The following is a 144,179-nucleotide window of genomic DNA, read 5'->3' as shown; positions in this document are numbered from 1 at the left end:
ATCTACACACTTTGAATCATAATTTCATTGTTGTACACATAAAGGAAATCAACAATACATGAGGAGAAAGAAGACATAGGTTGGAGATGAACGATATCCAATAATGAAGGCACATGATCAAGATATCATAAATATTTTTCTATTGTGCAAGTATGAGGTAGGGGCCTAACTCGTCGCACCGCGCTAAAATCAAATTTGATTTTTCGAAGTTTCTAAAAGACACAACATGGTAGTTGTAGAGAGAGGAAACCATTTCCCCTATTTTTGTAAAAATGTAAAACATATATGAAGCCATAACGTGGCAAGAGCACATCATTCTTAATTAGGGTTTGATTTTCTTGTTATATGATCAACCTACGAGCATGTCAGAAGAGTTGGTAACATAACATAGGCATTAGGCCCAGAGACTCTCAGGCCTAGTGATGCAAGATCATTAGAGCTTCCAAGTCATGAAGTTTTTTGGAGATAAAGCTCCAAACATGGTTTCATCATGGGAAAGGAATTTTATTTCCTTATTGTAAAGCATTTTAATTTTTTTATTTATTAAAGAACTATAGATAGAGACAAGATTTAGTAGATAAGAAGAAAATATTCCTTTTAAGGCATGAAAAATTTAGGAAATAAATCACAAGAGTTTGTAGGAGAAAAAAATATTGGTAGCAATTAGAAAGTTGTTAGGATAAGAAAAGTTTAGGAATCTTAACTATTGGGGTGCTTATAGGATTTATAAAAGCTATGGATAGCCAAGAATTTTTCAATAAGGCAAAAGTGAGTCTACCTTAAAAAGCATGACTAGTTTGTGGATTGATTTATGGATCTAAGAAAATTATTTTGTTTGTATATGTTACTATAAATATTGTAAGACTAAGGGGAAAACTGATGGCCAAATGAATGTATAATCATGCGAAACATGTATATATGAATTTGGTTTCAGAATGGAATTTTTACATGCTTATGGATTGTGTAATATCTCTGCATGTGTTTTAATGAATGTCTTTATATGATTGTAATCATTAACTGGTTGAGTAATTATATTTCTTTAGAATTCTTGGTATTCTTAAGATTGCAGGTTTGTGGAAGTGAACATAGTAGAAAAATTCAATTTTTCCTACATCATTTAGAGAGGTTGTACATGTAGCCGATTTATTTGGAATATTTGGAATATATATTTTTGACGTATATGTGTTGTTTATTTTGTTCATGCAACACTGTTATATTATATTTTTCACCATGTTTCATTAGAGGGGACGAAATGTGAGCTAGGGTGTTGTCAAAATGTGCCACCGAGAGTTTTTGAAAATTTTTACGGGGGCACACAAATCTAGTAAACCTAGGGGGATACAAGAGTTCTTTTCAATTATGGCTTTCGTCTGAGAGGGAGACATGGTGTTGGGACTGGTGTATACAAGCACCCAGAAATGCAACGAAGTTTAAATGAACCAGGACAAGTCTACTATGGGTGAGACACTAGATCTCAAAGATGAGAGGTAGGAATTATTAAACCAAAAGTTTGGAACTTGTTAGTAAATTGACAAGGGTTTAATATCAAATATACCCTAGATCGAGTTGAAGTGAATTTTTTCCCTGAACAAAGAAATTTCATGATAAAAGTGTGAGATCCCCTAATGCGCAAAGAACTGTAGTGGGACTTGACACTTTGTTTTCAACTACCTCTTTGAGATCTTTGAAAGGAGGTATTATCATAGCCAAACGAAGATCGCATGCCAAAGTTACGACCCCGGGAAGTTGATGTACCAATTTATCCAAATGGGGCCTACAGTTTTGTCGCTTCATCTCCTAGGTTTAGGTTTTTGGATGGTCAGCGTTTTCCATTGTTTCTCAATCATAAATAGGCCTTTGAGCCTCATTGTAACACAGTTTAGAGGCATGTAGCTGCCACATATCTTCTCACAAATAATCTACCATTGCGTAAGCTAGTTTATTTCCATTCTATTTGTAAGCATATTTTAGTATACTGATATTAATGAAATGAAATATTATTTCTGCTGCATTTATGTATTTATGGTTATATGTGTAATTTGTTGCATTCTTGTTTAAGTTTGGATCAATGATATCAGAATGATATTCTCTTTCTATGTTTTTCTTTGCATGTCCCCAATGAGGTCACAGTATAAGGAGTTAGTGCTCAATCTGGTTGAAACTTTGCAAGACCAGCCACGCAAACGCTGACAACATCCCATGGTAGAAGAAAAGAAAGACAACGGGGCATGAGATGCTTTCAAAATATTGCTCGAGGAAGCCCTTGAGCAATAGAGGAATGCGATGATGGATAACTTTACCCAGATCCTTCGATGACTACCCACAAGCGACACATATTCATGTAGCAGCAACTCTAAAGGCGCCACTACTTTAAAGGTACATGTTAACTTCAATATTCCCGTATTTGAGGGCTAGATAGATGCAGAAGTAGTAGATAAATTGTTGAATCTATTGGAAGGATATTTTTGATTTCATGACTTTTCTAATCGGGAAAATATTACTTTTCACTTCTTAAATCCGTCTGCTCACCAAGGACTCGTGGGAAACCTACTGTTAACAAAACGATGAGAGGGAATCCTCACTATTTTTAGTCACACCCACTTGGGATTCTTTCGCAAACACCATCAAGGAACAATATTACCCTATCGGGAGATATCAAGATAAATACATAAAGTGGACCACGCTACAATAGAGAAGGGACCAAGATGTGTCGAAGTTCACAAATGTTTTCCATACCCTTCGCACGAAGTTGGGTATCAAGGATTCTAATTGGGATTTGGTACTCAAGTACCGTTTCTATCTATGCAAGTTCATCCAAGACGAGATGGATTTCATGGAAATCTCCTCACTTGGCACGACATACTGATACACTGTCAAGATTTAGTAGAAGTTTAAATAGAAGAAGCAAGAAATTGTATCTTCGAATCCGAAGCAAGGAAAAGGCACTCCCAAACCATAGAGAAAAGGCCAAATCCAAGGCGGGGTGACCCAGGACAACCTGTCGAAGCTGAAAGCAAAGAAAAACACCACGAAGATAAAGAATGACATGGGAAAATGGTGTGAGTTCCATAAGAGCTCCACTCACAACACAAGTCAGGAGCTAAAGGCTTGATAATTAGATGCATGTTCTAACTCTGAGTCAAAATCCGACAAGGGGAACGAAAGAGGGAAGCAAATCATTGATGCAAAGCCTAGTGCCATCATTCCCACCACCAAGATCTAGAAGAATGAGCTTTAAAATCCAAAGGAAGGGGAACACCTCTTCCACTCACAGATTTGGGTGAAAGGTTCTCTACTGCAGTTCATTGTCGACAGCGGGAGCCAAAAGAACCTCATTTCAACAGAGGGCGTGAAGTGGTTGGGCCTAGCGATGATAGTACATTTGTAGTCGTACACCATCGGGTGGCATCACCAAGGATGAGATATCTTCGTCAGCCAACAGTGTCACCTTCCCTACAACATCAAGCCCTTCACAGATGAGGTACTGTGTGATGTTTCTCCTCTTGAAGTTTGTGATGTATTATTAGGACAACCATACTTGTCAAAGCGACATGTCGTATATGAGTCTAGACCTCGCTCCATGGTTATTACTTTGGGTAATAAGTTGTACAAGATATCGGAGGTAGCCTCGCCTACTACCATCTCTTTGATCACTGCAAAGCAATGAATTAAGATCATTTCCTAGACCTGGAAATTTGTTATCCTTATGATTCGCCCTTAGGTCAAGAAGAAGGTTGTGGCCATGAATTGCAGACAGAGTGTCGCCGCACAACAATAGTATATGGACAAGGTGGTGGAGGGTACAGGGACATTTTTGCCTCACCTACATGGGTACTTATGCACTGTTAGGTCAAGCACTCCATCGATATGGCCCCGAGAGTGCCACTAACCAATGGAACAGTATACCAATGGTCTTTTCTGGAGAACGATGAGATCAAGAGGCATATTCAAGAGTTGTTGCAGAAAGGGCACATTTGGCCAAGCTCATCACCCTGTGGGAGCCTGGTTGTATTGGTATAGAAAAAGGATGTGATCTAGAGACTATGTGTTGACTATCAGGCACTGAACAAGACCATTGTCTACAATAGGTACCCAATCCCATAGATTGATGCCCTTCTAGACCAGCTCAAGGGGGCCAAATATTTCGACAAGATTGACTTGAAGTCCGGTTATCACCAGGTGCTTATCGAACCCTCCGATGTTTGGAAGACTACCTTCGAATCCAAGGAGGGCATTTTTGAATGGTTCTTCATGCCTTTCAGGTTGACGAATGCCCCCAAAACCTTCATGAGATTGGTGGAAGACATCTTGTGACCCTTCACCAATGCATTTGTGGTGGTGTGTTTAGATGACATCTTGATATTCAACCAGAGTTGGGAAGAGCACCTCTTCCATATTCGACAGGTCCTTCAAACCCTACGACAATACAAGTTGTGTGTAAATTTGGACAAATTCACTTTTGGCATTTACTAGGTTCAATATCTAGGTTATGTGGACCCAACCAAGATACAAGTCATTCACGAAAGCTCAACCCCAACCACTCTAATAGACCTCCGTAACTTTCTGGGTCTTGCCAATTTCTACGGCATGTTCATGTTGTGGTTCTCTAACATCACTTGGATTTTAAGTCAAATCATCAAGGGAGGAGTGAAAGAAAAGTTTTTTTGGTTTGAAACCCAACAAAAGACATTTTCTGAGTTGAAGCATCACATCATCTCTACACCAATGATCACATCACTATACTTGCAACAACCATTTGAGATTGAGACAGATGCCTCCAACTATGTTATTGGTGTAGTTCTTACTCAACAAGGTCATCCAGTGGCTTACAATAGTGAGACACTTTCAAACAGTCTAAAGGTATCCCATTTGTTAGTGTCAGTATTTTCATACTGCCATCAATGATCAAAACTCCTCTTTTATATTCATATTAGAGTCTCGCTCGGAAATTTTTATCATTCCACCCAGGTCCTCGTTAAAAAATTTACTCACTAATGGTAGTGCTAGTCAAAAAACCTCACTCATCTCCACTCCATATACCTCCCTTGACCTTTTCCCATGCCCATTCCTCTCATTTCCCTCTCCTAGTGTTTTGAGGGCATTTTTCATGGTTTCATGACCACCATGGTTAAATAATAAACAAAACTTATATACTGATTCTCTTACACCTTTTCCTATCCTTAATATACCTTCCTAAACATTTCCCATCACTCATATCCCTCAAAATCATCATTTTTCTACAAACCCTACCCTATTGCTACACTTTTGACACTTTTCTAGACTAGGCATGTGCTTTTCCGTTTTGGTCCCCTTCCCCTCACTCAATCCTTGAAATTCCAGTTTCCCCTACTTGCTAACATCCCTTCCTACCTCTCAAAATTTTCCTAAGAATTTAGAAGCCCGCTATCCCCTTTATTTCCCTTCATTCCTATAAATTTCCCTAATCCCCTGTTTTGCCTACACTGAACCCTAATTTCCTCTCATGTTGAGCTAGGGTTTTCTATGAAGTCAAAGACACATAAGTAGAGGAGGCATAAGGGAGGTCATATCCGAAAATATGAGGCCACTCCAAATCATAAACATCATGTCTCCATCATTTTTCAAAAAAATTCATTCCAAGGGACAAAATCATTTGCTACACATAGGGCTAGTTTTGCTTCAAAGTATGTTTCCAACAAAACAGAGGTGAATTTTACTAAAGTGAGAGAGGTTTTTGTCCATAATAGGAAAAGGAACAACAACCCCCTTCATTTTTTACAAAGGTATTATGGTTTTGGAGAAATGTAAAACATACAGGTGCTACAAGAGGTTTTCTGCACTTCTGGAGTGACCTTGGGAAAATCAATTTTTCACCTAGCTGGATTATCCAAATGAATTTATTTATGCATCAAATGATAACTAGATAGAACTATATTTCCAATGAGCTATCATGAGCTTAATTTGGATTTCAGAAAGACCTCCACATATTTGCTGCAAGAGAACACTTCATTTTTTCACCCTCATTCTGCACTTTTTGACCAGTCTTGACAGAATTGATTTTGGAGGGGCTATAATTGATCATTTTCAGTGCTTGATAGGTCCATTGGGTAACCAAGAGTGATATATTTCTAACGTGCTATCATGGTCTCAATTTGGACTTCGTGAAGGCACTCAAAAGCCTATTTGAAGTTGGTGTTGTGCATAGACCAAAGGCGCTACTCATAGACCACTAGCGCTGCCCACAGGAGTAGTCTTGGGAAAAACACCTTTTTCCAAGGAAAATAAAATCCATTCTACAAACTAAAGACATAACTAGAACTTAGACAGGATAAAATTTCCAATGAGCTATCCTAACCTCAATTTGGACATCAGGAATCCCTTCAAAACTCAGCTGGAAGATGGTGCTATGCACATACCAAAGGCACTATTCAAACTTTCTCAGTTACTCAAGGAATTTATGAAGTTTTATTGATGTAATTGATGTTGTAAATGTAACTATGGTGCTACGCACATACCACCCTACACTCTAGCTATCATTTCAGATTTTGGTGGAACTGCTCCTCCTCTCATGGATTTGACCCCTGAGGCTAGGAGTAGTTTGTTTTGAGGCCTATATCTTGTATTTTTCAGTCTTTTCAAAGGTTTGACTTATTTGGATGTTGTACTAGTGACCAGAGACACTATTGTATTAGATTTTGGCCAATATTAATATATGAGTTACAACTATTTCTTTGGGATACATGAGGTATGGATGTTTAGCATTGTTTCTTCTTTGTTATCATTTGTATGAATTTTTTGTAAGCTCATAAACCATTTCATGTCTATTATATGGTAGTGTTCAATTTGATAGGTAGAATACATGTTTTATCATGCTCTATTTTGGGAAAGTTATCATAATTTGTCCATTTTTCTTTAGTTTAGGAAGAATATATCTCCTATGCTCTTCCTAACTCCTCATCAATCTTAAACCATCTCACAAAATCACCTTTTAAGTGTTAAGCCTCCTGCCTACCTTGCCCCTTTGAATGTCTGAAATCATATCTCATTTGCCCTGACCTAGCCTCTTTGACCTAATACCATCATCCAACAAAAACCCCACCAAATCAAATCAAAATAAACCTCTACAATTTAAACCTAGCCTAAAACCCTAATCCATCCAGATATCTTGGCTATGATCCTTTGGAGAGAGCCTTCTCTGGCCTAGTAGGGCTAGCTACCAAGTGAAAAGATTGGTCTGTGGTTACCTCAGTTGGACTCTTCCTCAGCCTTGGAGATCCGGAGGAGTGATAACACCACTTATGACAAAGAAATTTATTCCATTATGCAGGTGATCCAAAAACACAGGATTGACTATTTTCTCAATTTCACCAAATATTAACTAAGGTTGCTTTTATGTGAATGAATGAGCAAATTTGAATTTTTTAAGTGCCTTTAAACATAAAATTGAAATATGAACATAAGCATAAACAACAGAGAAAATAAGAAGCAAACTCAAGATATTTGATGATGGAGTTCGTCCCTCCTAGAGTACATCTCCAGGTTTGCTTCCAAGTGCGCGTCTGTTGCATTATGAATGATAAAAAAGTCTCTTTACATAAAATTTAGCCATTTTGGACCTTGCACACGGGAACCAATGACTACTGTTAGAATGAAGGCCTCGACCTCTACTCTCCAACGCAACCTTTCACTCTCAAAAAGGCCCAAGGATGACCAAGTTATGCCCAAAAATGCATTTACAGGCACCAATAAAACCAGGTTCTGAAACTCAATGTACAACTCCTTTTGCACTGGTGCAATGGCATTGTTTTTTACAGGCCCACGGGAGGTCCTTGGGTCAAACCTGCGGGCCTCTCGGGATTCACATTGCAACTTGACATTACATTACACCCGACACACATTTGAAATGGGTTTTCATTATAACCAAACATATAGTTTTAAATTGTATGTTTGTATTGGACCAATGACCCATGGCATATGGTAATAATATATATATGGTATGAAAACCATATCATATGGTTTCAACCCTTGGCGGCGTGTTAACAAATCTAGACCTATGGTATATAATGTTTGACTAGTGGCATCATGTGATAGGCTTTACGTATAACATTAATTCGGAAGTATCATGCCATTTATGGAGTTTGTTTGGAGCAACGTTGACTTATTGGAGGGTTTGGTGGACTGCAGAGCCTGGCGGTTCCGCCAACCCTCCCCCCCATACACATACAAACTTGTCTTTAAATATAATATTTCGCCATAGTATATTAAACATCGACCTATGGGCCGATGGTAAGATTTTGTAATGTGCTATGGGAGGTCACGGGATCGAGCCTGACCTACCCATCTGACCTCTGTATTGAATTTGAGTTGCCATGTGTCACACTAAGAGACTACCATTTGGCCTGCGAGGCCCATTTTTTTACCTGTATGCCATAAACATCAGAGTGTGTTTTCTCCTTAATACGAAGGCCATTTTCGAAACCAAATATACTGTCGGAATCATAGTGATGAGCTCTTCGACCTGGTGCTATTTTTGCGAGCATATGGTACTGTAAATTTCTGAGCATTTTGAGTATCCTCCTGGATCATTCGAAGCTTTTGGACCACCAAAATATTGGTTTTAAGAATACATGAGGTGAGGGTATAGCTCCCTCGCTCTTCCGATCTCCATCCACCTTTCTTTGCCTAGATTCATACCTTTGAGCCCCACTTGAAGATACTCAACATCTCCACGCCTTAAAGTGCGAAACTTTATGTCTAAAATGGTATCTTCCTATAACTCTGTCATACTTCTAGGTGCAAAATCATCAACTTTTGGAATTTTAGCATTTTCCTTTGGACCCATGATCATTGGAGGTTCATACAACTTCAAATTTTCAACATCTACAACTGAATATATGTGCATATATAGAGTAAAATTTAATCGGAATGCATCATGCCCAATGTTTTCAACAATATTAAAAGGACTATACCTAATATATTTCAACTTTTTACCTTCACCTTTCATCCTTTCTTTGCTGATGTGTAGCCATACTTGATCACCAACCTCGAAGTGATGATCCACCCAATGCTTGTCATGGCGCATTTTGTACTTGGCCTGAATTTTCTCCAATTGATCCTACACCACTTCACGAATCGTTTGGATTCTTTGAATGAACTTGATTTCTTTTTTAGCATCTCGATGTCCATCCTCTTCAGCTTCTTCAACAAACATCAAGTCCATTGGTGATTTTGGCAGGTACCCAAAACATGTCTCAAAATGAGATCTACCTGTAGAAGAATGCAAGGCTTGGTTGTAAGCATGCTGGAAATAATGTAAGGATTCATCCCAAAACTTAGGATGCTTGCTACAATAGCCTCTGAGAAGATGTACCACTGTTTTGTTCACCACCTTTGTTTGCCCATCGGTTTATGCATGAAACTTTCTTCTCTTTTTCAACTTAGTGTCCATGAGTCCCCACAAAGTGGACCAAAACTCTACCATGAAACGAGAGTCCCGATATGAAATGATAGAGGTAGGAAACCCAAAATGAACACATACGTTTTGAAAGAACAGCTGTGTAGTCTGTTCAGCAGTAACTTGCTTTCTACATAGAACAAGAATATACATTTTGCTAAATCTATCAACCACAACATACAAATAGTCATGCCCTTTTCTAGACATTGGAAATCCTCCTACAAAATCCATAGATATATTGTCACATGGTCTAGAAGGAACTAGAAGTGGCATATGCAAACCTAAATTTCCATTGTTTGGTTTTGTTTTTGAACACATGAAACAACCTTTGATGTACTTAGTAGTTGTTTCAATCATTCCAAGCTAATAGAAATACTTTTGTAATTGTGCCACTGTCTTACCTACACCAAAATGCCCTGAAACATGAAAGAAATGTGCTTCCCTAATCAGATGCACTCTTTCTCCTTGTGGTATGCATAACTTTCCAAGATTGTACAATAACTTGTGATGAACATGATAATTCACTTCTTCCAGCTGAGCACCGTGAGTTAGTGATTCATAAATATCTTTGAAATCAGTATCTTCAACATATTTTTCAATATAACTTTCATGTGCTAAAGAAATATTTTGAATAATAACTAAAGCATTCAAAGAAGGTATTGATAACATATCAGCTACTTTATTGGTGGTACCTGTTATCACTCTAGGAAACTCTCCTAGGTTGTAGCTCAGAGATGCCTGGTAACATATAATATTCAATATTGTTCTCTGAACTATTGGAATGGATAATGGTTTGGATCAAGTCAGATGACTATTTCAACTCTATTTTCACTCAAGACATGCATGAACACCCTCAGCTTTACAAGAATTTCAACCACTAATGTTCAATAGTTTATAGATTTAAGGGATAAATGGAGAATACTGACTGTACCAATGGATGCATACATAAACACATATTAATGGCTAGCTACGGAAATAAAATGAAGCTTGCAAATCTAATTTATCAATGCAGAGATAAGATGACAGTTATCTGGCATTAGATACAGAAGAAAACATGAATAACCTATTCAAGTGAAAGCATAGAACAAAAGATAAAATGGGAATTGAACATGAAACGACAAACGAAGCTTATATTGCTGGAATGAAGATGAGAAGCTAGAGGAGTAGAGTCTCCACAGTCTCCAAAAGTTGAACCCCTGTTACTCTAAACTTTCTAATATTCATAGGTATTTTACAATGCTCTCGAGCCTTCTGAGGCTCGAGAGGTATTAATCTATCCTTTTTGTCTTTTTAACTGTCTGATGCCATGACCAGGCACGCATGGGCTCATAGGTTTCTTCTTCTAATAACCAAATAACTGCATTCTGGTAGTTTGTTGCGTTGTCAGGGAGCTCACTCATACTAGCAACGCTCCATGATCCCTTCTATTGGTTTTGTTGTGTTGCCTTTCCCCTTCTGGACTTCTATCTCTGTCTTCCGGCCTCTATTATGTGATGGAACGGGTCTTCGGGCCTTTGAAATCCTTTCAATCGCCGCTTTCTGTTAACACGATGAAATGCTGCAATACTGTGAAATTATGCCCAAAACACTGCTCATCTGGACTTCAAAAGTCCTTAAATATGATCTATTCTCCCATCGGGTCTACCTGTTATCGCTTATTGCAAGTCGCAATGCCCCTTCCCTGGCTTATTTTTGGATTTAGAAAATACGTTAAAAACATTGAAAATATCACAAAAATGGTTTTATGCGGACTTGAAATAATATACATTAGCCTTAAGGAACCCTTTCGGGTTTGGCTTATCCCATCGATGCTTCATCCCTTTGTATTTCATTTAATAAACGAAATATTCAAATACAAAGGAAAATGCCTTTTCTATGCATCTAAAAATCTATGCAATGAGGTTTATATAGCCATCAGGTCTGATTCGTCGGATCGCATAAATGTATAACAACCCTGCTCCTTTGCAATGTTCCGACGCAATATTGTGATGCAACTTGTCGCAATCGTATATTGCCCAAGCCCAAGGTATTTCCATATAACATTGGCCTATGCCCCCGTCGATTGCAATCCACCAATATCAGAGATCACAATATCGCATCGGCCCGGTCCTATCACAGGTCCGCCTCCGATATTTTCCGACTACCTTATCCGATTGCGATTTGCCGATCGGATCTAGATCGTTGATCAGCCAGATCAGACGACTGCTGTGCATTTTAGTGTTTATGCCTCCGATACTTTGGTTTTTCACTATTTTTTATGTGTTTTTTCCTCCTGCACTGGTTTTGATCTTTAGCATGATTTTACTGGCTTTTGAAGACTTAAAGAGCATATTTGGACCCATTTGGATTAGGATCCAATGCATTTATATATGCGAGAGTAATATTTTGAAGTCTAGCTTATGGCCAAAGTGGAGCAAGAGGAGATGTGGCCGTCAGAGTTGAAATAGGGGACATTCTTGCTAAAAATAGCAGCACTACACCTCAGGGGCTAACACTGGCTCCTTTTGTGGATGAAAACCTCCCTATGAGGTTTCAAGAATCACAAAACGATGCCTTTACTATAAAACCAAAGTCAATTCTATCTTCTAGTGTTCCATTGGGCATGGAGTTTATTTTGCATAGAAAAATAAAAACTGAAAAACATATTTACAATATCAAGGATTTGAAGCCTTAAATGAAATAAAGTTTCCAGAACCGCCCATTGACAGGGCCACCAAAAAAATATTCTCCTTCCAGACTGTGCAGAATAAAGGTATTATTCTACTGAATTTGAGCAATGGCAAACGGACCTGTCCATAAGGAGTCAAACTTACCATGATTACCTTTATTTTCCTTCAATGCATCCCATTTGAGAACCCAGTCACCAACTTGGAAATTGTCCAATTTTGCCTTCCTGTCAAAGGTTTCTTTTATTTTATTCTGATGAACTTTTGGCTTCTCAACCAACTGCTCTCTGATATGTTTTAATTCAACGAGGTTATTCATTCTCCTTACCATGTCATTTGTTTCATCCTGTTCTTCTTGAAAGAATTGGCCATAGGGAGAATCAGCTGGATAGGAAAAACAACATCAGTGCCATAAACCAGCCTAAATGGAGAATTTCCTATGGACTTCTTGATGGTAACTCTGTCAGCCCACAGTGCAAACTTAAACTTGGAATCCTAGCTCTTTTGTTTTCCTCCAACAATTTTTTGATTATCCTTACAAGACTCTTGTTAGATGATTTTTCCAGGCCATTTCCTTGAGGATAATATGAGGTAGAATGCACCAATTGAATTCCCATGGATTCAATCATGTCCACCAATTCTTTTTCCTTGAAAGTTGCTGCATTATCAATGACTAGTTTGGTTGGGCAACCAAATCTAGTGAAAATATTCTCATTCAAGAACTTTATGACAACTTGATGATTAGCATTCTTAGTGGGTGTAGCCTTAATCCACTTGGTGAAATAATCAGTGGCTACCAAGATCCATTTGTGCTGGCCACTGGAATGTAGCCTGATCTCACCTATAAAGTCCAAGCCCCACTGTTGGAAGGGACCATTAGTGTGTACTAGCTTCAAGGACAGAGATTTTAGCTGTTGTCTTCCTGCAAACCTCTGACATTTGTCACAAGACCTCACAAAAGAACACACATCAAAGAACATAGTAGGCCAATAATACCCAACTCTCAGGATCTTGGAGGCTGTGGTTTTCCAATAATGATGCCCTCCACAGATGCTAGAATGGAACTGGTGCATGACTTCCACAGATTATCCTTTATCTAGACATCTCAAGATGATTCCTGATGGGTCTTTCTAATAGAGCAGGTTTTCATTAATGCAAAATTTGGTTGATCTAGGCTTAATGGCCCGGGCTTGACTTGAGCTAAGCCCTAGAGGGACTTCTAGCTTCTACAAAAAATGAACTATGTTAGAATACCATTCACAGGTGGCTAGATTTTCAGCAAAAGGATGATTCTGCTCTTGCTCTTCTGCTGCTTCCTCTGTTTGCTCATCCCCTGAATGTGAACCCATGCAATTGATGTTTAACAAACTGCAATTTTCCTCAGCCATAAGTTTAGCCAAGCCCTGGCCTTTGACAAGCTTAGTGGGCTTAACCTCTATGTCAAACTCTATGAATTTTGCAATCCGTTTAGCTCTCTTTCCATCAATATCTAGTTGAGTTAAGACATCTTTTACTGAGGCTGAAGGTACATATGCAACCACTTTGGAATGCAGAATATAAATTCTGAATTCCTTTAAAGATTTTATGAGAGCATAATATTGTTTTTCAATAAGGTCATACCTTAGTTCAACATCCCTCAGAGTTTTGTTGAAAAAGGCCATGGGGTACTCTACGCCTTCATCATTTTTCTACAAAAGAACTGCTACAAGTGTATCATAAGAGGCAAAAGAGAAGATATAAAACTCCTTGGTGTAATTTGGGCTGATTAGAGTGGGAGCTTCCATGATAGCTTGTTTGATGGATTCAAAAGAGCTTCTTGCAGCATCTATCCATTTTATTTTTGATCCTTTCTTTAGCATCACTACAACAAAACCAACGATTAGCGTCCCTTTTTACTTCTTTTTTTGCATCTAGAGCCCATTTTTGGTGCTATTTGCATCCATTTATCAAATATGGTGCAAAACTTGACACAAAATTTGCATCAAGTTTTGCACCAAATCTTACACCAAGTTTAGCACCAGGTATTGCAATAGGTTTCTCACCACGTTTTGCACCAAATTTTATGCCAAGTTTTGTGTCATCCTTTACACCAGGTTTTGTTCTAGGTTTTGCATCAAGTTTGGCACCTAATTTTGTTTGACATACTTTTGCATCCTCATTTGCATCCACTTTTTGCACCTACACTTGCATCAACTTTTGCATCGAATTTTGCATCCTTTTTTGCATCCTTTTTTAAATCATTTTTTTCATCCATTTGTGCATCCCTTTTGCGCCAAGTTTTACATCGAGTTTTGTGTCTAGTTTTGCATAAAATTTTGCATCTACTTTTGTTTCATCCACTTTTCCCTCTTGTTTGGCATCCATATATACATCCTCTTTTGCATCTATTATTGTACCCACTATTGCATCTAATATTTTTGTGCCACAATTAACGCCTAGTTTGGCACCTCCTTTTGCACCCACTTTTGATTATAATTTTTCATCCACGTTTGCATCCTCATTTTCGTCTAGGTTTTCATCAACTACTACATCTATTTTTGCATCCCTTTTTGTATCCAGTTTTGGACCGGGATTTGCATCGGGTTTTGTGTCTCGTTTTACATCTACTTTTGCATCGACTTCTATTGCATCCACTTTTGCACACAATTTTGCATCCACTGTTGCACCCATTTTAAATTTCACTTTTTGCATCCCTTTTTACATATTCATTTGCATCATACTTTGATTCTTTTTTTGCATCTATCACTACATCCACTTTTGTTATGCCACAATTTGCACCATGTTTTGCACTCACTGTTGTATCCACGTTTGCTTCCAATTTTGCAACCATGTTCACATCCTCTTTTGCATCAAATATTGCATCTATTTTTGCATCCACTTTTATGTCAGGTTTATGCATTGGGTTTTGCATCTCGTTTTGTATCTACTTTTGCATATACTTACATTATATCCATTTTTTGCATCCGATTTTGTTTTGCCTGTTGCATCAATGTTTTCTTCCACTTTTACATCCATTTTTGCATCTTATTTTTCATATTTTTTGTCTATTGTTACATCCACTTTTGTTGCACCATATCTTGCGCCTACCATTGCAACCACATTTTCTTCCACGTTTGCATCCCCTATTGCATCCAATTTTGTTTCATCCATTTTTGCATATACTTTTGTTTCTGTTGTTGCATCCGCATTTCTTTCACCACAATTTGTGCCAAGTTTTACACCTACCATTGGACCCATGTTTGCTTCCACTTTTGCTTTCATGTTTGCATCCAAGTTTGCATTGACAACTGCATCTACTTTTGCATCCACTTTTGTGTCAGGTTTTTCATGTTGTTGTGCATCTACTTATGTTGTATCCACTTTTCATCCAATTTTACTTCTATTGTTGCCCCCATTTCTATGTTCGCTTTTGCATCCCTTTTCCAACACTCATCATATTTTCTGTATTGATGATATTCCTTATGGCATTGAAAATTATGAACAATTGATGACAATGTCAATAATATTGACAATGATGAAAATGAAGATGATGGCGATGACATGAATTGTGATTATGATGATAAAGACGATAGTGGTTACAATGACAATGATGATGATGGCAATGATTATGATGATGACGATGCTAATGACGTAGGTGAATCTTCCTAATTTTAGATGTTGTCATTGTCATAATCATAAGCGTTACCTTTGGTGTCATGATCATCGTTTTCATCTAGGTCATCATCAAAAACAATAATGGCATGAATGATGATGATGCATGATTACAACAATGTCGATAGAAATTACATTAATGATGATGATGGGGATGATAAAAATGACAATGACGATGATAATGGTGGTGATGATCATCATCATCGATCATCTATCAAAAATAGAGTTGTTATTTCTCTTACGTATATCAATGTGTCCTAAACAACCCTTTTCTAGCACTGATCACATTTTTTGGGTTGATGATATTTCTTACAACATCTACAATTATGAACAATTGCAAACAATGTCCGTAATGATGATGATGATGGCATGAATGGTGATTATCATGATGATAATGTAATGATGGAAATAACAATGACAAGGATGATGGTGATGATGATGACAATGATTATGATAATGAGAATGACCTTACAATCCTATGGATTCGTGAACAATTACTAGTTTCAATACCATCTTCTGGATACGTATTGCTATCATACTTTTAAAATTTTCTGTCTTTCTTGAGGTATCTTACTATAATGGTGTTGTCAACACTAGAAAGATATCTTGTTGTAATGGTGCTTCTAATGTCAGCACTAGCAAATTTTTTGTTAAATTTTGGTTAAGAAAAACCAACTTATGCAATTATTTTGACAATCTATGTAAAAAAGTAAATAACATCCAATTATTTTGACTGTAGTCCCATTGATTATCATGAATTCACTAGTGTGAAGACCATCTTCTACATACATATTATTATTAAACTTTTTGCATTATATCCCTCTTATATCTTGTGGTAATGGAAATATTAGCACTAGAAAAATATCTTGTTGTAATGGTGATGTTAGTATTAGCACTAAAAAAATCACTAAATTTTGGTAAAAAAAGTTTATCATTTATTTATTTTTAATTTGGGAAATTTTTGTTTTTATATTTTTTGTTTTTAATTCTATTTTTACGAAGTAATATTTTTTTTGATTGAATTTTGGTAGTAACTAGTTTTTGGTCTAACCATATGTATTAACCATGTTCTTTATGCTACAAGTATAATTGTTGGGACAAAATTGCTCTTTCAAATAAGTTTCAAAAAGCATATAAATGGAAGAATAGCGATGACAACTATTTTCATTGTCCAACTGTTCAGTATATCATGTATGAAAATATTCAACATTTTTCTAAACAATGGATTAGAGGTGAGTCTGTAATTGTACATAATGTTTGGATGATACATAAAAACAAAGTTTGTTTCATTGATGTGGTTAGGATCTACTTTGGATACGAAACCCTAGGTTTGGAAGTATGCAAATAATGAATTTGGTTTACCTTTGATAACAAATGAAATTTTATTTCTTTTTCCTCGTAAAACCAAGGAAGATATGGCAATAATTCTCGTTAGAAAACTACTTCTTGTTGAAGGTTTATAATTGGTTGCAAAAGTTCAACAACTGGGTATAGAAGTTTTTAGTTGCTATTAAGGAAACAATGTGATTATAGGTTTTAGCAGACATAGATCATTCTTGGTATTTGATTCACATTGATGATGGCCTCTTCTGACTAATATATGAGATTGTGAATTTGTTGATATTTTTTATATTACCAAGTAGATATAGTTGTTTATAGGAATTTTGTAAAACTTGAAGTATTGACAAATGGTTTTTCACTGTTAAGCAAATTGAAGTCAAATTGGGTTGCAAAACTTAAGGAGAAAGCAAAAACAATTGTTAGTAGTTGTGAATTGATATAGTCATTAAATAATTCCCAACCATTTTCTTTGTGCTACAAGTCTAATTTTCAAGACAAAATTAGTAATTTTGTTCAGTTACAAAGAGCATATAAGTAGAATAATATCAACCGTACTGGAAACTATTTGTAGTGTCCATTAACTATTCAGTATATCATGCGTGAAAATATTTAACATTTTAAAAAATAATGAAAATGACAAGTGAACTTGTAAATATACAGAATGCTTGGATGATACATCCAGGACAAAGTTGCATTCATCAATGTGTTCAAGATCTACCTTGGAATAGAAACCATATGTTTTGGAAGTGTGCAAAATAATAATTTGATCTACCTTTAAAGATAGTCTAGTATGGTAACCTTTTATGACCAATGAATTTTTTTTTCTCATCATCATCATATACATATATATATTAGAAACCAAGGAAGATATGATGATAATCGTCATAAAAAATGACCTATGATAGTGGTGGCGATGGTGAATATAATGATGATGACAATGGCAATGAGGATGATGATTAAATGATGATAACGATGACAACAATACAATGATAGGGACCCTATGCCATTAGGGATTCCCTATATGGGGAAAATATTACCTGCGTGTGGGAAAGTTATTATTGATCACAAAAATGAATAAAATCAGTAGAAAATTTGAATCACCTTCATTACCCATCCAAATATCCTTAATAATTCGAATTTTTATTGTAGTGTAGTTTAATATATTTGTGTTAATTAATTCCATAAATTCAACTTAACAAGTTATATTTGTGTGTTAAGCTATATTTGTCTATATTCACAATATGTGACAATTTATACACACATAAATTATTTTCATTTTGTCTCAGTCATAACTTCATATTATTTCTAACCATTTTCAACTAATAGATGAAACTAACCATAGTAACTCTTATCTAACTAATTGAGCTTGTTATTTCCAACCAACAAACCATATTAACTAACATACATTTTAATGACATTAATTGCATCAAGTAATGAGTATACCTATAAGAATATTGAAAACACCAATTTAGATTATGAGTTCTAAACATGGTAATTAAATGACTATTACAACCAAATAACAATGAATCATTTCAAAATGGGACATAATAATTGTCCTTATTTAAACATGAAGGACATACCCTGTAAATTATCTAGAAGTCTTCATTTATGTTATCATCTGCATCTATGTCTTCCAATGCTTCCTTGTCAATGTTCATATGTTCTTGCAAGAAATTAATATTACTCTTCCTAAACCATTCTGCTAAAGTCATATTGTGATCATCCTCATCTTCACCTTTGTCATATTCTGTATCAATAAAAGTTGTTTCGTCATCAAAAATATCAGTGTTACCAGATCTATTAATTTTATCTTCATATTGTATATCATCAATATTGCCTTCTTCTATAAGATCATTTGCCTTTGGAAATTGTTGGTTGTCATGGTGAATTGCCTCATCTAATTTATCATTTTGTGAAAATACACCTCTAGCCCTGCTTCTCCATACTGCTAAAGGAATGTTGTCACCATCATCTAGTTCACAGTCCTCTGGTTGAACATCATCATTGATGCCAATTTGTTCTATGTTCCCCGATTCTTGAACTATATTTGGTTGGTCATCAATACTTTTCTCTGTATTGATTGAGGCATCTTCGAATATATGCCTTAATCTTGGATCATAATGAATGACAAATATCCATTTTGGATCCAAAATATCTTCATAGAAAAAAACCTGCATGTGAAGAAGATAAATATATTAGATCTCCAGTGGTATCAAATTTTATTATCAATGAGAAGGTATATATCCACAATAAAAAATGAATTACAAAATTACATACAACCATTATTTCTTATATTTCTTATATTTTTTTAGTGAAAAAATACCTGCTCACAATGAATTGGTAGAACATAGGGCTCCTTATCCAGTGGTAGGTATTTTGATGAATCTATAGAAAACAATCCACTATGGATATCATGTCTCTGTGTCCTGTCAAATGCTTCATACCATTTACATTTAAAAATAATACATTTGAAAGAGCGGTAATCTAACTCAATAATTTCTTGTATTTTTCCAACGTATTGAAGATTCCCTTCAATAACATTTTTATCTTTTGAACTTGATCGACTTGATTGCTTGAAATCAACCATGACCCCACAATCGAAGGATCGTCTTTTTGCATCTACTCTTTCTACACGATAATGATGACTGTATGCCCACATTGCAGGATACTTCCTGTTGGGTCCATATAATACTAGTGATTACCCCATTAATATTGTAGTTATACCCCTTATTTATATTTTTGTGCCCCTATTACCCCCCATATTGTTATTTCTGTGCCCCATAGAAGCCCCCTATTGTTATTTGTGTGGCTTTATATTTTTATTTTTAGGTCGGCTGGATTATATTGTGACTCCTTAGACTCCTATATATAGAAAGGAGGTTTTGTCATTTGTATCATCCAAGAATTGTTCATTTATGTAATGTAAAGGAGGTTTCCCCCTCGAAGAGGCTGAATTATAAGGCGTTCATCTATCTTTTCTATCTTTTCTTGAGTTGGTTCCATAACATTTGGTATCAGAGCTTTGGATTCTAGGGTTTCGCTGCTCCAAACAGGTCATCATAGCATTTTCGCTATAACTGTTTTTCTGTGACGTTTCAGAAGTCTCAAAAAACAACCCATTTGAGAAGAATTGGCGCTGAACCTTGGGTCCTAATTTCAGATATTTTCGCGCGATATTTTCGGAGATATGATCTGAGGAAGTTGGCCTTTCTGCAGACTCCTGAATTACATTCAAAACAGGTGACCTGGGGAAAATCGTCATAACTCTCTCTCTGAGAATTGGATTGAAATTTCGTAAAATGGTACAAAAAGAGGACGGACTGTAGTTTCTTGTTTGTGTGTTTTAGATTCAAAGGTTGAAACAGTGACTCGTGGCACGTCGTACAAGTTCGCTCTACTGAACCAGTCTAAAAGCGAGTCACTGTGAGAGATTTCACATAACTCTTACTTGGAGAATCCAATTTGGCTCAGACTTGTGGCATTGGAAAGAGGACGCAGAAGGCTACTACAGGTGGCAATTTTAGAACTAGATGATCCGAAATTACAGAGATACATCAGATTCAATATCAAGCTTCTATAAAGTGAGAAAAGGTGTGTAATTTTTTTTTAAATTTTTATGTAAGCTTGGTTTAACGGAATTCAAAGGGCATAGTAAAGCATTATTATCGGTAACTGATGCCCCAAGGAAAGAAAATGCAAACACCTAGTAAGGAACCTGAAAGCTCTAGCATGACTCATGAAGAAGAGGAAGAAATGCTACATGATATATCAAAATTACAAGAACAAGTGCAACAAATGTCACGCTCACAAAAGCTAACAGAAGCTAAGATAAGTGGCGTGGAATCTAAGATAAATGGCGTGGAATCTAAGATAAAGGGCATGGAAACTAAGGTGGAGGATTCGATGGTAAATTTGAAGATAGATTTGAAGGCAGACATGGAAGAATTGAAGAACTTGCTACAAGAAAGGGTCACTAATGGTGGAAAGGTAGTAAAGGAAACTCATGATGAGAACAAAAGAAATGCTAATCATGATTCCATAGACTCTAATGTTGGATCGAAGACTCACCATGTTCCAAAAATCGATATGAGGAAGTTTGATGGCAAGGATCCCGCCACATGGATATTACAGATGGAGCAATTCTTCGATCTCAATAATGTGCAAAACACACAAAAGGTACGTATGGAAACTTTATATTTGGAACCAAATCAGTTTGTATGGTATCAATGGCTTTGTTCTCGTAAACAATTTATCACTTGGGCAATTTTTACGGAAGAATTGATAGCACATTATGAGGATACAAAAAGCAACACTTTTTTTAGCCAATTGATAAGTCTCAAACAAAAGGGTTCAATAATGGAGCACATTGAGGAGTTCCAAAAATTGAACATAAGGGTAAAAGATATTCCAGAGGAGCATAGGATTGATGTGTTCATAGGGTCTTTAAAGGATAATATCCAACATGATGTGCGCCTTTGGGAACCTGATTCATTAGAGAAGGCATTCAGGTTAGCAAGAAAAATGGAAAGCAAAATTATGGCAACTAGGAAGCATACCACTCACAACTATAAAGATGGAAGTGTTGTTGCCCATAGTCTTCCACAACCTACAAGGTTGACACCACAACAATTGGAAGAAAAAAGAGCAAAAGGGCTTTGTTACAATTGTGATAGCAAATACACAAAAGGTCATAAGTGTGCTGAGAAGAAATTATTCTACATAGATTGTGAAGAGGAAGAAGAAAAGGAGCAAGAAAGGTCAAAAGAAGAGGATATATTCCAGGAACAAAGCCTAGATGAAGAACAAATAAATCCGACCATATCTTGTAATGCATTGGCGGGAATTACCACTCCTCAAACCATCAAGATAGAAGGACAAATCAAGAAGAAAAAGGTAATAGTGTTGATTGATTCAGGAAGCACCCACAATTTTATTCATTGTAGGGTAGCAAAAGAATTGAATTGCTTCCTATATCCAGCACCAGAGTGTCAAGTGATGATTGCAAATGGAGGAACAATAAATTGCTCTGGAAAGTGCCATAATATCAAGCTATCCATGGGAGAATATGTATTGACTAGCCCAATGCTTTCCATTCCAATGGGAGGTGCGATGTTGTACTAGGAGTCCAATGGCTACAATCCTTGGGTACAATAGCTTTTAATTTTCAAGAACTTTTCATCAAATTTTCTTTGGAAGGAAAGGAAGTTGAATTAAGGGGTATTGCAGGGAAACCAGGAAAGATAATCAGCTCTAATGGTATGACAAAGCTTCTAAAAAAGGAGCAAAGAGGTGTAATTGCACAATTATGTTCGCTAGATGTTTCCACATTGGAATCATCTATTTCTCCAGATCTCCAAAAAGTCTTGGACAATCATTCCAAGGTATTTGAGACTCCCAAGGGTCTCCCACCTATGCGTGATCATGATCATGCTATTCATCTGATTCCAGGAAGTGTTCCTCCAAACATCAGGCCGTACAGATATCCCTATGTCCAAAAAAGTGAAATTGAACGTATGGTTGCAGAAATGCTAGAGGCTGGTATAATTCAACCGAGTCAAAGTTCTTTCTCAGCTCCAGTAGTATTGGTGCACAAGAAGGATGGATCATGGCGCATGTGTCCAGATTATAGGGAGCTCAACAAGCTCACTATTAAAGATAAGTTCCCCATTCCTGTTATTGATGAATTACTGGATGAATTGCATGGATCAATTTACTTCACCAAGTTGGATCTTCGTTCGGGATATCATCAAATCAGAATGAAGATTGAAGACATTCCAAAAACGGCATTTAGAACTCATGAGGGTCATTATGAATTTTTGGTCATGCCTTTTGGCCTTACCAATGCACCTTCAACATTTCAAGGTTTGATGAATTCAATTTTCAAACCATTCCTTAGAAAATTTGTGTTAGTATTTTTTGATGATATACTAATCTACAGCAAGTCTTGGAAGGATCATGTTGAACATGTTGACAGGGTGCTACAACTATTGGAGGAGAAACAATTATATGCAAAAAGATCCAAATGTTTCTTTGGAGTCCAGGAGGTGGAATATTTGGGTCATATTGTATCTCATGAAGGAGTTAAGGTAGACCCTAGCAAAATTAAAGCCATTAAGGAATGGAAAATCCCCACATCCATAAAGCATCTGCGAGGATTTCTTGGGTTGACAGGGTATTATCGCAAGTTTGTTAAGAATTATGGGAGAATAGCAGCACCTCTAACAACATTATTGAAGAAAGATTCATTTTCATGGACTCCGGAAGCAACAAAGGCCTTTGAACATCTTAAAGAGGCAATGTGCCAAGCACCGGTCTTAGCTACACCGGACTTCACAAAAACCTTTATTGTGGAATGTGATGCTTCAGGAAATGGAATTGGTGCTGTTCTAATGCAAGATGAAAGACCCATTGCTTTTGAAAGTCGTCCAATCAAGGGAAAGTTTTTAAGCAAAGCTATTTATGAGAAGGAAATGTTGGCAATACTCCATGCACTTAAGAAATGGCGACCCTACCTAATGGGAAGACACTTCAAGGTAAAAACGGATCATGATAGCCTTAAATACTTTTTAGAACAAAGATTATCCTCTGAAGAGCAACAAAAGTGGGTCACAAAGATGTTGGGTTATGACTTTGAAATCATCTACAAAAAAGGGAAGCAAAATGTGGTGGCAGATGCACTCTCAAGAAAGGATGAGGATGTGGAAGCATTGTTGTGTGCCATTTCTATTATCCAACCAGATTGGATAAACGAAGCAAGGGAGGAATGGAAGAATGACGAAGAAGTGTGGGCACTTATTCGAAAGCTACAACAAGATTCCAGTACTTCTGATACATTTAGCTGGAAAAATGATTCGTTATGGTACAAAGATCGCTTATACCTCTGTAAGAATTCCCAGCTAAAACAAAAGATTCTTATGGAATTGCACACTTCTCCCTTAGGAGGGCACTCAGGATTTTTAAAAACTTACCACAGGGTTAAGAAGGAATTTTTTTGGGATGGCCTTAAATCAGATATTCAAAAGTTTGTGGCGGAATGTTTGGTTTGCCAGCAAAATAAAGTTGAAACAATTAAGACACCAGGTCTATTACAACCTTTATCCATTCCAAGCCAACGTTGGGAGGAGGTTTCAATGGATTTTATCACAGGTTTACCCAAGTCTGAGGGAAAGAGTGTCATCATGGTGGTAGTTGACAGACTTACCAAGTATGCACACTTTTGTGCATTATCACATCCATTTAAAGCCAGTACAGTTTCTACTGCATTTATGGAAACAGTTCAAAAGCTACATGGAAACCCAAAGATTATTGTAAGTGACAGAGATCCCATTTTCACTGGAAATTTTTGGACAGAATTATTTTCTTGTCTTGGTACTCAGTTAGCTCATAGCTCATCTTATCATCCTCAATCTGATGGGCAAACTGAGATAGTAAACAAATGTTTGGAAGGATATCTTCGTTGCTTTGTATCTGATAAACAGACACAATGGGTCAAATGGTTGCCTCTGGCTGAATGGTGGTATAACACTTCCTTCCATACACAACAAAAATGACCCCATTTATGGCACTTTATGGGTATCAACCACCATCCATCACATCATATTTAAGAGAAAATTCTAAGGTTCAGGCAGTGGAACATCACATCGAACATCAACAACAAGTCCTCCAACTCTTAAAGGATAACCTCGTGTTGGCACAAAATAGAATGAAACAACAGGCAGATCAACATCGCAGTGAAAGAAGTTTTGATGTAGGTGATTGGGTATTCCTACGGCTACAACCATATAAGCAAATGTCCCTAAAGCAAGCTAAGAAGGATAATAAATTATCACCAAAGTATTATGGTCCGTACAAGGTGTTGCAAAAGATTGGTACTATGGCATACAAATTGGAGCTTCCTGCAGCTTCTCGATTGCACCCAGTTTTCCATGTTTCATGTTTAAAGAAGGTTATAGGTGACAAGCTCCCAATTCAAACAATATTGCCAGAACTTGATGAGGAAGGAAAAATTATATTGGAACCGGAAGCAGTCACAGAAACAAGAACTCGACAGCTACGAAATCGATCAATTTCAGAGTATCTTATCAAGTGGAAGAACTTATCCGCTGAAGATTCCACATGGGAGGATGAGAATTTTATGCAGAAGTATCCAGAACTACTCAAGCGTTGAGGACAACACTTTTTTGAAGGAGAGGGGCATGTTGGGTCCCTATAATACTAGTGATTACCCCATTACTATTGTAGTTATACCCCTTATTTATATTGTTGTGCCCCTATTACCCCCATATTTTATTTCTGTGCCCCATAGAATCCCCCTATTGTTATTTGTGTGGCTTTATATTTTTATTTTTAGGTCGGCTGGATTATATTGTGACTCCTTAGACTCCTATATATAGAAAGGAGGTTTTGTCATTTGTATCATCCAAGAATTGTTCATTTATGTAATGTAAAGGAGGTTGCCCCCTCGAAGAGGCTGAATTCTAAGGCATTGATCTATCTTTTCTATCTTTTCTTGAGTTGGTTTCGTAACACTTCCTCACCTATGACAAGCCATTTACTTGAGTGAAATTAAATATGATTGTGCATAGTTAAATAGTTAACAATGTGATTAATGTATTCAAGCAACATTTTGTAATAATTCAAAATTTACCTTTTTTTCACATCCTCTGCACATGTTGATCTCATCTTCTATTATGTTTGCATCTATTCCTTCCTCATCTATTTGGTTTTGAATTTGTTTAGAAACCCATTCTATTGTGCATTCTTTTCCCCATTGACCGGAAATATTAGTGGGAAGTGGGGTATTCCTTGGGTTTGATATCTTAAATTGTTTCCTTGCTTCTAACACTTCTTTCCTTTTTATATCATACATATCAATCCATTTATTCATGAATTTCATTTGGTAGAGGACAAATTTGTTGAGCACAACACTTTCATCAACACCTATTAAAAATCAACATGTATAATTAAAACTTAAAATATTGTTCTTTCAATTCGGGAAGCTCAAAATGATATAGTAAATGAAATAACTATAATAATGAATATTTTACATACGAATTACTTCTTTAACACCATTAATTTGAGGCTTTTCTCCATCTATAATATCAGATGCACGTTCTTGATCCCAAAATTGTGCACCATCTTCAAAATCTTTACCAAGGAATTCACATAGGAAGAAAAATGCTTCATTTAGTACATACCCTTCAGCCATGCAACCCTCTGGATGTGCCTTCTGTCGGACATATCTTTTTAGGGTTTTCATGTATCTCTCAAAGAAAAACATCCATCTTGTTGAAATGATACCTGCCATTTCAATGTCATCAACTAGATGTATAAGTAAATGGACCTGTAGGTCCATGAAACTTGTAGGGAGCTCCTTTTCAAATACACATACAATTTCTGTGATTTCTTTCTTCCATCTTGGCACTTCAGACTCATGGATCTCTTTAGAGGTCACCCACCTAATTAGATATTGTCATTAAGTTAGTATGAATTTTTAGTGACATTTAGAATGAGATATAATATATCATTGTATCATATAGAGGAACATTTCATACCATGTAAAACCTTGGAAATATCAAGCGACCACATACCTCGTAAAGGCTGACAATCGACATATGGCATTCCTTAAGTCAGTTGTAAGGCATGAATCCCCTCTTATTGCTAGTGCCATGATATGCTATCAAACCAAATTATTATAGTTCATTAGTATTGATTTATCATAATATATCAAAATAAGTTTTAGTAAGTAAATGATAAGAATAACAATTAATTGATGTTAATACCTTCATAAAATTGCGATAATCATGTTTTTTGAATCCTGTGATATGTCCCTCTAATGTAAAAGCTTTATTCAATGATGATCCATATCCAGTGGGTGTTCTTATTGAACGAATCACATTTTTTAGTTGATCTAACTCTTTCCTTTTTAGTATCCATGGAGCTTCTGCATATGATTCATTTTCCTTACTTGGCCACAAATGTCTTCTATCAAATTTGGTACGTGAAAGAGCAATATCCCTCCTTGATGACAAAGTGTCTTTATCTTTGCTAGATATATGTCGAAAAATAGAATCAGGGACATTTTTGAAAACATGCATAGGATCTATTAAATGAGATATTAATAGATCCTTCCAGTAAGGGAGAACATAAAATATGGATTTCCTTTTCATTCCTTTTGGCATTTCAACCATAACTTGTTCTGGTTCCTAAATTGAATGATCATGACGAAAAAAATGGTTCCAAGCTTTTGATTCAGCATCTCCATACATTTTAAGCCAATCAGCTGGACCCATAACCTTGGGAGGAGGTTTATTTTCAATTTTTCCATCAAATTGATTATTTAGGCGGCTTCTGAACTTATGGTCAGGTGGTAGCAAAACCCTGTTGTTTGCATATATAAATTTGTGTAGATCTTTAGAATATCGCCCTTCAAATTGTTCTGCACATCTTGGACATGAAAAAATCCCTTTTTTTTGTAGCCCTATAATCAATAACTAGCTTACATAAGAAAACAATAATAATGTAATACTTATATACAACTTGAATTGAAAATAAATTATGATGTACTACGAATATGCAAATTATTTGATCTCTTACCAGAACAAACACCAAGTCCTGGGAAATCATGAATTGTCCAACATAGTATGCCATAAAACATGGAGGACCTATTTGATGGAGGACGTGATATGTCATACATTCTTATGCCTTTCCATAACAATTGCATCTCATCAATAAAAGGTGCAATATAAACATCCATTTTTTTCACTTGATGTTTTCCTGGAATGATGAGAGTTAGCATAAGGTGTTCCTTTCTAACACTCATCCATGGGGGAATATTGTATACTATCAGTCCAACTGGCCAAACACTATAATTTGAGCTTAGGAAAGAGTAAGGGCACACTCCATCCATTGCAAGTCATAACCTAATACTGCGAGGTTCATCCTTGAATTTTCTTGGCCATTTTTCCTCTATATGTTTCATTGCTTTGGAGTCCATAGGAATTCGCATGAATCCATATTTACTCCTATTCTTTCCATGCCAATCCATCAATTGTGCAAGAGATTTACAACGAAACATCCGTTGTAGTCTAGGAATAATTGGCATGTGTCGTAAAACCTTATTTGGAACTGTAGAACCTTGTACATCCGTACGATATCTTTTCTCTTTGCAAACAGGGCATTCTTCATTGTCTTTATATTCATCTCTATATAAGATGCAATAATTTTTACATGCATGAATTTTCTTATATTCAATCCCCAACTTAACTAACAATTGACGCGCTTCACTACAAGTTGATGGCAACACATTATCTTCAGGGAATATTTTATCCTTTAGAGCCCTGCAAGTTTTTTTTTCAAACCTACACGTTAAAAATGTCATTCATAACGTTGTTTATATACCATAATGTAAAATCTACCTCAAATTAAATTAAATGAAGTTAGTACTTATATTCTAATTGAGGACACAAATTGACAGTGCAAAACTAGAAAAATAATTCAAATAATTACTTTAGTAAGGTAGTGAAGCTCTTGTCTAACCAACCAAATAATGACTTGATTTCCAATAATATTAATGTGCATGAAAGCTTGGATGTTCTACTTGCACCCGATTTGAACACCACTGTCTTTTCTGCTTGCTTAATAGATGCATTGATGTTGATATCATCATAATTATGTTGGCGGTAGTTTCCCTCTATATCAGCATCATCATTATTATGCATAGGATCATCACCCTCATCATTGTTTCCATCCCCAAAGAAACTTGTGAGCATTTCGTTCAATCCTTCTTCATGCATTACATTTCCATCGACATCTCTACTCTGAGTAGTGGATGGCATGTCATCAATGTATGCTAATTTCATCAATTCCTCAAATTTTTCACGTGGTAGTGCTCTCTTCAATGCTTCTCTTCTTCTCCTAGTATGGTTTAAAGGATCAATTGGATCATCTCGTTGAATTCTTAATGGTCTAGTTGGATCTTGATCATTAATAGGTGTATCATCAACATTGTTTACCTATAATTAAATGCAACCATTATTTAATGTTAGATAGCAATTACTGTATAGAACATGGATCCATTTCAAAGATATACGCAATAAATTACTCAACAAAACAAAATTATACATGTATACAATAAATTAAAAATATTATTTTTGAACACATTATTTTAAAAACAAGCCACATTAATTTCATATTCTTAGATTTTCTACCTTAGGAACATCCAAAAACAACAATTGTCTCAAATTATTCATCTATGCATGTAGTATCATCATGACCAACCTCTTGTTCATTGTGTTGATTTTCTATTTCATTTACAAGCTCCATTGTCATATCCTCTTCCACCCATTTCTTTTTGCGTGATTTAATTGTACGGCATAGGCCACGTCCATATGCAGGTATTTGTATTGGTCTATCAAAATGATTAAACTCCTCATTTGTTCTGATTCCATTGCCAACCTAAAATAATTGATACATGCATTATTTTTTCCAAGGTTAGAGATTAGACTGTATGATGTACTTATATCGTCCATTAATTTATAACTGAACTTATTTATAGCACCCACAAAGTATAACACTTGTATCAAAGTATTCATTCCATGTATTATCATCATGACTAACCTCTTGTTCATTGCCACCAATTTCTATTGTATTTGTAGAGTCAATTGTCATATCTTCTTCCACCCACTTTCTCATGCGATGTGCTTTAACAGTATGGTGTCCACCCTTGTGTACATATTTTGGTTGTTTTACAGTAAAAGGGTTCAACTTTGTATTTGTTGAAAACACATTTTCCACCTAAAAGAATCAACGACATGCATTATTTTTTTTCAAGTTTGAATAATAAACTATATAAATTACTAGGTTTAGGAAAACAAGGATCAGGAACTAAATTTCATTTTATTATATTTCATAAATTAATGTAATATTCAAGTACCTGATGCCCTAAATCATGTTGTGTGTCTTCATTGGAAATAAATTCATTTGTTTCCATGGCCTCTCCTAGCACCTGCAATACACAACAATGATAACAATTTTTATTAAAGTCATCTATGGAATTGTTATAGTCTTATTTCTTATTCCATTGTTTCAACCATTCTATTTTTCATGTTAGCTATTTGCATTTTCAATTATGAAATTCTCCACCATTGTTGTGACACTCTTATGATAATGATTGAACCCGAGTTGAAGTCTTAAATTTTCATGCAGATCTACAATTCTTATTATTAGGGTCATATCTATTGAATTTTGGATATATACTAGTTTTTAACATGGATATCAAGTTGCCTATCTAGTTTGAATGTACATTAGGAACATAGCCTTGTTTGAATCCTATGGAGATTTCAATATTTAGCGAACATTAAATGTTGAACATATTATACTACCATGTCATACATGTGAAGCATATTTAATATATGTTAGATGATATATTTAATAGGATGTCTTATATACGTATTAACAACTGAATCAGAATTGGGAGGATGAAATAAGAAAGAAAAGAATAGACAAAAACAATATATATATATATATATATATATATATATATATATATATATATATATATATATATATATATATATATATATATATATATATATATATATATATATATATATATACATATATATATATATATATATATATATATATATTGTTTATACGTATTATTAACAAATGAACTTTAGAAAGAGTTCTTTCTGAGGCGGCTATAGCAGGAGGCGTATTATTAACAAATGAACTTTAGAAAGAGTTCTTTCTGAGGCGGTTATAGCAAGAGGCTTGGATGCATGAGAGGGTTAACCACTCTTACCTGGATGCTCAGATGTCGGTAGTAGTGCATCGATACCATATCTTTATGGGTGTGTGAAATCTCCCGCTTCTTAATTAGTGGGCGGATAATTTGTTACTCAACTGCAACAGGATAGGGGTTGGATGGTGTAGTTTCACTGGCCTCAACTGCTTCTTCATTAACTGGTAATCATGCTCTAGAAAACCCCGATCCGCCCCTCATTTCCATGTTCAATGGCCTGACCAGAGCGTTCACTCCAGAAAACCCCGATCCGCTCCAGGAAACCCCGATTTCAAATAGGAAAGAAAGTAGAGGGAGGGGAATTGGGAGGATAACCCGAAAAAGAGGCGGCAGGAATGAAAAAAAAGCCAGTGCTAGAACCTATGGATCTCACTCCCATGTTTGATGTGTTGATCATAGATCATTCGCACACGAAAATGCCGATTCGCTCCAGAAAACTTCGTAGATCATTCGCGGCAGGAAACTCCGATTCGCTCCAGAAAACCTCGATTTCGAACAGGAAAAAAGGCGGAAGGAGGGGAATTGGGAGGATAACCAGAAAAAATGTGGTGGGAATGAAGAAGGGCCAGCGCTGGAACCTATGGATCTCCTCCATCTTCAATATGCTGACCATAGAACATTCGCTCTGGGAAAACCCTGATTTGGAATAGGAAAAAAGGTGGAAGGAGGGGACTTGGGAGGATTACCAAAAACAGAAAAGGACGCGATGGGAACGAAAAAGGGCCAGCAATACCAGATCATCGTTAGATTGAAGTTATTGAAGCTATTGGTGGTAGGAGAGAAGGAAAGTGCACGGGTCAGGGAGGCAGTGGGATATGTTCCCTTGTTCAGGTATAACTGATTCTATTCTTGAAACAAAAGCAGACATTTCAATCGATTTTGTAGACTGCATGAATGTGTTCTCTCATCAAGATATGTATGATTTTGTTCCAGATAAAAGATGGATTGTCTCAGTAATGATAGTACTGATGTGTTGTTCCCTCTAATGTAATGACTGGTTACAAAGTTTGTAGGTTTTTTTACATGACTCTCGCCACAGGAAGTCTCTCGCTCTAAATCTTTATTGTTCTTAAGGGACCTTGTTATTGCTCTCAGTTACAATCTCCCATCTCTTGTATACTACATTGTACACTGTTCATCCATTCATCAATGATCACATTGACATAGAGACATTGTTCCTTTGCGACATAGTAGGCTTCACTGCACATGTGTCTCACTATCCTCTGTATATATATAGATGTGTCTTTGGCTCTACACAGTTCATATGGCTCACGATGTATAAGACTTGACTTTGTTCCTCTGCATTATGTATAAAATTAACACACAGGTTAACTAACACGTTCCTCTATAACAAAGTCAGTTTGAATGAATCTACATTGCTTCTCTGCGACATATGTTGGCACTGATGCATAGTTAATATTCAAGTCTAGGGCATATAGTTGGCATAGTAAGAAAAGATATGTTGCTCCCTCAGAACTCACTGATACTTCTCACTGGCACTAGCTAGTAAGGTGCCTATGAAGAAGTGAAAGGAACAAATCTCTATGATACCAAAGATCATCTGACTTCACTTCTAAGGAATGTCATACTTTTGTTGTGTCTTCAGTCTCCATAATAAGTCCAGGAGTATCCATTGATCTTCATTCTCTGAAGCATAGATCTATCTCATTGGTATAATTTCCTTTGCCTATCTTCAATATCATAATCAAGGAAGAGCATATGCATGGGCAGATTGTTCTGGCAGTCAGTGATATTGTTGACATCCACTGTCTATACTATTAGCATTTCAAAATCAAAACTATCTTCTACAATTGGGGTTTCAGTGGAAGCAGGGTTTCAAATCATAACCAGTCTGAAAAAGCATTGGAGTTGGGGGCTCTTTGACTACAGTTTGATTTGTTGACATCAAAAACATTGCTACCAACAAAGGTAAGGGGAAGAAGCCCATTAAAGCTAAAGAAGGGATTGAGAAATTGATCCTAGGTGTTCACTTACACTGGAAAAATGTGGTTAGGTTCTGAAAGTGCATGCTATTTGTAAGGTTGGTGTAATGAAAGGAAGGGTAAGGAGAGTATAGCAAAAATAATTGATAGGTTTCTGGTGGACACAAAATTAGGCTATACCTACCTTCAGCGACAATGGAATTCACAACCACCAAACCCAAATTTTATATTTTTTAGGCACTAGCTAGAGTAGTGGATAAAACCACCACTCCTTTAGATCCTAATAGTTTCAAATTCTATATCGATCCATCGCCACTTTATGTTATTTCCTTGTAGACGAAGGGATGGAACTCTCTGTTTGAAACATAAAACAAAATTTAAGGAACAGTAGCATGAGTGGAGCAATGTTCTCTCCTGTGATGAGTTGTGGCACAGAAACCATGCATTATCTAAAGTCCCTCCTCTTGAAGGTAGAACTGGGTGAGTGATTTGCAAGTGACCTGGAAATCTTCTTTATCCTCTATCGCAAAACAGAGTATTTCTATGTTAGTCAGTCGAACTCACATGGAAAATCCAATCTGTGATATGTTTTATTTCTCTAAAATAAAACAAAATTAATCATAAGTTGCATTTCAGATTTGTTTTTGACTTGCATCTCAATCAGCGATATTAGGCTATATCTCAATAAATTACTGTTTTCATTGTCACGTTCCAGGTACTCCTTTGAGATCAAGTCTTGAATTCTGGATTTTATTGCTTTAAGTTCGGGCTTGAATGTGCTTTGGAGCTGTTCAACACACTCACTCAGTAGTTGTTGCTGAGGTAAGATTTTTCTAGCCTTCATCATGAGAACTATTGTTGAATCTATTTAGAAATGTCTGTCTTCTTTTAAATTTTCAATCACTCTCTTCATCTCATTTGCATTCATATCTATAAGTGGAATCTTAATTTTTTTTCAACTTGTTCGAAAAGGGAGGATTGAATTCAAAATTATCACTTGTAGATATTTTTGTAGTGCTAGGTTCCTTTAGAAGAATCTTGTTCTTTCCACATGAAACTAAATACAGAAATTGAATAAGATCTTCATCTTCCAAGTTTAGTTGAGATTTAATTTCTACACAGCTCAGCTTCGTAGCTTCATTGAACAGCAATAGCAAAGATGCTTGGTATGTTGTTACTGCCAAATCTATTACCGATGGCTCTTGGCTCTACACAGTTCATATGGCTCACGATGTATAAGACGTTGTTCCTCTGCATTATGTATAACATTAACACACAGGTTGACTGACACGTTCCTCTACAACAAAGTCAGTTTGACTGAATGGCATCAATCTGCATTGCTTCTCTGCGACATATTTTTGCATTGATGCATAGTTAATATGGAATCGATACTCCATATATATGTAATCTAACCAATAGCGTCAAAATGGCATCATATTATATGACAATGGAAATAACTCCTAATGAAGACTATAATCTTACAGAGACCAGCATAAATAAACATGTTGAGTTTAAGAACCATAAGGCATCGTTGAGTATTTTTTAAGTGACAAGACACCATTGTTGAGAATTTGATGCTTATATGTAATATAACCAATAGCATCAAATGGCATCATCTTATATGACCATGGAAAGAACCCCTAATGAAGACTGTAATCTTACAGAGACCAGCATAAATAAACTTGTTGAATTTAAGATCCACAAGGCACTGTTGAGTTTTTTTTTTAAGTTACAAGACACCATTGTTTACAATTCACTGTTTAGATTCAAGTCTACGGCATATAGTTGGCATAGTAAGAAAAGATATGTTGCTCCCTCAGAACTCACTGATACTTCTCACTAGCACTAGCTAGTAAGGTGACTATCAAGAAGTGAAAGGAACAAATCTCTATGATACAAAAGATCATCTGAATTCACTTCTAAGGAATTTTAGACTTTTATTTTGTCTTCAATCTCCATAATAAGTCCAGGAGTATCCACCGATCTTCATTCTCTGAAGCATTGATCTATCTCATTGGTATAGTTTCCTTTGCCTATCTTCAATATCATAATCAAGGAAGAGCATATGCATGGGCAGATTGTTCTGGCAGTCAGTGATATTGTTGACATCCACTGTCAATACTATTAGCATTTCAAAATCAAAACTATCTTCTACACTTGGGGTTTCAGACGAAGCAGGGTTTCAAATCATAACCAGTCTGAAAAACCATTGGAGTTGGGGGCTCTTTGACTAGGTTCTGAAAGTGCATGCTATTTGTAAGATTGGTGTAATGAAAGGAAGGGTAAAGAGGGTATAGCCAAAGTAATTGATAGGTTTCTGGTGGACACAAAATTGTCAGGGTCCTAGTACATCCATTTTGACAGCCAGATATCCTTTCAAGATGCGGACAAGCGACTTCGTTCGGGGATTGGGGTGGGTGGATCAATAGTCATTTTGATGTTCTCAGTGACCGACATTTTCTTGTGATCTATGCTACTTTCGACGAGAAATTGAACAAATTGGATTGGGTGGGAGGTATGCAAAAATTTCTAAGGCATCACCTGGTCTCACCGGTGCAATTTGTCTTTCCATCCATGGATGCATAGTATACACCTACTTGCTGTGAATAAGATCTATAATTCTTTCTTCGTGACCCGCGGGTCTAAGCAAGAGTGAGACGCATTTCACAGCATTCTGTATCGTTTCTGCATTCATTAGGTTGGTTATAACATAATTGCATATGACTTATGGAGGGGATCTAGTAATTCGTTCATAATACGATACATGTTTCGACGGTTGGTGGTCAATGGATGTGTGTTTGACTACATGAAAGCTTTCAAAAGTGTAAGATGTGGATTATTACTAGTCGATTGAGCAAGCAAAGAATTATTTCTTATTAGTGAATGCATACAGGCAACTGCTGTAATTACTCATACTGCTATTAGTAGTAGGGTTTACCACCTTTTGAGATTCTCTATCCTGACAACTAAACCTTCCTATCTTTTGTCAATATCAATGGTCGTCAATATCAATCACTCTTTCTTTCTTATTAGACGTTAGACGTTCAACGATGGAGCGGGGTTCAACGATTAGTGCATGCAGATATTCTAGCTGTTTCGACCAAGTTTCTCATAACCTATTACTCGAGCTCCTAAAAGAACACATCAAGGATCCTCTCCACTTATACCTCACCCGAAACTTCTATTTTGATCTTCACGATCAACCTATTTCTCTATTAGAATGAGACACATTTTTCTCTCTGATCGATACAGTAACCAACATGTCATGTAGATGAACCAGAGGGAGCAACAGAGCAGTGCCCACCATAGGCTTCGTATTCTCACCCAAAAGCTAGCTTCAATCCCTTCCCAGCAAATAAGAACTCACCATATTTTGGTTATCCCAGGTATTGACCCAAATGTCAGTAGATGGATACTTTGGCTCTCTAACTTTCAGGTATGCTCCGGGTAATGGAACTAAAATAGCAACTGCTTATAGGTCATCAAGCTCAACATGATGATGGTAATCAACAGCTTCATCAACCACTGGATCTAGATCTACTCTATCAACAACTTAGCTAAGAGACTCCCTATGATGCTGCTACTGGTGCTACTACTCCTGAACCTGGACCACCTGTAACCAGTGTTTTTAAAACCGTTTTTAAAACCTACAAAAAATTATGCTGCCACCAACATACTCTTTCTTAACCTAGTATCTTTAAAGTGTTTTTAAAACCTGTAACGTAGTATCTTTAGCCAGACCTGTTTCTTGACAATTGAAGTGTGCAGTTCTAGTCATGCTCTCATCTCAGCTCATATTCGATTTGGCATAAAAACTTGAAGATTGGTTCTTTTGTTGCTAGTATATGTCCACACTCAGAAAAGTTCTATTGTGGAAAGGATTGGCTTCTTTCTTTTCCACTATATGTTGTTATCTTGTACCCTTGTGGGGCTTGACAAACACCAACATTGTCAAGATTATTCTGTAAGGGGACTCCTCCCTTATCATGGATATTAATAATATCTCCAGTGGTGATATTGAACTTTTGAAATTTTCTTTTCTCATATTGAACTCAAATTCAATCTATTCATGCTTTCCTGTACTTAGGAGTAGTCTCTAAAGGCTCAACATAGATGGATCAGTCTACTGAGGTCTAGAGAAATCTTCTTTGAGTTTACCTCATTAGAGTTTACCACATCCAATACCCTTTTGACAGAAGAATTTATTGGCCTCACTACACTTCTTACTTCCATGAGATGATGAGACTATGAGCCTTACATAACCCATCATTAGTAAATTCCATGAGACTATGCCTCTTTGAGACATGCCCTCAAAATCAGTGTGAGCAATATCGACAAATCCACAATTGGTGTATATATCTATTAGTGCATTCCCCACAAAATAATGCCCCTTCAATCTATTCTTTATTATATAGACATGGACTTCCTGACCTTCTTGTGGGACTAATAGATCAGCATATTCATGGAGAATGCTTGCAAAGGTCACAAATTTGGGCTTCAATCCTATAATGTATAAATGATGAAAGAGATCAAAGCTTCATGACGAAGACCATTTTGTACATATGCAAAAATCATGGTGCTCCATAACACTATCTATATTACAAACATTTGTGGAAGAAGTTGTGTGCAACTTCATTTTTATCCAAACTTGGAATAGAAATTCTACATGGCCCATTGTGTCCAATTGTGCAAAGATAAAAATAGAAATCAGGATTGGCTCTGTGTTAGTCATGTGCTATGATTTTGAATTCAGTGTAGCATAATTGATATTTCACAGACTACCTCTTGTTTATGCAAATTGATTTCTATCATTTCCAACTAGAGTTTTTATCGATGATGATTTAGATAGTTAGAGCATCAAAGAACTCTCCATGATCTTTTGTACTCCAGAATACATCGAAGAGTACAAAACTAAAATCAAATTGAATCACATAGTTATTGACAAAATATTCTTCAACTCTTTCAGAGTGTAAGTAAACCCACAATTTTCTATGTCCATAAAATTGCACACAAGGATCGCACTCATAATGCAGGTAATCCAATGCTCCACTAATAACCTGATTAACCTGTGCATCTGATACATCTTCTACAATGTACTGGGAATCCCTGATAAGTGTACAAACATTTTCCCTTGTGTCGATGCTCCTAGGAAATCTAGCAGTTGCATCTCTCACAAGTCATAGTATTGTCATATGCGGGGGCCTATCAGGCTTCAACATAAAATGGTCTTGAGCCTTTAAGGTAGGTTTGCAACCAAATTTCCTTAGTGGAGCAACAACTGCATTACTCCCATCTACAGTAGTGTAAGAGACAGCCCTGTCAGGAACAGAGTATCGAAGAACTTCTTCTCTACAGAAATAGGCTTTCATATCAGCAGAACTTGGGGTGATAGTGATTGAAATTTTTTGAGCTCTAAAGTCCTGAAATATTTCCTTTTCATATATACTTGTTGGCATTTATGGTGGTGGTGGGGTAGGAAGAAGAACAATCTGCTGAAGAGTTTCATTCCAATTTTTCATCCAATTTGCAAATGCTTCCACCAATTTTAAAAGCACATTTTGAGAAATGTCCCATGCTTCTAGAGAACTCTGGACTTCCATGGACTCATCCCTTGGGGAGCTAGATATGATCATACCACTGGACCAATCCATGACCAGCTCCTGGTAGATTTATCATAGACTGCAAGGAGCTTCGAACCCTTGACTCCTAGAAGTTTTTTCATTGAAGCAAAATTTGCTACCATATCAACTCCCAAAGGATGCACAAGAGGGCTTCCAATACCATGCATGCACCTATACTTATAGATTCAAAATTTGCATCAAACCCAAAGAAATTTTCTTCCATGGGCCACTGGTCATACGTCTCCTCCATTACAAAACATGAGCATATGTGTCCTCTCCTAAGAACATATGTGTACTTGTTAAAGGTAATTGTAGGATGGGTATGCACATGGAAAATGTATACTTTAGTTTTTGGATTGATAGGCAAGAAAATGTCCATTGTTTCAAGCTATTGTTGTCCCCTAAGTCCCCTTCAATTCTTAAGATGAAATTTTGAGATCAGGCCTTGTCATTCACTGTAACTTCAAGATCACAACATGACTTAAGTCGCTGAATATGATTGACAACTTCTGGTAAAGTAGATTTATTTGATTCTTTATTTTTGTGTTTAATATGGAACCTATTAGTTCCTTTACCAAAACACCACATCCCCGCAATAGCTCTCAACATAGATATTTTATTACTTCCATTTTGGCTCATTATCAATGAGTAATCTCCTTTAGTGTTCCCTAATGACAATCCTTCAATAAGAGTCATAATGCACTATGGTGTTTGCATTGTTAAAAGTTTTTCGCAAACTTCAAAAGCATTAGCTCCATTACATTGATCAATATCCAAACAAGCTCCCTTTGGTTTTGAGTTTTCTACCAATAGGCTATTTCTTTGGTCCATAATATCACTGCACTTGCCTAAGAAATCCATGACAGGTATCTAGTGCATAATTATCGAGAAATCCCCTAACACGTGATTGGGAACAAAATAGGATTAATTTATTACTCAAAATTTTATTTTTGCCAGTGAAATATATGGGAGCCACAACAACTGCGGGTAAAAGAATTACATCTTCGACCCTTAGAATCTCAACAGGAAATAAATACCTCCCATGTTGTCTTGTCCATACCCACTGTGTTTGCTTGGAAAGGAGCATGGGGTCTCTAAGATCAAAGGGACATTGCCATTTTAGATGTTGAGAATAAGATAAAGGATGATTCTTACTGTCTCCAAAGATGAACTGAAGTTTGCTAGATACAACATCATTATGAGTGATTAACATTGCAGGGTAACATTCAAGATAAATATCACTTCCCACAAAATCCAATATTGGAGCTACTATGTCTGTCTCAACCCCTGGATTTGGTTCCATCATAATGTAGTTCGATGCAGCAATTGCATCTCCAGATGGCAAGTTATTAAATCCTAGCTGCCCGATGCTCAACATACACTTTTAAAAACACAAAAAATTATGCTGCCAAACAATCCATCAGATCAAATATCAGAGGTGGACCCACCTAGTGGCTCTAAAGAAGAAATTTTAGCTGTGACTCTTGGCTTAAACAGAAAGAAAGATATGGTGCACCTTAGAAGAGAAGCAAAATAATACTTGTAGATTCCAACAGTACCCATAACTGTATAGACATCAACTAAGCTAAGCAACTGAACCTAATTGTGTACCCCACTCCATAGTTAAAATCATTGATCGATAAAAGGTCAAGACAGTAAAAAGATTCCATAAAGTCATGGTTCAAATACAAGAATTGGAACATTTAACACAACTCTATGCTCTTCAGCTCAATGAGATGGGTAGGGTACTAGGTGTTGAATAGTTGATGCAGTGGGGTGCTTATAACATTAAACTTGAAGAATAGTTCAAGTAATTTAACTAGAAAAGACAAAATTATGAACTATATGGGTTGAAAGTTCCCATCACAAATGATCTACAACTAATAGAAAGGGGGCAAGAAACACAGACAAACATATAACCACAAAGAAAGTATGTTACCATGGATTATCAAGGTTTCACATTGAATAACTAGGCCAAAAGACTTTAGAATATGATGTGCACACTGCAAAGGAACCTCACCATCACTCAAATCAAGAACTGAGTCAAACTCCCACAACTAAATAAAGATGATGCTACCAAGAAAGCATGCTCAGCAAGAGAAAATCTCATTTACTATGCTTTGAGGACAAAACATTCTTAAGAGGGTGGCAATGTAGTAGGAACAGTACTAATTATGCCAATGAAAGGTCAAAGGCCACACACCTCGTGACCAATCACTGTATATCTATACACAGTCAAGAGGCCCAATGTCGATATCATCCTTAATAAATTCATATCAATCAATCATTATCCAGTATTTTAATTTACAATTGCAGATATACTCTATCAATCTTAGTAATAAACAAGGACTATTTATTCCAGTCTCCATCCATGAGGTGGTTATGGGACCCCACATCAGTGCTTACAGCAACCTTAGTCACCTTAGTCACCTTAGGCAAAGACACAACTGTGTCATTTCAGCATCAAGATCCAAACATTAATTCAAGTCAGAATGGGAAGATATTACAGCATTAAGGTTTTCACATGGGTAGATTTCCAAGGAATCCTAATGCAGATAATAAACTCATATAAGTTTCATGTAATTTTAAATACCGCAACAATGATTTGACCAAAATAACCTTGTTGTCAAAACAAACCAATATACCACTTCAAAATAATCTTAAGTCTGTTATTAAGCACAAATAAAAACTTACAAATTCCTTTGGGAAATCTATTGGAGAGTGCTTGTTCCTCCCAACCAACATGCAGGCATCACCAACTCTCGAGCATAGACTTCTTCCTTCTAGGAACAACACCTTCTTAGTCCCTTAGTAATATTTTATAAATTTTTACTAGTAGATTTTTCTTTCCAAAGATACTTATAGATTTCTTTCTAATTTCTAATTTCTAATTGGTAAATTTTTACTAGTAGTCTGCTGCTGTTTGTATGTAATTATATAAAAATATGCTGATGTTAAAAAGAGAAATGTTTTTTTTTAGAAAATAGAAATTTCTAATTGGTAAAAACTGCTGTTGTTTGTATTATGTCATAAAAACAACAGATTTTTAGCAATTAGAAATTAGATTTACCAAATTTTGAAATGTTTCTTTATCTAATTACAGAACATAAACAGCAGCAGATTTTTACATAATTACATAATACAAACAGCAGCAGATTTTACAAGTCCCTCCTCTTGAAGGTAGAACTGGGTGAGTGATTTGCAAGTGACCTAGAAATCTTCTTCATCCTCTATCGCAAAACAGAGTATTTCTATGTTAGTTAGTCGAACTCACATGGAAAATCCAATCTGTGATATGTTTTATTTCTCTAAAATAAAACAAAATTAATCATAAGTTGCATTTCAGATTTGTTTTTGACTTGCATCTCAATCAGCGATATTAGGCTATATATCTCAATAAATTATTGTTTTCATTGTCACGTTCCAGGTACTCCTTTGAGGTCAAGTCCTGAATTCTGGATTTTATTGCTTTAAGTTCGGGCTTGAATGTGCTTTGGAGCTGTTCAACACACTCACTCAGTAGTTGTTGCTGAGGTAAGATTTTTCTAGCCTTCATCATGAGAACTATTGTTGAATCTATTTAGAAATGTCTGTCTTCTTTTACATTTTCAATCACTCTATTCATCTCATTTGCATTCATATCTGTAAGTGGAATCTTAATTTTTTTTCAACTTGTTCGAAAAGGGAGGATTGAATTCAAAATTATCACTTGTAGATATTGTTGTAGTGCTAGGTTCCTTTAGAAGAATCTTGTTCTTGCCACATGAAACTAAATACAGAAGTCAAATAAGATCTTCATCTTCCAAATTTAGTTGAGATTTAATTTCTACACAGCTCAGCTTCGTAGCTTCATTGAACAGCAATAGCAGAGCTGCTTGGTATGTTGTTACTGCCAAATCTATTACCGATGGCTCTTGGCTCTACACAGTTCATATGGCTCACGATGTATAAGACTTTGTTCCTCTGCATTATGTATAACATTAACACACAGGTCGACTGACACGTTCCTCTACGTTAGTCTAGGGCATATAGTTGGCATAGTAAGAAAAGATATGTTGCTCCCTCAGAACTCACTGATACTTCTCACTGGCACTAGCTAGTAAGGTGCCTATGAAGAAGTGAAAGGAACAAATCTCTATGATACCAAAGATCATCTGACTTAGCTTCCACCAATTTTAAAAGCACATTTTGAGAAATGTCCCATGCTTCTAGAGAACTCTGGACTTCCATGGACTCATCCCTTGGGGAGCTAGATATGATCATACCACTGGACCAATCCATGACCAGCTCCTGGTAGATTTATCATAGACTGCAAGGAGCTTCGAACCCTTGACTCCTAGAAGTTTTTTCATTGAAGCAAAATTTGCTACCATATCAACTCCCAAAGGATGCACAAGAGGGCTTCCAATACCATGCATGCACCTATACTTATAGATTCAAAATTTGCATCAAACCCAAAGAAATTTTCTTCCATGGGCCACTGGTCATACGTCTCCTCCATTACAAAACATGAGCATATGTGTCCTCTCCTAAGAACATATGTGTACTTGTTAAAAGTAATTGTAGGATGGGTATGCACATGGAAAATGTATACTTTAGTTTTTGGATTGATAGGCAAGAAAATGTCCATTGTTTCAAGCTATTGTTGTCCCCTAAGTCCCCTTCAATTCTTAAGATGAAATTTTGAGATCAGGCCTTGTCATTCACTGTAACTTCAAGATCACAACATGACTTAAGTCGCTGAATATGATTGACAACTTCTGGTAAAGTAGATTTATTTGATTCTTTATTTTTGTGTTTAATTAGGCCGATAGGCCTTCCTATGCATCAACACAGTCGTCAACACTTTCAATTTCCTGTTGACATCTGGCATGGTTTCCTACCATTTTTGTCCGCTGCGAAAATTATATACCTATGGTCCACGTAACCCTCATTAGGTGGCACCGCAGGTTTCCGGAACCTACATAAAATCTCATAGCGGCATAGAAGGATGCGTGTTTTAGCCAGTTGCAGAAAATATCCAGCTTTATCTCCCTCCGCATGGAACACCACCAAACAACCATGGAAACAGCAGCCGCTGTAGTTTTTGTCCGCCTGCAATAATTAAATACCTGTGGTCCACGTAACCCTCATGCTTCCGGAACTTACATAAAATCTCATAGCGGCATAGAAGGATCTGTGTTTTAGGCAGTTGCAGAAAATATCCAGCTTTACCTCCGCATGGAACACCACCAAACAACCAAGGAAACAGCAGCCGCTGTAGATTTTTATATGCGTTTTCCATCTTTGCCATTCTAAATTGCATACTATACAGCAAACGCTTTTTACTATTTTATGCGTGTTCATAGTTTGCATACTAAATGCATAATACAGTCATATAAGCTACATCAGTCACGGAAGCGATCTGCCATTAGTGAAATCTTCTACAGTCATATATTTCATCCCCATCTTCTTGCACTCTTGGCCTCAGAGTTAATCGTTTCTTTGGTCTCCCGGTTGTTGTTGTTGTTCTTTTTCCCTGGCTGTTTGCCCTCAGAGTTAATCGTTTCTTTGGTCTGCCGGTTGTTGTTGCTGTTCTTCTTCTCTGGCTGTTGGCAATCACTGGTTATATTAAATTATCACTGTTCTTGTTCTTCTTGTGCCAGTTTTTGCATCTTAAATTTGAGCACGTTAAAATCCTTGAATTTTATAGCTGGGGTGTATATAGGTATTCACTCTTTTAAGGCAGTTTTGTATTCAATGTTAGGCTGCGGGCTCTCCTCATATTTTGTGTTTGTGCTTTAATGTTTTTCATCTTAAACTTGAGCACGTTAAAATCCTCCGTTAAATCCTCACTGTTAATCCCTTAAACGTTAAGTCTCCCTCATTCTATTAAATGTTTAAGCTCAGATCAAGTTCCACTCTACTTGCCAGAGTAATAGTTTTTAAAATTTAGGAACGATCCTCAGCACAATTTCTAAAACTTCACAAAACAATCTGAACATAGAAATATACCGTTTCCTTTTATTGACATGTTTCTTGACTAAATGCTGTTAGGGATTGAGATTTGTCATGGCTGGTTTGCTAATTAAAATGTTTTCTTGATTAAATGTTGTAAGGGATTGAGATTTGTCATGGCATATGGTCTGTTAATTGACATGTTTTCTTGACTGATTGGGGTATTGACAATGTGTGTGGCTCATATTCATTAAAAAGCGCTTCTGCGTGAGTCCTTGATTGATCAACTCCTGATGTAAAGGAGTCTCTTTCTTCTATTTCTATATGTTATGAGATTCTTTATGTTTTTTGTCATGATTATCGAGTGTCACGAGATGATGACATACATCTATGCATTGTAGTCCTTCCCACTTTATCTTGGATTGATCAGCTCCTTATGTAAAGGAAAGGAGTCTCCTTGGATTGATAAGCTATGAGTCTCCTCGTTTTATTTCATGTTGACAATCCAGCAGTTGACAGACGGGAATCTCTAGAACGGTCTCCCCCGAATCTTTAAAACTTTAGAACTTCCATACCACAGTTAGCTTTAGCAAGAACATTTTTTCGTTATCGAGAACTTTTGTATCCCTGACTAATTAAACAAAAAAAAAGCATTTTCACTTATCCAAAGGAATGCCAACGTTTCAAGCTGCATTAAAAACCTGCCAAACAAGACCCTCTGGATCTGCCATTGCCTCAGAAAATCCTTCTTCATGAATCAAACGACACAAATCATCATAGATAAAGTTGAATGCAACATCGTATTTCTTAAGCATTTGAGCTACTGCCAACTGGAGCATACCCATCACAAATTGTTGGATTATAGAAGCCTGTTGTATGCTCTGCATCAATCAATTCCTGAAATTTGCAAGAGAAAATACATGATTACCATCATCAAACAAAATCTGTGTATACCAACAAAGAAGGCATTGTGCATTTGATATTCCTATTGGCTGCTCCCTTGGTGCTCTGTGTGGTAATTATTCCATGAGAATTGGCTACTTGCTTGGCCTTTGCAGAACTGTTGTGCTTAATGAGTATAGTCCACTTGAAAAATCGGGCACGGCAGTTATTGGCTTTCACGTATCAATGGAAAAATACCACGACGTTGGCACGGTAGTTTGACTGGAGATGAAACAGAATTACCTGAAAAACGACACAGAAATAACTCTCAGCTCTACGATGGCAGAACCAGCAGCAACACATGTAACAGTTGGAAACTATCGTTAGTAGTAAATATGAGATGTTTTTACTTTACTTTTACAGAATGGGATGTTTTTATTTAAATTTTTAGAATTAGATTATACATTATTTTTTCAGAATTGAATATTTTTATTTTATTTTTCCAGATTTATTGGAGATTGGAATTTCAAAACAGATTCAGCAGTGCAATTAGACCGTTCTGATACTCCCAACCCATTTTCACGGGATCTCCTCATATTTTGTGTTTGTGCTTTAATGTTTTTGCATCTTAAACTTGAGCACGTTAAAATCCTCCGTTAAATCCTCACTGTTTAGCCCTTAAACATTAAGTCTCCCTCTTTCTATTAAATTTTTAACCTCAGATCAAGTTCCACTCTACTTGCCAGAGTAATAATTTTTAAAATTTAGGAACGATCCTCAGCACAATTTCTAAAACTTCACAAAACAATCTGAACATAAAAATATACCGTTTCCTTTTATTGACATGTTTTCTTGACTAAATGCTGTTAGGGATTGAGATTTGTCATGGCTGGTTTGCTAATTGAAATGTTTTCTTGATTAAATGTTGTAAGGGATTGAGATTTGTCATGGCATATGGTCTGTTAATTGACACGTTTTCTTGACTGATTGGTGTATTGACAATGTGTGTGTCTAATATGCATTAAAAAGCGCTTCTGCATGAGTCCTTGATTGATCAACTCCTCATGTAAAGGAGTCTCTTTCTTCTATTTCTATATGTTATGAGCTTCTTTATGTTTTTTTTTCATGATTATCGAGTGTCACGAGATGATGACATACATCTATGCATTGTAGTCCTTCCCACTTTGTCTTGGATTGATCAGCTCCTTATGTAAAGGAAAGGAGTCTCCTTGGATTGATAAGCTAGAAATCTCCTCGTTTTATTTCATGTTGACAATCCAGCAGTTGACAGACGGGAATCTCTAGAACGGTCTCCCCCGAATCTTTAAAACTTTAGAACTTCCATACCACAGTTAGCTTTAGCAAGAACAGTTTTCCGTTATCGAGAACTTTTGTATCCATGACTAATTAAACGAAAAAAAAGAAGCATTTTCACTTATCCAAAGGAATGCCAACATTTCAAGCTGCATTAAAAACCTGCCAAAAAAGACCCTCTGGATCTGCCATTGCCTCAGAAAATCCTTCTTCATGAATCAAACGACACAAATCATCATAGATAAAGTTGAATGCAACATCATATTTCTTAAGCATTTGAGCTACTGCCAACTGGAGCATACCCATCACAATTTGCTGGATTATAGAAGTCTGTTGTATGCTCTGCATCAATCAATTCCTGAAATTTGCAAGAGAAAATACATGATTACCATCATCAAACAAAATCTGTTTATACCAACAAAGAAGGCATTGTGCATTTGATATTCCTATTGGCTGCTCCCTTGCTGCTCTCTTCTTTTTTGGTTCAAGCATGTCAACATTTTTAAATACATGTGAATGAATCTGGACCCCAATAAACACATGTTCAGTCAGAAAGTCTTGTGGTTTTCTTTATGTTCTTCTGCGTTTACATGCTGCTCTGTTCTCTTTTTCTCTTCCAGTATAAAGGACTTACATTCCCAGTCTGTTCTGTCTCCTATATCTTTTACTCTATTTCAGATTTAATAAGCTATACAATATCAATAGCAGCCTAGAAGTTGGCCCGACCTTTTATAAAAATTCAACAATTCCAACTTCATAAATCTATCGGCCTCTCTTTGTACCTTTTGGGACAATTGCTAGTATGGAACCTATTAGTTCCTTTACCAAAACACCACATCCCCGCAATAGCTCTCAACATAGATATTTTATTACTTCCATTTTGGCTCATTATCAATGAGTAATCTCCTTTAGTGTTCCCCAATGACAATCCTTCAATAAGAGTCATAATGCACTATGGTGTATGCATTATGGTAGGTTTGCAACCAAATTTCCTTAGTGGAGCAACAACTACATTACTCCCATCTACAGTAGTGTAAGAGACAGCCTTGTCAGGAACAGAGTATCGAAGAACTTCTTCTCTACAGAAATAGGCTTTCATATCAGCAGAACTTGGGGTGATAGTGATTGAACTTTTTTGAGCTCTAAAGTCCTGAAATATTTCCTTTTCATATATACTTGTTGGCATTTATGGTGGTGGTGGGGTAGGAAGAAGAACAATCTGCTGAAGAGTTTCATTCCAATTTTTCATCCAATTTGCAAATGCTTCCACCAATTTTAAAAGCACATTTTGAGAAATGTCCCATGCTTCTAGAGAACTCTGGACTTCCATGGACTCATCCCTTGGGGAGCTAGATATGATCATACCACTGGACCAATCCATGACCAGCTCCTGGTAGATTTATCATAGACTGCAAGGAGCTTCGAACCCTTGACTCGTAGAAGTTTTTTCATTGAAGCAAAATTTGCTACCATATCAACTCCCAAAGGATGCACAAGAGGGCTTCCAATACCATGCATGCACCTATACTTATAGATTCAAAATTTGCATCAAACCCAAAGAAATTTTCTTCCATGGGCCACTGGTCATATGTCTCCTCCATTACAAAACATGAGCATATGTGTCCTCTCCTAAGAACATATGTGTACTTGTTAAAAGTAATTGTAGGATGGGTATGCACATGGAAAATGTATACTTTAGTTTTTGGATTGATAGGCAAGAAAATGTCCATTTTTTCAAGCTATTGTTGTCCCCTAAGTCCCCTTCAATTCTTAAGATGAAATTTTGAGATGAGGCCTTGTCATTCACTGTAACTTCAAGATCACAACATGACTTAAGTCACTGAATATGATTGACAGCTTCTGGTAAAGTAGATTTATTTGATTCTTTATTTTTGTGTTTAATATGGAACCTATTAGTTCCTTTACCAAAACACCACATCCCCGCAATAGCTCTCAACATGGATATTTTATTACTTCCATTTTGGCTCATTATCAATGAGTAATCTCCTTTAGTGTTCCCCAATGAACATCCTTCAATAAGAGTCATAATGCACTATGGTGTATGCATTATGGTAGGTTTGCAACCAAATTTCCTTAGTGGAGCAACAACTGCATTACTCCCATCTACAGTAGTGTAAGAGGCAACCCTGTCAGGAACAGAGTATCAAAGAACTTCTTCTCTACAGAAATAGGCTTTCATATCAGCAGAACTTGGGGTGATAGTGATTGAACGTTTTTGAGCTCTAAAGTCCTGAAATATTTCCTTTTCATATGTACTTGTTGGCATTTATGGTGGTGGTGGGGTAGGAAGAAAAACAATCTGCTGAAGAGTTTCATTCCAATTTTTCATCCAATTTGCAAATGCTTCCACGAATTTTAAAAGCACAGTTTGAGAAATGTCCCATGCTTCTAGAGAACTCTGGACTTCCATGGACTCATCCCTTGGGGAGCTAGATATGATCATACCACTGGACCAATCCATGACCAGCTCCTGGTAGATTTATCATAGACTGCAAGGAGCTTCAAACCCTTGGAAGTTATAGAATCTACAGAAAGAAAATGAAACAGCAGCGATGGATTCTGAAAAGGTAAGCTAAATTATGTATGAACTTCATATTTTTCCATCTTCTTTATCAGATTCATCTTAAGGAACATAGTACACAGTTGGTGCACTGTATGTGTGACATTTTTTCATTTTTTCCTTTCAAGAGATAAGTAAACAATTTGTTTCACAGAATATGTCATCACCTACATTGGAACAGAGGATGGAATCCTTCGACACACCACTGAAGACTCTTGGACATACTGAGGGCCATGATATATCTCCTTGCTTGTACACATTATTTGGACCAAAATGTAGTACGCCATTGACAAATCGTGAGCTTACATAAGATAATGATAAGGTTGTTACTGGCACACCATTTGAAAATGCTCTACAGTCTCCATTAGTGACTGAATCAGGGGGAGTTGACAATTTTGGCAATGAATTGCCACGGTTAGTTTATGTATTTCTATCCTCTATCGCAAAACAGAGTATTTCTATGTTAGTCAATCGAACTCACATGGAAAATCCAATCTGTGATATGTTTTATTTCTCTAAAATAAAACAAAATTAACCATAAGTTGCATTACAGATTTGTTTTCAACTTGCATCTCAATCAGCAATATTAGGCTATATATCTCAATAAATTACTGTTTTCATTGTCACGTTCCAGGTACTCCTTTGAGATCAAGTCCTAAATTTTGGATTTTATTGCTTTAAGTTCGGGCTTGAATGTGCTTTGGAGCTGTTCAACACACTCGCTCAATAGTTGTTGCTGAGGTGAGATTTTTCTAGCCTTCATGATGAGAACTATTCTTGAATCTTTTTAGAAATGTCTGTCTTCTTTTACATTTTCGATCACTCTGTTCCTCTCATTTGCATTCATATCTGTAAGTGGAATCTTAATATTTTTCAACTTGTGCGAAAAGGGAGGATTGAATTCAAAATTATCACTTGTAGATATTGTTGCAGTGCTAGGTTCCTTTAGAAGAATCTTGTTCTTGCCACATGAAACTAAATACAGAAATTGAATAAGATCTTCATCTTCCAAATTTTTAGCAGATAAAAACTGCTGCTGTTTGTATTATGTAATAAAAACAACAGATTTTTAGCAATTAGAAATTAGATTTACCAAATTTTGAAATGTTTTTTTATCTAATTACAGAACATAAACAGCAGCAGATTTTTACATAATTACATAATACAAACAGCAACAGATTTTTACCAATTAGAAAATTCTAATTGGTAAAAATCTGCTGCTGTTTGTATTATGTAATTATGTAAAAATCTGCTGCTGTTTATGTTCTGTAATTAGATAAAAAAACATTTGGAAATTTGGTAAATCTAATTTCTAATTGCTAAAAATCTGTTATTTGTATTATGTAAGTATGTAAAAATCCGCTGCTTTTTATATTTCGTAATTATGTAAAAAGGGTAATGTTTTTTTAGGAAAAAAATGAAGGGGGGAATAATGGCATGAGGTCTTTTACATACATGACGCCATAAGAGCTGAACCATTTTATCATTTAGCACTGGAGAATCTGATTCCAAGAAAGGAAGAAATTGTCAAAATAGAAATTGTCACTTGGATTTTTAACTAAGTTGTTTGCAAATTCCGCCCTAGAGAGCCATTTTGAGATTATTCACCTTCAATCCTTTGTTTTTTAAGGGAGAACATCCTTTTCTATCGATCTCTTCTACTTTGAGGATATGGCAAGTGGAGAAGGAGGTGCAAGTGGATCGGAAAAGGTAAGCTTACTTTGTTTTTATAGAATAATTGCATAATATAATATGTTTTATTTTTTGTTTAAGGTTTGAAGTTAGAATTATAATTTTATAATTATACTTTGTGGTAAATCATTGAAATTTGGACAGGGAAAGAATCCGATAACGGAGTCCTTGCTTGAAGATGTTTTTGGGATAGAAGGACTCAAAAAACTTCAATCTTTGGATGCTGAATCCCTAATGCATTTTCTTAAGACAAAATCCCCTGAAGCTAATCAACTAGGTCCAGGTAATCAACAAGCTTTAGGAGAATCCATTAGTTCCCCATCCTCTCTTGGATCAAGAAAAAAATCGAAAAAAGTGTTATTGACATCAAACACCAATAATGAAGAACATTGTGTTGAAACATCTTCTCTGGTGGCAACTCCTGGGACTGCAAATTCTTGTTCATCCTCAGCTTATGCATCATCTATTGGTAGTTTAGGTACCAAGATAGAGTATGACCCTGTCTCAGGGGAGATAAGAAGGAAAGAAGCAGGAAAAGAATTCTTAAATAGGCTAAAGGACTCATGCCTTCAACGATTTAGAGATCATCTTCACCTCACATTCTCCAAGATTCCACTTCACCTAAAAAAGATGGTGGTACAAGACATAGAGAATGAATTTGGTACCGGTTGGTCGGTTAAGAAGATAAAATTGCAAATGTCGCTCAATTGTAAGAGGTTTCGTTGCAACCAAACAAGAAAAATTAAAAAAATGCCTCAAGATCAAAGACTGAAACAAAGACCTATTGACATACCTTTTAAAGTATGGAAAGAACTTGTAAAATCATATGAGAAGTTGGATGCACAAATAAAAGCCGGCAATGAGAGCAGTCAGGTATTGAATTTTTCATTAAACATTATTTAGAATGTATTAATACTTATAAGTATCTTATACATGTATTTGTGTGAAAATAAATTGAATTGGTTTATGTTTAAGGACAAGGCATCCAAGGCGAGGTTAACCAAGACAAAAGTCACTCATCGTAGTGGCCAGAAAGGTTTAAAAGCACTGATAACAACCTTTGTAAGTATATTAAACATGTGATATCTTTTTAATAAATTTTGTACTAGAAGAAATTCATTGTTATCTAATTTCTCCCTATTTACTGATTGATAGGAACTAAAATATGGAAGACCTCCAAATCATTTGGAAAAGGAGGTGCTGCAGCAAAAGAGATGGGTTGAATTTGTTGTTTGGATGGACTCTATGGTATGTAATCTTAGTTGGATTTCCAATATACTTTTAAACCATATTTTCATTTTATTTTTTAGTACTATTAGATATTATATCTTACCTCATTTTATGGTTAACATTGTATAACAAAAACATGCGTTGTGTTATGTAATTAATACTAACATGTAATATTGATTTTTTTTGTCAGAATGCTATAGGTAATGATTGCTAAGACGATGATCCAAATTATGTTCAACATATATCAGGAGATGATGAGGATGAGGAAGAGGATGAGGATGAGGATGAGGATGATGGTGGTGAAGGAGGAGATGATGATGATAGTTGCGGTGTTCGTGATGATGTGGATCAGAGTAATGAGGATGGTCAAGATGATCATGAGGATGATCTTGGTGGTGGTAGCTAGGCATGCACATGAATTGTTTTTTATGAAGAAATTATTGTGTAGAATGACATTGTTATGTTTAGATGGGTGTTGTGAATTTACCCTATATCAATGAGACATTTTGATTTTGTAATCATACGATGATTTTGATTTATGTATGTTGTTAATTTATCGTAGAATAACGATATTCATGAAATATTTTGATTTGTTAATCATATTTGAATTTTAGTTGTTTTGATTAAAAATAATACTGATTTTATTAGTATTATGTTGCTATTTTATACATGTTTTGAAAATTGTTAATGACACATTGTTATTTTTTTGGATGGATGTTGTCAATTTCTCTTAAATTTCTTTACAAATGATTTTGAATTGTGATATCTACTTTAATGATATTTAGAAAATATCATATATTTCACTATGAATCTATAAAGGGGGTCATATATGTAAAGAAAAATATACTCTATATAAGAAGTCAAATGTGGATGTAACCATGGATGCAAAATTGAAAGTAGAATTGGATGTTAAACTAGGAATTAATACAAAATGCAAACAATTGACATACAAAGTGTTTTAAATTAAAAGTGAAAAATTTTGCAATAGTTGACACAAAGAAGGGAACAAAACATGGCATACAAAAGGATATCAAATTGGGCAAAAACAAGGACACATAAATGGGCACCAAATTAGATGCAAAAAAAGACAACAACTAGATGTAAAATAAGATGCAAATTTGAGTGTTAAAAAGAAGCAAAAAACGTTACAAATTAATATGCCAAATGATGATGCAAATAATGGTGTAAATTTAGGATGCAAACTTGGGTGCAAAAAAGGAAAAAAAAAAAGATGTAAGAAAAGACATAAAACAAGATGCAAAATGGGGCTGAAAAAAGGTGAAACCAAGGATGCCATATTGGATGTAAAAAATGATTCCTAATCTCATGCAAATTTAGGCTCGAACTCAGACACAAAATTATATGCAAATGTGGACACAAAATGAGGTAAAAAAAGATGCAAATTTGGATGGTGAAAACGATGTAAAACTAGACACCAAAAAAAATGCAAAATTGGATGAAAAAGTCGGTGTAAATAATGGTGCGACATTGGACACAAGTAGACACAAAAAAATGGTGCAAAAAGGGGCATAAAATATCTTAAAATTGGATGCAAAACTTGGTGCAAAAACAAATACAAAATTAGACGTAAAAAATGGCTCTACATTAAATGTACCATTAGACACAAAATAAGATGCAAAGGTGGACACAACACATGACTCAACATAAGATGCAAATATAAATGCAAATTTGGATGCTCAAAATGATGTAGCATTAGATGCAAGAGATGGTGTTAAAAATGATGCAAAATTGGATGAAACAAATGACAAAAAATATGGTGCAAAATGAGATGGGAAAAATGGAGACAAATCAAACGTAAATGTGGATGTAAAAAATGGTCCCAAAAAAGATGCAAAAATGGGCACAAAAATGGATGCAAAATTTGGTGCTAAATCAAATTCAACACATGGTGAAAAGATAGGCACCAAAGCTGGTGCAAAAATAGAAGCAAAAACTAGTGTAAGACTAGATACAAAACCTTGCGTAAGACTAGATGCAAAAACTGACACAAAATGGATGCATAAAAAGACGTTAAATTGGATTCAAAATACAGTGTAAACTTGATGCAAATGATGGTGCAAAAATGGAAGCAAAGAATGACACAAAATAGGAAGCAAAAGAGAATGAAAAATAGAAGAAAAAAATGACACAAAACTAGAAGCAAAACCTGTCATAAAATAAGATGCAAATCTTGGTTCAAAATTTGACGCAAAAAATGATGCATAGTTTGGTGTAAAAAACGGTGCAAAATCTAGCGTGAAAAAGGATGCAAAATCAGGTGCAAAAAAGGACACTTTAAAAATTGTAAAATAGAGCCAGATTTAGCGCCAGGTTGCTCATCACAATTACAAAAAAAATGCACTAAAATCTGGTGCTAAATCTGGCGCAAATCGCTGGTTTTGTTGTAGTGCATGGAAGTGATGTGCTTCACTAGTTCTAGAAAGTTTGGAATAAACCTCCTTACAAAGTTAATCTTACCCATGAAGGATTGAATGTACCTTTTTGATCTTGGGATATACAATGTCTGAATTTCTTGAACTCTTGCTGGATCAATCTTCACACCTTTAGTAAAGGAAATATGTCCCAGAAGTTTGCCTTCTTCTAGAGCGAACTGTGACTTCTTTGGGTTCATCAAAATTCCAAACTATCTGCAATTTAGAAAGACGTTCTTCAAATGCTGCAAATGGTCCTTGTGAGTGCTGGAAAAGACTGTTATGTCATCAAGGTAGATAAGGACAAACTGGTCCTTCTCTCCTGCAAAGGCTATGTCCATGGCCCTCTAAAAAGTAGCCCTAGCATTCATCAATCCAAAAGGCATCTTGGAGTACATTAAAGTGCCCCAAGGAGCAGTGAAGGTGGTCTTTTCCTAATCTTCTGGGTACAACAATATGATTGTAACCTGAAAATCCATCTAAGGAAGACATGACTATAGCCCCTGAAACTTTTTGCAGCAAGTGTTCCATCTTAGGCAGGGGGTAGTTGTCTTTTTTATAACATTTGTTCAAATTCCTGAAGTCAACACAAAGCCTGATTTCTCCATTCTTCTTTATTACTACCACAAGGTCAGCTATCCACTTTAAATACCTTAGGGGAACTATGATCTTGGCATCCAACAACTTCTTGATTTCTTTCTCAATCAAAGGCAATAAGAGAGGGTTGATCGGTCTTAATTTCTGCTTAAAAGGGATGGTGTTCTTCTCTAGCGGAATCTTATGCTGAATGATGTTGGTGTCACATCTCTTAAGATCACTGTATTCCCAAGAAAAAATATCAAAAAATTGTTTCATCAGGGTGCAATACTCAGAACTCTAGGCAGAAGACAAGTGAGTGGATAGATTTATGTATTTTGGATGGGCTAGACTTCCTACGTTATGTTTATGAACAATAGACTTGTTTTCCTTTTTGGAAAGCTTATAAGGTACATCGTTATGATCAAATAGCTTCTCTAGGGGCACCAATCCTTTGGGTATATGGTTACTAGGTAGCTGGACAATGCTTTCGCGGCCAATCTCGTCCTTTAGCTTGGACTAGTTTCATTCTTCCATGGTTTCATTTTCTTGGTCGATGTGCATTTCAGAAAATTCATCAATGACTTGTAAAAATCTATTAATTTCATCATCGTCTTCAAAAACTTTCCAATATTTGACATTGTCAGGCAGAGATGGTCTATATTTCACCTAAACTTCATAAGTCAATTTAGGATGCAAATGAGGAATAAACGTGCTAGCAGACACAGCAAGGAAATCAATGAGTTGGTTCTTCATTCTTGGGATGTAAGAAATGCTAAAAATATTAAAAGAGTCCTTAAGCTTCCATACCTCATCTTTGTATGCTTTCAGCCTTGGATGCTTTTCTTGGAAAGTTTTGTTGACCTACTGAACGATAAGGTCTACCTCTCCAAATACTTTTAGACCTTTGATGCCCATTTCTTTAGTAGCATTTAAGCACAATATCAAGGCTTCGTACTTTGCTATGTTATTTGTGACTTGAAAAGTTATTTTTGAAGATAAATGAATGGATTCCTGTGTGGGGGACACAAGTACTAGACCTGCCCCTACAGCTTCCTTAGAGCAAGCCCCATCAAATAACATGCCCCAAATCTGTGGGCCTTCTTCCTCTGCAATCTGGAAAACTTCTTTTTTAAGCTACGTGGAGGCCAACTGGGATTCTTCAATCTGAAGAATATAGGCTCCAAAATCAATGTCGACATCATAGATGTGATGATTAGTGGGATTCCTTTCATCACTGATTATATAAGCCAACTGAGCTTCGCTGTATGATCTCTTACTCTCACCTCCAAAAACCGGGATAGTAGCATAGGACAGATCATTTTACGATGTTCCACCTAATCGCTTGATCTAGCCTCTCGAAAGAAACATGCCAAACTTGGGGGGTACATCTGCTACCACAATATCCATCATCATGCTCTTCATGGGCATCTGAGACAAGGTGATGGCTAGGTCTTTGATTAATTCCAAACATTTCAATTTTTCTAGAGTTAAAAGAAAACAGGTCATGATAAGGCTTGGTAATGTCAAGACCCAACTCATCCATGACAGCCTTGGGCATTAGATTATGGCCGGCTTCAGTGTCTAAAAGGAAATTATGAAGGATTTTGTCATGAATAGCCAATGAGACATAGAATGATGGGGAGCTATCTTCACAATTTTCAATCATTGGGCTGAGAATAACAACTAGTTTGTCATCTTACAGATTTACATAGTCAGTGGAGGCTTGGATGGCTTTAGGCTCAAGGGCCTCGAGGATGGATCTTTTGAAGGAATCATTCATCACTAGTTCAATCAAAGGTATAGGTATTCTTAGCTTCTGAATTTTTGATTGAAAACTGAAAGGAGAAGGAGACTTGTTAAGGTCTCTTACCTTGTGAGCTGGAGCTTTGAGGATGATGGGATCAATCGCCAGTCGTTTCTGCTTATTAGCTTACTATATTGCAAGGAAAATAGCTCTCTGAACAGGAGTTTCCTTAGAATTATTTGTCTTTGACCTCAAATTATATCTGGGTTGATCAGTAGTTTCCAGAACAACTTCATTATCCCACTCTTGGCTATTCTGGTCATCAAATAATGACTTTTCATAGGCAGCGGAGGTCAAAAAGGAGGCACTGCCTTTGTCTTCCAGATAATGGATCTCATCATCTTCTTCAAACTACTCTTCTTCCATGACTATATTCTAGAAAGGGGTCTTCACCCTTTGGTCTTCATTGGAATCTTCTCTTCTTTGCAGAATCTGCAGCTGCTCATTAGCTCTTCTGTATGGATTTGGATTTCTAGGGGTGAAAGTATTAGGAACTCTTCCTTTCCCAGGGTGATGCTCAAATTTTAATTTGAATATTTCAGAGGCTAATGTCTCCATCATCTTGGTCATTTTATCTATCTTGGGATCTGAAGATGATGAAGACTCGCCCTTCTGTCTCCTTCTATCAACATTTCCTTTGAGCTTCTCTGAAGCCATGATGTTTGATTCTACTTCCAAGGCTGCATCCTGCATATCAGCCAAAGTGGCACATCGTCTCTCCCTCAACAATAGATAAAAGTCAGAATCAAAGGCACTAACATAGGTGAGTTTAGCAGAGGTAGTGGTGGGTTTTACTTCAGCTAGTATCTTGCTATACATGCGGTTAAACCTCTTATTAAAATCAAACAACAACTCGCCATTTTCCCTCTTTAAGTTCCCAAACTCGGTGTGGTAGTAGAGTAGATCCTTCTTATCCCCCCAATTCTTTAGGAATTCATCATCTAAAGCCTCAATATCTGCTATAGATCTTGGGGTCAGTTCTCTGAACCATTTTCTAGCCTCTCCATCTAGGCTTTGGACAAAGACTCTCATCCACACATTATCTTCACTAATGTCTAGGTTATCAGCATAGCTATAGAATGATTCAATATGTTCTTTAGCTGTAACACCTTTAGTCCCAGTGATGTTAGGCCTATACTTATGATATTCTCCAATAGGCATGGCATTCAAAGGAGTGGGCAGTACTAGAGGTCCATACCAAGTAGCTATGATTCTTTCCATTTTGGTAGGTGCTTATGGACCTGCCATAGCTGTGGTGGCTATAAGGGTACTGGAAGTCTGAATGATAGAGGGTTGAGGGGTTACTGATACGACTAGAGGAGTATGATGGATACGAGGTGAGGTTTCCTTTGGACTTGCAACAAAAGGAGAACCTAAAGAATAAGGAGCTTTATGAATCTCTGAGATTTTCTCTTCACTGCTAGTATTAGATGCTATACTCTCAACATGTATTTGTTCTATTACAGGATTTTCTTGAAGAGATATAGAATATTGTTTAGAGCTACTTGAACCCGATACTCCTTTTTGCAATGCCTTTCTTTCTTTGATGATTTTTTCAGGATCAAATACTGGGTCAGCTTGTGGCTTCTGAGGATTTCTCTAAGTATGCCTCACAAGTTGAGGCAGAACTACGAAGTGGAGTTGCCAAGAGGTTCGTCCTCCAATAGAGTCACCAAATAGACGATTACAACTGAAAAAGTCCCCAGACTTTGTCTATCATCAAAGTTCGATCTGTGTCGTCTCCCAGGGAAGCTAAACTTCAGTTTCCTCTCCCCGGCAATGGTGCCAATTATGTTAACACTCCAGGAAACTCTCCTAGGTTGTAGCTCGAATATGCCTAGTAACATATAATCTTCAATATTGTTCTCTAAACTATTGGAATGGATGATGGTTTGGATCAAGTCAGATAACTGTTTAAACTCTATTTTCACTCAAGACATGAATGAAAACCCTCAGCTTTACAAGGCTTTCGACCACTAATTCTCAATAGTTTATAGATTCAAGGGATAAATGGAGAATATTGACTTTACCAACAAATGCATACATAAACACATATGAATGGCTAGCTACAGAAAGCAGATGAAGCTTGCAAATATAATTTGTAAATGTAGAGATAAGATGACAGTTATCTGGCATTAGACACAGAAGAAAACATGAATAACCTATTCAAGTGCAAGCATAGAATAGAAGAGAAAATGGGAATTGAAAATGTAACAACAAAAGAAGCTTATATTGCTGGAATGAATATGAGAAGCTAGAGGAGTAGAGTCTCCATAGTCTCTAAAAGTTGAACCCCTGTTACTCTGAACTTTCTAATATTAATAGGCCTTTTATAATGCTCTCGAGCCTTCTGAGGCTCGAGAGGTCTCAATCTATCCTTTATGTCTTTTTAACTGTCTGATGCCATGAATAGGCATGCATGGGCTTGGACGTTTCTTCTTCTAACAGCCGAGTAACTGCATTCTGGTAGTTTGTTGCGTTGTCAGGGAGCTCGCTCGTGCTAGCGATGCTCCATCATCCCTTCTATTGGTTTTGCTATGTTGCACTATTGCCTTTCCCATTCCGGCCTTCTATCTCTGTCTCCTGGCCTTTGTTATGTGATGGAATGGGTCTTCGGGCCTTTGAAAGGAAGTCTTCAGGTCTTTGAAATCCTTTCAATGGCCGCTTTCTATTAACATGGTGAAATGCTACAATACTGTGAAATTATGCCTAAAACACTGCTCATCTAAACTTCCAAAGTCCTTAAATATGATCTTTTCTCCCATCGGGTCCTCCTATGATCGCTTATCGCAAGTCCTAATGCCCCTTCCATGGCTTCCCCTTGGATTTAGAAAATACGTTGAAAACATTGAAAATATCACAAAAATGGCTTTATGCGGACTTGAAATAATATACATTAGCCTTAAGGAACCCTTTTCGGTCCGGCTTATCGCATCGGCACTTCATCCCTTTGTATTTCGTTTAATAAACGAAATATGCAAATACAAAGGAAAATTCCTTTTCTACGGATCTCAAAATCTATGCAATGAGGTTTATATAGCCATCGGGTCTAGTTCATCGGATTGCATAAATGTATAACAACCTTGCTCCTTTGCAATGTTCTGACACGATATTGCAATGCGACTCGTCGCAATCGCATATCGCCCAAGCCTGAGGTCTTTCCATATAACATTGGCCTATGCCCCCACCGATTGTGATCCGTCGATATCGGAGATCGTGATATCGCATTGGCCTGGTCCTATCGCGCGTCTGCCTCCAATATCTTCCGACTGCCTTTAGCCGAATGTGATTTGCTGATCAGATCTGGACCGTTGATTGGCCAGATTAGATGGCTTCTGTGCATTTTAGTGTTTATGCCTCCGATACTTGGTTTTTCACTATTTTTTGTGTGTTTTTGCCTCCCGATAGTTCTTTTCCGCCAATCCAAGGGTTCTTCTCCTGCACTGGTTTTGATCTTTGGCATGATTTTACTGGCTTTTGAAGACTTAAAGAGCATATTTGGACCCATTTGGATCAGGATCCGATACTTTTATAGATGCGAGAGTAATACTTTGAAGTCTGGCTTATGGCCAAAGTGGAGCAAAAGGAGATGTGGCCGTCAGAGCTGAAACAGGGGACATTCCTACTAAAAATAGCAGCACTGCACCTTAGGGGCTAACAATACCTTTCTTATATTTGATTACTAAGTGGAACTGCTGCAAAAACCCCATCCATCTATAATTTTGAGACTGCTGCAACTTAGTTTGAGATTGAAGGTACTGAAGTGGCTGATGATCTGTATGAATCACTGTTTCTTTTCCCATTAAATAACGTTTCCATTTTTTAACACTTTCCACTAATGCATATAATTCTTTATCATATGTTGGATAGTTAGAAACTGCTTTAGAAAATGTTTCTGAATGAAAACAAATAGGCTTTCCTTTTTGCAATAACACTACACCCATTGCATACCCACTAGCATTAGTTTATATTTCAAATGGTTGTTGAAGGTCTGGTAAAGCCAAGATTGGAGTTGTCACAATTTTCTACTTTAAAGTATGAAATGCTTTTTTTTTTCTCCTCCCCACTAGAAGGAGACTTTAGAACTTGTTAAAGCATGAAGTTTTTATGCAATAATAGAGAAATGAGAAATAAATTTCCTCCAATAGTGAACTACACCCACAAAACTTCTAACTTTCATCACATTTTGAGGTCTTGGCCACTTAATGATTACATCAATTTTAGATGGACCTTTCTTTAGATGACCTCCTCCAACTATGTAACCAAGATAGACTAAGGATTTTTTCCCAAATTCACACTTACAAAGTTTGAGATATAGTTTCTCTCTTTGCAACACATCAAAAACATGTTTAACAAGCTTTACATGTTCTTCCAAACTTGAACTGAAAATAAGAATATTATCCAGGAAGACTATGACAAACTTATCAAGAAAAGGGCGAAACACATCATTCATCACTCATAAAATTTGTTGGAGTGTTGCATAAACCAAACATCATAATCGACCATTCATAAAGCCCCTTATCTAGTCTTAAATGTAGTTTTCCATATATCATTCTTTGCAATATGAATCTGAAGATAACCACTTATTATATCTAGTTTTGTAAAGTAAACAACATTCTTTAACTGATCAAGAAAATCGTCAATCCTCAGAAGAGGATAGCTATTCTTAATGGTGATTTTATTTAAGGCTCTAAAATCAACACAAATTCTCTAAGTTTCGTCTTTCTTAGGGACTAATATGATCGGTGATCCACATGGAGAAGAGCTAGGTCGAATGAAGCTTTTATGAACCAATTCCTGAATTTGTTTCTTAATTTATTCATTTTCTATGACCGACATACGATACATGCCAATATTCGGAAGAGAGGCATCAGATTGTAATTGAATCTCATGTTGTATTTCTCATTTTGGACGTAGAATTTTTGTTTCTTTAAACACTTATTTATTAGAATCTACTATTTCAACCAATTTGTCCTTAAACTTAGAGTCACACCCTTGGAAAGCATCATACTTATCTTTAGGTTGTTCTTTAATAAACATGAGAACATACTTTTTACTTGAATTTATGGGTCTTTTCATTTGATTTACATTGATTAAATCCAAGTTTCTCTTCATTCTGTATGCCCTCACAATGTATTCAATTCCATGTTGAAATTTGGTACCGGAGGACAGGTGGTTCCCTAAGGCTTTGATCTTTGGCCTAGGGAAAAGTGTCCACAAGAATTTAATTTTTCTCCTAAATTGACATTATAATTTTTATAAAGTAAAATCTAATTTAAAAGTGACTTTAAGTGATAAAGTTACTAAAGTCTAATTTTAAAGTGACTTTAATAAAGTCAATGTAAAATTAGAAAGGAAAAGTGACTTTGGAAATAAATGACTAAGTGGGTCTTTATTAAAGTGGGGTGAATTAAAAAATAGAAAGTGAGATTTAAATGAGCATTTAATCTTAGCCCTAGATCTCAATCTATTTCAGCCATTGGATTTAGGGGTTCCCCAAAAGTCACTTAGGGTTAGATTAAAGGAGGAAAAGGAGGAAAAGGTCATTCATTCTTTCATGAGCAGATTGAGAGAAGGAGAGCAAGAGAGTAAGGGAGATTTCTGGACATGGAGGAGAAGGAGGCAGCAGCTTGGCACACATTCCAAGGCAACAGTTTAGCAAATCCGTACAGCTGAGTTAGCACACAGTGAAAGGCAGACACTGGGCACAATTTTCTAGAAATCCGTACAGCAAGTGCACAGAAATTGAAGAGCAGAAATCCGCACAACAAGTGGTTGTAGCTTGGCATGCAAATCGAGGAAATTCATACAACATATTTATGGCAGATTGCACGCTTTTCTAGGCAGGCCGTACAACAACATTTAAGGCTTAAATTTGGCACAAAAATCGAGGAGATCGTACAACATTTATTGTTGTTCTGTTTTGCTGTTTGCAAGTCATTTCTAGTTGGCTGTGAGGCACAGAAAACGAGATAAGTTGTAAAATTTTCTTGCTGATTTTTTTGCTGAATATTTCTCTTACTGTAAAAGCATTTTTCAGAAATAAGAAGGATCTCTCGAACTGGTTTTCCCCAAGAGTTGTAGGGGGTTTTTCCAGGGTCACCTTGACCAAAAATCATTGTGTTTAAATGTGTTGAATGACTGTTTGTACCTGTTGATTTTATTTATTTATTTATTTTTTATTTATTTTTCTGCATTTTCCAGCATTCTGTAAAATTTCCAGAATTTGTGTTTTCAGCAAAATTTATTTTTTCAGCTGTTGAATGTATGGATATGGGAAAGGGCATTTAACTATTTTGAAGAAATAAGGTGAAACTGAAAACCGGGGTGGGAAATGAGAAATTTTTACATGGTATCGAAGCTTGAGTGCTGAAGTGCAGTTTGGGACAACAAGGAGGAAAATTACAGCCTGTTGATTTTTCACTCAGAAAATTCCAGCAAGTTGATTTTTCACAATCAACAGTTTTATCTTTACTACAACAGTGCTATTTTTGAGTTTTAGGACAGCAGGATGTCATTGGGATTGAGGGTGGAGGATAGGTTGGATGGGCATACAAATTACAGCGTTTGGAAGGAGAGAATGCAGAGTATCTTTGAGGAGGCAGAAGTCTGGGACATTATGGTGCATACTACACAGAACCCTGTTGTTGTGCCTACTGATGCTACTTAGTTGGCTGAATATAATAAAAAGAACAACAAGGGTAAGAGACTGATTCTCGATGGAGTCAAAGACCATTGCATTCCTCATGTGAGAGGAAAGAGAAATGCCCATGAGATGTGGACAACATTGTCCAATCTCTACCAGAGTATCAATGAGAACCGGAAAATGGTCCTAAAAGAGAAGTTGAAGACCTTTAAGATGGGTAATGATAGTGCAGCTGGATATCTCACAAAGATCACTAATGTGAGAGATGAGTTGGCAGCAGTTGGAGAGGACATTCCACCCATTGAGTTGGTGTGGATTGCAGTGAATGGCCTCCCCCATTCATGGATGAACTTTGCTGATGGGGTTTGTGCACGTGAGACCCTTCCCACATGGGAGAGGTTTTGGGATGATTGCATTCAGACAGAGATCAAGAAAGGTAAGCTTGGGGCAGCCAAGCCAGTTGAGCAAGATGAGGATGTAGCACTGTCAGCAGGAGGCAAGAAAGGCAAATGGAAGAAGCAGGCTTCCATAAGCAATGGTGGGGGCAAAGACAAAGGTAAAGGTAAACAGGGTAACACACAGAAGGACTATTCCAAGGTGAAGTGTTGGAATTGTCAAAAGATGGGACACTATGCAGTTGTGTGTCTGGAGAAGAAGAAGAAGAAGGGGAAGAACTAGAGCGTGGCAGCTTCAACAGAGGTTGAGGACTTTGCAGTTCGTTTTGACTGGGGGTTTGGGTTCACTGTGTGTGAGTCCTCTAGTGCAGGATCACCTCCCACACAGGTTCAGAGGGAGCATGCTTTTCCCTCGATTAGCGGAGCATCTTCGGGTATATGGTATGTGGACAGTGGGGCTTCACGTCACATGACAGGAGTTTGTGAGTACTTCTCAGAGCTTTCAGAGAGTGGCACTGATATAGAGGTAGTACTCGGTGATGACAGAGTTGTTAGAGTAGTCGGTGTGGGGACTTTGACATTTCAGAGGGAGTCCAAACCTCCCTTCAAGGTGTCAAATGTTCTTTATAAGCCAGGGATGAGGAAGAACCTCATATCCGTATCAGCTTTGGAGGACAGAGGATATGAGGTACTATTCAGGGGAGGAAAGGAAAAGTGACTTTGGAAATAAATGACTAAGTGGGTCTTTATTAAAGTGGGGTGAATTAAAAAATAGAAAGTAAGATTTAAATGAGCATTTAATCTCAGCCCTAGATATCAATTTATTTCAGTCATTGGATTTAGGGGTTCTCCAAAAGTCACTTAGGGTTAGATTAAAGGAGGAAAAGTAGGAAAAGGTCATTCATTCTTTCATGAGCAGATTGAGAGAAGGAGAGCAAGAGAGCAAGGGAGATTTCTGGACAGGGAGGAGAAGGAGGCAGCAGCTTGGTACACATTCCAAGGTAGCAGTTTAGCAAATCCATACAGCTGAGTTAACACACAGTGAAAGGCAGACATTGGGCGCGATTTTTTAGAAATTTGTACAGCAAGTGCACAAAACTCGAGGAGCAGAAATCCGTATAGCAAGTGGCTGTACCTTGGCATGCAAATCGAGGAAATTCGTATAGTGTATTTATGGCATATTGCACGCTTTTCTAGGCATGCCGTACAACAGCATTTAAGGCTGAAATTTGGCACAGAAATAGAGGAGACCGTACAACATTTATTGCTATTCTGTTTTGTTGTTTGCAAGTCTTTTCCAGTTGGCTGTGAGGCACGGAAACGAGATAAGTTGTAAAATTTTCTTGCTGATTTTTTTGTTGAATATTTATCTTATTGTAAAAGCATTTTTCAAAAATAAGAAGGAGCTCTCGAACTGGTTTTCCCCAAGAGTTGTAGGGGGTTTTTCTAGGGTCACCTTGACAAAAAATCACTGTGTTTAAATGTGTTGAATGGCTGTTTGTACCTGCTGATTTTTTTATTTTATTTTTTTTTTATTTTTTCTGCATTTTCCAGCATTCTGTAAAATTTCCAGAATTTGTGTTTTCAGCAAAATTTATTTTTTCAGCTGTTGAATATATGGATATGGAAAAGGGCATTTAACTATTTTGGAGAAATAAGGTGAAATTGAAAGCCGGGGTGGGAAATGAGAAATTTTTACATTCCATTTTTAAAGAGATGATACTTATTTTCCTTTCTATGAAATATGGAACCTCAATCATAAAGATAAGGACTACCCAGCACAACTCCACATATATCCAAAGGAATCACATCTAGCTCAACTTCATCAACAAAATTAGTAATGTAATTGCAAACCTTAAACAACATTGTTTTGTGACTTGCATCTGAGTGTTTTCTTTCGACCATCCTAAAGGGTATGTTTTTTGATGACTTTTAGTTTCCAATCCCAATTTCCTTACTAGTTCCTTAGATATTATATATTTTTGTGATCCATTATCGAATAATGTATCTATCTTAGCGTGCTTGGAGATAATCCTGATATGAAACAATTCAACCAAGGATAATTTTAGGGGCGAATGTTCGCCCTTTGGCGAAATTAAAGGGTTTTGAATTTTTAGTGGGCGAATATTTTGTATCATAGTACATTTTTATAAATCACCTCAAATAGCCCACCTTATTTTAAGGGAGAGGGTAAAAAAGGTAAATTTAGCCCTTGAAATTAGGACTTACAACCTTCCATTCGCCCATTTTCAAGAATATGTTTTATTTAAGTGAATCCATTCGCCCATTTTCAAGAATAGGTTTTATTTAAGTGAATCCTATGGGCCAAATACCATATTTATAAAAGAGGTATGGTAAATTAATAAAAATATAAATAAATGAGAGGTATGGTAAATAAATAAAACATTTTTTATATTTACTCCATAAGTCACCTTATATACATGTAACAGTGTAAACAAATAAAAATATAAGTAAAGTGGAGGTATGGTAAATAAATAAAACATCTATTTATACTTACTCAAACGGTATGGTAAATAAATAAAAATATAAATAAACTAGACGTATCGTAAATAAATAAAACCTCTTTTTATATTTAGTCCATAACCCTCGTTCTATTTATGAAGGCTCAAGAAAGAGGTTTTATTTAAGTGAATCCTATGGGCCAAATACCATATTTGTAAAAGAGGTATGGTAAATTAATAAAAATATAAATAAACGAGAGGTATGGTGAACAAATAAAACATTTTTTTATATTTACTCCATAAGTCACCTTATATTTACGAACACTCAAAAAATGGGTTATATTTAGGCGAAACCTATGGCAAAAATACTATGGGACAAATACCATGGACTAGATTGTTATCAATACCATGCAAAAAACCATTATTAACCCTAATATTAGAATTAATAAAAATAAAAATGGCACATGGTATTGACCCATGGTATTCACCAAAATGGCACATGGTATTGACCCATGGTATTCACCTGGAATGTAGCCTATTTAAATGGGGGAATTAAACCAGCATGTAGCCTATGCTAAGATTCACTAGGACTTTACAAAGTTTTATTATTTAGTGAAAGACTCGCCAAGATCTTACAAGATTTTATAATTGAGTAAAATATTCGCCATGCCTCATGAGAGATTCGCCAAAAAATTATATATACATATTATATTATTGATAAAATCGCCTTCCATTTTTCCTATATACCATGGAGATTCGCCCATTTATTATATTTATAAATTTAGGGGGGGTTCTTAAAATTTTCCCTGAATTCAACTCTCTTCTTTTCTTCAATCACATCATTAGACTTTGAAGAAGATGTAGAACAAGTAGAACTAGAGCTAGATTCAAAAGGATTACCTACCAAACCCATAGCAGTTATCTTCTTTTCATCACCGAAGTCAGATCCTAAATCTTGTTGGAATGCGACATTACCTTTCATCTCACCCTTATTCTTAAGGGAATTCTTTGGCTTGAGTTCTGGAGGAAGCTTCCAACACTTGAAGTCATCATGTCCAACCCTTTGACAATGAGTACAAGTAGGCCTTTCTCTTTCTTTCTTAGTTGTTGCTGATTTCTTCCCTTTCGACTTGATCTTCCCTTTGCATTCTTTGGAATCTTTTTTCTCTGAATGCTTGAATGATTTCTTTGAAAAGTTTGACTGAAAAGGTTTGCCACCTAATTCAATATGAATGGCTTATACACACACTTCATCAAAGTCAGTTGGATTAAACATAAGCAATGTATGTCGTGAATAAGAATGAAAAATTCCAATATACTTTAAGAAAATATCCCATGTGTTTAATGAAACATTAAGTGCTAATGCCTCTTTCCTAAATTCTTGTTTAAACTCTTACACACTATTTCCTTTACATTGCGTTATATGTTGTCAATCCATTACAACCTATTGCATATATCCTAACGGATATAATTTCTTTGTAAGAGATTTAATAAACTTAGACCATGAAGAGATAATTTTACCTTCATGCTTCAAATCGGATTGAGTTTTACTTTCCCACCAAATCAAAGTTGCTCCCCCCATTCTAAGTGTAGCTAACTGAATTTTTGCAGATTCATCAACAATATTCTAAATTTTACAATACACCTTGAGTTGTTTTATCCAGTTATCTAACTTTTTAGGATTCATTTCACCATCATATATTAGCAATTCAAACTTAACATCAAGCTTCAAAAATGAGATTTCTTTGCTTTTTTTGTGAGCCCGAATCTGAACTAGAATGATAAGAGAATGAGGAGGAAGAAGAAGACGAAGATGGAGGAGCGGAGGTTCATTACCATCAGATTTTTCCTTTCCCTTTTTCACTTTCATGCCTTTAGAAGATGAAGTTGCATCTCTAGTCTTCTTGTCTTCATAAATTTTTGCAGTCATCCTTTTCATATTAAGGAACATCTGCTGAAATTTCTCCTCGCTCTTTGTCTTAGGAGCTTCTCCTTCATTTGAACCTGCCATTTTTTGTTAGACTTTCCTCTTTCCAATCTTTGGATTTATCTCTTCAAGTTTCCCTTCTCCACGTTGTGACCTGGATCTAGTCAACATTCACTTTGGAAAATATCCTACTTATACATGATCAATCTTGCTCTGATACCAAAATATGATCCGTAAACACAAGATTAACTATTTCCTCAATTTCACCAGATATTATTTAAGGTTTCTTTTATGTGAATGAACGAGATAAATTGATTTTTTAAGTTCCTTTAAACATAAACTTGAAATATGAAAATAAGCATAAAAAATAGATAAAATAGGAAGAAAACTCAAGATATTTGATGACGGAGTTCGTCACTCTTGGACTACATCTCTGCATTCACTTCCAAGTGGGTGTCCACTGTATTAGGAATACTCAAAAAGTATCTTTACATAAAATTTATCCATTTTCTACTGTGCATGTAGACACCAATGGCTATTGTCAGAATGAAGGCCTCGGCCTCTACTCTCCAACACAACTTTTTGTTCTCAAAAAGGTGCAAGGATGACCAAGTTATGCCCAAAAATGCATTTACAGGCACCAATAAAACGAGGTTTTGAAACTCACTATACACCTCCTTTTGCACTGGTGCAATGGCATTGTTTTTTATAGGCCCACGGGAGGTCCTTGGGTCAAACCCGCGGGCTTCCTGGGATTCGCATTGCAACTTGACATTACATTACACCCGACACACATTTGAAATGGGTTTTCGTTATAACCAAACTTATATTTTTAACATGTAGTTTCAAATTGTATGTTTTCATTGGATCAGCAGCCCATGGAATATGGTAATAATATATATGGTATTAAAACCATATCATATGGTTTCAACCCTGGGGTGGCCATGGTCTCCCCCCGTCCCCGGTTGTCGCTAATCTTTTTATGGAGGATTTTGAGTCTAGAGCTTTGTCCTCAGCCCGTCTCTTACCAAAGCTTTGGAAGAGATTTGTGGATGACACTGGTGTCGTTTGGTCTCATGGTCATGATGAGTTGGATCTCTTCTTCCGTCATCTCAATGAACAATCCTCTGCCATTAAGTTCACTATGGAAAAGGAAGTCAATGGTTGTCTTCCCTTCCTTGATGTTCTCATCTCTAAGAATAATGATGGTTCCTTCTCCCACCAGGTATTTCGAAAAAAGACTCATACTGATCAATATCTCCACGCCAGCTCTCATCATTTCCCTGCTCAGAAGTTAGGCGTTCTCAACACGCTTGCTACTCGTGCATTAAGAATCTCTGATGAGAAAAACTTGGCAAAGGAGAAGGCTCATCTCCTAGATGTCTTCATTAAAAATGGTTACAGCAGACACCTGGGTCAGAAAGCCTTCCTCAAGGCCCGAAAGGAGCCTTCTGTCCATAGAGATCTTAAAGACCATATCCTGGGGGTACACCTCGCCTACATCCAAGGAACCACTGATAGGATTGCCAGGGTTCTTAAGAATCACAATATTCCCTCGACCTTTAGACCTCTTAACACCATTCGTAGCCCCCTTCGATCTGTTAAAGATCCTGTCGACCGTAAAGACATGAAAGGTGTCTATGTCATTCCCTGTTCCTGTGGGGCCCCATACATTGGTGAAACTAGTCGTTCTATTAATCAGAGGATTAGTGAGCACTCAACAGACTTGAAGCATGGAAGGTCCAAGTACTCAGCCCTTGTAGAGCATGCCGAGAAAACTAAACATCATGTCTGTATCGAGGAGGCTCAAGTTATCGCGAGAGTTGCACAGTTTCACCATCGTAAATTTAGGGAAGCCCTTGAGATCAAGAAAAGACCTATTAAACTCAATAGGGATGACGGCTGGAAGGTTAGTAGTTGTTGGATCCCAACCCTTTTGTCTTAGCCTCTTCTTCATTTTTTCCTTGCCTCGCCCCCCCCTGTTTGTTTAGTTGTCCGTTGTTTTCATATGGTAACAACAGTTTAGTGATAATAATATCATTCTTTTAATAACATTAGTCACTTTATTAATTAATAATAATTAATTATTTACTGTAGACCAGTATTATTAGTGTTAAGTATAATATTAATATTATTTAATAATAGTGAAATTTTACTAGAGAATTAAAGTAATAATGATATCAATTGAGTCTCTTTAAATATAACGAGTATCATCAAACGACAATTAAAATAGTAACAATAGTAATATTATTCATTTAATTAAATTACTCACATTATTAGTAAATTTACCCTAGGCTAAAATTATTAATAATATTAATTTGAAGTTAATATAATAATATTACTATTAATAATATTAATTTAATATAAATTTGAAGTTAATATAATAACATTACTATTGATAATATTAATTTGAAGATTAAAATAAACAAATAAATAAATAAATATTACCCTAGTCTATTATTAGATTAATAATATTTATTTGAGAAGTTAATAATTGGAATAATATTATAAAATTAAACTGTGGTCTCTTTTAATAGGATTTACCATAAGATTAGAAAATATAATATTATTTGAATAATTTATTTAACAAACCTTGACCCTTTCCACCTGGGCCTAGGTCTAATATAGTTGTTAGGAGTCTTTTTAACCGTTGCCCGGTCAAATATAGTCGTTGAAGGACCTGCATTCCCTATTTAACTGATCACTTAGATTTGTTCCTCAACTTGTCGTGACGATGAACCACACTAGTTGGTACGAAATGCGTCAACAAATGATTCTCTATGCGATTTTGCCGAAATTATTCTCACAATCAAGTATGGATCACAAAGGTCTAAACTCTTTAATCTTTCATATTTTACGAGTCTAAAAAGAGCTTAAAAGAGACTCGTTTTTTAGGAACGAGTGATGTTTTCGGGTAGCAACTGGTTCCAGGTAAGTTTGGAACTTCTCAAACACGGAAATGTAAAGAGGGTGGCTAATAGAATCACTCATCGTAGTTGTTCCTCAAAAGGGTAAACAATCAAGTGGAAGCGTATGATCAGCCAAAAGAATGGAGGTGATGGTAAGAACACAACCAAGGCTCAAAAGGCTGATAGCAAGGCAATCACAAAGGTTATTTACCGAGGGTGGATTCATTTTTTAATGAGCTTGAATCGAAAGAAACTATGCTCAGTGGTGGGTTTATTTTTTAACGAGCTTGAACCTTGCGGAAACATTTCTCATGCCAGTCGTTTTAAAGATGTCTCTCATTAGTAGGTTCATTTTTTAGTGAGCTTGCACCATGCGAAACTTTGCTCATTGCCTTTTTATGCAGGCTAGAAACGACCAAACTACAGAGCTAACTACACTAACAGCTAAAGAACTACTGAGGTTAGGTAGGATAGTTTTGTCTTTCACCTAGATAAAACATTTCCTTTGCTTTGCCTGCGCGCCATCGACAAAGGTGAATGGTGGATCAGACCATTCACCTCACCTAAGCAGTTGAACTAAAAGCTAACCTAAAACACTACATGGCTAGAATGAAATTGGTCACTTTTCACTTGCATAAAAAGGTTTGCATGCCCCTAGGTGTTGAGAAAATGAAAATTTCCAGGTTACCTTATGGAAGTCCCTGCATTTAAGCAGGATTGTTTTGTCTGCGGAGCAGACAAGACACTTCCTTGGCTCTATCCATTGAAATAGACAAAGGTGAATGGTGTGAGCTTCCAATCACATAACGTGCAAGGAGATAATTGTTTCAGACTAATCCCATATCCTACACGGAAATGGTGTTTCAGACCGGTCATATAACCTACAAGGAAATCTGTTTTTTCAGCTGGGTTCGCCTGCCGAAGCAGACCAGGGTGCATGCCCCCTAAGCTTCGTTACATTCACCAGACTACTCATGGTAATTAGGTGGATGAACTAGAGGTTTAAGAGACATTATTGACGTAAAGAGACCATTTAGGGATGATTTTTGACCCGTAGCTGCATTCGAATCGAGAAATGAAAGCTGGTCGATAAGTTGCACCACTCTGCCTTCATGCGGGAAACACATCACTCGAAAGAGTGTGGAAACAATAGCTCCCATGCTGTAAACGTAGTCACGCCCAAGGAGTAGATTATAATCTAGTGGCCCTTGGACTACCATCACATTCAAGTGAACGATTTTCCTTTTCAGAGTTATAGGCAACTTTGGAAGGATCCGTAATGGTTGACTGGTTCCTTTGTTGAAGCTTGACAAATTTTTATTCTCTGGCAAAAGCGATGGCGAACCAAGCGCTTTCCAAGAAGTTGAGGAAAGGATACTCACGGAAGCCCCTTCATCTATGATAGTGCCAGACACGTTCATTTTGTAAACTTGTACTATGATTCGGAATGGTAAATTAGATGGAAGGCAGGGTCCCTCTAGTTGATTCCAATCAAAGAAAATGACTAGATTGCTTGGAGGGGGTACCGAATAAATGGTTGGATGAACCTATTGAAATGGAGAATTTTCCTCCTGTTGTAAAGGAATGGATAGATTGCCCACATGTTTATCAGACTCTGTGTTAACAAAAAAAAATTCAACGGTGTCGTTCTCATTCTCTTTGGAAATTGTATCATCCTAAGGTAGACCTTCTGAAGGAAAGACTGGATCGACTACCATCTCAACCTATTGACTTTGGTCCAGTACAGAGTCTGAAGGTTTACCTTCAACGATAGGCGTTTCGACCGACAATTGAGTTATGTCAGTCGGATTTTCAACTAGCGATGGACTTGGCAAGAGTTTCTTGTATCGAGGCGGAAGTCGTTGCGGTGAAGCAGGACGGTTATCCAAGACACTTTTGGCTTCGTCTAGAAAAGGACAACGATGAAGGGCATGATCGCCTTCACACAACCTACATGGAAATCTGAACTTTCCTTTTTTTCCATTGACTTCATTTTCACTAGTCGATGGTGTGCTCTCAACATGATCGACAAAGGTTGATGACACTGGACGGTGCAAACGGGGAGACCATTCTCTCAAGATCTGCGAAATGCAAGGAAAATATCGATAAAAGTGGTTTACTCTACAAATTGTGCATGGATATTTGGGTTTGGAAGGTTCAATGTGCGGATTTTCACTGGATGATGCATGGTTACCCTCTTGCTTGACTGGCTTCTTCTTCTTCTTCTCCTTCCCTTTCTTCTTCTTCTCAGTTACTTGGTTTTTAGTATCACTAGTTTCACCAAGTGAAGAGGAAGAAGGAGAGGGAGAAACAAACGAAGTAGAAGGTGAGGGGACAACTTTGGCATCATTTGGTTGCTGATTCAATTGCTGAGGAATCATGGTGTTTTGAACGACAGAGGTTGAGAATAGCCATACCGACAGGCCAATTGTGATTCCTGGAAGGGACAATGTAGCCATATATGGAGCTCCAATATCTTTCCAAGAAGAGAAAGGACTAGGATTCCCCCCAAGGGGAAATCCTTGATTGGTGGGCTCCATTACTTCAACCTAAGATCAATGAAGGAGTAGGGATGTTATTCCGAATTAAGTAAATTTTATGACGCTTTAACACAAGTTTGCTTTTTCAATTTTTAAGAGTCGAGAAAAAGCGAAAGATGACTCTAGTCGCCTTCAATTTTTAATGAGCCTGAAGTGACAAGTGCTCAGATGGACCTTTTCTTTTAAGGAGTCGAAAAGGAATGAAAGTGAGTACTCTGGAAATCGAGATAGAGGGATTACCAAACCAATCAAAAAACTACAATATACACCTTGGTGGTAAATTAATGAGAAACTACCAAGGATTTTACATACGACAGTCAATCTTCTTGAATGCTGTGTTCAGTGCATTGCAATTGATAGGGCGGAAAACACGATTTCCTAAGGATAAAGGATATCAGCCTATTGTGGTCTCCCAATATATACTCAATGGTACGGGGAGCACAAGTCTGTACTGGCACTTTTCATATCAAAGAGGAGGAACCACCCAACCTTCGATGAAAATGATAGTTTCCAGGTTTTACGACGCCAGAATACGTCTCTAGCCTAGACCTCTAGATGTGTTGCGTTAGGTTCCAAAGCATTTTTACGTTGATTGAGGTTTATTTTAGAGTTGATCTTTTTTATAAGTTTTCCTTTCAAGGTTCACCGTGTGATGTAGATGTGAAATTCCTAAACATGCAATCTAAAATGATAAACAATCATTTGTTTTCTTTTAGTAATGAAACTCCTAGCTACTAAGGAAAGAAGACTACGATTCTTTCAATCGAGAGCAGAGAGCACACACTAAATGTAGTTTTCCTAAATCATTTTCCGCATGTAGTCTAAATGCAAATGCACATGCATGTATTTGTTTTTTCGTTTCCTTAATGTGAGAATGCCAGAAAGGAAAACTAGGTACAGATCTGAATTATTTTCTTCAAAGCGACACTTCAAAGATTTGTCTTCAAAATGAAAGGAAGACTAAGACGACACTTTTAATTTCAAATGGAAAACTACTTTCGACACTTCAAATATTGACAATTCAAATCAAATAAAATGGAAAAATACAATTGACTATATAGAAGAGGAAGACTTTACGACACTCTTCTTCTCGACTCACAATGAAAATTACGACACTTCTTTGCATCAAAAACGACAGTTTGATTAAGCTACTCTTGACAAAGGAGGACTGTAAATGATGAAAAATACATAAAAATATTCAAAAATCCTGATCAATGGAGGCTAAATAATGTGAAGGAAGGAGGCTTCAGCAATGATACACTGATCATAAGCAGCAAAACTACTGAATAGAGCTGAAAATAGGGAGGAAAAAACCAAATTCCAAAGAGAGAAACAGTATCATTCAGTCATCGCCCTTGTCCTTAAGGGAAACAAGGATGCATCTCACCTGCAAAACATGGGAGGTGTAATGCATACAGGCTACCAGTTACAGACAGTGCGATGGAATAGGGAACGAAATTGAGTTTGGTTTTCACTCAAAATTTGCAACTAAGTTTAGTGATTTAGGCTGAGCTATGATAGACAGCAAAAACAAAGTACAGTGGTATGATCTTATGAGGTTATTGAGCTACCACAAGGGCACTTAGGATGTTTGCAAGTTAGATGTTCAGTTCATAAACCAACTTGGAGATTGACTGAAGTAGCATTGATCTACTTAGCACTTGCATAGCAAGGGCAGTTTGAAGGCCAACTGGCTTAACTTCAGGCTCTGTTTGTAGTTTATAAAGCAAACAATAGTAACAAACAAACAAACTGTTCACTCCCCAGTGGAGTCGCCATTTTGTTTTCAGGAAAACTAGTGTCTTTTCGATTTGCTAGTCCCACTAAGACAGGTAGCTATCTTAGAAACAAACAATTCAAAGCGCTTCAAGATCTCCTTTATGTATGATAGGTAAGAGAGAAGCAAAGAGGACCAACCGGTATCTTCCGTTCGGCTCCTTGCTTGTTTCCTCTCTCCCTTGATAGAACTCGCCACTCTTCTCCTACTTGTCTCGCTTTAGAGAATACCTGTAGAGGCAAAGCAACAAAACACTATCAAAGCATCTCGATCTATGATATCATAAACAATCCAGAATCAGAAATACATTGACCATATAATTGCATCTACAAATAACAAGATTCACAAATACATGATTATATGGAGGAAAAATCAAAGAACTTTATTGATAGTAGAAATAGAAGAGAGGATTACAACCCAGCTGTCTGATCCAGCATCATCCTCCCATCATGAAAGCCCTCTTCACCTCATGAAAGGCAAGATCACCCAACAATACAATGTCTATTCTCAAAGAGAAACCAACAGCACTTCCTTACAAATTACAAAATTCTAGCCTCTAGATATCTCAGATGAGGGATCCATTTATAGATGTTTGCAAAGGGTGTGATTTAGCTCTGGGATTTTGATTAGTGTCATTCCACTGATAGTTCTTGCTTCCACTTGGAGATTTCTTTGATCTCTTACTCATCCCTGGGTGAATTCAGAGAGGCAAGTGTCATACGAGAAGTTTCTAGAAGATTCCCTGGGCATCCACTTAGCAAACTATCTCTGTCATTTATCCATTGTCGCTCATTGCACCCTACAGAATGCCTTTTCAGTATGCATCACACTTCCCGTGTGTAGTAGGTGAGATGCATCGCACCCTGACCATGGAGTAGTCAGTGTGGTCCAGTTTTGGCCAGTTTTGAGTGGTTTTTCAGGTGGAACTTCAGGGGAATGATGTAATCAGTTGACCATGATCCTTTAGGGTATGAAACAAAACTTTTAGGGGTTAAAGAGCCCTTGGTTTATCGACATATATGATTGGGGCTGAAGTGCCCAAATATGTCCATAACAGTGCTACAAGCCTGTTATAGGTGCTACTACAAGAGGGCCTGTAATGATATATGAGGGGTTATGAGAGCCTTTTTAGGGTGAAAATGACGTCTTGAGGGCATGAATAGGTGGATGGAGGTTACAGAGAATGAATGAACGTTGGGTTGAGCCCCTAGCCATTACCAAGACCTCACAAAGGTTTGTCTTGCACCAGGGTGAATCCTCATGGTGTCCTAAATTTACTAGGCAGAGCAACAGTGGAAGCAACGTTTTGGGACAAAATTGAGGGATGGAAAGAGAATATGGAGGAGTCCAAGATGGAGGTGAAAGAAATTCACTTCCATGCATATTTAACACAGCCCTACAACCATCCATGTGCATATATCCATTTATCATTAACAGACTAATATAAACTATGATGGAAAAGATGAATTGAATTTGAATAAAATCTATTTTATGCCATAACACTAATATGATCACTGAATTGAATTCTAGGCCACATAAATCAAACGTGAATAATAAAAGCGAACATTAATCTATTTCCAAGAAATCATAAACACAACATTTTTGTACTAAGGTTGTGAATCCTTCCAACCATTCTCCCACGAGAGAGGTGATGCAGAAGCTTGAAAACACAGGTTTTTTTAGCTTAACCTCTACTGAAATGAAAGAAAGTTATGAAATGATTGGAATCAAGAACAAAACAAAAGTAAAAAAGATGGACCAAAGCCTCTAGGTTGGGCCCAAACCTAAGGGTATCAGCCCTCTGAAACTAAGTTAGATGCAACTTAATAGCCAATTTCTCATTATCAAAAAATAAAAGTCTCATACATCACATAAAAGTTCAAAATGACAATGTCAAGCTCTGAGCTCAATAACTACACCTATATGATTCAAAACTTTGAATCCTAATGAGATTTTCATCTTGTTTATTTCTACAAAAGGGTAGCTAATAGAACCTCCCTTGAAACTACTAGTTATTCCCTCCTTGATCTCGGAAATGGTGGATATGGTCCCTCTTAAGCTTCACTTGTACTAGGAGTTACTTAGATGCCAATGAATTGGAATTGGGGAGAGAGGACGTTGTGATCCCAAGCTGAGTTAAAGATTTAAGGAGGTGGGAAAGCCCCTAGATCCTCGCATGGTTGTCTCCATCAATCCCTTTCATAGTAAATGCCTAAAAAAAGCTTCATTTTCCTACAATTAAACCACATTAGGCAACATACTATGATAAACACCTTTTACTCTTATTACTAAGCATAATATAACCACAAATATGAATGAATGTGAGAAAATGATAGTTTTAAGGCTGGAGGATGGCATGATGATCTTCAATATATATCTATTGATTGGATTCATCAAGAAGATTGAAATAATGATGTATCTTTCCTCTCTTCATTCATGAGCTCAAAAAGGCCATTTTAATTTTTCCCATTATACAACTCTTTGCATTTCATTATCCTTGGGAATTGTTAGCCCCCCAATTTTTTTAATGCAATTTTAAGTCCCTAAAATCAATCAAAACATATCTCATTCCATCTAGGATCCCCCTAAAATGAATCACGACAACTCTAGTGCCATGTAGGAGGTTACCCATTATCACCATACCACTCTCTTTTCACTTTATATTTGTTGTAGGCTTCTCGTACATGATTAATCCATAAATTTCCACGGATATTCCATTGGAAATTTATTCATAATAGATACTATAAACTATACATAAAAATCTAAAATATACACTATGAAGGGTTATTTCTCTTTAGAAATTAGAATTCTAGATCAATAAATAATTTTTTATTGCGTAGGGATGCAAATTATCATTATGCAAAAAAGTAGAGAAAAACAAAATAAAAGCTCACAAATGAAAATTTAACAAAGGTATAACCTGGAAAACTATTGACATTATATATGGCATCTTGGAATGTTAAAATTGATGTCAACCTAATGGTGGATCATGGTTGTGATGATTTGTTGATTGTAGGTTGCCAAAATGAAGTGTTGTATAGGTTTGATGGGATGTACATGTGGTACAAAGATGACTTGATGAAATGGAAGTGATTTGGTTTAGATAATAATGAAGTTTCCATGATTAACAGGAGAGACGCAAGAAACCCTTTGTCACATGGCACGACTACCCTAATGCCTCAGGCTTGCCACATTCTAAGGGCATCAATTGTTGCAAGGTGCCCAACCAAAGGCCATGACACTTCATGTAAGTGGAAAATCATAAAAACCTCAGGATATACTAATGATCTTCCCATGGAACTATTTTTATCGATTTGATCATAGGTGGTCCTGGTGTGAGTGTAATGGTTTTTAATCATGGGTTAATTTAGTCATCATTAACGTGTGGATTTCCTCACACGCAAATGGAGAAAATTATTGGTAGATTGGTTGAGGAGTTTAATGCATGGCTTTGGTCCTTATTAATGCTCTAATCTAGTCATAGAAAGTAATGGCTTGAAGTGGTCTTGTTTTGGTGTAAACACATCCACTAATTTGGTAATGATTTAGTGGTTGATGTTGGTCCATTGAGAGAGTTTTGGGCATTGTTGTTAAATTCCATTTTCATGGATTGGTTAAAGGTTGGACATGGAGCAATTTATATTTGATGAAAACTATTGTAGCAATGTACTACAATGGAGTACCCATGTGCATAACATGTGAACCTTTCTATATTAGATGCAGTGTACTTTTATTAATCATGTAGTGTAGGAGTGATATAATCTATGTGTGTTGAAATTGAGTGAGATATTTCTAAAAAAGAGCATACATTTGTGCATTTTCTTGAAAATTTGGTGTTTTATATATATATATATATATATATATATATATATATATATATATATATCTATACATACATACATATCAAGGTAATCTATGTAATGGTCTTAGGAGGAAAAATTATAGAGTGATTGGTTTTGGGCTAATCATTGAGTGATTGAATGTGGAATATTTGAATGATGTTGTGGATACAAAAGAGCCATGAGTGCATGGGTTAATGATGAAAATTTAGGTTTGAGTAGAGAGACTGAGATAGTGTCTGAGATTGATTAAGAGTTCAAAGGAAGAGTTTGGAAGGGATTTTATTTGTAATGACAAAGGAATGAGTTATTGGTGTGAATGGAAAGCGAATGAAATGTTAGATCATGGTTTTTAGATGTGGAATGTTGATTGCTACCAGAATACTAGAGATTTTTCATTAAGTATGATGTTGTTATGTCGTGTATTACTAACATCAGTTGTGTAGGGGCCAGAGATCGGTTGTAGAGGTTATATTGTTATAGCTTTTGTCATGGGATAAATTTAATGCATGTCTTATATTTCATATTGAAGCACTCTAAAATTGAGTGTAAATTCAAAGTTTGATGTATTTTCTCGAGGGCACAATATTAAGTCATTGTTTAGATGTTGTTAGGATGTCTAGGTTATAGTGAGTTTTCCACTATTGTTATATGTGTGCAAAAAAGAATTGTGAGAAGTGTCTTGTTGGTCTAAGATGGTATGCATGAATAGTTTGGTATGGTAATTTTGCCTTGGCTAAGTACAATGATAGTATCTTGCGGTTGAGGGAAGATTGTCTTGATATAGAGTTATTGATGAGGGGTTTGTTGATATGCTATTGAGTTATGGCTTGATGTTGATGTAGTGAAAAAATAGGTTATCTTGATGTATTTGTTGACTTGAGTTGTTGAGGGAATTTGGGTTGTAGAGAGATATTTAAGTATGTTGTTTCTAGGTCTGGAATGAAAATGTATGAAAGGGTGGTTGATAGTGATCGAACAGTTTGGGGCCTCTGGTAAGTCATGGCTTACCAAGATAGGGAGTTGGGGCTTCTTAGATGGTAGTGGCCAGCAAATCGTTACACAAAGTAGGGGCTTCCTAGCTGATAGTGGCCAACAAAAAATTACATAGGGAGTAGGGGCTTCCTAGTTGGTAGGGTCCAACCAAACTATGTAAATTAATTTGAGTGGAGATTTAATAGAATAAGAGAGGCAATGCAATAGAAGGGTGTTTTTTCTCCCCTTAAGGGTTTCCTCTAGAAATATTTACATCCTTTGTGTATGATTATTTTGATTCTTGTATGTTATGCCATGTTTCTATTTTTATATCTTGATGAATGTTTAAAAGGGTGAAATCTTTAATAATTGTATCACTAATTCACCCCCCGCTCTCAATAGTGACTCTTTTACCAATAGAAACCCTTTCAAGGGAAAACTCAATTCGACGGTGAGGTTTCCTTTCTCTCCTTATCTAAATAGAAAATGGGTGTGATTACAAAGAATTAAGGTCTACATCATGTGGGCTACTATAGTGAACAATTCCTCTATATGTAGTGGTTTTTCTTTGGACTAGATGGCTTTAAGGACTAGGAATGGTGCTAGTTGTGTGTAGCACATAAAGCACCAAAGAATGTAGGGTTGAGGAATGTTATTAAAGATCAAAGGACTTCCTTTTGTTTTGCAAACCAACATGTTTCTTTTGTGAATGTGAGCCTATATGTGTGAGAAGGACAATGGTCTTCACGTCTGGTGTTAAAATTTGTTCTAAAGATGTGTGTGTAAAATACCCTCGAGTTAAGCTTTCCTCAAGCAATCAATATTTGGCACAGGGCTCGCTAGTTGTGAGAATTGTCTTTTCCCGATTCAGCCTATGTTGGGGTGGAATGTGGCTAATCCTACTATCGTTTTAAATATTTTTTTGGCTATAATAGATAAATACTTCTTTCTATGTTAATTATATTTTTGGCATATATGATTTAGTGACAGGTATGATTATTTTTTGTTGTTATATCATTTAATTTGTCAATCATAGTTCTGGTTGTAATAGTAAAGTTTGAAATCAAATAAGTGTAGTGGGTTTGATTCACTAGGCTATGGAATTTAAATAAATTTGGATGCATGGGAAATGCATGAAAATCTTAGTGTTGCATGCCTTCCCCATTAATTCCATGTTGCATTTTCTTTAATTTACCCCATAGGTTATAAGTCCCAATTTTTTCCTCTAACTTAAATAATCTAAGGAAGATTTTTGGGGCAATTCTTAGAGTTTAAAGGTCCAAGCCAAAAATGTGATTTTCAGGGTGAATAGGTCATCTTGGCATTTTTTTATAACTTTTTTGGAAGGTTTCAGATGTTGAAACTTGGACAATATTGAAGCGAAATCTAGATGAACATGTGATTCAATTTTCATATCTCAATTCACTCTATTTTAGAAGATATGATCTAAGGAAGTCATGCTTCTTTAATGTTTATGGAAATATGCTTCAAACATGTTATCTTGGAATTCTTGCTATAATTTTTTTTCTAATATTTTATAGATCATAAAACTTGGAGGCGATAAGAATATATCTCAATGAACTTGTTCTACAAGTTTCATATATGGGATTACTATAATTAAAAGATATTCACTGAGTAAGTTTCCTCTCCTGAATTGTCCCAAATTTGGATGCAATTTTTTTGAAGAAATGCCTGAAAGGTTTCATAATTGATTACATAAAAAGTGTTGGATAAAATACCTCAAAGGCAAATAATTTGGTTGCGTGACAAGAAGTATGTTTGAACAGATTATGTGACAGAGTGGTATCCCCATATCCTTCATCGAAATTTAATGGATAAAAATGTAACTCCCCATAGCCCTAAATAAGGAACAGTGGTTAGGAGTGTGATAAAGTGGCACCAAAGATTATTGTCAAGCTAGTCAAAAGAAAAGGAAAAATTTCGGTAACCCTTAACCTTTGTAAACCATATGGGAACTAGGTATATGACATCTTCATTTCTTTTCTTTAATGCTCCAAATTTATTCAAGTGATATAAGTAATCTCATTTTTCATCACATTTTATTGTGAAAACAACTTTTAGATCTTACAGTCAGCCAAGCAAATAAGTATTTCAATTTCTGAACTATTTCCTTCCATTCCCTTCCAATAACTAAACAAAGATCCTCATATAAATTTCATCATCTTCCATGTTCATATTATTAGAAAAGTTATGGAAGAAACACATAAGATATTTGACAGTGACTTCTGATTATCCATTAAACATATGTAAACCCTTAACATATTATTCAAGGAAATCATGCACATTTGAAGGAAATTGAAGAGGAGCCTAAGTTATAGCTATTAAGGCATTGACATTTTGAGGATTTACAACACCATCCATTAAGAATTTTAGAATAGCTTCTTGGGCTTCAGAAGAAAGAGGATTCAAATAGGAGTTAAAAGCTACTTCTTTTGGGAAAATAAGAGAAATGGATTTTTAAGTATTAGGTTTAATAACAATTGGCTCACTTATAACGAAAGGTATTGGTAACTTTTGTGTAACTTCAATATATTTAAGATAAACAAAATATTTTTAAGGCATACCTATGTAAGTAGCCACTTGCTCTTCGCTTAAATTCCTTTAAGAGACAATGCTTTCTTTGTTGTGATAATATCAATACTTCTTTAGGATCCAAGTTACTTAGTGTGTGGTTTTTTCCATAATGCCTAGTGATTAAATTGGAGTTCACTAGGTGAATAATTGTAGCTAATCTTTCTCTTGTTCACCGGCAAGAATAGGTATATATTGTTATACCCAGGGAAAAATAACTCCATATCTTCAATCCCTAGTAATGATACAAATTCGATGATGTTCATGGCCAAAAAACTTTACAAAAGAATCAATCCATAGAATTAATTGGTTTGATCAATATTTATGCCACTCTCTTAATTAATTTTAGGATGTTATATAAAATTATTAGCCTTCACACATTCATTCAATTAGGAGAGATAGAAATAAATTAAAATGGAAAATAGAAATAACATAAGATAACATTCACATGGATCAATAATACTAAACTAAAATTTGAAAGATGTGCTAAGCAAAATAATTTAGTCATTATAAAACACAATTAGTTTAAATTTATTTATTTTTATCTAAAAACATAATGAAAAAGTAAATAGGTTAGAAACAAAGCGGAAAATTCATAAAATCTCTTTTTAATAATTTTAATGTAGACACAAATGAATAGGGAAGTAGTACCCAATAATCACACTTCATATTTATCCATAAGAATAAATGACTATATGGAAGATCGTTTCATTAATAATAGAAAAAATTACAAAATTTTACATAGACTATCCCTAACAAAAATATTGAATCTAACCGAATAATAATATGGTTGTTGTACAATATTTCAAATTTTCAATAGATACAAAAAAAAACTCAAACCCCTAGTATCGAGCCTTCAAATGGCTTTATCCAAAATAAATCCTAACAAATATTAGTTCCAAGTAGTAACTTTATAGGACTATAATTACAAAGATAGATTTATGATGGAGAAACAAGTTGTATGACTACCACGTATTGAACATTATTATTTTTCATACACGATTTATTTAGATGGATCATCATAGTGATTGTAGATTGAATGTATTCGACAAAAAATATAGGCTCACTTGATGAAGTTGCCTGTATGTTTTGAACTAATACCTCCCTGTCTCCTTTTAAATTCTCTTTTGTACTAGCTAGTCTAGTACCTAGACATCCTTATCAACTTTTTTTATAATTTTGGTTTGGTTAAATGTCCATAGGGATATGATCCCTACTTTATTCTTTTACTAGAAATGATCATGTATAGGCAATATATCTAGGATTCCCCTTGTTAAAATTTAATTCCTTTAGAATTATACCTACCTCATGATAGTAAGATTACTCTTGCATTAATAATAAATGGCTCAACTTATTTTTTCAACTTGAAGGTGCCATATTGCTTTTTGGAAACAAAGTGTAATTGATCAGGCTCTAATAACTCCTTGATATACTCCAAGAAACACATCTCGATAGTGAGAAAAAAATGTAGTTGATAAGGACAGGAGTAAGATCCGTAAAGTATGATTTCATTGTGATTTTGGAATAGATATTGTCGCCAACCTTGGTTTATGTACTCAACTAAGTGATACTTCTCATTTTTTGAAAATCCTGGGGGAAATCCTCATAAATGGCAAAGTACAAAATGAATGTGAATTTGTTTATAAACTATGAGAAACATGCATTGTGGGATTGTTTCCTAACAATTGGAGTCCAACGGATAACATGTGATGGTTTACCCATCTCATCTTGTAGGTTTAAATGTAGATTAACAAATATTTGAGGTTGAAAATATAGAAATAAGTATGATAAATAAGATTGAAACCTAAAACATCTAGTGACACTAAACTACACCAATTGAAGGTTTATTTCCTTTGCTAGTTATTGATTCTAATGAAATCTTACCAAAGGTTTATTATTGGGATAGAGTGATAACATAAATCCTATAATTGTTTCATCAACCACTAGGCCATTAGCATACCCTATGTGGGAGTAAATAGAAATGTCTTGCCTTAAATCATAGTAATGTCCTTAGACAAATGCTAGTACTATAGGGTATTTTGTTTTTAGAAATAGAAACATCAAAAGTAAGAAAATATTGTGGTTTTTTCTTCAATAAATAATTCCTAGTGAGATAATACAAGGGCTTCTTTCAACAAAAAATGGGTTTCGTGTAGTACAACTACATTGAAAGTTTCAAAAATAGATTCAAGATTTATTGGAAAGAGAATTACACCATTTCTAGAAATTACATCCTACTTACTAGGAACGCTATACAACAAATTTGGGAAATGAGAATGTTTAGAAGAAGATGAACTTAGTCAAATAATAATCCATCCATGAAAATAAATCATTCAAGTTATTAAAGTTGCTAAATTCCAACGTTTGTGGACGATAGAGATCAAATTCATAAATCACAATGTTATAAACATGACATTCTCTATTTATGACACTCATTTCCATAAGGGTAAGTGTATGAGAGTTTTTATTAGTTGAAGATATGGCTTTCTTCATTTTTTCCAATGAAAGAGAAATGAAAAAGACCAGATAAATGCCCAAAACTAATTGGTAGATGATTTAGACTAGAGCGTTGACTTAGCGACTAGTAAAACCTTTTCATGATGTTTGTATTTTTATTTAGTACTCCACTTGTCTCTAGGTAACCTACACATGTGAGGGTTTCCTTCCCTTTCTATATTTTATCCTTGATTAGAAACCATTTTGAATGTGTGGTGGCCTCTTATTTTCTAAAAAAAGGTTGGAAACCAATTTATCGACTTTTTGAGGGTGATACTAATATATGTCTTGCTAGTGTCACCCTCCACATCACCTACCATGTCACTACCTAGTCCATTTCTCTGTAACCTACCACCTCATCTTGTAAAACTACATTTCCAAATTATCATCTTATTGTCATACTCCAAATTGGTCATCATATCACCCTTTCAAGTTGTAGATATAGTGCATTAGGACATCAACCTATCATCAACATTGGTGGTTTTGTATGGTCCCCTATTACTTTTGAAATGGTTGGCAGAGAGGGGGTGGTATAAAGTACCATTCTACCATGTACACCAAGCAGTATATCACCTGGTATCCCTTTCAGAAAACCCCCATGTGTTATTTTTTGCACATTTATTGATGACTACACTAGAATGTGTTGGGTTTGTTTATTCAAGAACAAATTTAAAGCTTTTAAAACATCCAAGAACTTTCATGCATGGATCGAAAATGACACACAATCTCATATTGGTTATATTTTTACTGATAATGGAAAAGAACACACTTCAACCGAATTTGAAAACTATCTTCGCCAACATGGGATCAAACATCAAATAATTGTTCCCTATAATCCCTGATAGAATGGAGTAGCTGAAAGAAGGAATAGGACAATCTTAAATATGGCATGTTCCGTGATGTTTTTCAAGAACATTAAACTGATGTTTTGGGCTTATATAGTTCTATGTGTTGTTTATATAAATAATAGTTGTCCATCTAATGCTAAAAAAAACAATACTCCCTATGAAATTTGGTATGGCCACATTCCTTTGGTGAGGCATCTCAGGGTTTTTGGATCCACCTGTTATTCCTTGATACCTAAGGAATTGAGAAACAATCTTAGTGCAAGGAGTAGAAAATATATCTTCTTGGAGTACTCAAATACCTCCAAAGCATACCATCTCTATGATGAAGTTAATAAAAAGTTTATAATATCTAGATATTTGATCTTTCTTGAATCATCCAAGCCTGACAATGTTTTTTAGCGGCAGGTTGATCACTTGGATAGATTTGGACATGAAAAGTGTTTTCAAGAGTTTGATAATGAGATTCCACATCTTTAAGGGGGGGTACTGATAATAGATAATTTTTTGGAATCTTCTTCTGAAGCACTATCTACCCTGCATGAAGCTCCAACCATTGATGACACTTTGAGTGATGTGATTGATAGAATTGGGATACTAAATCTTGATTCAGCCCCATCATAATCAACTGAGTAGCCTAGGCCATCTTAGAAAGGTCATCCAAAATGGTTGAGAAAGACACTTGAAAGTGTTCGTCCTGAAGATGTTGGAAAGACATGTTGGACACAGATTGTCATTGATGTCAATATGGCAATATTCAAGAGGAGGAGACAGAGCCATCGGAGGAGCAGACGGAGCCAAGAGGAGCAAATGGAGCCAAGAGGAGCAGACCAAGCCAGAGGAGCCACATTGGAGCAAGAGGAGCTATAAGAGGAGCCACATATATATATATATATATATATATATATATATATATATATATATATATATATAGATATATATATATGCCATATATATGCCAAAGAAGAGGAGCAAACGGAGCATATCGGAGCAAGAGGAGCCATCGGAGGAGCAAATGCAGCAAACAGAGCCATATATGCCACAGATAACAGATATCGGGAGTCCATAACATTATCGGCGGCCAGAAATCATATAAACATGCACACCACAGCTATCGGAGCAATAGTGCCAAAGGAATACTCTATCGGAGGAGTAGAGCTATCGCATATCGCATAGGGCAGAGTAAGGTTCATAAGCGGAGCAATATATAGATATATATATCTATATATATATATATATATATATATATATATATATATATATATATATCTATATATATATGTATATATATATATATGTATATATATATAAAAATTATAACGGAGGTGGACAAATAGCGGAGGAGTATATATATAGAGAGGCGATATAATAACACAGACCCGCGACTCCATTATAAACTGGCTAAATGTAATATCGCATCTTCTATGTCGCTGGTCTCAAAGGGATATCACTCCCGAAACCTCCGATTTCGATATACACATGGACCCGAAGGGTATATCAATATAACTTCATATCATATCGCATCCGCAAGAGTGGACCCGATGCTGCGACTGCGACTATCGATATGTTGTGATCGCCGATAGCGATTATCGCATCGGGAATTCGGAGCGAAGTCACATAATGTTAAGCGGCCCCTTTGCGATCGTCGATTGCAATAAGGCTACGGACCCGACAGGAATATAAAGCATGGTTAAATACCATATCGCATCCGCCCATCGCTATGCTACACAGAGGGTTTTCTGACTTACGATCGCCGATTGCGATAAGCATGTGGACCCGATGGGCATATAAATTATTGTTTAATACCATATCGCATCTAGTCCATCAGATCGGCCATCGGCGGAGTCATGGGTGCTGATATAAAGGATCTCACAAAACGTCTGATTGCGATTTAAGCGCGGATCCGATACAGAAATAAATATGAGTGTAATATTTTCTGAAGTCCGCCCTTTATTTTTTTGCCTGTGTTTTTTATCATATTCCTGTGTAATTTGATATTTGGCCTGCGCGCGCCTCTGAGGCAAAAATGCATTCGATAGTGCTCCCGATATCTTAGGAGACTGACTCATGTCGATAATGATTATGATTGGGACGTGGTTGTTCGTTAAGCTATGTCAATGTATGTATGCGGCCTCTCTTTCCCTTGAACGTGTCCTGTGAATATTGAAACGCCCGGACATACAGAGGAAGCCATGGATTGGAAAGCCGAAGTGTCAAGCGAACATAGAAGATCAAGCGAGTTAGAGGAAATGACAGCGACTGAGGAGGAAGTCAAAGAGCCAGCATGTAAGAGGAAATGAATGGACAGAGGCATGAAATGCATAAAAACAGCAAACGCAGAGGAATGTGCTGTTGTTGTTGTTGTGGAGAAAAAAAACCAGAGAAGAGGCAACAGAACCAGGGGAGGGTACATAGGCAACTGAACCAGGGGAGGGTACAGAGGCAACAGAAGCAGCAGAGACTGCAGAAGCAGCAGAGACTGTAGAGGCAGTAGAAGCAGCAGAACCAGTTTATACCAAGGTTGGTTTGGAGCCCAAGAGGTTGGAGCCTCAGAACTAAACATGATTGAAGTCCTTGGGAGTTGGTGCTCCTAAAATCCAAGATTGGTGTCTTGGCAAAATAGAGTTGGTGCTTTGGAGGTTGGAGCCTCACTGAAGTCCAAGTTGGAGCTTAGCAACAATTCATAGTCAGATATACTTATATTGTATTTATTTCATTGTACTATATTGAGTCTTAATAAAAGCATTTATTCTAGCTGTCGATTTTTGTGTTCTGTGTATACATATACATATCTATATATGCTTTTGACAATCACTAGAACAAAAAATAATAAATACTGATTCACCGCCCCCCCCCCCCCTCCCTCAGTATTTCCAATAATTGGTATCAGAACAAGCTTCTTCATACTAGCCTAACAGCTTGAAGAAGGATCAGCAGCCATGATGAGAAATCATGAAGCATCAGGAAAACCTCCTATGTTCGATGGCACTAACTTTGGGTTTTGGAAGAAAAGAATGACTTACTACTTAATGTCCCTTGGACCTGAAGTCTGGAATTTTTGTCAAACTGAATACCAAGCAACTTCCACTCTTCCAATAGACCAAGATGAGAGGAAAGCCTACATTGCAAATGCAAAGGCCATGAACTCTATCAGTAGTGGAATCACTGATTCCGAGTTTACAAAAATCATGCACTATAACTCTGCCAAAGAAATGTGGGAGAAGCTAGTTGGCTTGTACGATGGAGACTCAAAAGTCAAAAAGGCAAAGCTTCAAACTCACAGAAGACAATTTGAAAGTTTGAAGATGGAAGATGAAGAAGACATTGCAGCATACCTCCTCCGAGTAGCTGAAGTGGTAAATTCCCTGAAAGGATTGGACGAAAAAGTTGAAGAAAGTACCATTGTTCAAAAGGTATTAAGGTCTCTTCCAGACAGATTTGACTCCAAAATAAGTGCTATAGAAGAATCAAAGGATCTTGACACCGTTAAAATGGATGAACTCCATGGAATTCTCACTGCCTATGAAATGAGGAAAGGTGGTCCTAGCTCCAAAGATGCAACATTCAAGGCATCAAAGTCAAAGGAATGGAAAGAAAGGAATGACTGTAGTGATGAGTCAGATGTGGAATCCGAATTGGCTCAATATGTACGAAAGTTGAAGAGAGGATCTAAGCTTAAAGGCACGTATCCTCTTATCTGTTTTAAATGTGGTAAAATAGGTCATTATGCAGCAAAATGTCCTCATAAACATGACAGTGATGATGAAGGAAATTCTAAAAGAATGGCACATAAAAAGAAAGGGTTCAATAAGAAAAATTTCTTCTCCAAGCAAGATGAGTCTGATGAGGATGAGTTTATGGTCATCAAAAGGAAATCAAATGAGGAAAGTGATCATGATGAAAGCCAAGAAGCATTATTCATGGCACTCACAGATGATGATGACTCGGGCCTAGAAGGGAATGTAGATGAACTATTAATAAGCGCCATTGAAGAAAACGAGAAACTACGGAACAAAATCATTTCTCTCAAAGTGGAAAACGAGGAAATAAGAAGGAGAGAAGATCTTTTGGAAGCAAAGATTAAAGAAAAAGAAGAGACTTGTGAAGAACGCGAGGCCGAAGTAGTATCTCTGAAAAAGGAGTTGGAGCAAATTAAAAAGGGTTGTAAAAGCTCTCAAATACTTGAGACTATTCTGAAAAATCAAAAACCTCAACATGATAAGTCTGGGATAGGTTTCAAGGGAGAATCCTCAAGCACTAAGAATAGTGTGAAAAGCTATGCCGATGCACTTTCCTGCAATCCAAAAGATGAAAAAGTATGTTATCAAAAGTGCATCCCAGATTCCAAGAATAAAGAAAGAATTACTCCAAAGAAGAATGTGGAGTCGAATCATGGACACTACAGCAAATTCAAACCTGTACTCCACCAAGGGCCCATCCAAAATTCAAAGAACGAGGGAGGAGTAATTCCCAGGAAGGAAATCGACTCAAACCGTGGTTGCTTCAAAACCATCTTTCTTGGACACTGCTTTCACTGTAAAAACTTCGGTCACCAAGCTAGACACTGTATGGCTCGCAGAAGTGAAAAGACAATGCAAAAGGACCGAGTAATCAACTCATATGCCCCCAAAAAGTAGGGACAAATCAAAACCTTCAATTCATTTGATCCCTTGACCAAATTTGATCTGATTTGCTCTTTTTGCTACAATAATGGACACTATGAACAAGACTGCCCACTCAAAGGAAGAAAGATGAGTAGCAAGAACTCCAGCATGAACAAATGCGGCCTGGCTCTATGTGCTCAAAATAATGGAAACCAGTGGTTTTTAGACAGTCGGTGCTCCAGACACATGACAGGGGATAGAGGGAAGTTTGTCTCACTGAGCAAAAAGTAAGGGAATGTGTCTTTTGGAAGCGGATCTGGCAGAATTGCAGGAAAAGGAACAGTTACTCTGATAAATGGAAAAGAAAAAGCTCAAGATGCTCTGCTGGTTGACGGACTCAAACACAACCTTCTGAGTGTCAGCCAAATATGTGATCAAGGACATAAGGTTGTTTTCACCACCAAAGACTATGAAATAAGGAACTCTGCCTCAGGGAAACTTGTGGCAAAAGGGGTGAGAACACTAGAAAATATTTACGTTCTGAACAAGATTCAGGAAAATAAATGCTACTTAAGTCAGACAGATGAGAGTTGGTTGTGGCACAAGCGACCTGGACATACCAGCTTCGAAAATCAGATCAATATCAGCAAGATCAAAGCTGTACAAGACATCCCAAGGTTGTTCAAACCAAATCAAGCAGTGTGTGGTCCATGTCAACATGGAAAGCAGACCAGAACCAGCCACAAGACAAAGGAACATTGTACATCAAAGCCCTTGGAGATCATCCATGCTGATGTGTGTGGGCCAACTAGAAATCAAGCACTCCAAGGAGAATGGTACTTTGTGTTATTTGTTGATGATTATACTAGAATGATGTGGATATATTTCATAAAGTATAAATCTGAAACCTTTGAGTGTTTTAAGAATATAAAAGCCCTTGTAGAAAATGAAAAAGATTCAAAAATTAAGTGCCTCAGAACAGACAGAGGAGGAGAATTCACATCAAACGAGTTTAGTGAGTTCTGTAATATTCATGGAATTAAAAGGGAATTCTCGGCTGCCAGAACACCTCAGCAAAATGCGGTAGTTGAAAGACGAAACCGAACAGTCCAAGAGATGGCAAGAACCATGCTATTAGCAGCAGACCTATAGCCTAAATTCTGGAGAGAGGCAGTAGGGATAGTTGTCTATACACTGAATTGGACTCAATTAAGACCCAATTGTGATAAAAACTCCTTATGAGCTATGTAAAGGAAGACCTGCTTCGGTGAAATACTTCAAGATATTTGGAAGCAAGTGATTCATAAAAATAAATGATGGCTCACCTGGAAAGTTTGATTCTCGGGTTGATGAAGGGATATTTCTTGGATACTCTCCACAGAGCAAGGCTTACAAGTGATACAATTATGGACTGAAGAAAATAGTGGAAAGCATGGATGTAAAGGTTGATGAAGATCTTCCAGAAAAGGAAATTGAAGAACATGAAGATGACGTTCTCTTTGAAGAAGAAGAACCTAAAGAAGAAAATATAAATGATGAAGAAGAAGAAGAGAAAAGAGAACCGCCTCATACCCCTTCAAAGATGAAGTATGTTGAAAGATATCATCCAGAAGAGCATATCATTGGCGATAAAGATGAAGGTGTGCAAACCCGAAGAAGGATATCAATCACACCCAAGAGAAAAGTCATTGCTCTCCTATCTATGATAGAGCCAGAAACATTTGCAGAAGCAAGTAAGGATCCTCATTGGGTAAAAGAAATGGAAGAAGAAATGTCCCAAATTGAGAAGAACAAGACATGGGAACTGGTACCTCGTCCAAAGGACAAAAACATAATAGGAACCAAATGGGTGTTCAAAAATAAAATGAATGAGGAAGGACAGGTTATCAGAAACAAGGCAAGACTTGTCTGCAAAGGCTATACACAAATTGAAGGAGTTGACTTTGAAGAGACATTTGCACCTGTGGCCCGTATGGAAGCTATCAGGATGTTCTTAGCATTTGCGTGCTCAAAAGGATTCAAAATCTATCAAATGGACGTGAAATCAACATTCCTAAATGGGGAACTCAAAGAGGAAGTCTACATGGAGCAGCCAGAAGGTTTTGATCTGACAGCAGGAAAGGACCTAGTCTGTAAGTTGAAAAAGGCTTTGTATCGGTTGAAACAAGCTCCTAGAGCTTGGTATGCAAAACTAGATAACTATCTCCAACAAAAAGGATTCAAAAAGGGAGTGGCTGGAAGCAATCTATACATAAAGACTGATCAAGGTAAGTTACTAGTTTCTCTTGTTTATGTCGATGATCTAATTTTTGCTAGTAATAATGATGAAATGAGCCATGAATTTTCTCAAAGCATGGTAAAAGAGTTTGAGATGTCAATGATAGGAGAGCTGTCCCACTTTCTTCGACTTCAAGTATCTCAAACCAGAGCAGGATTGTGTATATCTCAAGCCAAATATCTAAAAGACATGCTCAAAAAATATGGAATGTAGTATTGTGCACCCGTGAGTACACGTATGACCACAAACTGCAAATTGAGAAAAGATGATGACTCCCCTCTAGTAGATGCAACTCATTACAGGTCAATGATTGGAGCCCTTCTATACTTAACAACTACACGACCAGACATAATGCAAGAAGTAGGAATGGTGGGAAGATTTCAATCTGCTCCCAAACAATCTCATTTATTAGCTGTAAAAAGAATTCTTAGATATTTGAAGGGAAATTCCGATTTTGGTCTTTGGTACCCAAAGGACTCAACACTGACGGTAACTGCATACACCGATGCTGATTGGGCTGGAAGTATAGATGATCGGAAGAGTACCAGTGGAAATGCATTCTTCCTAGGAGACTGTTTAGTATCTTGGCTCACCAAAAAACAGTCACCCATATCATTATCCACAGCCGAAGCCGAGTATATTGCTGCAGCAGACTGTTGTTCTCAGATACTATGGATGAAGGAAGCTCTAAAAGATCTCGACATATGTACATATCAACCGATTATCGTCTATTGTGACAACACAAGCGCTATCAGTCTCAGGAAAAATCCAGTGATGCACTCAAGAACCAAACACATACCAATCAAGTATCATTTCCTCCGTGAGCAAGTAGCTGAACAAAACATTGTCCTGGAATATATCAGTACTAATGAGCAGATAGCTGATATTTTCAAAAAACCTCTTCGTCGAGAAGCATTCGAACATCTGCGTCAAAATATGGGGGTTATTTCTTTATCATCACTCAAGTTCATTCATAAAGATGCAGCAGGACAGGGGGAGCAGTTTGACAGGGGGAGTTCGTATGCATTCCTTTGCCATTGATGTCAAAGGGGGAGAGAGCAGAAGAATATTGCCATCAATAACAAAGGGGGAGATTGTTGGACATATATTGTCATTGATGTCAATATGGCAATATTCAAGAGGAGGAGACTGAGCCATCAGAGGAGCAGACGGAGCCAAGAGGAGAAAATGGAGCCAAGAGGAGCAGACCAAGCTAGAGGAGCCACATTGGAGCAAGAGGAGCTATAAGAGGAGCCACATATCTATATATATGCCAAAGAAGAGGAGCAAACGGAGCATATCGGAGCAAGAGGAGCCATCGAAGGAGAAATTGCAGCAAACATAGCCATATATGCCACAGATAACAGATATCAGGAGTCCATAACATTATCAACGGCCAGAAATCATATAAACATGCACACCACAGCTATCGGAGCAATAGTGCCAAAGGAATACTCTATCAGAGGAGTAGAGCTATCGCATATCGCATAGGGCAGAGTAAGGTTCATAAGCGGAGCAATATATATATATATATATATATATATATATATATATATATATATATATATATATAAACAAAGTATAACGGAGGCGTACAAAGAGCGGAGGAGTATATATAGAGAGAGGCGATATAATAACACGGACCCGCGGCTCCATTATAAACTGCCTAAATGTAATATTGCATCCGCTATGTCGCTGGTCTCAAAGGGATATCACTCCCGAAACCTCCGATTGCGATATACACATGGACCCGAAGGGTATATCAATATAACTTAATATCATATCGCATCCACAAGAGTGGACCCGATGTTGCGACTGGGACTGCCGATATGTTGCGATTGCCGATAGCGATTATTGCATTGGGAATTTGGAGCGATGTCACATAATGTTAAGCGGCCCCTTTGCAATCACCGATTGTGATAAGGTTGTGGACCCGACAGGAATATAAAGCATGGTTAAATACCATATCACATCCGCCCATCGCTATGCTACACAGAGGGTTGTCCGACTTACAATCGCTGATTGCGATAAGCATGTGGACCCGACGGGCATATAAATTATGGTTTAATACCATATCGCATCCGGTCCATCAGATCGGCCATCGGCGGAGTCATGGGTGCTGATATAAAGGATCTCATGAAACCTCCGATTGCAATTTAAGCGTGGATCCGATACAGAAATAAATATGAGTGTAATATTTTCTGAAGTCCGCCCTTTAGTTTTTTGTATGTGTTTTTTATCATATTCCTGTGTAATTTGATATTTGGCCTGCACGCGCCTCTGAGGAAAAAAATGCATTCGATAGTGCTCCCGATATCTTAGGAGACTGACTCATGTCGATAATGATTACGATTGGTATGTGGTTGTTCGTTAAGCTATGTCAATGTGTGTATGCGGCCTCTCTTTCCCTTGAATGTGTCCTGTGAATATTGAAACACCCGGATAGATAGAGGAAGCCATGGATTGGAAAGCCGAAGTGTCAAGCGAACATAGAAGATCAAGCGAGTCAAAGGAAATGACAGTGACTGAGGAGGAAGTCAAAGAGCCAGCGTGTAAGAGGAAACGAATGGACAGAGGCATGAAATGCATAAAAACAACAAACACAAAGGACTGTGTTGTTGTTGTTGTTGTGGTGAAAAAAACCAGAGAAGAGGCAACAGAACCAGTGGAGGCTACATAGGAAACTAAACCACGGGAGGGCACAAAGGCAACAAAAGCAGCAGAGACTGTAGAGGCAACAGAAGCAGCAGAGACTGTAGAGGCAACAAAAGCAGCAGAGACTGTAGAGGCAGTAGAAGCAGCAGAGGCAGAAGCAGAAGAACCAGTATATACCAAGGTTGGGTTGGAGCCCAAGAGGTTGGCTCCTCAGAACTGAACAGGATTGAAGTCCTTGGGAGTTGGTGCTCCTAAAATCCAAGATTGGTGTCTTGGCAAAACAAAGTTGGTGCTCTGGAGGTTGGAGCCTCGTTGAAGTCCAAGTTGGAGCTTGGCAACCATTCATAGTCAGATATACTTATATTGTATTTATTTCATTGTACTGTATTGGGTCTTAATAAAAGCATTTATTCCAACTGTTGATTTTTGTGTTCTGTGTATACATATACATATCTATATATGCTTTTGACAATCACTAGAACAAAAAATAATAAATACTGATTCACCCCCCCTCTCAGTATTTCCAACAAGACAGGAACAAGAATCTCAACCAATTAGAAAGGAGGTGATCTAGATAATTCTGAATCCCCTGTTGATATGGATGTTTCTTATGATTATGAACCGACTTTGTCTACAGATTTTGAACCAACTTCCTTCAAAGAAGTTGCTTCTAATGATGAATGGAAAGAAGTGATTCAGAAAGAATATGGTGCTTTGATAAAGAATGACACTGGAAGCTGGTTGATCCTCCATTGGGAACCAAACCAATAGGCTGCAAGTGGGTCTTCAAGAACAAGTATAAAGAAAATGGATCACTTGACAATCGTAAAACAAGGCTTGTGGAAAAAGGTTTTTCACAAAAGGAAGGGGTCGACTACGAGGAGACTTTTGCTCGCACAAAAAAATGGGCTACCATTCAAACACTCTTTGCCTTGATAGCTCAAAATGGTTGGAAAGTCCACCAAATGGATGTAAAAATTATTTCTTGAATAGAGATATGAAAGGGAATGTTTTTATGCCCCAAATAGAAGAATTTTTTATAAAGGGGTGAGCTTGTAAAATCGTTGTATGGCCTCAAGAAACCATTGTGATTCTAGGACGAGAAATTGATTGAACATCTTCTCAAACTTAATTTCAAACATTATTATCTTGATGATGCAACTTCGTTTGTCAAGAAAGTTGGAAAAATAGTTGTATATCTTGTGGTGTATGTAGATGATCTTATGATGACAGGGAACAATGAGAGCTACATTGCATCCTTAAATAAGGAACTGAGAAAGGTTTTGAGATGACAAATTTGGGCTATGTTCACTACTATCTTACTATTGAAGTAACCCAACATCCAAAGTTTATATTCCTCTCTGAGAAGAAGTACATTAGAGATATTTTGAACAAGTTTGGCACAATTGAGTGCAATCCTTTGACTACTCCAATGGAACATAACTTAAAGCTCACATCCACTGAAGGAAAATAATTTGAGGATGCAACAATGTAAAGGCAACTCGTAGGAAGTCTCAACTACCTGACTACTGCTAGACTAGACATTTCATTTTTTGTTGGAATCCTCTCCAAGTTTATGCCAAATCCTTGTGAGGGTAATTGATCTACTGCAAAAAGAGTTCTAAATTACTTGAAGGGAACTCAAGACTTTGGACTCAAGTATACACAGGTGGGTGACTTTAGCTTGATTGGATACTCTGATTCAGATTTCGATGGAGATAAAGAAACTGGGGTATCTACTTTAGGTTATGATATAATTCTTGGATCAAGAGATGTCTCTTGGAAGTCACACAAACAATCAGTTCTATTAAATTCCACAATTGAGGTAGAATATGTGACAATAGTTGAAGTAATGAAGGAAATTATGTGGCTCAAGAAAATTATGGAATATTTACAGGAGAAACAAGTACATTCAAATCCTCTTTTGATTGACAACACTTCTGTAATAAAGTTCGATGAGAACCCAAAGTTCCATGATTCAACGAAGCACATCAATACAAAATATCAATTGATTCGACATCATGTTAAGGCCAAAACAATCCACCAACGAAATTGTTCCACGAATGAGTAGATTGAATACATATTTACCAAAGAGCTTGGAAGGGAAAAGTTTGAAAGATTTAGAATGATGCTTGGACTCACCAACATCCCTTCAGATTAAGGGGGGAATGTTGACACCCAATCTTTTGGATTAGGTAAATCCATGTAAATATTGTAAATAGAAATATAAAGGGAATTGGAAGACGAAGAGACAACGGGAGATGAAACCCAACAATCTCCCTCTCCATATATATGTGTGTGTGTGTTTTATCTTAATGTAAATGAAACAAGTTATTCGTGGAGTTACTCACGATGTAGCATACAAAAGGAATAATAAATAGACCAAATATTTAAAAAAATAATCTATTGAACACATCTCAAAACTAGAGAAAGTGAACAATAATAACTCCTATAATATTTCCACTACATCAAGATAATATTGTTGAAAATGGTAGCTCATCTTCCACATTAGCAGTGCCTAGGATGTGATAGTGTTTTAGAAACACCCTCTAAGCCACAATACTTTTTAATATGAGTCTACGAAGCATACCTTTTATAATTAATGATTACAAAGTGAAAGTAAATTTATATTATAAATTTGGGTCACTTAAGTGATTTAAGTGATCTCAAGGAGAGATTAATTCACATCCATTGATCTCGTGGAGCAAGAGTAAATTTGGATCATTGAGATATTAGTGTTAGTTACAACTATTTTAATGAGATATATAAGGTAATTTATAGGGGTGAAGGAGCTCATATTTTAGACTTCATTATGAGAATTTAATGAAGTTAAATATAAAGAGAGATTGAGGAGGTTGAAGAAAGAGATAAGGGGTAGCAATACTCGGTGCAAAAAACATTGGATTTGGTGCATACGTCCCAATGAAAAAGTACAACATAGAATGGAAAAAACCATACATATTTAAGTGAAAACTGTATGAGAATTTATTGTTAGTTGTATAACAGAACGAAGATGAAAAAATTGATGGCATGATTTATAAGGAAATACAATGATAAAATATGTATTGTTTCATACAAGAAAAGTGCATGATCAAGCACAAAATTTGACCCAATATTTTTTTTTTGTCTTTCTCAGCATAATTGTACAAACATGCAAAAATCTATTGGCACAGACTTCAAGGAGAAATTTTGCACAAATTTAAACGTTTTCTATGGGTTCAATTTATGAGATAACTACTATATTTAATGCTGAAATTTTGTTTTAATCTTTGTTTATATTTTTTAAGGCACATAAATAATAAAATCTATCTTCTTTACTGGTTTTCCCTTCGAGATCTTTCTATGGGATTTTCCCAAAATTTGTGTCTACTTTCATGGTAATTTTTCATTGTTTCTAAGTTCAATAGTTAGTAAGAGATAATGATATTTTTGTTCTAAGTTTAGTTTCCAAATTTATTTACAAGAACAGAGATAAATGAGCAGTAAATTGTGATAAACTTAGCGAAACTTAAAATCCATAATTGGGTCAGTTAGAAACTTGCATTGTTTCATAGGCATAATGAATGAGGAGAAGCCAGACAAGAAACAAAAAAGAAGATAGATAAATGGGTTTGTAGGGGATTGCGATGTTTTGCTTGGAAGGTGAAGGGAAGAGTATTATTGGTTAGTTGGGTAGGTCATGGATACTATGTTGAGATATGAGGATAAGTTAGATGGGGCAACTAATTTTATTCCTTGGAAAGGGAGGATAGTTTTTTTCTGGCAGAACAAGTGTTGTGGGACATTCTTGATGAGTCTATATGCTATGAAACCAGCTCACAAAATGATAGATCAATGACTTAAAAAGTATACTCTTCGAGGAAGAAACTTCCTTTAAATTACATAAATGAACAATTCTTGGATGATACAAATGACAAGACCTCCTTTATATCTATATATATATATATATATATATATATATATATATATATATATATATATATATATATATATATATATATATATATATATATATATATATATATATATATATATATATATATATAGATATATAAATATATGAGTATAAGGGGTCACAATATAATCAAAGCCTACATGAAAATAATAATGTAAGGAAACAACAATAAAAATAGTGGGCTTCTATGGGGAACAAAAATAACAATATGGGGACTAAACTAAAAATAACAATAAGGGGGCTACACAAGTATTATAGGGACATAACATGCCCTTCTCCTTCAAAAAAGTGTTGTCCTCAATTCTTGAGTAGTTATGGATGCTTCTGTATAAAATTCTTATCCCCCCATGTGGAACCTTCAACGGGTAAGTTCTTCTGCTTAATGAGATACTTTGAAATTGATCAATTCCGTATTTATCAGGTTCTTATCTCTATGACTACTTCAAGCTCAAATATGATTTTTCCTTGTTTGTAAAGTTTTGGAAACACTGCTTGAACTAGTACCTTGTCATCGATGACCTTATTTAAGCATGAAACATGGAAATTTGGGTGTACTCAGGAAGATGCATGCAACTGCAATTTGTGTGCCATGCTACCAATATTTTGCAACACCTTGTAAGGACTGTAGTACTTGGGTGATAATTTTTTATCCTTCTTAGCTTTCTTGAGAAACATTTGTTTGTATAGTTGTAGTCGTAAAAATACCCAGTCACCTATATCAAAACTTCTTTCACTGTGATGTTGATCTTCCTATTGTTTCATTTGATTTTGCACCATAGTGAACTTATCCTTTACGAGTTGGAGAACTTGTTGTTGATGCTCGATGTGATCTTCCACTACTTGAAACTTAGAATTTTCTCTCAAAGATGATGTGATGGATGGTGGATGATATCCATAAAGTGCCATAAATGGGGTCATTTTTGCTGCAGTATGGAAAAAAGTCTTATACCACCATTCAGCTAGAGGTAACCACTTGACCCATTTTGTTTGTTTATTAGATATAAAGTACAAATATATCCTTCCAAAAATTTGTTCACTATCTCCATTTTCCCATCAGATTGAGGATGATAAGAAAATAATTCTGTCCAAAAATTTCTAGTGCAAATGGGATCTCTTTCACTTACTATAATCTTTGGGTTTCCATGAAGCTTTTGAATTGTTTCCATAAATGCAGTAGTAGCTCTAATGACTTTAAAAGGATGAGATTATGCACAAAAGTGTCCATACTCAGTAATTCTATCGAGTACCACCTTGATGTCACTCTTTCCTTCATACTTGGGTAAACCTGTGATAAAATCCATTGAGACCTCCCCCCAACGCTGACTTGGAATGGCTAAAGGTTGTAACAGACTCGTGATATTAATTGTCTCAACCTTATTTTATTGGGAAACCAAACATTCTGCAACAAACTTCTAAATATCAGATTTAATACCATCCCAATCAAATCCTTTTTGACCCTATAGTAAGTTTTTAAAAATCCTAAGTGCCCTCGTAAGGGAGAGGTGTGCAATTCCAAAATAATCTTTTGTTTGAGTTGCGAATTCTTAGAAATATATAAGTGATATTTGTACAATAATGAATCATCCTTATAGCTAAATGTATCATATGTATTGGGATCTTGTTGCAACTTTTGAATGAGTGACCACACCTCTTTATCATTCTTCCATTCATCCTTTTCTTCGGTTATCCACTCAAGTTGGATAATAGAAATGGAACAAAGAAATGCTTCCACATCCTCATCCTTTATTGAGAGTGCATCTGCAACAACATTTTGCTTCCCTTTTTTGTAGACGATTACAAAGTCATAACCCAAAATCTTTGTCACCCATTTCTGCTACTCTTTTGAAGATAATATTTGTTCCAAAAAGTATTTAAGACTCTCATGATATGTTTTTACCTTTAAGTGTCTTCCCATTAGGTATAGTTGTCATTGCTTTAGTGCATGTAGTATTGCCAACATTTCCTTCTCATAAATAGGCTTGTGTAAATACCTCACTTTGATTGGATGAGTTTCAAAAGCAATGGGTCTTCCTTCTTGCATTAAAATAGTAGAAATTCCATTTCTAGAGGCATCATATTCCACAATAAGGCATCACCTTCCACAATAAAAAAATAAAATGTGAATTCAAGCACAGTTAAGACTGGTGCTTGGCATATTGACTCTTTAAGATGTTAAAATGCCTTCGTTTCTTTAGGACTCCAAGAAAATGCATCTTTCTTCAGTAATGATGTTATAGGTGCCACTATTCTCCCATAATTCTTAACAAACTTGCAATAATACCCTGTCAACCTAAGAAAACCTCGAAGGTGCTTTATGGCTGTGGGGATTTTCCATTCCTTAATGTCTTTAATTTGGTTAGGGTCTACCTTAACACCATCCTTAGATAAAATATGACCCATATATTCCACCTCCTGTACTCGAAAGAAACATTTAGAGGTTTTTCATATAATTTTTTCTCCTCCAATAGTTTGAGCTCCCTATCAACATGTTGAACATGATCCTTCCAAGAATTGTTGTAGATTAGCATATCATCAAGAAATACTAACACAAATTTTCTATGCAAGGATTTGAAAATGGAATTCATCAAACCTTGAAATGTTGAAGGTGCATTAGTAAGGCCAAAAGGCATGACCAAAATTTCATATTGACCCTCATGAGTTTTGAATGTTATTTTCATAATGTCTTAATTCTAATTTGATGATATCCCGAGCGAAGATCCAGGTTGGTGAATTAAATTTCTCCTTGTAATTCATCCAACAATTCATCAATGATAGGAATGGGAAAATTATCTTGAATAATTATCTTGTTGAGCTCCCTATAATCTATACATATATGTCGTGATCCATCCTTCTTGTGCACCAATACTACTGGAGCAGAGAAATAACTTTGACTAGGTTGAATTATGCCATCCTCTGGAATTTCTACAACCATACGTTCAATTTCACTCTTTTGGGCATAAGGATATATGTAAGGCTTGATGTTTAGAGGAAAACTTCCTAGAATAAAATGAATAGCATGATCATGATGATGAATAGGTGGGAGGACTTTAAGAGTCTCAAACACCTTGGAATGATTGTCCAAGACTTTTTGGAGATATGGAGAAATAGATGATTTTGATGTTTGAACCTCTAGTGAGCATAATTGTGCAATTACGCCCCATTGTTATTTATTCAGATGATTTTTAATGCAATTAGAGACAATTATATTTTTTTGTTTCTCTATTCAGATGATTTTTCATGCAATTAGAAACAATTATATTTCTCTGTTTCCATATGATACCCCTTAATTCAACTTCCTTTCCTTCCCAAAAAAATTTCAAGAAATGTTCTTGAAAATTGAAAGTTATCGTCCCCAAAGATTGTAACCATTGGAATCCTAGTATAACACCCCCACCACCCATTACAATGGAAGCATTAGAATTTTCAATACATATTCCCCCATGGTTAGCTTTATATTATGGCACCTCCAGAGAAATTTATAGTTCCTCCATTTTCAACCATCACTTGACACTCTGGTGTTGGATATAGGAATAAATTCAATTCCTTGGCTATCTTACAATGAATAAAATTATGGGTACTACCTGAATCAATCAACACTATTACCTTTTCCTTCTTGATATATCGTTCTATATTGAGAGTTTGAAGAGTGGTAATTCTTGAAAATTCATTACAAGATATGGTCAGATTAATTTCTTGTTTCTATAGGCTTGGTTCCTGGTGTATATCCTCCTCTTTTGACATTTCTTGTTCCCTTTCTTCCAACTCTTCACAATATATGTAGAATAATTTCTTCTCATCACACTTATGAAATTTAGTGTTTTTTTTATCACAACTATAACAAAGATCTTTTGCTCTTTTTTCCTCCAATTATTATGGTGTCAACCTTGTAGGTTGTGGAAGACTAGGAGAAGCAATGCTTCCATCTTTATAGTTGTCAGTGGTAGACTTCGTTGTTTCCATAATTTTGTCTTCAAATTTTCTTGCCACCTTGAATGTATTCTCCAATGAATCAGGCTCCCAAAGGTGAAACTCCTATTGGATGTTATCTTTTAATGTACCTATGAATACATCAATCATATGCCCCTCTGGAATATCGATTACCCAAATATTCAATTTTTTAAAGTCTTCTATGAGCTCCGCCATTGGACCATTTTGTTTGAGATTTATCAATTGGATAAAATTGTTGATCTTTGTATATTCATAATGTGCTATCATTTCTTCTTTAAAAATTGACCAGGTGACAAGTGGTTTACAGGAACAAAGCCATCTATACCATACAAACTAATTGGGTTCTAAATATAAATACGCAATATGTACCTTTTGTCATAGTTGTACATCATGTAGATCAAAATATTGCTCCATATGTAGTATCCATGTTACTAGATCCTTGCTATCAAACTCCCTCATATATATCTTTTGAATTTGGTGGATATTAAACCTCACATTGGAGTCTCTAAAATCATAATTCATATTCCTTTTTTCCTCATCATGATTTTCATGAATTACATTGTCACCACCGGGAAGCCTTTCTTGCTACAACTTTGTCAACCCTTCCAACTTGACATCCATCACATCCAAGTCTACTTTAAAAACACCCATGTTTCCTTTTATACCATACATGTCCCATTTTAAGCCATCCATGTCATCTTTAGTTTCTCTTTGTGAGAGTGAAATTTGTTGCACTTGGTCCCATAACTTTGATATATCATGTTGCAATTCTTCTTATTCATGTGTCTTAGTAGATATTTATGAGGGCTTAATGGGTGTACAATTATTTTGTTGGGAGGAATTTTATAACCAAATACCGATATCTATGCTTCAATATTCCTTTTGAATCACTTCAAACTATTTTTTCAAAGCAAATTAAAAAATACACACCTTTTTCTTGTTTTTTAGGAGCTTGATCTTGAAATGGTTGTAACTTTGTACTTGAGTATCTCCAAATTTTGAAATTTAGTCCTATGTTAGCTCTATGACTATTCTTTCCAATGCCAGAAGTGATACCAATATTGGATTCTTCACTATATATTTATGCCAAATATCCCATGATGACCTGATTATGGACTAGTTCAGTAGAGCAGAGTTGTATGGGATGCCATGTGTCCTTATTTCAACATTTGGTGCTAAAATTTCTACATTAGAAACTAAATTCCATGTAACTTTAGTCACTTTTTCCAGAATTCAAATATGATTCTAGAAATGAAAGTTATGATGATTTTCCCTAGGTCAATTGTTTGAGACAGAATTTTGGAGCATGAAAAAACCATAACTTCTTCAGACCATACCTTAGACAATATAGCGAGCCAAGATCTTAAATTCGGGAAGAAAGTTCAACAAGATTTCGGCTCCATGTGGTTACAATTTTAGCTTCTAAAAATTCATAGAAAAAACAGTGTAGAGAAATTCCCACAATGACCTGTTTGAAGAACTGAAACCCTAGAATCCAAAGCTTTGATACCAAATGTTATGCAACCAACTCACAAAAAGATAGATAAACGATTGAAAAAGTATCCTATTCGAGGGAGAAACCTCCTTTACATTACATAAATCAACAATTCTTGGATGATACAAATGACAAGAACTCCTTTGTATATATATATGAGTATAAGGGGTCACAATATAATCAGAGCCTACATAACAATAATAATGTAAGGGCACAAAAATAAATAGTGGGGTTTTATGGGGCACAACAATAAAAATATCAGGGCTACACTAACGATAAAAATAATGGGGCTACACTAGTATTATAGGGATCTAACACTATATTTTTTTCTACAAACACAAAACATTTTACATAATATAATAAGAAGAATGTTAAAGATAAGTGGAATCTTCTTGGTTCCATTATAGACCATGTCATTCCTCATGTGAGAGGTAAGCCTAAATATTTTGATATGTGGGGAGCCTTAACTAAGCTACACAAAATTTCCAATGATAATAGGAATATGGCATTATGGGGAAAAATGAGAAGTACCAAGATGTCTGAAACTAACACAGTTGCCTCATACCTCACCAGTATCACATAAATTAGAGATGAGTTGGTAGTAGTGGCGAAAACTAATCAGAATTCAGATTTGGTGATGTCATTATCAAGTAGTTTTTCTTAGAAATGGGATGTCTCTATTGATTGGATTGTTGTAGGGGAAAATATTCCAAGTTGGGAAAGATTTCGGATGATTTCATACAGGAAGAGACAAGCAGAGGTTCCAAAAATGCAAGCCAGCATGATGGATATGATGAGGAGAATTTTTCTATAACTGTAAAGGGAAAAGGTAAGTTTAAGGGAAGTAGGGGTTCTACTTTTGAGAAGTACATGAGTAAAGTGAAATTATTTGCATGTCAGAAGGATAGTCACTACATAAGCTAATGTCCATACAAGAAGAAGAAAGAGACTTAGGTAGTAGTAGCAACATCAACTAAGATTGATGACATTTCAAAGAGATTTTAGAACTAATTTTCTCTTTTCATCTATATTTCAGGAAGTGGTACTATTATGCATGAGGGTAGTGGGTTATGGCTAGTGGATAGTGGAAAATACCGCCAGATGAAGAGGATAAAGTTAGTGTTTTGAATTGCTTCAGAGACTGAACGAGATTGCAATGTGACTTGTGGGAGTAGTAAGATGCAAGTAGTAAAGGGGATTGGATGTGTGAGATTCCAGCTAGAGTTTGTAGGCTTTCTAGATGTGGGAGGGATTTTTTTTGTTTTAGGGCTTATCATAATGTTATTATCAATATATTCTTTAAAGGATGATGGATATATAGTTTTGTTCTTGGACACAAAGGTGCTTTTATGTTGTGAAAGAGGAACCTTGGATGTATCAGTAGTGCTTCACATTAGATGGGAAAATCATTATAGGTTGTTGGGATAGCTTGTGGATGGATTGATGGGGATATTGGATTCAGTTTTAGTGACAAAGATAGGTGGGTGAGAGGCTTCATATATATATATATATATATGAAGATTAATTTGGAATCAGATGAAATTGGAGGATGATGATGACAGGTCACTAAATTTGAGTAGAGCACAGTTAGTAGGAGAACTGTTATAGACATTTTTGGGCATTGCAACCCCAATCATACATGTACATAAAACAAGGGCTCCTAAGTCCCTAAAATAGTTGTTCCATACCCTAAAAGAACAAGGTTAGTTGATTACATCATCTCCCAGAAGTTCTCCACAGGAAACTGCTCAGAACTGGTCAAAACCGGACCATACAAGTTGCTCAGTGCTAAGGGTGCGATGCATCCCACCTACCCAGTGAAAAGGGTGCGATTGATACTGAAAATCCCTTCTGTAGGGTGCGATGGGTGAGAGTGGACAAATGACAGAGACAATTTGCGAGGTGGATGATCATATAATCTTCCAGAAACTTCTCCTTTGACACTTGCCGCTCTGAATTCACCCAGGGATGAGTAGGAGATCATCAATCTCCAAGTGGAATCAAGAACTATCAGAGAGAGGACACTAATCAAAATCCCAGAGGCTGACTCACCTCCCTGCAATCATCTATATATGGATCCCCCATCCCAGAGATCCGGAGGCTGGAATTTTGTGTCTTGTAAGGAAGTGCTGTTGGTTTCTTGGTGGAATATCATAGTTTTGGGTGATCTAAGCTTTTCATGAGATGAAGAAGGGCTTTCATGCTGGGATGATGACGTTGGGTCAGAACAATTGGTTGTAATCCTCTTTTCTATTCTTGATATTAATAAAGCTATTCAAGTTTTCCTCCACATTCTTGTATGTTTGATGATATATGCATTTGTGTGGTCAATATATATCTGGTCCTATATTGTTTATGATTGTAGATCTCTGTTCTTCGATAGTATTATGCTGCTTTGATTCCACAGGTGCTCTTTGAAGCTGTGTAGACAAAGGAAGAGCGACAAAGATCTGTCAGAAGGGAGAGGAACCAAGCAAGGAACCAAGCGCAAGACTGAGGTTGGTGTCCTTTGTTCCCCTCTTATCTACTTCTCATAAAGGAAAGTGAAAGTAGTTTTAGTTTGTTTGTTTCTAAGATAGCTACCAGTCTTAGTGGGACTAGCAACTCTGAGTGGACACTAGATTTCCCGATAACAAAATGGCGACTCCACTGGGGAGCGAATAGATTGTTTGTTTTTCTATATTTGTTTGTTTTATAAACTTACAGATGGAGCCTGAAGTCAAGCCAACTAGCCTTCGAACTACATTTTCTATGCAAGTGCAAAGTAGATCAATGCTGCTTCAGTCTATCTCCAGGTTTTGTTTATAAACTAAACAATCAATTTGCAAACCTTCTAATTGCCCTAGTGGTGGCTCTAGTAACCTCATTAGATCAACCCCTGTGATTTATATTTATTGAACATCACTTGCTCGGCCTAAATCCATAAACTGAGTTGCAAACTGTGACCCAGAACCCAGTTGAAGTCTCGTCCCTGGACCATCGCACCTTCTCCTCTTGGGAATCTGGATGCATCGCACCTCCCATGTGCAGTAGGTGCGCTGCATCGCACTTTCCCTGTGTTACAGGTGCGCTGGTCAGACAAGACCTCTTATGCTCTCAGATTTTGGTTTCTGTGTTCACTCTATTCGGCGTTATTCAAGCGTTTTGCTATCTGTGATCAGTATAACACTATGGAGACTCACTTCCTTTCCATCATTCCACCTCCATTGTGCAAAGAACTGTGAATTTTTTTATGTATTGTGTGCCATTTTCAGTTCTCTTTTACAAAGAAGTAGCATAATCAAATTTTCGTCTTATGATTTGAAAGTGTCGCAAGTGTCGTTTTTAGTCAAAGAAAATAATTTTATTGTTCTGGACGATCGATTATATGGTTACTTCTGTATTTGATTTGAATTAGTATTTTTTCAAGTGTCTAAAGCAGTTTTCGATTCAAAATAGCAAAATGTCATCATTATCTTCCTTTAGTTTTTGAAGAGAAATTTGTTAATACTGTCGCTTTGAAAAGATAATTCAGATTTGTACTTAGCATTCTTCTTGTCATTCACACATTAAGAAAGCTGAAAACAAATATATGCATGTGCATTTGCATTTAGACTGCTTGTTGGTTTGATTTAGGACAATGCATCTAGTGTGTGCTCTCTTCTCTATGTTGAAAGAATATCATCTCTCTTTCTTTAGTAGCTAGGATTTTCATTGCAAAAAGAAGGTTAAATGATTGTTTATCATCTTAGATTGCATTTTAAGAATTATATATCTACATCACACGGTGAACCTGAAAGGAAAATTTCTTAAGAAAGATCAACTGTAAAATAAATTCAATGAACATAAAAATGCTTTGGAACCTAATGCACAACATCTAGAAGTCTAGGCTAGAGACGTATTCCGGCATCATAAAGCCTGGTAACTGTCGCTTTCATTGTTGGTTGGGTGATTCCTCCTCTTTGAGACGACAAGTGCCAGTACATACTTGTGCTCCCACGTACCGTTGAGTATATATTGGGAGACCACAATATGCTATATCCTTTATCCATAGGAAGCAGTGTCTGCCGCCCTATCAATTGCAATGCACTAAACACAGCATTCGGGAGGATTGAATGTCGTACCGTAAAAAGTATTCTGCAGTTTTGCGATTGGTTTGGTAATCCCTCTGTCTAGATTTCTATAGTAGTCTCTTTCATTCCTTTTTAGACTCATTAAAGGAAAAAGTCCATCTGAGAACTTGTCACTTCAGGCTCATTAAAAATCGAAGGCGACTAGAGTCATCTTTTGTTTTTTCTCGACTCTTAAAAATTGAAAAAACAAGTTGTGTCAAAGTGTCTAAAATTCATTTAATTCAGAAACATTTTTCCCCTTTATTTTTAGTTGATCGAGTAATCCACAATTGTGGAGGAAAGTCAATTAAAACCTCGTTGTTCGTGGAGACTTACGAGTCAACCGTCTTTGTCTCCAGAATCAAAACTATTCCGGACAAAGCGAACTCGTTTAACCGGCTCAAAGTCCCCTGGTCGGGTTGGAACAAGTGTTCCGACACCCTCAGAGACTCCGGTTACTCCAAACATTTCTGGTACCCCTGCCTTTACAGAAGAAGTTTCGCAGCCACTAGAGGATAGTAGAACTGATCCTAGTGTGAGGGTAAACACTTCTATACCTAAACCGGCTCCATCTACAGCTGATTCAGAAGGTGTTATTCCCCAAACATCTGTCATTGCAGAATCTATACCTTCTTCGGCACCGGAAATATTTTACGGACCTGACGGTCTACCTCTTCCACCTCGTTTTATAGCTATAAAATAGATTGTGGAGGATCCCCCATCTAGTACTCCATCGCATTTTGGAGTTGGGATCACCCTCTATCCTTCTTCGTCAAAAATTGGTCTACCATTATCGGAAGTTCCTATAGAATCGCTAGAAAATCTTTTGGATAGACTAGATATGTCTGAACAACCATCGACATCTAGGACTGTGTCATCTGACACAGCAGCGGCAGAACTTCCTGCTGTCACTCCAACAATGTTCGCCGGCATACCATTTATCGCAACTACCTCTCAACCACTGGATGGAATCCATCCAGGGGCTGTTTCGACAGTATGGTCTATTCCTGTTTGTTCGTCCGGAATAATATCTGGAATCTCTTATGTTGAGTCTCAGCAAATTGATCCTTCGCAATGTCAATTTGGGCAGTCCGGTCCTCAAAGGCAAATAATTCCCTTAAGCACCAGATTACCGTCGTATGGGGGGCAATATTCCCTTTCATTGTCGCCTCCGGGAGGTCAAACATACGAGAGTTCGCAACAGAATTCAGGTTATGCTGGAATTACATCCAGTGGTTGGATGCCAATACTGCCTCAAAAACCAAGAGTTGTATACTCAATGCAACAAAGTTTGCCTATGTCAAATATCCCCACTACACCGGCTATTGTGACAGTGTCGCAAGTACAAGCGTTACCTGTTGTATGCCAACCTCAAGTCTCTCAGGTCGCAATCCAATAGCCCCTTGTCCTTGCGACGCCACCACAATCATCGATTAGTGGCTCCTTAACTAGAGTGACCCAGGCTCAAACGGGTACCATTACCCCTCATCTTGGTCAAATAGCCGGTATTGTACAACAGCACATGGTCTCACAACCATGGTTGGTGCAATATCAACAACCACAATTCCAACAAGTTTACCAAGGATCTGAGCACCAAGTCTTTGCAAGTAATGGGCAACCGTATATTCAAAACGGTCAACATCAACCATTTCATAATGGTTATGCCCATCAAACTTACCAAAGTTATCAGCATCAAATGCACTATGTTGGTATGCAAAGATCCACTGCTCAAGCAATCCCATCTTATCCTGGGTATGCTTCGCCGAACCTGAATCAAAAGTTGCCCTTCGTGGCAACTTTAGAGTTACCAGATCTAAATCGGCTAACAAATGATCCAATCGCTTACACCCCTTGGTGGCCAGCGATTCCTCATAAACTTCTGTCAGATATTCCTAAATTTAATGGAAATCTGGGTGAAGACCCGTCGAATCATGTGATGACCTTTCACCTATGGTGTTCATCTAACACTCTAAATGATGATTCGATCAGGCTTCACCTTTTTCAGCGAACGTTAACTGGTCCGGCAGCAAAATGGTATATCGAATTGCCTAGAGCTTCGTTTGATAACTTCAGTACCCTAGCCACAACCTTTTTAACCCATTTTCAGTTACCCATAAGGTACGAAACGGGAACAAAGCTTCTTACAAATTTCAAGCAAACAACGACCGCTCACATATTTGATCATATTCATGAGTGACGACATCATCGTAGAATGGTAAAAACATATGTTCCTGATCAGCTGTTAGCTAAATGGTTTATTAAGTCGTTGTTACCTTCTATTACAGAAGATGTGGCAAAGGGAGGAGTCGTCACTGAAGAGCAAGTAATTGCTCGTGCGCAATATCTAGACTTGATCTATACCCAGTCTGGCACGCTCTACTATAAAATCCTGATGCTCCTAGACCGGAATTTTCCGTTCCTCCCTCTCCTAAATCAAACAAGGACTCTCATGTCGGGGACGACGTGATAGGAACAACTAGCACAAAAACCGTAAAGGCTAAGTCGAAAAAGGCCCATATGGTTTCAGGTCAAAATTCAAATGAAGAACTTCTAGCCTCGGAAGTAAATGCCGTATCGACTGATAAGGGCAAAGAAACCAAGCAACCAGGAGGCAAAAAGAAAAAGAAAGGGAAAAAGAAGAAAAAGGAGGAATTGTCCCCTGAAAAATCTTCTGCAAACCCTTCTAGAGATAGGAAACCAAATTGTCCATGCCTTATATGTGATGAGGATCATTGGACAAGAGAATGTCCATATAAAGCCGAGCTTAGAAAATTCTTCAAGAATTCAAAAACCTCGGCGGTATTGACTGACCTGTTTCCAAATCTAGGAACAAATCTGGTTGCTAGTGACAATGCTTCCCCATCCCAAGTGCTAATGTATTCGATTTCGAAGCAACAAAATGATGCTTTGATATCGACAAGGAATAAAGATTACGGGAATCCACAGTTGTCAGACAACAAGGATAATGATCAACCTAGTAGTTCGGCAACGACTTCAACCGAAGTTGTGTCACCCATCATTCCTGAACTAATGATAAAGCCACCAAAGGGAGTAGTACACAAATTGACATTTAATCCTCGTGCTAGAGCAGCACAGCATTATAATATAGTGGAAGATCTGGCCCAATCGCCATCTGCTATGTAAACACTTGAGGTACTGCAAAATTGCCCCTCCCAAAATTAGGCTTTATTATCAGAGATAGGTGGGATTGACCCAACGGATTCTAATCTTTTGTCCTTTAATCACAAAGGATATGACCCTTAGTTACTAGCTCAACTAGCTTTCCTCATTCAAGTGAAAGCCCTCAACAAAACTGTTCATCGAACAATTATTGATGAGGGGACATCTACATGTATTATGTCAATGAGTTGCTGGAAAACTTTAGGATCTCCACCCTTATCGCGATCTTCGACGACATTAAAAGCATTTGATGTACGAACACACACCCCATACGGGATTTTAAGTAACTTGCAAGTTGAACTGGGGGGCAAAACAGTAGAAATAGATGTTGAAGTAATTGATGGAAACCTCGATTACAACATCCTACTGGGAAGGCCCTAGATATATGCCATGGCAGCCGTTGTGTCGACCTATTTCAAGAAGATTGCATTTCCCTTTCAAGGAGGAATTACAATCGTCGACCAACAAACATTTCTCCCCAATAGTTCACAAGTTACGGGAAGCATTCCGATGATCCATGGAAGCCCTCATTCGCTTCAAAATATTGGAGTAGGCCTACAAAAAGACCCTATATTAATGGGGACTTTTCCCCTACCACCTCCAATCAATCTAGCGGAAGTGGCAATGGTGGGAACTTGAAATATGATATCTTCTATTCAAAAGATCTCTGAAAACAATATTAACATGGATCATCTATAGGTATTGCCTCCAAGCCCAATAGAAATCTTGTAGCAATCAATGTTTTCGGCATGGGAGGCAAACCCAAATCAATTCTCATCAAGTGTTTGGATAGATAGGTCTAAGGAATATGGTACCCCTTCAGATCCTTGGTCGCAAATACATTATACAGACAAAGGAATTGTTCAGTCAATGATGATTGACGGGGCACCATGGGAAGATTTCCACCATCGTTCCGATCTTCTGGATTACAAAGAAGATACTCCTAGCAACCTTCATCATCCCTCAGTTTTCAATTTTCTATCAAATACTGTAAACACGGTGGATTCCGCGCGAAACTTGTCCAATATTGAAGAGACTTTCGCCATAAATATCTCGACCAAAACAAATGTTGTAGAGAATATTCATGTCAGCAAATCTTGTTCTCCTTCAGAACTGGAAATATATCATGCTCTTTTTCGCGAGTTCAGAGATGTCTTAGCTTGGTCGTATGATGAAATGCCAGGCATTGACTCGAGCATAGTTGAACACGAAATTAAGATGTATCCAGATGTCAAACGAGTACGACAGCTGCTACGGTAGGTGCACCCCAAGAAATCCATTGCCATCAAGGCAAAAGTTGAAAAACTTCTCCATGCTGGTTTCGCCCGGTTCCTCTAACTGATTGGGTATCGAATATTGTTCCTGTAATGAAGAAACAAGGAACGATTAGAGTGTGCGTTGATTATAGGGATGTAAATCAAGCTTGTCTGAAAGACAACTACCCTACACCCTTCATTGACCAGATAATTGATGAATATGCGGATGTGAAATATTTTCATTTATGGATGGATTTTCCGAGTATAATCAAATAAATATCCGCCCACAAGACCAGTCAAAGACTGCATTTATTTGTCCGTGGAGCACATTTGCATATCGTAAGCTACCCTTTGGTTTAAAGAACACAGGGGCAACATTTCAGAGGCAATGAATTATGCCTTCCATGACATCAAAAACATCATTCAACCATATCTCGACGATCTTCCGGCTCATTCGCGAAAGTCGACCGATCATCTGCAACATTTGAGAGCGATATTTCTACGTTGTCGACACTACAAGATACGACTCAATCCACACAAATGTGTGTTCTGTGTCAGTTCTGGTCGTTTACTTGGCTTTTTAGTCTCAAAGGACGGGATTCGTCTCGACCCATGTAAGGTTCAGGCAATCATTAATTTGCCTCCACCTTCAAATTTGCTTCAGATTCAGAAACTCCAAGGGAAAGCAAACTTTATGAGGAGGTTCATTCCAAATTACACAGAACTTGCTAAAGGTTATACTCGTCTATTGAAAAAAGAAGTACCCTTCATCTGGGATCAGGTCGCGCAAGCTTCCTTTGATTCTCTAAAGGAATCCCCAATAAAAGCATCATTAATGTACGCTCCTGATTATCAAAAAGACTTTAACCTGTATCTAGCTACAACAAATACGACCATCGCAATGGTTTTAGTTCAAGAAGACAATGGAATTGAACATCCTATATATTATTTAAGTAGAAACTTAAATGATACAGAAAGCAAGTACTCCTACATTGAAAAGCTAGCTCTCACAGCTGTTCAAGCGATACAGAGATTTCGACACTATGTCCTCTTTCGAAAAACTACCATTCTGTCAGATTGCAACCCTATGACTTATATATTGTCGTGACAGTTTCTAGGGGGAAAATATTCAAAATGGATAGCAATTCTAAAAGAGTTTGATCTGGAATTTATAAAATCCAAATCGAAGAAATCCTTGGTTTTTGCGGAGTTACTATGTGATCTCCCATCGTCATCCAACGATGTAACATCAGAAGAAGCGATCGTGGAAGAATCTTTGTTTCTGATATCTTCAAGCAATTCGTGGTATGGAGACATAATAATCTATCTCCAAAACCAAACATATAGGTCTAATACCTCCCGCTAGGAACAACGACGCATTTGATACCAAGTAAAAGACTACATGATCGTCGGTAATACACTTTACCGGCGTGGCGTTGATACAGTTCTGAGGAGGTGCCTCACCCACGAGGAGGCCGAAAAAGTCCTGAATGATTGCCATTCAGGCACGTGTGGGCGGCATCAATCTGGTTACGTTACGGCACAAAAGATTTTACGAGCAGGATACTTCTGGCCAACAATGTTCAAAGATTGCGTAACCGCAGTCAGACGTTGCCATGCATGTCAAATCTTTGATCGAAAAACCAGAATACCACCCGCACCTCTGCAACTAGTAGTTGTTGTTGGGCCATTTTCCAAATGGGGCATAGATTTCATGACATGTAACCCCACCTCGGCTGGGGGGCATGGGTATATCATAGTCACAGTAGACTATTTTACCAAATGGGCCGAGGCGATGCCTACATTAAACAATAACGGCGAAATGACTGCCCTCTTCTTTTTCAATCATGTAGTCTCCAAATTCGGCGTTCCACAGGCCATAGTCACAGATCATGGATCGCATTTTCACAATCACATGATGGTTGAGTTGGCTGCCAAGTTAGGGCTGTCCCACGACAGCTCTACTCCATATTATCCGCAGGCTAACGGACAAGTTGAGGCAATCAACAAGGTCCTGAAGCGGATGCTGCAAAGGATGATTGGAGTCCACAAAAGGAGTTGGCACTTGATCCTGTACTCAGCCTTGTGGGCATACCAAACATCAGTGAGGAATGCAATCGGGTTTACACCCTTTCAACTGGTGTATGGCCTGGAAGCAATCTTACCAGTTCAGTGTGAAATCTCGTCCCTCAAACTCGCGGTCGACCTTCTCCCCGGAACTTCAGAAGAGGAGGCTCGTTTCTTGGAACTAATCCAATTGGATGAAACCCATCGTGATGCCGCTTTGGCTAATGAAGCCCATAAGAAATGAGTCAAGGCGCAGTTCGACAAGAATGTCAAACCCTGTGTCTTCTCAGAAGGTGACCTGGTCTTACTTTACGACCAGGAATCTGATAAATTGCGAGCAGGTAAATTCAAGTTTTTATAGATGGGCCCCTATATTGTTAAACGTGTATTAGCAAAAGGAGCCTACGAGTTAGTAGATTATGATGGGATTCCACTGGCGCAACCTCGTAACGGGTTTTACCTTAAGCGTTACTATGCTTGACTCAAGATAGTGACCCCTATGCTTTTGTCACATTTTTGTTTTCTCTAAGGGTAATTGTTTTGGTTAAGTGATCCGCTTTTACGTTTGTTGCAAATGTCAAACTTATTGGAATCGTTTGTTGGATATGCCGACGGAACGAGTCGTAGTTCGCGGAACCTATCTTCTGCGGTTGGGCCATCTTCGATCTAAGCGGCGAGTTAGTGAGTTTTCAGAGGGGTATGTATTGGTCCATCAACGAACAATATTGCTGAATACAGCGCGTTGATAGAGCTCCTCTCTGATGCCATTACGCATGGCATACGCCGACTCGTCGTCAGGCTAGACTCACAACTCGTCATCCTACAACTCACTGGTATCTACTCCGTACGGAATCCAACTATCTATCGCATGTTCCTAAGGGTCAAGATTTTGGAAAGGAAGTTTGATTCTATTCAATATCAGCATATTTCTAGAAACTTAAACACATTAACAGACTCATTGGCAAATTATGTGTTAGATAGACATTTGCAACATTTATAAAAGAAGCATTTCATCAAATATTTGCATCAAGATCACGTAACTCAACCAAAATAAAGCTCTGAAAATCAAAAATATATATATAACTGTTTATGGTTCATACATAATGTTCTGTAACCAGGAAAAAATCGGTCAAATGACCCAAAACTCAAAATGCTGGGGGGCACCCTAGTCTAATGATGCTGGTGATAACAAGTCACTGCCTGTGCAATCATGCGTAAAATCCTAGTCCATCGACTCGGCACGCCAGTAGTATGTCGCTGCAACCTCAAAGGCAGCTCGTCGGTCCTCACGTCTAGAATATCGAGAGTGAGGCCTTCGATCTGATCCTGCAATGCTGAAAGAGTCTCGGCCACATCAAGGTTGCGAAGGATAGCCCTCCCCACAGTCGCTCCTGCTGGAGCGGCAGCTGGTACTCTTAGACGTACTGTTGGCCGAACTAGTCCAATATCTGCATGAGAACATGAGTTTTGATTAGTCCTAATAGAAGAAAGCACAAGAAAGTTATAAAAAGAAACGATAAATAGAGATATGGTCAGAGAATTTACCGATAACACCCCATTGCTCACCAGCCGACAACACCAAATCCGGGTCACCCCGGAAATCCATACCAGCATATTGATACTCAGAAAAAACCTTCTCCTGACGGTTGAACCACTCAAAGAAGGTATCAGAAAAGGAAACTTGGGACTGACCAACATGTTGAGCCATAAGGTCGAACCATCTCTGCATCCGTGGCTCAGGTGATGGAGGTAAGCCAAGTGAAATGTACTGCGGCTGCATCAGTGGGATCTTTTCCAAGGCGAAAGTGGTCAAAATAGAACCATAGCCGAAGTTCTTGGATTTTCCGCTTTTTACCTTGGTCAGTTGTTCTTTCATCATAGGGAGTACTGCGTCACACCAGTTGAACACCTTTGGTTCAAGGCATTCCAAGGCGTACTGCATATAGGACCTGTTAGCCACGTGAAGAGCCGCACTACCAGCCAATCTAGTAAAAGTGAACAGAATGGTCCTCAAGGACTGGTCATTGACATCTCGGATTTTGATCTTGTCGTCCCTACTCGGCAGAGATCCCTCTCTGCAATACCGGCGAATATAATCTCTCACGAATTCGCCCCCGCGGGCAGAACCTGATAATGAAAGAGGGGTACCATGCCTCGATAAACCAGTCAAAAAATAGATGTCAACGACAGTCAAGGGGGTAGATTTTCCTCTGATATGAAACACCTGGTTGGTAGGATCCCATGCATCGAGAAGATATTGCAACAAGTTGATTTGTTGCCTCATGCTAGGAATGCAGAAAAACTTGAACATGCCACAGTTCCGCAGTGCAGTTACCGTAACTGGATCATGTAAAGCAAGGATGTCCTATTCTTCATGCTCGTGTTCTCACCATGTAACAACCATTTTTCTCCAATGAATCTCTGCAAAACAAGAAAGAGAAGAGTCAGGGTCCTAATTTGGAAAAAACATGCAAAAATTCCATGAGAAAACAGTGCAAAAATTTCCCTTCTCGCGCCCATCACACCTTTCGATATAGAAAGGGTGCGATGGAGCCAGGGCAAAATTTTCAAACCCCAGAGGCTCAAAAAATAGGGAAACATGCACAAAATTCAAAAAGGAAGGAATGCAACTGAAGAGCTCAGGTTTAGCTCCTACCTGGTCCAAACGGCGCCAAGAATCGTCCACAGAATCTCCCGAAATCAGCTGGTGAAAATCAAAGGGGAAAAGCACCTCTAGAGCTCCAACGAACCAAAGTTCAAATGAAATGGTAAAATGAGAGGTAAAAGACACTTTTAAATTACTTTTCACGTAATTCGAGTAAAATATTAGTGTTTTAACTCATTTTTTAAAACATATATTGTTCATTTCTAATCAGTTTGATGAAGCAATTGAACAGGCAGTACAACCTTTGAAGGAACAAAGTGATTAGCAGTGAAATTAAATCGATGACCATTATCACGAGCAGTTTTTATGCGAAGTTCAAGCTCATTAAAAATTAAACCTTAGCAATGAGCAAACGTTCCCCCAGAGTTTAAGCTCATTAAAAAATGAACCAATTTCCGGTAAATAACCATTGTGAATGCATTATCATCAGCTTTTGAGCCCTAGTCGTGTTCTTACCATCACCTCCACTTTGTTTTAGCCGATCATTCACCTCCATTTGATTGTTTACCCCCTTTTGAGGAACAACTGTGAAGAGTGATCCTGTTAGCCATCCTTGTGACACTACCGTGATTGGAAAATTCCAAACCTTACCTGGAATCATCTGACTCGTAAAATATGAAAAGATTGCCAAGCAATTGGCCTCTCTAGCTCGCTAAAGTTATCAAAAGTGCTATCCCTCCTCTAGATTTTAATCTTTTTGGACCTGAGGGATTATTACACAAAAAGATCAAGCGCTTGTTTTGTTCGACTTGTTAAAATTACCGAAAATTCATCCCTTTCGTATTATTTTATACTTTTTCGAACTTAAGGGATTATATGACGAAAAAGGATTATTGGAGTTTCCTTTACATTCCTTTCAGACTCTCTAAAATTGAAAAGGACCGAGTTATCTTTGTCGTTAAACTCGTTAAAACCGAATAGCGACAAACTTGTCCATACAGACAAGAACGAGTTTCACTGTCACTAGGCTCATTAAAACATAACGACGAGTTTGGCCGAAGGGAAAATTATAGAACAAGCATATGTTATCCTCCTCAAGCTTGACCAAAATAAAGAGGTACTAGTCAGCAATGACTGGGGAAAAATTGGGAAGAAAACTTGAAGAAACTTTATTGGTAGCAAGTCGCTCTTGAACAGGACACTTTCACTCCACGTCCGAGTCGGGTTAGGTTGTTCCGTTCACTAGTCATATTACCATTGCTCCATCACACCATCCATATTTGGGGTTAATGATACCAATCCATGTCAATGTCTTCGGTATGTTCAAGAGAAGTCGCTCAGAGAATTCACCTGTGTCTCATCCGCTGCAATACATTCACGCTCCATTCTTTCACGACTACCACCCTGAACCCTGTATCATCAGATCGTTTTCACCTCCAAAAATCATTTACTCCATTCTGGGTCGTAGATGTGGGATTCATTAAGGTCTTCCTACGACGGGTCACTTCTTGTCGACATCAGCGCATTATCCAAGAAGTAGACTTAGGAACAACCCTTTCAGTACTTTGAAGCTTGCATGCCTCAATGGCAAGTTTCTCACTTCCGGTGATAGGTTTACATCAATGACCTTCGACCGAAATATTTTGCGTGGTGTTTCACACCAAGTCCTTTTTCACACCATGCGAATTGTACTGTAGTACCTTGAGGGTCATCATCATTATCGGTGATTCCTCTCGTGCTTGTTAACAGCTTACATCATTGGCTGGTAATCAGGCGATGTCTTTCCATGTTCGACTCCAGAACATCTTTCACATGGATCGACTTGTACTCCGAGTGAAGATTGGACGAGTTTGAAGACCCCGGATCTAGTTTCATCCATCCGGGTTGCGATATATTCAGGAAAATAAAGACATCAAATGTACATTTTTGTTGCATAGATGATCATCCGAATCAAAGGATGATGACTCTATCAGAATCATCAGTCCCTCGGACAGACGGTTGTCTGTCTTATGTACATGAAAATGAATTTATAAAGCTGAGCATGGGAATGCCCGCCTTAGCTAGATCATGAAAAATATTATGAAGAGAATGTATTGTATTGTATCTTATTACAGGTCGCCTTCCAGCTCGAAAAAACTTTGGATCCTCGTGATAAAGCATTTCACCCGACATCAAAAGATTAACGACCTCATGCTTTAGGGGGCAACTGTTATAGACATTTTTGGGCACTGCAACCCCAATCATACATGTCCATAAACCAAGGGCTCCTAAGTCCCTAAAAGTGTTGTTCCATACCCTAAAAGAACAAGGTTAGCTGATTACATCATCTCCCAGAAGTTCTCCACAGGAAACTGCTTAGAACTAGTCAAAACGAGACCATACAGGTTGCTCAGTGCTAAGGGTGTGATGCATCCCACCTGCCCAGTGAAAAGGGTGCAATGCATACTGAAAAGACCTTCTTTAGGGTGCAATGGGCGAGAGTGGACAAATGGCAGAGACAGTTTGCGAGGTGGATGATCATAGAATCTTCCAGAAACTTCTCCTATGACACTTGCCTCTCTGAATTCGCCCAGGGATGAGTAGGAGATCATCAATCTGCAAGTGGAATCAAGAACTATTAGAGAGGGGACACTAATCAAAATCCCAGAAGCTGACTCACCCCCCTGCAATCATCTATATATGGATCCCTCATCCCAGAGATCTGGAGGCTGGAATTTTGTATCTTGTAAGGAAGTGTTGTTGGTTTCTTGGTGGAATATCATAGTGTTGGGTGATCTAAGCTTTTCATGAGGTGAAGAAGGGCTTTCATGCTGGGAGGATGACGATGGGTCAGAAAAATTGGTTGTAATCCTCTTTGTTATTCTTGATATTAATAAACCTATTCAAGTTTTCCTCCACATTCTTGTATGTTTGATGATATATGCATTGGTTTGGTCAATATATATCTAGTCCTATATTGTTTATGATTTTAGATCTCTGTTCTTCGATAGTATTATGCTGCTTTGATTCCACAGGTGCTCTTTGAAGCTGTGTAGATGAAGGAAGAGCGGCAAAGATCTGTCAGAAGGGAGAGGAACCAAGCAAGGAACCAAGCGCAAGACTAAGGTTGGTGTCCTTTGTTTCCCTCTTATCTACTTCTCATAAAGGAAAGCAAAAGTAGTTTTAGTTTGTTTGTTTCTAAGATAGCTACCAGTCTTAGTGGGACTAGTAGCTCCGAGTGGACACTAGATTTCCCGATAACAAGGACCTTTTTAGTTCATAGGGAAAAACTATAGTAGCAGAGTGTGTAATAAAATCGAGAGGAGGTTCTCCTTGAAGTACCTTCGTCACTACGAGGGAGTGTTGAAAATGGTAAATTGGATAGGTATTACCGCCTTGGAGGTGCCTAGGATGTGGAAGTGTCCAAGAAACACATTCTAAGTGAGAACCCTTTATAAAGCGATTTTATAGATTGTACCTTGTATAAATATTGATTATAAAGTGAAAGTAACATTACTTTATAAATTTGGGCCACTTAAGTTGTTTAAGTGATCTCAATGAGAGATTAATTCATGTATGTTGATCTTATGGAACAAGAATGAATTTTGATCATTGAGATATTGGCGGTATTTACAACCATTTTAATGATATATAAAAGAGAATTTATGGGGGTGAAGGCACACACATTTTTTACTTCAATATGATAATTTAATGAAGTGAGTTATAGAGAGAGATTCACAAGCCTGAAGAAAGAGAGAAGAGGTAGCAATACTTGGTGCAAATACCATTAGAGTTGGTGCACACATCCCATGGAGAAATTGCAACATTAAATGTAAAAAAACCATACATACTTAATTGCAAGTTGTATAGGAATTTATTGTTGGTTTTATTGATATAGATGGATATTGGTGGCCACCCACCTATTCCACTTGGACCCTTAACATTGTTTCTTTCAGTTTTCTTAATTGTAGCAACTTTTACTATTTTTGGCAATTTATCAAGTCTTAAACTTCCGAAGTTGTTTTTAGGCCCTAAACGACATTTTTTTGGAAAACGGGCATACCTAAAACTTGTTATAAGAGATTGTGTTTGAATTTTGTTTTCCTTGGACATATTTTTTTAGCAAGGTACTGTACTCATCAAAGAAAGATTGTATGCTAGATTTATGACCCCAGGAAGTTGATGTACTAACTAAACCCAATGGTGCCCACAAACTTTTGGCACTTCATCTCCTAGGGTTAGGTTTTTAGATGTTTATGTATTTCCATTATTTCTAAATAATAAAACGGCCTCTGAGCCTTGTTGTAACACAATTGATAAGGCATGTATCTGTCATATTTCTTGTGAGAGATAAGTTATCGTCGCCTGAGCTTGTTTATTTCCATTTTCATGTAAACAATTTTTAATATTTGTTATTAATGAATCAAAATTAACCTTTCATTGTATATTTTTTTTTTTATGTTTGAATATGTATTTTATTTCATTCGTGCATAAATTTGGATCATGTATAAAGAAAGAAGGTGCAGAAATTGAGGTCAAGGGTTGGCATAATTTATAAGGAAATAGTTATCACTAAATCCATACTATTTTGTATAGGAAAAGTACAATATTGATTACACAATCTGAGCCAATATTTATTTCTTTTGTTTCTATCAGTACAATTGTATGAACATACAAAAATATGTTGGCATATAATTTAAGGAGAACCTTTGCACAAATTGCGAGGAGTAGAAACATGAACTATTTTCAAGGTTTTATATGGGTTCAATTTAGGATGTAAGTACCATATTTAATGCTAAAAAACAGTTGTAATATTTGTTTATATTTTTGGAGGAACATATGTAATAAATATCTCTTCTCTATTGGTTCTCCCTTAAGGGTTTTGCCAAAAAATTCTATGTCCTCTTTCATGTTTGTTTTTGTTGTTTCTAAGTTCAACAATTAGTAAGAGATTCAATGGTATTTTGTGTTCTAAGTTTATATTATGCATATATGTGTGAGAAGAAAATATGAATGAGTAGTAGATTGTGCTAAACATAGAGAAACTTAAAATCAATAATTGGGCCAGTTATAAACTTACATAGTATCGTAGCCATAAAGAAGAGAGAGAAACCAGAGAAGAAATGAGAAAGAAAATAGCCAAATGTGTTTGTAGGGGATTCATACACTTTACTTGAAAAGTGAATGGAAGTATTATTGGTAATTTTAATATTAGTAAGTTAGGTAGATCATGGCTAATGGATTGAGATATGAGCATAGGTTGGATGGGGAAACTAATTTAATCCTTGGAAAGAAAGGATAAGTTTGTTGCTGGAGGAATAAGAGTTACAAGACATTGTTGAGGAGTCCATAGTTGTTTCTATGGATTTGAAACCTTTAGTACAATATAAGATGAAGAATGTTAATATAAGAGGAATATTCTTGATTCCATTAAAGACCATGTCATTCCTCATATTATAGGTAAGGATAAATATTTTGATATGTGGGAAGCCTTTACTAAGTTGTACCAAAGTTATAATGAGAATAGGAAGATGGTATTATGAGAAAAAATAAGAAGTACCGAGATGTCTAAAACTCACAGTGTTGCATCTTACCTCACCAATATCACAGATATTAGAGATGAGTTGGAATTAGCGGGGCAAACTATTGAGAATTCAGAGTTGGTGAGATAAAATCTGAGTGGTTTTCCTAAGAAAGGGATGTATTTTTTGATGGTATTTTTACACGTGAAAATATTGCTAGTTAACAAATATTGTGGGATGATTTCATACAGGAAGAGACAATGTGAGTTTCCAAAAATGAAGGCCAACATGATCGAGATGATGAGGACAATGTTTTTATTAATGTAAAGGGAAAAGGTAAGTTTAAGGGGATTAGGAGATCTACTTCTCAAAAGGACATGAGTCAAGTGAAATTCTTTGCAAGTGACAAGAGTGTCCATTATTCAAGCTAGTGTCCATATAAGAAGAAGAAGAAAGAGACTTAGCTAGCAGTAGTAACATCAACTAATATTGATGACTTTGCTAAAATATTTGAGAAAGAGAATTCTATTTTCACCTATATTTTAGGCAGTGGTACTATTATGTATGAGGAAAGTAGGTTATGAGAATCTAGTCACATGATGGGAACGTGGTTAGTTTTATGTTTTTTTTTAGAGACGAACATAGATTGTGATGTGAATTTTCGGAATAGTACCACACATGTGGCAATGGGGATGGGAGTGTGACTTTAGAACTAGAGTTAGTAGGGTTTCTATATGTAGCAAAGATGTCATTTTTTCTAGGGCTAATGGTAAATTTCCTCTCATTATTAGCTCTAGAGAAAGATGGACATAGTTTTTTTCTTTCAGGATGGAAAAGTGATTATATGTTATGGGTGAGGAACCTTAGATGCAACAGTAGTGCTTCACATCAGGTGAGAAAAGTATTATAGCCTGTTGGGATAGCACAAGGATGGATCCAAGGGGATCTTGGATTCAATTTCAGTGACAAAGAGTGGTGGGAAAGAGACCTTGTTTAGATGCATTAGAACACTAAGTTTGTATGAGATGAAATTAAAGGATCAAGATCATAGAATACAAAATTTGAGTAGACCATTGATAGAAGTAGGATATTTTAGTTCAAAAGTAACAACTACAAAAAAAGAGGGAGTGATAGATAGAAGATGAGGTTATTCTTGAATTATCTTCCTCGCTAAGTGGGAGTGTTGAAAATGGTAAATCAGATAAGTACTACAGTTTTGGCAGTGCCTAGGATGTGGAAGTGTATGAGAACAGTTTATAAAGTGATTTTATAAAGTGTGCCTTTCACAATTAGTTATTATAAAGTGAAAGTTACTTTATATTATAAATTTTGGTCATTTAGTTGATCTCAAGGGAGATTAGGTCACGTTGGTCAATCTCATGGACCAAGAGTGAATATAGATAATTGAGATCTTATGGTTAGTTACAACCTTTTTAATGATATGTAAAAGTGAATTTATGGGGTGGAAGGCACAAATATTTTTTACTTCATTATAAGCATTTAGTGAAGTGATAGACAGATTTTAATGATGTTGAAGAAGAAGATAAGGGACAACAAAAGGTGGTGTAAATTCCATGGGCATTCTAGAATTCATCCCAAGGACAAAGTGCATCATTGAATGGAAGAAACGATATAGATTTAAGTGCAATACATACATGCCTTTATTTCCACTCGTACAATAAAAAGAAAGTTTAGAAATCAAGGGAAAGGGTTGGAAAAATTTGCGAGGAAGTTTACTATGATTAAATATGTACTGTTCTATTAAGGAAATCTCTACAATAAGGGAAAAAATTCAAGGTTGTATTTATTACTATTTTTCTTGTCCATACAAACATATGACCATCCATAAATCTATTGGAACAAACATTGAGGAGAAATGTTGCATAAATTTTGAGGAGGAGAAATAGTGACAATTTTCAATATTTTCTATGGGTTCAATTTACAACATAAGTATTTTATTTAATGTTGAAAAAATGTTATAATCTATGTTTATATTTATAAAGGAATATAAATAATAAAATCTCTTCTATACTAGTTTTTCCTTTGGGTTTTTTGTAGGGCTTTTTCCCAAAATTAATGTGCTTACTTTTGTGGTTTACTGTTGATGTTTCTAACTTCAATAGTTAGTAAGAGATTCAATGGAATTTTTTATTCTAAGTTTAGATTTTGTGTTTATTTGTGAGAAACAATTAAAAATATGTAGTAAATTATGATAAACTTAGTGACACAAAAAATTAACAATTGGTTTAGTTAAAAACTTACATGGTATCAAATCCATACTGAATGGGGAGAAACCAGAGAAGAAACAAGAAAGTAGATAGACACATGGGTTTGTATAGGGTTGCTGAGTTTTTGTTGGAAAGTGAAGGGAGGAGTATTATTGCTCAGTTTACTATTAGCTTGTTTGGTAGGTCATTGCTGCTAGGTTGGATGGGGTAGCTAATTTTAGCCTTGGAAAGAGAAAATATTTTTGTTTCTATAGGAACAACAATCATGGGAAATTGTCGAGAAGTCCATAGCTGATGCTATAGACCTAATCATTTTAGCATAATATAAGAAGAAGAATGTTAAAGCTAAGATTATTATTCTTGATTCAATTAAATATCATGTCATTCATCAAGTTATAGGTAAGGCTAATGCTTTTAATAAGTGGGGAGGTTTAACTAAGTTATACCAAAATTCCAATGAAAATATGAAGATGGTATAACGGGAAAAATTTAAATGAACCAAGTGTTGGAAATAATATTGAGAGGGGGGTGTATTAGTATTATCAAATTAATAATTTTATTTCCCAAATACATTTATATATGCTACTTTAGTGAAGTGAACTAGCATGTACATGCGACTGTGCTTAAAGAAACCAACTATATGCAGAGAACTTGTGATTTAGATAGTTTATCATGTGTTGAGCTTAAACAGTATATCAAAGATTTATTAGACAGTGTGGAAAAAGCAGAATAAAGCATCACACATAAGCAACACACATGAACACCAAGATTTAAGGTGGAAACCCAATGTGGGTAAAAACCACCTGCTACTGTCGTCTCTGTCTTCTTTTAATAATAAGAAAATCTGTTTACAATCTTGTATTGGTGCAGAATCATACCAGTACATAGGCTTCTACCTGTAGAAGGTTACAACCTTCTCTCATTTTCCATCTTCTACTAGAAGGGAGCTACAAGCCCCTAGCTCTTGTACTAGCCAATATGTTTACTAGTACATAGGTGCCAGCCTACAGAAAACTCCACTCTTCTACCAGGGACCACGTTTCATGAATTTTCAGATTGGATACTCCTGGATCACAACACCACAAACTGAAGGCCATGTTTCATCAACTTTTTACAATGGAACCATCAAAGCCTTTTAAACTGCATCAACCAATATTCAGTTAATCTGAACAATTAGATCACTGACACCAGAACTTTGTGTTGAACCCAGAACCCTGCATCATCATCCAGAACCAGCTGTAACCTCAAAAACCATGCATTAGAGTGTCTACGCTGCTTGGTTGAAACCAACCTGCGTGTATACACTACTTCCTTTAACCCAACCTGTGTATATCTCTAAATATTCTAAATCATACACTTCTGAACCACACACTGTACCAATTAGTGACATTCTGAAGATCTACTATCATATTACAAAGTTCAAAACAGATAGCAACATGGATCACCCTTCTTAATCAATCAATCAATCAGATTCAATTTCCTTATACAACAGTTCTACATTCAAATCTAAGAGGACTTCATTAATAGACAATAGTAAAACAATAGAATTTGATCAAATAGATCAGTCAGATCTGAACAGAAGCTTTTAATTTTGTATACGCTACTTGGAAGAGCCGAACCTGCATGTACACGCACTTTGGCCGAGACAAACCTGTGTATAGATCTGCAAATTTTGACTCAAAACTTTGCTGAAATTCCAGACTTCAGACAAACCCAAAGTGTGATAGATAACAAATAGAAAATATGCAGAACATCAGATCGTTCAAGAATAAGTCATTTCAAGTCTCATGATTCCTGATCCAATGTGTAACTCAAGGTGCACATGAATATTTTAGATCCAGTCCCAAACATAACCCTGCAACATAATATATACTTCATATAGAAGTATTCCTTAGAATCTCATTGCTTGCACACCTTGGCCTAATGATCTTCTCCTCCTTATATACTCTTAGGCCTTTCTCAATACCTTGGACCAAAACTTGGTTTTCCAAAATGTACTTGCTTTTTCTCCTGTAAAAGTGCATGTATACATTATACGCTACTTTTGTTTTGTGAAACCGTGTGTATACGCGTCTTGGACAAAGTGAACCAACGTATACCTCTCTTTCTTCATTCTTTAGAGTCCAATCTGTAATCCTTTGCTATTGACATGTTGCACTATGAACTTTCATCTGAGTGAGTTGCATTCAAGGAAAATACCTGTATCATAATGCCAACAATCCCCCCCATTGGACTTGATGGCAATAACAACGCCAAGGCACTCTCCCCCTTTGACATCAAGGGCAAAGGGTCGACCATGTTGTTCATGCTCCCCCTGAGTACATGTTGAATTCTTTGATTGAGATCCCCTTTGTACATGTTGAGATGCACTGAAATCATCCATGATCCTCCTGAACACAAGCAGAGTCTACAAAAATATTCTCCAAAAGAATAATATGACTCTCTAACTCAACTATGTGAGTATGCCCTTCCTATCACCAATGGCGCATACGTACATCCATCTCCCAACCAAGTGGGGATATACCAAATTTGACTCACCCACCCAACCAAGTGGGGGCATACCAATTGTTTATACATATGACATCATCCATCCCATGCAAAGTGGGGATACACACACCCTATACTTTTACATGACTTTAAGCAACAAAAAGTATAAATATCTAAAGCCATAGCTGGACTCAGCAACCATAATGCCAACAATGTAGAATACGAGTGAAGGATAATGCTCCCACTGAACCTTTGCTACCTATGCATTGTTAACAAGTCAATGATCAAGGCATCTTTGTCAGTTAGAGGAAAAATAATCAATAGAGCATATCAATAGGCTGTAATCATCAACATCAGATAGAGAAACCCGCGTGTGTACGTGACTATACTTCATGAAATACGCATATAACAACCTTTCTCTGAAAAAATAGATTTAATAGCAGGATGATGCAACAACTACTCCCAACTTTTGTCTGAGATATTCAAATGTTTCTCTAGGTAGTGGTTTAGTGAATATATCAGCAACCTGTTCTTTGGAGGGAACATACTCCAATTTGACCTTTTGTTCAAGCACTTGTTCACGTAGAAAATGGTATTTGATGGGTATGTGCTTGGTCTTGGAGTACATGACTGGATTCTTAGAAATATTGATGGCACTTTTATTATCACATAGAATGGATATGGGTGGATTATATGTGATCTGAATGTCTTGCAAGGTTTTCATCATCCAAAGTAGTTGTATGCAGCAAGATGCAGTAGCCACACATTCTGCTTCAGCTATGGATAAAGAAATTGAACTTTGTTTCTTGCTAAACCAAGACAATAACCTGGAAGCCATATAGAATGCACCACCACTAGTGCTTTTTCTATCATCAACACTTCCTGCCCAATCTACATCTATATATGCATGAATAGTAAGATCTGCATCTCCAGGATACCATAAACTAAAGTCCTGAGTTCCTTGAAGATATTTGAAAATTATTTTGACTGCCTGAAGGTGTGATTCCTTTTGATTTGCTTGGAATCTTCCAACTATTCCTATTGCATGCATGATGTTAGGTCAGGTACCTGTTAGATAAAGCAGATTCCCAATCATGGATCTATAAGTTGGTTGATGTGCTGTTGCTGATTCATCATTTGAGCTGAGACTGCATCCTGTTAGCATTGGGGTACATATAGGTTTAGAATATTCCATTCCATATCCTTTCAAGATCTGTTTGAGATATTTGGTTTGTGAAATAAAAATACCATCTTTATTTTGTTGAACTTGTAGACCAAGAAAATAGGTAAGTTCACCAAGCTAGGAGATTTCAAATTTTTGTTGCATTACTGAAGCAAAATTCTGACTCATGGATTCTTCATTGCTACCAAAAATGATATCATCAACATAAACGATAATAATTAGCAATTTATTAGTTTCAATATTTGTATATAGATTGCTATCTGTTGAACCTTTTGTAAAACCTTGTTGGTGTAGATATTTGTCAAGGCGATAATACTAGGCCTTTGGAGCTTGTTTCAGACCATAGAGGGCCTTTTTGAGTCTGCATACAAGTTTTGCATCATTTCCATGAATGAATCCTTCTGGCTGGTCAATATAAACTTCTTTTTCTAAATCTCCATTTAGGAAGGTTGATTTTACATCCATTTGGTATACTTTGAATTTCTGAAAGCTAGAAAGAGCAAGAAACATCCTTATGGCTTATAGTCTGGCAACAGGTGCAAAATTTTCTTCAAAATCTATACCTACTTGTTGAGCATACCCTTTACAAACAAGTATGGCCTTGTTTTGTTATAGACAATTTTGTGCCTTACAGCAACAGGCATGAATTGTCAATAATCTAAGGGATCCAAAGTTCCCTAAACATGATGTTCCTACCCCTAGAGGAACAAGGTCAGCAAACCAACAGCTCTCAGATCAGTTCTCCACCTGAAAACACTCAAAAACAAGCAATCCTGAAATCAAAGCAGGTGCTCCACTAGGCTTCTGCGCTGAAACACAACTCCTCCATGGTGTACCTGCGTTGCAAAGCAGGTAGGACAAAGGCCACCTGCGTTGAGCAAGTTTGGACAAGTGGCACACTGAGTCATTGCTCCAAAAATGACACTTGGATCAGGGATTTCGCCTTGTGATGAGTCAGAGGCTCTCTTTCTCCAAGTGGAAGCAAGGTTCTCCAAGTGGACTCAAGAACTGAAGAGAGAGAGGACACAAGGCAGCTACACATCAGTTGCAAGCTGACTCATCCTTTCTCAATTCATCTATATATTGAGCTCTCTCCTATGAGCTCAGGAGGCTGGAATTTTGTGCAAAGTAATGCTATGCTGTTGGTTTCACTATAGAGCTATTGGGTGATTGCTTGAAGGAGGTGAAGAGGAGAAATTCTTTCTGCTGGGAGGTGTTGCTGGATTGGGGCCTTCAATGGTTGTAAAACTCTCAGAACCTTTACTTCTTCATTAATAAAAGCTATTGAGGTTCTTCTATATGCTTTTGTTTCAATGATGTATTGTGATAATTGTATATTTGGTTTACACTAATCCTTGAACCAGTTATGATTGCATGCTTCTTGTAGTTTCCTTCTTTGTTATTTTGCAGGATCTCATTGTAGCTGGGCCAGCAAAAGAGCAAGGAGCTGGGAGAAAGCAGCCAAAGAGAAGAGTTTGGATTCGACATTAAGCGCAAGGCAACGGTTAGTGCATTTCTCCACTCTCTTTTGCTTTCATAAAGAAGTAAACCTTCAGTAGTTTTCTTTACAGTTGTTGCTAAGGTACTATCACCCTTAGAGTGGGATAGGGTCATCCGAATCAAATACTTTTCCCTACAACAAACTGGTGACTCCGCTGGGGATCATATCTGTTTGATTGTGTTTGTAGTATTTTGCTATTAATTTCCTGAACAAAAGAGTACCAGATCGAAAAGCTTTTGACTATATCAAAAGCGAAGTAGAGGGAAGCTACTCTAGATCATTTCTGAGCATGTTCATGATTTGAAGAGCTGATCTACAAGGATCCTTGTAAGCTCTTAGTGATAGCTTTTCACCTTCCTTATCATCCCTTTGAGTGTGCTTGACTGATTGCTTCTGATTTGAGCAAAAACTGTGCATTTTTGAGAAAATTGTGACCCGGAAACTGTGAAAACGTAACTTTTGTTTTCCAAAGCAGGTAGTACACAGGCTACCTGCTTTGCAACGCAGGTCCCGAAGGGGCTACCGGCGCTGAGAGCTAGACTGGTTGTGCAGCACCTGCGTTGGCCCAATTTTGCCTAGTGCAGTTGGGGTTTCCTCCCTTTCTCTTTCCTGTTTCCACCATAGATTTGGCTGCCAGTTACCAGTCTTGTACCTGTTCTGAAACCAAAATTACTTGCCATCATTCCGCCTCTGTTATATAATGAAATTGTACTTGTTCTTTTGTATTTCTTATTTCATTTACAATTTCCCATAACGAAGAGTAAACTAGTCTTGCTTTGGCCTCTTAGATCTGAACCTGTGTTAGGCATTTTGCTGGTCTAAAGAGTTAGCCTGTTTGCTGCCCATAGCTGATTAGTCATTTTACTTTCGTTATTATGGTTTGATTTCATGCATTTCCAGTGATTAAGCAAGTAAATCTTAAGGTGTCTTTTGATTTTGAACAAGCTTGTTTACTTTCGCTTTAAAGCGAAATCAAAGTTATATAACAACTTTCTTTTTGTAACCCATCAACATTAAGAAAGGGAAAAGAAAATACATGCATTGTGCATTTTTCATTTGAAAAAGTTTGCATGATGATTTAGGAGAAAGTGCATTAGTTTGTGCTGTATGAAATGTGTGAAAAGAATTTGCCTTTCTTCTCCCTTAGTAGTTAAGATTTTCATCAGTCAAAAAGATTTGAAAAAGCTTGCTTCTCATCTTAGGCTGCATTTAGGAATTTGTCATATACATATCGTGGTGAACCTTGAAAGGCAAACTTTAAAAAGATCAACTTAAAATATACTGAATGAACCTAACAATGCATTGTAACATAACGCAAAAATCTAGAGGTCTAGGTAGAGACGTGTTCCGGCGTCGTTAAACATAGTGACTGTCGATCTCTACGAAGGTGGGTGATTCCTCCTGAGAGTCGGTGGCACTAATACGGACTTGTGCTCCCACGTACCGTCGCGTATATATTGGGAGACCCCTATAGGAACAAAGCCTTTATCCTTAGGAAGCCGTGTCGGCCGCCCTACTGATCACGATGCAGTGAACACAGCATTCACGAAGATCGACCACCCGTACCGTAAAACATATTCTGTGGTTTCGCGAAAGGTTTGGCACACCCTCTGCCTAGATCTCCAGAGCAGATTCTTTTGGCTCTTTTCAAACTCTATAACTGAAAAGGTCCAACCGAGCATTTGTCACTTCGGGCTCGTTAATACATCGAAGGAGACTAGAGTCATCTTTAGCTTTTTCTTGACTCTTAAAACATGAAAAAGCAAAGTTATGTTTAAAAGCGTCTAATAAAATTCATTCAAATCGGAAACACAAATTTTCCCCTTTATATTTTAGTTGATCGAGTAATCCGCAATCGTGGAAGAAAGTCAATTGAATATCCGTCGTTCTCGGAGGCTTGCGAGTCAACCGTCTCTGTCTCCGGAATCGAAAATAGTTCGGACAAAGCGGGCTCGTCGAACCAATTCAAAATCTCCTTTAAAAGTTAGAACAAGTGTTCCAACGACATCTGAGATTCTGGTTACTCCAAAAATTTCCGGAAACGCTGCCTCTATAGAAGAAGTTCAACCGCCACATAAGGATAGTAATACTGACCCTAGTCTGGGGGCAAATACTTGTTTAACTGAACCAGTTCCATCTGTAACTGGTCCAGAGAGTTTTGTTCCTCAAACATCTGTCGCTGTTGATACAACCCCTTCTTCGGCACCGGAAATCTTTTACGGACCTGACGGTCTTCCTCTTCCACCTGGTCTGATTGCGATAGAGGAAATCATAGAGGAACCTCAAGTATCCACTCTAATTCATTTTGGAGTAGGGGTCACTCTATTTCCTGCTACAACAGAAGTTTGTCCATCATCAGTGGAAGTTCCTGTAGAATCACTAGGCGATCAATTAGATAGACTAAAAATGTCTGAACAACCATCGACATCTAGGACTGTGTCAAATGACATGGCGACAGCAGAATTACCTGCTGCAAATCCAACAATGTTCTCCGGCATACCATCTGTCCCAACTAGCTCTCAATCGCTAGAAGGAGTCCACCAAGAGACTATCTCGACAGTATGGTCTGTTCCTGTTTGTTCCGGAGTAATGTCTGGTAACTCTTATGGTGAGGCTCATCAAATTGACCCTTTTGGGAATCTAATTAGGCCATCCAGTCCTCCAGGACAATCAATTGCCTTGAGTTCTGGATTACCACCGTATGGGGGGCAGTATGCCCTTTCATTACCCCCTCCGGGAGGGTACCCATACGGGAGTTCTCAACCTTATTCAAGTTATGGTGGAATTGCAACGAGTAGTTGGGTACCTATGCTATCCCAACCACCAAGAGTTTTATATTCTATGCAACAGTGTGTACCTGTGACGAACATCCCAACTACACCGGCTATTGTAACCGTGTCGCAAGTTCAAACAATGCTTGTTGTATGTCAACCTCAGATTTCTCAGGTTCTCATGCAATAGCCCCTTGACCCGGCGACCCAACCACAATCGCCTACTGGTGGGGCGACACAAGTACAATCGGGTACAACTACCCCACATCTTGGTCCAATGGTTAGTGTAGCGCAACAACCCATGGTATCACAACCGTGGATAGTGCAATACCAACAACCACAATTCCAACAAGTGTACCAAGGTTCTGAACAGCAAATCTTTGCAAATACTGGACAACCATATATCCAAAATGGTCAAAATCAACCACTTTATAGTGGTCAAGTCCATCAACCGTATCAATCATACCAACATCAACTCCATTATGCTGGTATGCAAAGACCAACTGTTCAGGCGATTCCATCGTATCCTGGTTACGCTTCCCCTAACTTGAATCAACAGTTACCATTCGTGGCGACTTTAGAGTTGCCTGATTTACATCGGTTAACCAATGATCTGATTGCTTACGCCCCATGGTGGCCAGTGATCCCGCACAAACTTCCATCCGACATTCCTAAATTCAATGGAAATCCAGGTGAAGACCCGTCGAATCATGTGATGACATTTCAGCTATGGTGTTCGTCGAACGCTTTAAATGATGATTCAATAAGGCTTCGCCTCTTTCAGAGGACATTGACGGGTCCAGCGGCAAAATGGTATATAGAATTGCCTAGAGCTTCGTTCGACAATTTTAGCTCCCTTTCCACGACATTCTTAACCCACTTTCAATTGCCAATAAGGTATGAAACGGGGACAGAGATATTGACTAACTTCAAACAGACAAACGCAACTCATATATCAGATCATAGACATGAGTGGCGACGTCGACGAAGAATGGTTAAAACATACGTTCCTGATCAGCTTTTAGCTGAGTGGTTTATAAAGTCGTTACTTCCGGCCATAACGGAAGATGTGGCGAAGGGAGGAGTCGTAACAGAAGAGCAGGTTATTGCTCGTGCGCAATATTTGGACTTAGTATATACTCAGTCCGACACGCTCTATGACAAAATACCAGACGCCCCTAGACCAGAATTTTCAATCCCTCCTCCTCCTAAATCAAATAGTGACTCTCATGCCGGCGATGGCGTGATTGGCACAGCAAACACGAATACGAAAAGGACCCATCAAAAGAAGGCCCGTAAGGATTCGAATCAAAATGCGCATGAAGAAGTTCTTGCTTCGGAAGTAAATGTCGTATCGACAGATAAGGGCAAAGAAACCAATCAACCAGGAAGCAAGAAGAATCAAAATGAAGGGAAGAGAGATCAAAGAAAGTCATCTCTTCGAAAAACTCCTCGTAGAAAGGAGAAACCACCTAGGAGATGTCACATATGTGACGATGATCATTGGACGACAGATTGCCCGTACAAAGCTGAGTTTAAAAGATTCGTAAAGAATCCGCACACTCCAGCCGTGTTGACTGATCCATTTCCTGACCCAAGTGAGAATCTAGTTGACAGTGGAAATGCTTCCCCATCACAAGCTATGATGTTGTCAAGTTTTAAGCGCCAAGATGATGCTTTAATTTCGACATTAAACAAAAGCCATGGGAATTCACAGTCGTTGAATGGCGAGAGAAAAGGTCGATCAGGCAGTTCGACAACAACTTCGACAGAAGTTGTGCCGCCATCCAACACGAGAAGCATTCCAACGATCCATGGAGGCAATCATCCTCTCCAATATATCGGAGTAATTTTCCTAAAAGGCCCTTCTTTAATGGGCACTTTTGCCCCACCACCGCCGAGTAATCTTACGGAGATGGGTGCAACGGAATATGAAGCCTTCTATTTTTAATGGATCTAAAAGTTACGAGGATAGTTCTTATATCATGTCAACCTCGTTAAAAAATGAAATAAGGAGTCAAGAGGATAGTTCTTTACGATGTCAACCTCATTAAAAAATGAAATGTCCCCTTAAGGTTTAGAGGACATATGCCTCGTCTGCATTTTTATGCTGGGGGCATCATAATTGAGCAAGGTTTGAACGCATTCAAGCTCGTTAAAAAATGAACTGCCCCTTAAAGTTTAGGGGGCATATGCCTCATCTGCATTATTATGCTGGGGGCATCATCGAGCAGTTTTTGTACAGAGTTCATGCTCGTTAAAAAATAAACATAAATTGTGAGCAATCTTTCCCTACAGTTCAAGCTCATCCAGAAAAAATGAACCGGTAAATAACCTTGAGAAATGTAACCTTTGAAAGCCATTTTAAAAACCTTTGGTCGTGTTCTTGCAGTCTCATCTCCATCCGTTCATTTGGCCAATCGTTCATCTCCATATGTGTGTTTACCCATTTTTGAGGAACAGCTGTGAAGGGTGATTTCACTTAGCCATCCTTGTGACACTGCCGTGATTGGAAAATTCCAACCTGTACCTGGAATCTGCTGCTATCCCTGTTTATCACTTGTTCCTCAAAAGACGAGTCTTCTTTGAGCTCTTTTCACTGACTCGTAAAATATAAAAAATTTGCCGAGTTTTGGCCTTCCATCTCGTTAAAAGGACCGGAAGAGCTATCCCTCCTCTAGATTTTAATCTTTTTGGACCTGAGGGATTATTGCACAAAACGATCGAGTGCTTGTTTTGTTCGGCTCGTTAAAGAAATCGAAAATTCATCCCTTCTGTATTGTTTTATACTTTTTCGGACTTAAGGGATTAGATGACGAAAAAGGAATTTTGGAGTTAACTTTCCGTACCTTTTTAGACTCTCTAAAAATGAAAAGGACCGAGTTTTCCTTGTCGTTAGACTCGTTAAAATGATTAAATAGCGACAAACTTGTCTTTAGACGAGAACGAGTTTCCCTATCGCTAAGCTCGTTAAAACATAGCGATGGGCTTGCCCGAAGGGCAGGTTATAGAACAAGCATATGTTATCCTCCTCAAGCTTGACAAAAATAAAGAGGTACTGGTCAGCAATGACTGGGGAAAAATTGGGAGAACCTCACAGCTTTAATGGTAGCAAGTCGCTCTTGAACATGACACTTTGTCCTCTGTATCACATCGGGTTGGGTTGTTTCATTCACTGGTCTCATCACCATGGTCCTCGCCACACCATCCACATTTGGGGTAATGCTACCAATCCATCACATCAGTGTCGTTATATGTTCAAGAGATGTCGTTCTGCAAAAGAGTCAACCGTGTCCCATCCACTGCCATACATTGTCCTTCATCCATTTCATGACCGCCACCCTGAATCATACATCACATTTTGTTTTCACCTCATCACAATCACTAGCTCCATTCCATGTCACTGATGTGGGATTCATTAAGGCCCTCCTTTGACGGATCACTCCTTGTCGACATCAGCTCATTATCCAAGGAGTTGATCTAGGAACAACCCCTTCAGTACTTTGAAGCTTGCATGCCTCAATGGCAAGTTTCTCACTTCTGGCGATAGGTATACATCAATGACCTTCGACCAGAAGATTTTGCATGGTGGTCGATGCCAAGTCCTTTATTCCCACCATGTGAATTGTACTGCCGTACCTTGAGGGTCATCATCCTTATCGGTGATTCCTCTCGCGCTTGTTAACGGTTTACATCATTGACCGGTAATCAAGTGATGTCTTTCCATGTTCGACTTCAAGAAATTCTCACATGGATCGACTTGTACATCGAGTGAAGATCGGAAGAGATTGAAGACCCCGAATCTAGTTTCATCCATCTGGGCTGCGATATATATTCAGGATATAAATACATTTGATATGTACATCATTATAGCAGATGATCATCCCTCTCAAAGGATGATAATTTCAGCAGAGAATTATCAGTCTACCATCAGACGATCGTCTGTTCTATGTACCAAAATGTATTTATAAAGATGAGCATGGGAATGCCCGCCTCAGCTAGATCATGAAAATGTATGAAAAATAATGTATTATATTGTATCTTATTACAGGACACTTCTCAGCAGATTGAAAGAACTTCGGATCCTCTCAATAAAGCATTTCACCCGATAAACGACCTCATACTTTAGGGGGCATCTGTTATAGACAATTTTGTGCCTTATAGCAATAGGCATGAATTGTCAATAATCTAAGGGATCCAAAGTTCCCTAAACATGATGTTCCCACCCCTAGAGGAACAAGGTCAGCAAACCAACAGCTCTCAGATCAGTTCTCCACCTGAAAACACTCAAAAACAAGCAATCCTAAAATCAAAGCAGGTGCTCCACTAGGCTTCTGCGCTGAAACACAACTCCTCCATGGTGTACCTGCGTTGCAAAGCAGGTAGGACAAAGGCCACCTACGTTGAGCGAGTTTGGACAAGTGGCACACTGAGTCATTGCTCCAAAAATGACACTTGGATCAGGGATTTCGCCTTGTGATGAGTCAGAGGCTCTGTTTCTCCAAGTGGAAGCAAGGTTCTCCAAGTGAACTCAAGAACTGAAGCGAGAGAGGACACAAGGCAGCTACACATCAGTTGCAAGCTGACTCATCCTTTCTCAATTCATCTATATATTGAGCTCTCTCCTATGAGCTCAGGAGGCTGGAATTTTGTGCAAAGTAATGCTATGCTGTTGGTTTCACTATAGAGTTATTGGGTGATTGCTTGAAGGAGGTGAAGAGGAGAAATTCTTTCTGCTGGGAGGTGTTGCTAGATTGGGGCCTTCAATGGTTGTAACACTCTCAGAACCTTTACTTCTTCATTAATAAAAGCTATTGAGGTTCTTCTATATGCTTTTGTTTCAATGATGTATTGTGATAATTGTATATTTGGTTTACACTAATCCTTGAACCAATTATGATTGCATGCTTCTTGTAGTTTCCTTCTTTGTTATTTTGCAGGATCTCATTGTAGCTGGGCCAGCAAAAGAGCAAGGAGCTGGGAGCAAGCAGCCAAAGAGAAGAGTTTGGATTCGACATTAAGCGCAAGGCAACGGTTAGTGCATTTCTCCACTCTCTTTTGCTTTCATAAAGAAGTAAACCTTCAGTAGTTTTCTTTACAATTGTTGCTAAGGTACTATCACCCTTAGAGTGGGATAGGGTCATCCGAATCGGATACTTTTCCCTACAACATCTTTCTAATGGCTTCTCCATTTTCATTCAACTTGTTTTTGAATATCCATTTAGTTCCTATAATATTTTTATCATGAGGTCTAGGAACTAGTTCCCAAGTATCATTTTGTTTCAATTTGCTCAAGTTCTTCATCCATGGCCTTGACCCAACATTCATCTTTGCATGCTTCTTTTACATTTTGAGGTTCGGTGGAGGATAGTAATGCTAGATAGCTTGAGGTCCTTGTAATAGTTCTTCGTGTCTGTACAGCTGCGTATTTTTCCCCTAAAATTTGAGTTTAGGGATGATTTTTCTAAACATACCTGGACAAAGTCTTTTCTTCTACCATTATTTCTTCTTCTGGTGCTTCATTGGTTTCTTCTTCAATATGATTTAGATTTGATGTGGGAAAATAATCCCCATCTTCTTTATTTTCATAATCTTCTATTGATTCTATCTGTTTTGGATTTTTGCATGCTTCATCAACTACAACATCAATGTTTTCAACAAATTTTCCAAGTCTTTTATTATAACATTTATATCCTTTACTTCTGGAAGAATAACCAAGAAGAATACCTTCATCTGGTTTGGGTTCAAACTTACCAAGTTTTTCATAAGTCCTTTTGATATAACATTTGCTTCCAAAAACTTTAAAATATTTTATAGTAGGAGTCTTACCATACCAAAGTTCATGTGGAGTTTGAGTGTTGTTTACCCGAACATTTGATTGGTTGAGAATAGTTACGGCAGCAACTTCACTCGAGAAGGTTGCAGGAGTTCCAGATTCATCTAACATAGCTCGAGCCATTTGTTGAATTGTTCTGTTCATTCTTTCTATGACGCCATTTTCTAAGGAGTCCTTGCAGTGGAGAATTGCCTTTTTATTCCATGTTGTTCACAAAAGTCAAAGAATTCATTCGAGGTAAATTCCCCTCCTCGATCAGATCTGAGGCATTTGATTTTTAGATCTGATTCATTTTCAACCAAAGATTTGAAGGCTTGAAAATTTTCAAAAGCTTCATCTTTGTGCTTTAGAAGACCTATCCAACACATTCTCAAAAAATCATCAATGAACAAAATAAAGTATTCTTCTCCACGAGGTGACTTTTTCCTTGATGGTCCGCCTAAATCAGTATGGACAAGTTCAAGAGACTTACTAGCTGACCCTTATTTTTCCATGAAGTGAACTCTGGTTTGCTTGCCAATTTGACATGGTTTTCATATTGTATTTTCTGGGATGCTGATATCTAGAAGATCACGAACAACCTTGAATCTGCATGCTTTTCTTATTTGAGAAAAGCTTAGATGTCCCAATATTCTATGCCACAGCCAGTTTTCATCATTTTTTCTTAGATAAAACTATTGTTGTCCTCCCTTGAGATTATTTCCTTCTCCATATCTTGGGATTTAATGGAGTTTTCTCCTTTTGCCAAAATTTTCTCTTGCATTTAGATTCTTCATGACCAAAGTTGTTATAGATTGAGTATTCTATTTCATTTTCAAGAAGAGAAAAGTTATTATAGGAACTTTTCTTGATCCCTATTACATTCCTTTGATTTCGTGCTTCTCTAGTCATGATGGTTTTGTAAGCAACACATTGAGCAGCTTTGTGTCCAAAATTATGACATGAAAAACATTGCCCATTAAAGAAGTTCATGCGACTATCGAATCTATTGACCTAGTGATTGTAGTTTCTATTGATATTCATCTTTGGAGAAAATTGAGTATGATTTACCTGAGGTTGGTTGTGGCTTCTATTCATCCTTGGAGTAAATTGAGTCTGATTTACCTAGTGATCTGCTTTATGCCTTTGCTGACGATTTTCATACTGTTCACTGGTCTTTGCTGCATCAAGATAGCTTTTGGTGGAGGTTGACGACTTCTATGATTGAGATGCTTCTTCAGTATATCCAAGACCTGTCTTTATCAGAGGAGAACACCAAACTTTGATAATTTCATTTAAAGTTTCTGATCCTTTAGAAAATCTAAGATTGAGAGATTTTGTTTTCTCAAGATCCTTTCTTATATCCACAATTTCACATTCAAGTTTTTCATTATGTTTTTCTTTTTCAGCAAGTTGGTATGTCAAGGTATCTATAATCATATTCTTTTCTTCTAAATATATTTTGAGTTTAGATATTTCTTCATGAAGGTCTTCCTTTTCTAAAGCATCCTAAAAATTATCACCATAATAAGCCATGAGAAGTCTGTAATCTTGTCCAGTTTCATCTTCATCACTATTAGATAAACCATCGCTATCTTCATGAGTATAGTAACTCCTTTTATTCACAACTTGTTTTCTATTCCCTTTTGCATATTCCTTTCCTTTTTCAAATTTATCTTTATGAGGACATCTGGCAGCATAATGACCGACTCTGCCACAAGAAAAGAATTTGAAGGGTAACTTACCTCTAAACCTTCCAAAACCCCATTGAAGTTTTTGACAAAGTTTACCTCATCTTCTTCTTCTGAAATATGTCCTGATTCATTGTGTTCTTCCTTTCCTTTTGCTGAAGCTTTGAATGTGGCTTCTCTCATATCTGATGGTCCTCCTTTTCTCATCTCAAAGGCAGTTAAGATTCCATGAAGCTGCGTCATAGTGATATTCTGTAGATCATGTTTTTCTTCTATGGCAGACACTTTAGATTCAAATTTAGCAGACAAGGATCTCAAAACTTTCTCAACTAAGGTAACTTCCTTAATTTCTTCACCCTGATTCTTCAAATAATCTTCAACCTCATCTATACGTAGGAAGTAACTAGCTATGCTTTCATCACTATGCATCTTAAGAGTTTTGTACTGAATTCTGAGAGTTTGAAGCTTAGTGCATTTTACTTGAAAGTCTCCTTCGTAGCTTAGAATAATTTTGTCCCATATTTCTTTGGCTAGTTTGAGCTGCATGACTTTGACAAACTCTGATTGTGACAGACTTCCCAATAAAGTATTGACAACATTGGCATTGGTTTCATATTGCTTTTTACGTGTCGTATCTGTAGGAATTGCTGTTGGAAATGCATATCCTCCTTCCACAATTTCCCAGACATTCGTTCCAAGTGATTGTAGATAGGGTGTGGTTCTTATTTTCCAATAAAAAAAGTTGCTTCCATCGAAGATTGGTGGTCTGATGGATCCCATGCTTTCTTAATTATTCATGTTGATGGATCTTCCTTCAAGCAATCAAGCTTCTTCTGAAGGACCTGCTCTGATACCAATTGTTGGAAATAATACTGAGAGGGGGGTGAATCAATATTACTAGATCAATAATTTTATTTCCCAAATAGATTTCTATACGCTATATTAGTGAAGTGAACTAGCGTGTACACACGACTGTACTTAAAGAAACCAGGGCATATGAAGAGAACTTGTGATTTATACAGTTTATCATGTGTTGAGCTTAAACCAGTATATTAGAGATTTATTAGATAGTGTAGAAAAAACAGAATAAAGCATCACACATAAGCAACACACATGAACACCAAGATTTATGGTGGAAACCCAATGTGGGTAAAAACCACCTGCTATTGTCATCTCTGTCTTTTTTTAATAATAAGAAAATCTGTAAACAATCTTGTACTGGTGCAGACTCATACTAGTATGTAGGCTTCCACCTGCAGAAGGTTACAACCTTCTCTCGTTTCCCAGTTTCTACTGGAAGGGAGCTACAACCCCCTAGCTCTTGTACTAGACAATATGTTTACTAGTATGTAGGTGCTAGCCTACTGAAAACTCCACTCTTCCCCCAGGGACCACGTTTCATGAATTTTTAGACTGGATACTCCTGGATCGCAACACCACAAACTAAAGGCCAAGTTTCATGAAATTTTCACACTCGACCCATCAAAGCCTTTTAAACTGTGTCAACCAATATTCAGTTAATTTGAAAAATGAGATCACTGATACCAGAACTCTGTGCTAAATCCAGAACCCTGCATGATCATCCAGAACTAGTTGTAACCTAAAAAACCATGGATTAGAGTGTATACGCTACTTGGTTGAAACCAACTTGTGTGTATACACTACTTCCTTTAACCCAACCTGCATATATCTCTAAAGATACTAAATCATACACTTCTGAACCACAGACTATACCAATCAGTGACATTCTGAAGATCTACTATCATATTACAGAGTTCAAAACAGATAGCAACAAGGATCACCCTTCCTTCTTAATCAATCAATCAATCAAATTCAATTTCCTTATACAACAGTTCTACGTTCAGATCTAAGAGGACTTCATTGATAGACAACAGTAAAACAACAGAATTTGATCAGATAGATCAGTTAGATCTGAACATAAGATTTTCTTTTTGTATACACTACTTGGAAGAGTCAAACTTGCGTGTACACACACTTTGGCCAAGACGAACCTGCGTATAGATCTGCAAATTTTGACTCAGAACTTTGCTGCAATTCCAGACTTCAGACAAACCCAGATCATGATAGATAACAAATAGAACAGGTGCAAAACATCATATCTGGTCCCAACCAATGTCAGATCATTCAAGGATAAGTAATTTCAAGTCTCACGATTCCTAATCCATTGTTGAACTCAAGGTGCACATGAATATTTCAGATCCAGTCCCAAACATAACCCTACAACATAATATATACTTCAGATAGAATTATTCCTTAGAATCTCGTTGCTTGCACACCTTGGCCTAATGATCTCCTCCTCCTTATATACTCTTAGGCCTTTCTCAATACCTTGGACCAAAACTTGGTTTTCCAACATGTACGCGCTTTTTCTCCCGTTGAAGTGCGTGTATACGTTATACACTACTTTTGTTCTGTGAAACCGCGTGCATACGCGTCTTGGAAAAAGTGAACCAGCGTATACCTCTCTTTCTTCATTCTTTGGAGTCTGATCTATAATCCTTTGCTATTGACCTGCTGCACTGTGAACTTTT

At 37.0% G+C, this 144,179-nt stretch overlaps 1 protein-coding gene and 1 long non-coding RNA gene across 2 annotated transcripts; both read left to right on the top strand.

Moving 5' to 3' along the window:
* Positions 1 to 41,885: 41,885 nt before the first annotated feature.
* Positions 41,886 to 52,371, top strand: LOC149164492 (uncharacterized). The gene is made up of 6 exons (XR_016260246.1): positions 41,886 to 41,996; positions 49,811 to 49,917; positions 50,807 to 50,886; positions 51,844 to 51,930; positions 52,024 to 52,116; positions 52,289 to 52,371. It is a non-coding gene; the product is annotated as an uncharacterized LOC149164492 (long non-coding RNA).
* A 16,954-nt stretch (positions 52,372 to 69,325) lies between these two features.
* On the top strand, positions 69,326 to 106,379 carry LOC149164491 (uncharacterized). Its single transcript, XM_089429495.1, has 5 exons — positions 69,326 to 69,977; positions 70,068 to 70,252; positions 71,657 to 71,712; positions 105,950 to 106,080; positions 106,288 to 106,379. The coding sequence occupies exons 1-5, from the start codon at positions 69,326 to 69,328 to the stop codon at positions 106,377 to 106,379; spliced, it is 1,116 nt and encodes a 371-aa protein (XP_089285621.1).
* The last annotated feature ends 37,800 nt before the right edge of the window (positions 106,380 to 144,179 follow it).

This window comes from Pinus tabuliformis, chromosome 5_1, assembly GCF_031772625.1.
Source record: "Pinus tabuliformis cultivar Carrire ecotype Pingquan chromosome 5_1, CPIR1, whole genome shotgun sequence".
NCBI lineage: Eukaryota > Viridiplantae > Streptophyta > Pinopsida > Pinales > Pinaceae > Pinus > Pinus tabuliformis.
This window is presented reverse-complemented; position numbering and strand designations above follow the sequence as displayed.

Bases quoted from the DNA above. Each gene is read 5' to 3' on its own strand.
- LOC149164491 (XM_089429495.1), top strand. From the start codon at position 69,326: ATGGAGGATTTTGAGTCTAGAGCTTTGTCCTCAGCCCGTCTCTTACCA. The intron at 71,713-105,949 runs GTTAGGTAGGAT...GGATTGTTGTAG, and splicing joins ACAGCTAAAGAACTACTGAG to GGGAAAATATTCCAAGTTGG. The intron at 106,081-106,287 runs GTAAGTTTAAGG...TCTATATTTCAG, and splicing joins TATAACTGTAAAGGGAAAAG to GAAGTGGTACTATTATGCAT.